The sequence below is a fragment of the Erinaceus europaeus genome, chromosome 2 (assembly GCF_950295315.1).
Source record: "Erinaceus europaeus chromosome 2, mEriEur2.1, whole genome shotgun sequence".
Classification (NCBI taxonomy): Eukaryota; Metazoa; Chordata; class Mammalia; order Eulipotyphla; family Erinaceidae; genus Erinaceus; species Erinaceus europaeus.
The window spans coordinates 56,265,213-56,409,391 of NC_080163.1; the positions used below are offsets into that span (position 1 = coordinate 56,265,213).

At 43.7% G+C, this 144,179-nt stretch overlaps 1 protein-coding gene across 4 annotated transcripts; it reads left to right on the forward strand.

The window, feature by feature from the left end:
• Positions 1 to 9,171: 9,171 nt before the first annotated feature.
• On the forward strand, positions 9,172 to 91,387 carry ARHGEF37 (Rho guanine nucleotide exchange factor 37). 4 transcript variants are annotated; one of them, XM_007516391.3, is made up of 13 exons: positions 9,173 to 9,403; positions 35,694 to 35,890; positions 40,758 to 40,881; positions 49,866 to 50,013; positions 64,212 to 64,411; positions 65,802 to 65,932; positions 67,556 to 67,660; positions 73,239 to 73,349; positions 76,598 to 76,927; positions 79,131 to 79,259; positions 80,704 to 80,899; positions 83,578 to 83,735; positions 88,241 to 91,387. In XM_007516391.3, the coding sequence occupies exons 2-13, from the start codon at positions 35,705 to 35,707 to the stop codon at positions 88,448 to 88,450; spliced, it is 2,028 nt and encodes a 675-aa protein (XP_007516453.2). In that variant the 5' UTR covers positions 9,173 to 9,403; positions 35,694 to 35,704; the 3' UTR covers positions 88,451 to 91,387. The 4 variants fall into 4 exon arrangements, with proteins under 4 accessions (XP_060036877.1, XP_007516453.2, XP_060036874.1 ...); XM_060180894.1 differs by lacking the exon at positions 73,239 to 73,349 and having other exon boundaries at positions 9,172 to 9,403; XM_060180891.1 differs by lacking the exon at positions 67,556 to 67,660.
• Positions 91,388 to 144,179: the final 52,792 nt, after the last annotated feature.

Genomic DNA, 144,179 nt, shown 5'->3' on the forward strand with positions numbered 1-144,179 from the left:
TGATTCTGCACACCCAGGAAAAGATTATACAGGTGTACACTTCATGGGAACATAAACTGAGGTGCTGAGTGCATATAAACCCTTCACCCTGACTGGTCAGAAAGTCAGATTTGGGAGTCAGACTTGATTATGGGTTCAGTTTCTTATTCCCTGAGGAGTTTATTTATTAATTTTCCATCAGGGTTATTGCTGAGTCTCTGTGACTGCAAGACAAATCCACCACTTCCTGTTGGTCTTTCTCTCTTTTTCTTCCTTTTTTCTTCTCCCTCTTCTTCTTCTTCCTCTTCTTCCCCTTCCTCTTCCCTCTTCCCATTCTTCTTCTTCTTCTTCTTCTTCTTCTTCTTCTTCTTCTTCTTCTTCTTCTTCTTCTTCTTCTTCTTCTTCTTCTTCTTCTTCTTCTTCCTCTTCCTCTTCCTCTTCCTCTTCCTCTTCCTCTTCCTCTCCCTTCTCCTCCTCCTCCTCCTCCTCCTCCTCCTCCTCCTCCTCTTCCTCCTCCTTCTTTTGTCTCCAGGGTTATTGCTGTGGCTCGGTGCCTGCAGTACGAATCCACTGCTCCTGGAGGCTATTTTTTTCCCTTTTGTTGCCATTGTGGTTCATTGTTGTTATTGATATCATCGTTGTTGGATAGGACTGAGAGACATGGAGAGAGGAGGGGAAGACAGAGAGGGGGAGAGAAAGATAGACGCCTGCAGATCTGCTTCACCACCTGTGAATCGACTTCCCCTCAATGTGGAGAGCTGAGGGCTCAAACCAGGATCCTTAAGCTGGTCCTTGTGCTTTGCACCATATGCGCTTAACCCGCTGCACCACCGCCTGGCCCCATCTTTTCTTTTTTAATTTGATAGGACAGAGAAAAATTGAGAGGGGAGGGGAAAACAGATAGGGAGAGAGAAAGAGAGGCACCTGCAGCACTGCTGCCCTCCTTGTGAAGTTTCCTCCTCACAGGTAGGGACCAGCACCTTGATCACTATAGTCCATGTACATGGTAACTCATGTGCTCAACTGGATGTTCTATCACTTGGTCTCAAAAGGGTTTTTTTTTTCCTTTTTAACTGCATTTCCCCCTTTTTTCTTTAAGATTTATTTATTGGGAGGGGGTAGATAGCATAATGGTTTTCATGCCTGATGCCCCAAGGTCCCAGGTTCAATCCTGCACAGCACCATAAATCAGAGCTGAGTAGTGTTCTGGTAAAAATAAATAAATAGTGGTCCAGGAGGTGTTGCAGTGACTAAGGAACTAGACTATCAAACATGAGGTCCTGAGTTCAATCCCTGGCAGCACATGTACCAGAGTGATGTCTGGCTCTTTCTCTCCTCCTATCTTTCTAATTAATAAAATAAATAAAATCTTTTTTTTTTTTTTGTGGTCCAGGAGGTGGTGCGGTGGATAAAGCACTGGACTCTAAAGCATGAGGTCCTTAGTTCTATCCCCAGCAGCACATAAACCAGAGTAATGTCTGGGTCTTTTTCTCTCTCCTATTTTTCTCATAAATAAATGAAATATTTTATTTTATTTTTTTAAATGTACAATATTTTATTTATTTATTCATTCATTATTATTATTATCATTTAAAATTTTTTTTTATTTAAGAAAGGATTAATTAACAAAACCATAGGGTAAGAGGGGTACAACTCCACACAATTCCCACCGCCCAATCTCCATATCCCATCCCCTTCCCAGTAGCTTTCCCATTCTCTATCCCTCTGGGAACATGGACCCAGGGTCATTGAGGGTTGCAGAAGGTAGAAGGTCTGGCTTCTGTAATTGCTTCCCCGCTGAACATGGGCGTTGACTGGTCGGTCCATACTCCCAGTCTGCCTCTCTCTTTCCCTAGTAGGGTGGGGCTCTGGGGAAGCTGAGCTCCAGGACACATTGGTGGGGTCTTCAATCCAGGGAAGCCTGGCCGGCATCCTGATGGCATCTGGAACCTGGTGGCTGAAAAGAGAGTTAACATACAAAGCCAAACAAATTGTTGAGCAATCATGGACACAAAGCTTGGAATAGTGGAGAGGAAGTGTTAGGGAGGTACTCACTGCAAACTCTAGTGCACTTCTGCTTTCTTACTTTGGTGCGATACTCCAAACTCAGTCAATTTCTGCTTTGCGTTTCTACTTCTTTTTTTTTTTTTACAAGCATAACATTCCCCAGATTCCCATTTAACAATACAACCCCCACTATTTCATTCATCATTTTTCATGGGCCTGTATTCTCCCCACCCACCCACCCACCCCAGAGTCTTTTACTTTGATGGAATACTCCAATTCCATTTCAGGTTCGACTTGTGTTTTCTTTTCTAATCTTGTTTTTCAACTTCGGCCTGAGAGTGAGATCATCCCATATTCATCCTTCAGTTTCTGACTTATTTCACTCAACATGATTTTTTCAAGGTCCATCCAAAATCGGCTGAAAATGGTGAAGTCACCATTTTTTACAGCTGAGTAGTATTCCTTTGTGTATATATACCACAACTTGCTCAGCCACTCATCTGTTGTTGGACACCTGGGTTGCTTCCAGGTTTTGGCTATTACAAATTGTGCTGCCAAGAACATATGTGTACACAGATCTTTTTGGATGGATGTGTTGGGTTCCTTAGGATATATCCCCAGGAGGGGAATTGCAGGGTCATAGGTTAGGTCCATGTCTTGCCTTCTGAGAGTTCTCCAGACTGTTCTCCACAGAGGTTGGACCAATTGACATTCCTACCAGCAGTGCAGGAGGGTTCCTTTGACCCCACACACTCTCCAGCATTTGCTGCTGTTACCTTTTCTGATGTATGACATTCTCACAGGAGTGAAATGATATCTCATTGTTGTCTTTATTTGCATTTCTCTGACAATCAGAGACTTGGAGCATTTTTTCATGTGTTTCTCGGCCTTTTGGATCTCTTCTGTGGTGAATATTCTGTCCAATTCCTCCCCCCATTTTTGGATGGGGTTATTTGTTGTCTTGTTGTTGAGTCTGGAAAGCTCTTTATATATGTTGGTTATTAAACTCTTATCTGAAGTATGGCATGTAAAGATCTTCTCCCATTCTGTGAGGGGTCTCTTGGTTTGAGTAGTGGTTTCTTTTGCTGTGAAGAAGCTTTTTAATTTGATGTAGTCCCATAGGTTTATACTTGCCTTAGTCTTCCTTGTAATTGGATTCGTTTCATTGAAAGTGTCTTTAAAATTTATGCGAAAAAAAGTTCTGCCAATATTTTCCTCTAAGTATCTGATAGTTTCTGGTCTAACATTCAAGTCCTTGATCCACTTGGAATTTACTTTTGTATTTGGTGAAATACAGTGATTCAGTTTCATTCTTCTGCATGTTTCAACCCATTGTTTCCAACATCATTTCTTGAAGAGACTCTGCTTTCCCCATGTAATAGTCTGGGCCCCTTTGTCAAAGATTAGATGTCCATACGTGTGGGGCCTCATTTCTGGGCTCTCAATTCTATTCCACTGGTCATTGTGTCTATTCATGTTCCAGTACCAAGCAGTTTTGATGACAATGGCCCTATAATACAGTTTGAGATCTGGGAGTGTGATGCCTCCGGTTCTGTTCTTTTTTCTCAAGATTGTTTTGGCAATTCTAGGTCTTTTCTGGTTCCAGATAAACATTTGTAGCATTTTTTCTATTCTCCTAAAAAATGTGCTTGGGATCTTGATGGGGATAGCATTAAATTTGTAGATGGCTCTGGGTAATATATTCATTTTGATGATGTTAATTCTTCCAACCCATGAACATGGAATATCTTTCCACTTCTTTGTGTCTTTTTCAATTTCTTTGAGTAGTGACTCATAATTTTCAGTATACAAGTCTTTCACTTCTTTGGTTAGGTTTACTCCTAGATATTTTATTGTTTTTGTTGCTATAGAAAAAGGAACTGATTTCTGGATTTAAATTTCTTCTAACTTAGTGTTTGCATAGAGGAATGCCACTGACTTTTGAATGTTAATTTTGTAGCCTGACACCTTACTGTATTGCCTGATGATTTCCAAAAGCTTCTTGCTGGATTCCTTAGGTTTTTCCATGTATACTATCATGTCATCTGCAAATAAGGAGAGTTTGACTTCTTCTCTTCCAATCTGTATGCCTTTAATTCCTTGCTCCTGCCTGATTGCTATGGCAAGAACTTCCAACACTATGTTGAATAGTAATGGTGATAGTGGGCATCCCTGTCTAGTACCTGATCTGAGGGGAAATGCTTCCAGTTTTTCACCATTGAGTATGATGTTAGCTGTAGGTTTGCTATATATAGACTCCACAATCTTCAGGAATTTTCCATCTATTCCCATTTTTTGTAGTGTTTTGATCATAAAGGGATGTTGTATTTTGTCAAAGGCTTTCTCTGCATCTATTGATATGACCATGTGGTCTTTGGTCTTGCTTTTGTTGATGTGGTGAATCACATTGATTGATTTACGTATATTAAACCAACCTTGCATGCCTGGGATAAACCCCACTTGGTCATGATGGACAATCTTTTTGATATACTGCTGTATCCGGTTGGCTAGAATTTTGTTCAATATTTTTGCATCTATGTTCATCAGAGATATTGGTCTGTAGTTTTCTTTTTTGGTTGTGTCCCTGTCTGCTTTTGGTATCAGGGTGATGTTGGCTTCATAGAAGCTGGCAGGGAGTATTCCAGTGTCTTCAATCTTCTGGAAGACTTTTAAAAGTAGAGGTATTAGTTCTTCTTTGAAAGTTTTGTAGAATTCATTTGTAAAACCATCTGGTCCAGGACTTTTATTTGGGAAGATTTTTGATAACTGTTTCAATTTCATTAGCTGTGATGGGCCTGTTCATGTTATCCATTTCCTCTTTACTTAGTTTTGGAAGTTGGTAGGTATCTAGGAAATCATTCATTTCTTCCAGGTTCTCTAGCTTGGTGGCATATAGTTGTTCATAGAAGCCTTGCATGATATGTTGAATTTCTGCAGTGTCTGTTGTGATATCTCCTCTTTCATTTACTATCCGATTTATTTGAGTCTTCTCCCTTTTTTGTTTTGTGAGTCTGGCTAAAGGTTTGTCAATTTTGTTTACTCTTTCGAAGAACCAACATTTACTTTCATTGATCTTTTGTATGGTTTTCCTATTCTCAATGTTATTTATTTCTGCCCTAACTTTAGTGATTTCTGTCCTTCTGGTTGCTTTAGGATTCCTTTGTTGTTCTTCTTCTAGGTCTTTAAGATGTGCAATCAGGCTGTTTATTGGTGCTTTTTCTTGTTTCCTAATGTGTGCTTGTATAGCTATGAACTTCCCTCTTAGGACTGCTTTAGCTGTGTCCCAAATATTTTGATAGCTTGTGTCTTCATTTTCTTTTCTTTTTTTTTTTAATTAATTTATTTTTTATTTAAGAAAGGATTAATTAACAAAATCATAGGGTAGGAGGGGTACAATTCCACACAATTCCCACCACCCAATCTCCATATCCCACCCCCTCCCCAGTAGCTTTCCCATTCTCTATCCCTCTGGGAACATGGACCCAGGGTCATTGAGGGTTGCAGAAGGTAGAAGGTCTGGCTTCTGTAATTGCTTCCTCGCTGAACATGGGCATTGACTGGTCAGTCCATACTCCCAGTCTGCCTCTCTCTTTCCCTAGTAGGGTGGGTCTCTGGGGAAGCTGAGCTCCAGGTTGTGTCTTCACTTTCATTGAACTCTCGAAACATTTTGATTTCTTCCTTGATTTCCTCTTTGACCCAGAAGTTGTTAAGAAGTGTACTGTTGAGCTTCCACATTTTGGGACTGTTACTAATCTTTTGTTGATTGTGAAGTGTTAGTTTAATTCCACTGTGGTCTGAGAAGATGCTTGGGATGATTTCAGTGCTCTTGAATTGGCTGATGCTGTCTTTGTGGCCTAACATATGGTCTATCCTTGAGAATGATCCATGTGGATTTGAGTAAAATGTGTATGCCAGTTTCTTGGGATGAATGACTCTGAAAATGTCCAATAGTTCTAGTTTATCTATCTCTTCATTTAGCTCCCTTATGTCTTTACTGATTTTCTTCCTGGATGATGTGTCAAGTTGAGATAGTGGGGTGTTGAAGTCCCCTACTATCATTGTGTTACTGTTAATATATTGCTGTAGCTCTTTCAGTAGAAGTTTGATGTATTTAGATGGCTTCTCATTGGGTGCATAGATATTAATAATTGTTAAGTCCTCTTGATTGACTGATCCTCTGAGTATTAAGTAGTGTCCATTCCTATCTTTTTTAATCTTATCTATTTTAAAGTCTATCATGTCAGATATGAGAATAGCTGTTCCTGCCCTTTTTTGTGGGCCATTGGCTAGTATGATAGTTTTCCATCCTTTCACTTTAAGTCTGTGTTTGTCTTGTTGAGTTAGGTGAGTTTCCTGTAGACAACATATTGTTGGGTTGTGTTTTCTGATCCATCTTCCTACTCTGTGTCTTTTAATAGGTGAATTCAGGCCATTGACATTTATTGATATCAAAGATTGAAGATATTTTAATGCCATTCTTGAAGAGTTTTAGAGTGTCTTGATATATGTCCTATTTGTGGTGCTCTGACTGTTTATAGGAGACCTTTCAGAACTTCTTTCAGGGCAGGCTTGGTGATGGTTGCTTCCTTCAACTGTTGCTTGTCTGAGAAGGTTTTGATGCTTCCATCTAGTCTGAATGACAATCTAGCAGGATATAGTATTCTTGCCTGAAAGCCTTTCTCATTGAGCACTCGATAGATATCTTGCTATTCTCTTCTGGCCTGTAGTGTTTGTATGGAGAAGTCTGCTGCTAATCTTAAGGGGTTTTCCTTTGTAGGTGACTCTTTGTTTTTCTCTTGCAGCCTTGAGGATCCTTTCTTTATCCTTATTCCTTTCCATTCTAAGTATGACATGTCTTGGTGTCTTTAGGTCTGGGTTAATTCTGTTTGGGACCCTCTGGGCTTCTTGAATCTTTATGTCTTTGGTGTTGTCTAGACTAGAGAAATTTTCAGCTATTATGGCCTGGAGAACGCTTTCTTCCTCCCCTTCTCTTTCTTCCTCTGGTAAGCCAATAATGCGTATATTGTTTCTTTTGAAGTCATCCCATAGGACTCTGTTGTTGTTTTCAGCATCTCTTAATCTCTTTTTGAGATCTCTTACTTCTTTTTTAGCTGTCTCTAATTCATCCTCAATCTTGCCAATTCTGTCTTCAGCCTCATAGATTCAATTCTCTCTGCCCTCTACTGCTTTCTGGAATTCATCTATTTTGTTGCCCTGCTCTGATACTGTTTTAGCTTGTTCAGCTAGTTGCCTTCTTAGCTCAGCAATTTCAGCTTTCAGCTCTCTAATAACCATGAGATAATTAGAATTTTCTTCCATATTCTCATTTGTCGTTCCTGCATTTCTGATTACAATTTTTTCAAATTCTTTACTCACTCCTGTTATTATTTCCTTAGCTAATGTTTGGATGTTGAACTCGTTGTTTTGTGCTTCACCCTCTGGAGGACTTTTAGATGGACGCTTGTCCTGGTTCGAGTCTCCAATATTTTTTCTTGTTGTTTTAACCATTTTATATATTATGTTATGAGTTCCCTTTATCAGTACTTTTCAAATTATTGATCACTATTGCCTGGATTGACTTGTGTCTAAGTAATTTAATTAAAGGTTTTACTGTGGTGGAAGTTAACAGTTTTTTCAATCCCTGAGTTGGAGCTCAGTGGTGTAAAAGCCTCTTTTTTTTTTTTTCTTCCCTGTAGGCTATGGGAGCCTGAGGGCTTTTAAACTGTCAATAGGCTTCTTAGCTTAATCACTGACTCCTGACCAAGAGATAAAGCAGGGTGTGGCAGAGATAATCCAGTGGTTATGCAAAGAGACTTTCACAGCCCCTCAGCTATGCCACCGAGGTATAGGTCTTCTCCTGAGTTTCCCGGTTAGATCTCTGTCCCCTGGTGTCCCTCCCTCCCTGTTGCTGCTCCAGATTCTGAGGGTAGTAGCAATGGAAACTCAGAGTTGCACTTGGTGAGTCTCTGGGGAGTCCTTTCCTCCCTTCAGCTGTCCCCTTGTTGTGGAGCCTAAAATAAATAAAATCTTAAAAAAAGACTTAAAAAATAAATTATGAAGTGGGTGGAAAAAGAGCTTCACTCTAACATATTCCATTTTTTAAAAAATTTCTTTATTAGGGGATTAATGTTTTACATTCGACAGTAAATACAATAGTTTGCACATGCATAACATTTCTCAGTTTTCCACATAACAATACAAACCCCACTAGGTCCTTTGTCATCCTTTTTGGACCTGTACTCTCCCCCAGCCCCCCAGTCTTTTTTTTTTTTTTTTTTTTTTACTTTGGCGCAATACACTATACATACTCCAAATTTAAAATTGGGAGTCAGAATGCTTGAATATCCAGCATCTACTGCGTCACCTCGAGAAGGAAGGGGAGATAGAGAGGGAGAAAGACAGAGACACCCACAGCACTACTTCACCACTTGCAAAACTTTTCTTCTGCAGGTGAGGGTCGGGGGCACGAACCCGGGCCCTTGGGCATTGTAACATCTGTGCTTAACCAGGTGTGCCACCACCCGGCCCCTTACTTTAATTTCTCAAGTCTGTTTTTCTGTGTATAATAAGAAATGATGATGATAACAAAAATAAAAATAGGGCAGGAAGATAGCTCAAAAGGTAGCACACACATTATTATTTATGAAGCTCTGAGTTCAGGTCCTAGTATCACATGAGAGAAGCATGAATGACATCAGGGATGGTGAATGATTTTCTGGTGTCTCTTCTCTCGATTTGTTTTATTTTATTTTACCTGATTGAGACAGAAATGGAGAGGGGCGGGGGAGAGTGAGAGAGACCTGCAACATTGCTTTACTGCTCATGAAGCTTCTCCCTGCATGTGGGGTACCAGGGCTTGAATTCCTGTCCTTCTGCATGGTATTGTGCACTCAACCAGATGTACCACTGCTAGGTCCCCCTTTTCTCTCTTTTAGCCGAGCTCGATGGGCATTCAGAATTAAACAGAGCACCTTATAGTTTGATATAGTCCAGTAGTCTGGTGACTCAGGTAGGAGCCCAGATACCCAGTCCTGTGGGCTGGGGGTCTACATTCCCACCGAAATGCCTAGGCTCCAGCCCTACTGGGAGGCTCAGGGAGGAGGAGGAGGTGGCTTAATCTGCATCTGCGGGTGGATGGCTCCCGGTGCACGGTGTGACCACTCCCAAGGATTGGCATAGGCTGCAGGTCACTCAACCATCTCCCCGGAGCCGAGGAGTGGAAAACCTGGCAGGAGAAGTAACAAAGGCGGGACTCGCTCCCCTCCCCGGTGGCGCACGCACGCGCGCAGCGTGGCCGAGCCGCGCCCTCCGTGGGAACCAGGGCGGCCAAGCTGTGTGGGGTCGTCGGGGGCGCGGCTCAGGCCAGGCGCAGCGGTCGTCCTGCGGCCGAGCTCCCCGGAACGAGGGCACCTGTGCGGTGAGTCTGTCTGCCTGGTTGGCGGGCGGGGGCTCCGCGGCTAGAATGAGGAAGGAAGGAAAAAGGGAAGTACGCTTCCAAGACGCCAGTCCTCAGAGGCTGGAGCTTTAGGGGAATGCCAGCAACCTGATGCCAGGTTCCTGTTTACAGGTGGAGCTCCGAGAAGGCTGGGCTAGTGGAAACTATTGATAATTGTTATTCCTTTGAAGTGTTTATTCTTGCTGTAGTGTAGCACTAGGGGCGACTTGTAACAGGAATCCATATAGTCAGACAATGGAATAATACAAACAATAGTAAAGACTCCTTGCCAGGGACAGTATAATTATGAATAGGCAGTTAAGTCTGGGGGTGGTGGTGGGGAAAGTAGTGCCAAAGCTGGGACCCAACTCCAGAATGTCTGGCAACTTGAACCCACATAACCAGTACAAGTAGAGCTGGAAACTTAGAAGGGAAAGAAGAAGCTGATGGCTTGCCCAGGCCTATTTGTTTGCTTGTTTGTTTGTTTTGTTTTTAGTCCTTGTGGAGCTTCATCTTTTCAGGCTAATTTTTTCAGATAGAGGGAGAGAAAGAGAGGGACCACAGTACTGAAAGTTTCCCCAGTGCCACAGTACTCCTCTCTGATACGCCCCAGGCTCAAACCTGGGTCGTGGGCACGGTAAACCAGGTGCCCTACCAAGTGAGCTATTTCATGTACCTCTACCCCTACCTCTACCCTTCAGGCACTGGTTATTAACTTTCTTGAGAATCACTGACCCCTTAGAAATTTGGGTGCTTTCTCTACGAAGGGGTTTACACATAATCTTGGACACATATTCAGATCTGACCTGGAGATACACCACTGTAAGGAATGGCTGAAGCCTGACATTCAGGTTGTCCCATTTTCAGAGTTTTATTTGCTCCTTTAAAGGGAGGCAGTTGGTGCCATAGTGAGCACTTGTTCTGAGTCCAGACAGTATCTAGACGTTGCTAGCTGTATGATCATGGACACATAAATTAACTTCCCTCTGGGCCCACTTTTCTTTGTAAAGTGGAGATGAGATTGCTTTGTCCTTCAGGCTAGTGTTGGACTTTAGAATGAATGAGTTCAACGGAGTTCTGGTGGTGGGAATTGTACCTCTCTTACCTATGGACTTTTCAGTGTTTCCATTTTATAAATAAAAAAGAAGAAGGAGGATAAGAAAAAGAAGAAGGAGGAGGAGGAAGAGGAGAAGGAGGAGGGGAAGAGGAGGAGGGGGAGGAGAAGGAGGAGGAGGAGGAGGAGGAGGAGGAGGAGGAGGAGAAGAAGAAGAAGAAGAAGAAGAAGAAGAAGAAGAAGAAGAAGAAGAAGAAAGAATGAACGAGCTCAGGGTGTTAGCAGGTGACTCACCAGGTAGAGTGCACATGTTCAAGCCTTGGGCCACCACATGTAGGCACCTGTGGGGAGAAGATTCATGAACTGTGGAGCCTCCCCTTCTATCTGTTTTTCTCCTTATCTCTGTATTTCACCCTCTCTCTAGAGGTTAAAAAAAAGCGTCTGGGAACACTGATTTTGTGTAGACACTGAGTCCCAGCGATAACCCAAGTGGGGAAAAAAAAGAATACATTAGTTGAGTCCGGTATGTAGTAGCTGCTCAGTAAATGTTCTGATAAATCACAGCTTTGTGGGATATAAGAGGGTGACCTGGAAGAGTCTGGTTCCATCTGAAATAAATACAACAGTATTTAAGAAAGTATAATCATGCAAGCATAAAGGCAGACCTATTATGTGAGACAGCAATACATAGCTTGGTGGCAATAACCTAATTAAAAGAGTACTTATTTATTCATTTTTAAGATTTTACTTATTTATTAATGAGAAAGATGGGAGGAGAGAGAGAGATAGAAAGAGAATCAGAGCATCACTCTGATACATACACTGCCAGGGAACGAGCTCATGACCTCACGCTTAAGAATCCAGTGCTTTCTTCACTACACCACCTCCTAGTCTGCTAGCTAGTTCACTTTTTTTTCTTTGTGAGGGTATTTATTTAGAGTAGTACACTATACTCAGTATATGGGCCAAGGCTGGAGATTGAAAGTAGAGATGATTAGACATTGTGATGAGGATTATTTCTTGAGTCACACTTGTCTCTTTGGTGTGGAGCAAGTACCTGATAGTTTGTGTTTAATTTAGAGAGAGGGGTTAGGGAGATAGTTCAGTGGTTGAGCACAGACTCAAGTTTAATTCCTGGTACTCTCATATACTAGAGTTATCCTCTGGGCTCTCTTTCTTTCATGAAAACTATATATATATATATATATGTATGTTAAAGATTGTGTTTGTTTATTAATGAGAGATGGGAGGAGAGAGAAAGAGAACCAGAGCTTCACTCTGATGCATGCATAATAGAAGGTCCAACCCAGGACCTTATGCTTGAGAGTTTAGTGCTTTATCCACTGTGCCACCTCCCAGACCACAATGTGTATATATTTAAATGAAGTCCAAGGAAATAACTCAGCTAGTTAGAGCACAGGACTTGCATGCCTGATGGCCCAGGCTTGATTTCTGGCACTACTATTTTATGTAGATCAGTAGTTTGGCCTCTCATTTCTGTCTCATAAAAAAAATCCTTATTAATAATGGTAGTAGTAATAGTCATCTAAAAAAGTAATTTTAAAGAAGCAAGAAGAAAGAAGATTATGTAGGGACCTTGGCAACACCCCGTGTTGCCCGGTGGCAGAGGCTCAGCTCAGTTTCTGTCTGGGTACAGGAATTGCTGGCAATTGGCTCACAGCTGCCTTGGATCAGTGACCCACTGTGCTAAACAGTGGCTTGGTTGATTTTGGTTCCAGATCAAATAAAAAGCTTTTCATTGAGCCCTAAGGGATAGGGGGTTGTCTTTCATTCTCTAGAGACAAATGGCATTTGCTGTGCTTGATTGTCCAATCTATTGCTTGTTTATTGATAGACATGAGGACTTTAAAATCTATGGATCCAAAATGGTCTGGACAAGGCCAGGGCAAGCCTATTTATCTATAAAAAGAAGTGCTCTCAAAATCCCTTGTTGTCTTCTTTCTCCTCCACCTTAGGCTTGGTAAACAGAGCCAGGAAAATATAACTTAGGGCAAATAGCTGCTATTTAATTTGAGCTGATGCACATTACCTGTCTGGTGAACTACACTCTTCTCCATGTATTTACAGAGGGAGAGAGGGAGAGGGTGAGAGAGAGGATCTCTTGGAAAAATATGTTTTTTTTTCTATCTTGTCCATTAGTTTCCAAACTTCAGTTCTACACCTGTCATTGGATAAACATAGTTGATGTCCCCACCCTTCCATGTGGGTTTTCCTCTAGGTCCACTGCCTTCCTTCCTTCAACCTTTCCTTACTGGGACTGGATTAAGAACAGAATTTCTCAAGAAATGATCCACCGGTTTACATCAGATTCCCTAAGGGAACGGGAGCTAGCACAGAGGTTACACATGAGAAGTTCTAGGATCAGTTCCTAGCACGACCATTAAGGCAGAACTGAGCAGTGCTCTACTCTCTTTTATTACAATAAAATAAAAAAATAAATTTTGTAAATTTTTTTAATCATTTGTAGGGAAATTGTGAGGATATGGTTGTGCATGGTGTGGGACCTCCTATTGAAAGATGGGGGCCTGAATGGCGCGACCCTCCTATTAGCCTCCCTCTACCTGAGATCGAGCATGGAGGAAAATGACCACCAGGAAATGTCCCCTCTGTTAATCTCCCTGCCTCATAAAGACTCTGCATGCAGCCCATTTCCTTGTTCCTAAACCAGTTGGTTTGTTTACTCAGAGGTTAATAGAAGTTCATCCTCTTTGATCACATATGACCCATATATCATTGTTCTGCTCCATCAAACAGTAACTAGGAGCATTCTCCTTACTCCTCCACCTCCTCCAGTCCATTAATCTTACATGATCTATCTTCTCTCTGCCCTTAAGACCCCTCTCTGTCTGCTGGTTATTGATAACCCTATTTTCCTCATTCCTTTGATCAACTAGACCCCTTGCTCAACATTTGCTAGGATTGCTCTGACCTTTTCCCAACCCCCTACCTCTCTTTGTCTCTTTTCTCCTAAACCATATATGGAATGGATAACTTACTTCCTCCTACAACCCCTTATAAACCCTGATTTGTTGTTCAATAAACGGATTGTCCATCAGACAAGTCCCCGAGTCATCTCTTGTGGCAGCACTAGCACCAGGACTGAGAGAGCCCTGTACAGCTCCACCCCTGCTGCCTCGGAACATTCTCTTAGGCCCCTGCAGCTGGTGCGCATCAGGGCAGGTAAGCCGGAGTCTGTGCCTGAAAAGAGGCCTCCCCACAAGAAGTACGACTATCATTCATTAAAAAAATAAATAAATAAAATAAAAGAAATAGCTACCCAGGAGATGGTACAGTGGAACCTTAAGACTCTCTAGCATAACACTCTTTTTTTCAATATCTCTCTCTCTCATTTTAGTAAATATATATATAAATAAATTTTAAAAAATAGGGTGGGGATAGATAGCATAATGGTTTCAAAGAGACTCTTATGCCTGAGGCTCCAAAGTCCCAGGTTCAATCCCCTGCACCACCATGAGCCAGAGCTAAGCAGTGCTCTGGTTAAAAAAAAAAAAAAGTAAAAGATCACCTAGGGACTTGTGAAAATCCCCATCTTGAATTACTAAATCAGAATTTTTTAAAGTGGGAGCAAGAATTTTCATGCCTATTTAGTGATTCTGTAGATTTTTTTTTAGTGCTTTAAAAATATTTATTTATTCCCTTTTGTTGCCCTTGTTGTTTCATTGTTGTAGTCATTATTATTACTGATGTCATCATTGTTGGATAGGACAGAAAGAAATGGAGAGAGGAGGAGAAGACAGAGAGGGGTAGAGAAAGATAGACACCTGCAGACCTGCTTCACTGCTTGTAAAGTGACTCCCCTGCAGGTGGGGAGCCGGGGGCTCGAACAGGGATCCTTATATTGGTCCTTGAGCTTTGCACCACCTGTGCTTAACCAGCTATGCTGCTGCCCGACTCCCAATTTTTTTTTTTTTAAACACCAGAGTACTGATCAGCTCTGGCTTATGGTCTTGCTCAGGAATGAACCTGGGACATAGGAACCTCAGTCATCTATCTATCATCTATCCATATATCTATCTATCTATCTATCTATCTATCTATCTATCTATGTATCTATCTATCTATCATCTATGTTTTATTGCCACCAGAGTTATCACTGGGTCTCAGTGCCTGCATAACATATTCACTGATTTTGGTGGCTGTTTCTTCCCTCTTTTTATTTCTTTTATTTGCTAGGACAGAGGAAAATTGAGAGGGAAAGGGAAGATATATATATGGAATACATACCAGAGTGTCACTCAGGTACATACAATGCTGGGGATCAAACCCTGGACTTTATAATTTTAAGTTGGGAACTGTAGCTACTGCTCTACACCAAAAATTTCTGTAGAATCTTTCCCCCTCCTTGATCCTTGTATCTTTAAAAATTGAAGAAAATGTTTCACACGAAGCAGCTGCTTCAACTGTTTGTTACATGGATATGTGAATGCCCAAAACCCTCTGTTCTTGTGTGGACTGAGGAGGGAGGAGAAGAGAATTAGCACTGTTTCAGCCTGTCTTCGTGTTAGAGGCAGTCACTCCAAAGCATCCAGTGCACATTGTCAAACTCTAACAGTGTGTTAGGCTGGTTTATGGCATTTTAAAAATTTTAATTAATCAATTAATTAATTTAATGAGAAAGATAGAAATAGAGAAATATCAGAGCACTGCCCAGTGCTGGGGACTGAACCCAGGAGCTCGTAGCCTCAGGCATGAAGTTCTTTGACATGACCATTTTGCTGTCTCCTCAGCCTTGGTTTACATTACAGTCCATCAAAGAGATCCCAGATGGGAGGCTGGTCTGAATGTAAGAAAAAGCTATGTTTTTGTGAATGTGTGCTCCAGAACAAGTCTCCTTACTAGGCATAGGGCAAAGTACTACTGGGCTTGCTCTCCTTGACTCTGAAGCTATATTTGTCCCAAGGGTGTTGCAAAGATAATATAGGTGATTTAAGCTTTGAAGTTCTCATTGGAAATAATAATAGAGCAACATGAAGTCAGATAGTGCAGAGAGGTTCTGTGTACACTCCGCCCAGGTTCCCTCAATGATTAAATCTTATTTAAATGTAGCACAATAGCAAAACCAGGAAATTGGCATGAGTACAATATAATATGTGTGTATGATTATTCTGTGCCATTTTATCACAGATGGAGATTTGTGTAACCACCACTTCCATTAAATACAGCCCTCTGTCACCACCATGTTCTCCCAGGTGACATTTCTCTGCTGCCACCCCCAACTACCCTCCATCCTCATCCAAAACCAGAGAGCCATTCATTATCTGTCTCTACAGTTTTTCTTTTTTGCCTCCAGGGTTTTTGCTGGTGCTCAGTGCCTGCACTATGAATCCACTGCTCCTGCTTCCCCCCCCCCCCATTTTGTTGCCCTTGTTATTTATCATTGCTGTTGGTATTATTATTGTTGTTGGATAGGACAGAGAGATGGAGAGAGGAAGGGAAGATAGATATGGGGAGAGAAAGATAGATACCTGCAGACCTGCTTCACCACTTGTGTTGTGACGCTCCTGCAGGTGGGGAGCCAGGGGCTCGAACCAGGATCCTTATGCTGGTCCTTGCACTTTGAGACTCATGCGCTTAACCGGCTGTGCTACCGCCTGACCCCCCGTCTCTACACTTTTCTAAATTGTGTGAATGGAGTTGCCTAGTATGTAACCTGAGATTTTTAAAATTTGTTATTAATACTATGTTACAATATTATAAGATTCAATGTCTAGCGGGATGCGGCATCATCTAAGTTCATTTCCCACGTCTACGCTCGACCGGACCTGCCAATATACGCGGATATCTTCGCCCACCCTGTCCAACGCTTGACGTCTCGTCACCCAATCTGGTCCCCTACGCCTACACTGAACTTCTCTGTTCCAGACTCTTGCAAACAGAGCTGGCAGTCAGCTGAGGTAAAGAACAAACACCTCATCACAGACCCCTGCAAGCGTCAACCCGGCTTTGACCTAGCACGTTATGATTGGGCCCTCCTCAATCGCTATGGAACAGGCCATGGCCGGTGCGCCGCTATGTTCCATGCGGGGAGCCAGAGACAACCCGAACTGCCCCTGCGGCTACAGACAGACTATGACCCACATAGTCAACGACTGCCACCTCTCCAGATTCAAAGGAGGTCTCGAAACTTTACATCAGGCTCAAACTGACGCTGTTGACTGGCTACGGAAGAAGGGCAAACGCTAGAAGAAGAATGTCTAGCTCCACACCACACCCACCACCAAAGTTCTATATCCCCACCCTCCCACCTCCCAAAGATAACCACCATTTCTGAGATTGTTTTTATTTTTGGTTGTCACTAGACATTCAACACTCCAGGCCAATTTCTTTCACATAAGAAGGGAGGGGAACATTAATTCCCCAATAAAGAAATTAAATTAAAAAAGGGAGGGGAAGAGGGCAGGGGTAGATAACATAATGATTTCTTTTTGAGAGTACTTTCTTTTTTTATATTTGTTTATGTTCCCTTTTGTTGCTCTTGTTTTATTGTTGTAGTTATTGTTGATGTCATCATTGTTGGACAGGACAGAGAGAAACAGAGAGAGAAGGGGAAGAAAGAGAAGGGGAGAGATAGACACCTGCAGACCTGCTTCACCGCCTGTGAAGCGACTCCCCTGCAGGTAGGGAGCCAGATGTCCCACACCACCACAAGCTAGAGCTGAGCAATCCTCTGGCGAACACACACACACACACACACACACACACACACACACACACACACACACACACATGGAGGAGATCACAGAACCAAAATTACTCCCAGGCTTGAATCTAAGCCTCAGCTATGGAAAACTGGAACCTCCTAGATGAGCTTTCTTGCTGTTCTGAGATTTCTTTTCTTTTCTTTTCTTTCTTTCTTTTTTTTCTTCCTTCCTTCCTTCCTTTTTTTTTGCAACAGAATAACCTCAAGAGCCATGTAAATTTTTGGGGTGTTATCAATAGCCCACTTATTTTTATTTATGAGTAGTCAGTACTACTGGATAGACTGTTACTGTGCTTATATTTTATTATTCTATTTATTGTTATGATTGTTATTATTGATGTATTTAGCCCAGTGCTGGCTCTCACTATAAGAATCACAATTGTTACAGAAGCCAGACCTTCCACCTTCTGCAACCCACAATGATACTGGGTCCATGCTCCCAGAGAGATAGAGAATGGGAAAGCTATTGGGGGAGGGGATGGGATCTGGAGATTGGGTGGCAGGAATTGTGTGGAGTTGTACCCCCCCACCCTATGATTTTGTTAATGTCTCATTTCTTAAATTAAAAAAAAAAAAACAAAATTGTAGGGGGACTGATCTAATGAGAGGGCATGTACATAACCCAGGAAATACACAATAATGTTGTGTGGCAATCAGTTTGTTAACTACATAAATAAATATACTGACAACTCTTGCCTGCTGAGATTTTTTTTTAAAGATGAATTAATTAATTAATTTATGAAAGTGAGAGTGATAAGCAAGACATAATTCTGGCATATGCACTGTTAGGGATCGAACTCAAGACCTTATGCTTGAGGGTCCAATACTTTATCCATTACATCAACTCACTGGTCACAAGATTATGAAGATTATGATTATTAATTTTATTTTTTAGTCTTTACCAGGGAACTGCTCAGTTCTGGCTTATGGTGGTGAGGGGATCGAACCTGGGACTTTGGAGCCTTAGGGATGAGAGGCTCTTTGCATGACCATTATGTTATCTACTCCTACTCAAGAATTATTATTTTTTTAATGCTTCACCAGGGAATGAACTCAGGGCCTGACACATATTATGATACCACTGAACAGCCTACAGGGCCCATCTTTCTCATTTTTTTCTAACTTAGAGAGGGAGAAAGACACCATAGCACTGCTCCACCCTCCATGAAATGCCTCTCCCCTGTGCTCCTATGTGATTCTGGGGTTCATATCCAGGGCTTTATACAGCCTAAGTGCACACTCTAGCAGGTGAGCTATATCTCACAGTTTTTTTTATTTTTTATTTTTTTTTACAAGAGCACTGCTCAGCTTTGGCTGATGTTGGTACAGAAGATTGAACCTGGGTCTTCGGAGCCTCAGACATGAGAATCTCTTTGCATAGCCATTATGCTACCTACCCCACATTTTTTCTTTTAAACTATAGGTTAAAGCACATTTTTGGGAGTGGGGTTGTAGCGCAGCAGGTTAAGCACAGGTGGCACAAAGTGCAAGGACCGATGTAAGGATCCTGGTTCGAGCCCTGGTTCCCCACCTGCAGGGGAGTCGCTTCACAGGCCGTGAAGCAGGTCTGCAGGTGTCTATCTTTTTCTCCCCCTCTCTGTCTTCCCCCTCCTCTCTCCATTTCTCTCTGTCCTATACAACAATGACGACAACAATAACAATAACTACAACAATAAAAAAACGGGCAAAAAAGGGAATAAATAAATAAACATTTAAAAAAATTTTTTAAAGCCCATTTTCTTGTTAAAATTAAAATGTGTGGTGACTCGAGATCTTGGACTCAGGAACAATTATTCAAAACTCAAATCTGGTCTTAAGAAGCCTGGAGTAACTAACACCAACTCACAGCCTGAAGAAGGACTATGTGTGATGCAGGCCTAATCTTTGGATTTCTTGCCTTCTTATTAGTGATTCAAGATAAATCGAAGGAATTTTAAGACCAGCAAAAAGCAGAACAGTTCAATAAGGGGGGGGGGGCAGGGAGGAGATTTGCATAGCACAGTGCCATTGATAAGGGAAGGTAAAGCTAGAGAGGTTTTTTTTAACTGGATAGAGACAGAGAGAAGTTGAGAGGGGAGGGGAGATAGAGAGACAGAGAGACACCTGCAGCACTGCTTCACCACTTGTGTAACTTTCCCCTTGCAGGTGGGGACCAGGGGCTTGAACCTGGGTCCTTGTGCACTGTAATGTGTATGCTTAACCAGGTATGCTACCACCTGCCCCCCTCTAAGCAGCACTCCTAAAGGGGTCTTAGAAGATTTGTGGCTGCAGTTGTTAGCAGAAAACGTACCTCCTCATTTCACATCAGGTATCAGATAGGCTATGGCATGGTGCTTCGGCCTGGAGCTTTGGCTCCATTGACATTTTATCATTGTTTGAGGAGGTACACATGTTTGCTGGACATGCAGAATAATTAGGCCATGGTTTGCACAAACCTGTGACTAGTACAAACCTGGCATGCTGAGAAATCTATCAGTATTCTGCTTGTTCCCACCACACAAATCAATCTGGTTGAAATAAAACAACCATTTGTTTCCAATTGTTGGCAATTAGGAATAAAGCTTATATGAACATTCATGTACAGATTTTTTTTTTTGAAAAATGAAAGTAAGGGTTCTTTCTCCAGAATAGATGCCCTGGGGTGTGTTTACTGCTAAGCATATGTTTACTTTTTTTTTTTTTTTTTTAAGATTTTGTTTATAATGAGAAAGATAGTAGGAGAGAGAAAGAACCAGACATTAGTCAGGCACATATGCTGTGGGGGATCAGGGATCCAACTCAGAACCTCATGTTTGAGAGTCCAAAGATTTATCACTGAGCCACCTCCTGGACCACCATATATTTACATTTATTTATTTAGTTTATTTCCTTTTGTTGCCCTTGTTTCATTGTTGTATTTATTATTGTTGTTATTGATATCATTGTTGTTGGATAGGACAGAGAGAAATGGAGAGAGGAGGGAAAGACAGAGAGGGGGAGAGAAAGACAGACACCTGCCAGACCTGCTTCACTGCCTGTGAAGCGACTCCTCTGTAGATGGGGCGCGGAGCCTCAAAACGGGACTCTTACTCTGGTCCTTGCGCTTTGTGCCACCTGCGCTTAACCTGCTGTGCTACTGCCTGACTCCCATATGTTTCCTTTTTTTTCCAATTTTTTTTATTGTTGTAGTTATTATTGTTGTTGTTATTTATGTCATTGTTGTTGGATAGGACAGAGAGAAATGGAGAAATGAGGGGAAGACAGAGAGGAGGAGAGAAAGATAGACACCTGCAGTCCTGCTTCACCACCTGTGAAGCGATTCCCCAGGATCCTTATGCCAGTCCTTGCACTTTGCGCCACCTGTGCTTAATCTGCTGCGCTACCTGCCGACTCCCATATGTTTCCTTTTTAAGAAACCAACAAGCTATTTCCCAGAGTATCTGAACCACATTCTATTTCTACCACGAATGCATAAGAGATTTAGTTTCTTGAATCCTTGCCAGCATTCCGATCACCTAATAGTTTTATATTTTAAAATTATTTATAAAATATACTATACTATTCAGGGAGTTGGGAGGTAGCGCAGTGGGTTAAGCGCAGGTGGCGTAAAGTGCAAGGACCAGCATAAGGATCCCGGTTCGAGCCCTCGGCTCCCCACCTGCAGCGGAGTAGTTTCACAGGCAGTTGAAGCAGGTCTGTAGGTGTCTATCTTTCTCTCCCCCTCTCTGTCTTCCCCTCCTCTCTCCATTTCTCTCTGTCCTATCCAACAACAACGAGAACAATAATAACTACAACAATAACACAAAGGCAACAAAAGAGAATAAATAAATAAATATTAAAAAGTACTACTCCCCAACACCTATGGACATCTAATCTTTGACAAAGGGGCTCAGACTATTAAATGGGGAAAGCAGAGTCTCTTCAACAAATAGTGTTGGAAACAATGGGTTAAAACATGCAGAAGAATGAAACTGAACCACTGTATTTCACCAAACACAAAAGTAAATCCCAAGTGGATCAAGGACTTGGATGTTAGACCACAAACTATCAGATACTTAGAAGAAAATATTGGCAGAACTCTTTTCCGCATAAGTTTTAAAGACATCTTCAATGAAACGAATCCATTACAAAGAAGACTAAGGCAAGTATAAACCTATGGGACTACATCAAATTAAAAAGCTTCTTCACAGCAAAAGAAACAACTACCCAAACCAAGAGACCCCTCACAGAATGGGAGAAGATCTTTACATGCCATACATCAGACAAGAGTTTAATAACCGACATATATAAAGAGCTTGCCAGACTCAACAACAAGACAACAAATAACCCCATCCAAAAATGGGGGGAGGACATGGACAGAATATTCACCACAGAAAAGATCCAAAAGGCTGAGAAACACATGAAAAAATGCTCCAGGTTTCTGATTGTCAGGGAAATGCAAATCAAGACAACAATGAGATACCACTTCACTCCTGTGAGAATGTCATACATCAGAAAAGGTAACAGCAGCAAATGCTAGAGAGGGTGTGGGATCAAAGGAACTCTCCTGCACTGCTGGTAGGAATGTAAATGGGTCCAACCTCTGTGGAGAACAGTCTGGAGAACTCTCAGAAGGCTAGAAATGGACCTACCCTATGACCCTGCAATTCCCCTCCTGGGGATATATCCTAAGGAACCCAACACATCCATCCAAAAAGATCTGTGTACACATATGTTCTTGGCAGCACAATTTGTAATAGCCAAAACCTGGAAGCAACCCAGGTGTCCAACAACAGATGAGTGGCTGAGCAAGTTGTGGTATATATACACAATGGAATACTACTCAGCTGTAAAAAAAAAAAAAGGTGACTTCACCGTTTTCAGCTGATCTTGGATGGACCTTGAAAAAATCATGTTGAGTGAAATAAGTCAGAAACAGAAGGATGGATATGGGATGATCTCACTTTCAGGCAGAAGTTGAAAAACAAGATCAGAAAAGAAAACACAAGTAGAACCTGAAATGGAATTGGCGTATCGCACCAAAGTAAAAGACTCTGGGGTGGGTGGGTGGGGAGAATACAGGTCCAGGAAGGATTCAGAGGACCTAGTGGGGGTTGTATTGTTATATGGGAAACTGGGGAATGTTATGCATGTACAAACTATTGTACTTACTGTTGAGTGTAAAACATTAATTCCCCAGTAATAATAATAATAATAAAAAACAGAATAGCCATGTTCAAGCCCCCGGCTCCCCACCTGCAGAGGTGCATTTCACAAGCAGTGAAGCAGGTCTATGGGCCTCTCTCTTTATGTATCCCTCCCCTCTCAATTTCTATCTGTCCTACCATATAAAAAATTACTTAATTAAAAAAGGGAAATGTGGGGACCGGGCAGTGGCACACCTGGTTAAGTGTACACATTGCAGTGCGCAAGGTCCTGGGTTCAAGCCCCTGGTCCCCATCTGCAGGGGGAAAGCTTCACGGGTGGTGAAGCAGGGCTGCAAGTGTCTCTTGGTCTCTCTGCCTCTCTGTCTCCACCTCTCCTCTTAATTTCTCTGTCTCTATCAAATAAATTAATTAATTAAAAATACTACTATTCTAATTTTTTAGATGTGAGGTATAGTTCACATCAAATAATTCACCCATTAAAAGTGTACCCATGGTGGTTCAGGAGATGGCACAGTAGATAAGGTGTTGGACTCTCAACCATGGGATCCTGAGTTCAATCCCTGACATATCATGAGTGATGCTCTGGTTCTCTCCCTTTCCTTCCCCTTATTCCTCTCTTCTCTCTCTCTCCTTCTCCCTCCCCCTTCTCTCTGTTCCTCTCTCTCTCTCTCTCCTTCCCTCTCCTTCTTTCTTTTTACTTTTTTAAAACAGATTTTATTTATTTATTAATGAGAAAGATAGGAGGAGCGAGAAGGAGAACCAGATACTACTCTGGTGGTACATGTGCTGCCAGGTATTGAACTCAGAACCTCATGCTTGAGAGTCCAGTATTTTATCCACTGAGCCACCTCCTGAACCACTTTATTTTTTTACTCCCTCTCTATATCTCTATTTGTTTTTACTTTAATGAGAGATATAGAGAGAAGGGCCAGAGCACTGCTTAGCTTTGGTTTATGGTGGTGCTGGGGATTGAACCTGGGACCTCAGAGTCTCAGGCATGAAAGTCTTTTGAATAACCTTTATGCTGTCTCCCAGCCATTTCCTTTCTTTCTCTCTTGTATTAAATAAATACATTTAAATGTTTAAAAAACTTTTTATTGTCTTTATTTGTTTATTGGATAATCAGAAATTAAGAGGGTAGGGGAGATAGAGAGGGAGAAGGACAGAGAGACACCTGCAACATGACTTTATCATTTGCAAAGCTTTCCCCTTGCAGGTGGGGACTGGGGGCTTGAACCTGGGTCCTTACACTATAACATGTGTGCTCGACCAGGTGCACCACTGCACCAACCCCCCGCCCCCATTTAAAAATTTAAAAAAAAAATTTTTTAAATTTATTTTTATTTTCCCTTTTGTTGCCCTTGTTTTTATTGTTGTAGTTATTATTATTGTTGTTGCTATTGATGTCGTCATTGTTAGATAGGGCAGAGAGAAATGGAGAGAGGAAGGGAAGACAGAGAGGGGGAGAGAAAGACACCTGCAGACCTCCTGCTTCACCGATTGTGAAACAACTCCCCTGCAGGTAGGGAGCCGGGGGCTTGAACCCGGATCCTTACATCGGTCCTTGCACTTTGCACCACCTGCGTTTAACCCGCCACGCTACAGCTGACTCTCCAATTTAAAGTTTTTTTTTAAATAATTAATTTCTTTATTGGGGAATTAATGTTTTACATTCAACAGTAAATACAATAGTTTGTACATGCATAACATTCCCCAGATTCCCATTTAACAATACAACCCCCACTATGTCATTCATCATCTTTCATGGACCTGTATTCTCCCCACCCACCCACCCACCCCAGAGTCTTTTACTTTGGTGTAATACTCCAATTCTATTTCAGGTTCGACTTGTGTTTTCTTTTCTAATCTTGTTTTTCAACTTTGGCCTGAGAGTGAGATCATCCCATATTCATCCTTCTGTTTCTGACTTATTTCACTCAACATGATTTTTTCAAGGTCCATCCAAGATCGGCTGAAAACAGTGAAGTTACCATTTTTTACAGCTGAGACTTTGAGCATTTTTTTTTTTTTTTACTTCCTTCCTAGTAGAGCAATGCTCAAATCTGGCCTATGGTGGTGCTAGAGTTTGAACTTGGGGCTTTGCAGTCTCAGGCATCAAAATATTTTTGCATAATCATTATGCTATTTTCCCACTTTAATTAAAACCATTTTAGCTCCAATTACAAGGAAGACTAAGGCAAGTATAAACCTATGGGACTACATCAAATTAAAAAGCTTCTTCACAGCAAAAGAAACAACTACCCAAACCAAGAGACCCCTCACAGAATGGGAGAAGATCTTTACATGCCATACATCAGATAAGAGTTTAATAAGCAACATATATAAAGAGCTTGCCAGACTCAACAACAAGACAACAAATAACCCCGTCCAAAAATGGGGGGAGGACTTGGACAGAATATTCACCACAGAAGAGATCCAAAAGGCCGAGAAACACATGAAAAAATGCTCCAGGTTTCTGATTGTCAGGGAAATGCAAATCAAGACAACAACGAGATACCACTTCACTCCTGTGAGAATGTCATACATCAGAAAAGGTAACAGCAGCAAATGCTAGAGAGGGTGTGGGGTCAAAGGAACCCTCCTGCACTGCTGGTAGGAATGTAAATTGGTCCAACCTCTGTGGAGAACAGTCTGGAGAACTCTCAGAAGGCTAGAAATGGACCTACCCTATGACCCTGCAATTCCCCTCCTGGGGATATATCCTAAGGAACCCAACACATCCATCCAAAAAGATCTGTGTACACATATGTTCTTGGCAGCACAATTTGTAATAGCCAAAACCTGGAAGCAACCCAGGTGTCCAACAACAGATGAGTGGCTGAGCAAGTTGTGGTATATATACACAATGGAATACTACTCAGCTGTAAAAAATGGTGACTTCATCGTTTTCAGCCGATCTTGGATGGACCTTGAAAAAATCATGTTGAGTGAAATAAGTCAGAAACAGAAGGATGAATATGGGATGATCTCACTCTCAGGCCAAAGTTGAAAAACAAGATTAGAAAAGAAAACACAAGTCGAACCTGAAATAGAATTGGAGTATTACACCAAAGTAAAAGACTCTGGGGTGGGTGGGTGGGTGGGGAGAATACAGGTCCATGAAAGATGATGAATGACATAGTGGGGGTTGTATTGTTAAATGGGAATCTGGGGAATGTTATGCATGTACAAACTATTGTATTTACTGTTGAATGTAAATCATTAATTCCCCAATAAAGAAATAAAAAAATAAAATAAAAAAAAACCATTTTAGCAGTTGTATATAAACGATGGCCCATGTTTTTTGTTTCTTTAGCACCAATTCTGAACCTGAGTGACTCTCCTGAAATCCTACCAGGACCTTTCTAGAACAGCTGTGCACAGGGTGGTGAATGTCAGCAATTCAGGGCAGGGTTAGGTCAGCAGACCATAGCAGCATACAGAAGCCAGGATAGAGCTGGTCACCAGACAGATGATTCCCAGATCTTTCTGGACCCTTTGCCTTCTGAACAACCTTGCTCTCACAGAACATTCAGTTTATATATTGTCTGATGTATGAGGTCAGTACTTCGTGCCCGGGGTAGCAACTTCTGCCACTACTAAAATAGCCAAAAGAATCATTTATATATGCAAATATCTATGAATCATCGCTTTTGTGAGGCACAGAGGAGATGAATGGATGCTCATTTTGTCTCTATGAGCTTAGTGTCTAGTATGTGGCTGGGAACATGCGGCATAGCCACAAATAACCCAAGTGCAAGATTGAATGGGATATGTGCCACTTTAAATATTAGGGAATATTTTTAACTATTCAGAAAAGAACAAGGAATGTATTTTTACTAGTTTTGTTTGATTAATTTTTTTTTATTACCATATTTGCTTCAGTGTTTTTTTTAAGCAAGGAAAACATCTCAGATAGCAATAAAAATAAACTATTGATACATGCAAAAAAAATTAGATGACTCTTCAGGGAATTAGGCTGACTGAATAGAGTTAATCCCAGTGGAGGTGATTCATTTACATACATTCTTACCTTTTTAAAAATTTATTTAATTTTTAAAAAATATTTATTCCCTTTTGTTGTCTTGTTGTTTTATTGTATTAGTTATTATTGTTGTTGTTATTGATGGTGTCATTGTTGGATAGGACAGAGAGAAATGGAGAGAGGAAGGGGAAGACAGAGACGGGGAGAGAAAGATAAACACCTGCAGACCTGCTTCACCACCTGTGAAGCGACTCCCCTGCAGGTGGGGAGCCGTGGCTGGAACCAGGATCCTTACACCGGTCCTTGTGCTTCACGCCACCTGCTCTTAACCACTGCACTGCCACCCAACTTCCACTTTAAAAAATTTTAAAATATATTTATTTATTTCCCCTTTTGTTGCCCTTGTTTTTTTTTATTGTTGTTGTAGTTATTATTGTTGTTGTTATTGATGTTGTCATTGTTAGGACAGAGAAAAATGGGGAGAGGATGGGAAGACGGGGGGGGGAGAGAAAGACACCTGCAGACCTGCTTCACTGTCTATGAAGCACATCCCTGCAGGTGGGGAGCTGGGGGCTAGAACCAGGATCCTACACCGGTCCTTGCGCTTTGCGCCACAAGCGCTTAACCCGCTGCTACCGCCTGCCCCCTATTTATTTACTTCATCAGAGCACTGCTCAGCTCTGGTTTATGGTGGTATGGGGGATTGAACCTGGGGCTTTGGAGCCTCATGCATGAGAGCTTTGCATAACCATTATGCTATCTACCCCTCCCCCTGAGAGTCTCTTAAGGTGCCTTTTTTTTATTAAAAAATTATTTTATTTTATTTATGAAAAGGAAACACTGACGAAACTTTAGGATAAGAGGGGTACAACTCCACACAGTTCCCACAACCAGATCTCTGTATCCCATCATTTCCCTTGATAGCTTTCCTATTCTTTAACCCTCTGGGAGTATGAACCCAGGATCATTATGGGGTGCAGAAGGTGGAAAGTCTGGTTTCTGTAATTGCTTCCCCACTGAACATGGCCTTGACAGGTCGATCCATACTCCCAGCCTGTCTCTCCCTAGTGGGGTGGGGTTCTGGGGAATTGGAGCTCAAGGACATATTGGTGGGGTTGTCTGTCCAGGGAAGTCTGGTTGGCATCATGCTAGCATCTGGAACCTGGTGGCTGAAAAGAGAGTTTAAGATATAAAGCCAAACAAGTTGTTGACTAATCATGAACCTAAAGGCTGGATTAGTGCACATGAAGTGTTGGGGGGGGGGTCTCCGTTTTGTAGATAGCTAGTAGGTATATTTTAGTTATATTCCAAAGGGCCTGTGGCTATACTAGTTTTTTTCCCCCACCAATGTGTACCCACATAAATTCTTGAAATGAGGTTATAGATAGTGGAGAATAGATTCTTGGTAGCTAGGGGATCAGGGGGTGGTGGTGTGCTGGAGCAAAATGTGTGCCAAGACCACATGCCAAGACCACTCTCCTTGTGGGGAGACGTGCTGGCTCTTCACTCTTTCAGTGTCAGTATCCTGGCTGTGACAGTGTTTTACAGTTTTGAAAGATGATGCCATTGGAGGAACTGGATAAATGATACTGGAACTGATGCATTATTTCTTACAACTACATGTAAATTGAGTATTATCTAAAAATTAAGTTTAACAATAACCAAAGCCTTTTCAGATACCAAGTCCCTTTTGACACCCACCCTAATTCTGTTCCTTTGTTCCTTTTCCAGAGGTTGCTACTCTTCTGAATTTGTTATAATTACACCTACAAAATTTCAACACTGTACTACATATGTATATATCCCTAACTAATATCTATGGCATTTAAAAATTATGTATTAGTTAGTGATAGAGGAGAAAGAGGACAACAAGGATATTACCCTGGCACATGTGCAGCTGGGGACTGAATTTGGGACCTTGTGCTTGATAGTTTAGCACTCTAAGCACTGTGCAACTGACTAGGATACAGCCCTATTTGATGTATTCTTTTTTTAAAAAAATTATTTATAAAATAGAAATATTGACAAGACCATAGGATAAGAGGGGGGGAAATTCCACACAATTCCTAACACTGGAACTTCGTATCCCAGCCTCTCCCTTGAAAGCTTTCCTATTCTTTGTCTCTCTGGGAGTATGGATCCAGGATCACTATGGGGTGCAGAAAGTGGAAGGTCTGGCTTCTGTAATTGCTTCCCCACTGAACATTGGCATTGGCAGATCGATCCGTACTCCCAGCCTGTCTCTCTCTTTCCCTGGTGGGGCAGGGATCTGGGAAGGTGGGGTTCTAGGACACACTGGTGGGCTCCTCTGCCCAGTGAAGTTAGGTTGGCATCATGGTAGCATCTAGAACTTGATGGCTGATGTATTTTTAAAATATTAGCATGCCCTATGTACCTTTCAGAAACTTTTTTTTTCCCACCAGAGCACTGCTCAGCTCTGGGATATGGCATTGCTAGGTATTGAACCTGGAGTCTCAGGCCCTCAAGCATGACAGTCTTTTTGCATAATCACTGTGTTATTTCCCTAACCCTCTTTGTTATTGTTGTTGTTTTTTCCCTTTACAAGGTTTATGAGAATATCCAGGTTGATATGTGAACCTGCAGTTTGCTCATTTTCTCTGTTCAGAATTCCATTACTTTGTTGTACAACAATGACTTTTCCACTTTTCTGGGGCTGTTTCCTCAGTTATTTTTTGTTATCAGCCTGGCTGCAGCGAACATTCTTGTTCACATTCCTTGTGTACATGTGGAAAATGTCCCAGAATCAGGATATATCTAGGGTAGAACTCCCTTGACTGACTGCATTTTCAACTTTTCTAGACATTGTCTAATTTCCCTTTAGATTGGTTGGAATGACCTACGCCATCATATTAGTATGTGAGATTTCCCATTCATCTACACTTTCATCAACACACACACATAAACACACACACACTTTACGTGAGCACAGTTTAGATTGAACCTGGAAATTCAGAGCCTCAGGCATGAGAGTCTTTTGCATAACCCTTAAGCTATCTCCCTTATTGTTACCAATATTTTGTTTTTGTATTTTTCCAATATGATAGGCATAAAGATAATATCTCACTGTAGTACTGTTTATTCATATTTGCCTAGTTACTGATGAGTATCTCTCTCTCTCTTTTTTTTTTTTTGTCTCCAGGGTTATTACTGGAGCTCAGTGCCTGTACTAAGAATCCACTGCTCCTGGAGGATATTTTTTTTCCGTTTTGTTATTTGTTGCCTTTTCATTGTTTATCGTTGTTGTTATTTTTATTACTGTTGTTGTTGTCGTTGCTGTTGGTTAGGACAAAGAGAAATCCAGAGAGGAGGGGGAGAGAAAGATAGACTCCTGCAGACCTGCTTCACCGCTGGTGAAGCAACTCCCCTGCAGGTGGGGAGCCGGGGCTCGAACCGAGGTCCTTGTGTTTTGCACCATGTGCTCTTAACCTGGTGTGCTACAGCCAGACCCCTGATGAGTATCTTTTGAAGCCTTAGCCACTTAAATTTCTTTTATTCTTTTATTTTAAATTTCTTGTCCCTCAGCCAGATTTTAATTGGAGATAATGCAAATAATTTCTGTTTTAATAAAAAGGAAGAAAGGATAAACCAGAGCATCACTCTGTCATGTGTGATGCCAGAGACTGAACTTGAGACCTCATATTTCAGAGTTTCACTGATTTATCCATTGTACTATTTTCCAAGCCACCATTTATCATTTTTATGTGTTTGCGAAGAACAAATGAACACAGAGCTTTGCCACCACTTCCCTCCCTCTCTCCTTCCTTTCCTTCCTGCCTGCCTGCCTTCCTATCTTTATTTCTTTTAGATTATTTTCTCCATTCCCATCTTCCTTCCTTCCTTCTTTTTAAAAACATTTATTTATTCCCTTTTGTTGCCCTTGTTTTTCATTGTTGTTGTAGTTATTGTTGTTGTTATTGATGTCATTGTTGTTGGATAGGACAGAGAGAAATGGAGATGGGAGGGGAAGACAGTGAGGGGGAGAGAAAGATAAATACCTACAGACCTGCTTCACTGCTTGTGATGCGACTCCCCTGCACGTGGGGGGAGCCGGGGGCTCGAACCAGGATCCTCACGCCAGTCCTTGCGCTTTGCACCACGTATGCTTGACCTGCTGCGCTACCGCCTGACTCCCTAAAATTTATTTTTATTTTTTAAAAATTACATTTTGTGTATTTATTATTGGATAAAGAAAGACATTGAGAGGGGAAGGGGAGATAGAGAGGGAGAGAAACAGAGAGACACCCACAACACTGCTTCACTACTTGTGAAGCTTTCCCCCTGCAGGTAGGAACAGGAAGTTTGAACCTGGGTCCTTGTGCACTATAATGTGTGCAGTTAACCAGGTGTGCCACCTCTTGACACCTTATAAGGTTGTTCAAACTGCACTAAGGAACTAAGTTTGCAGTTATGAATTAAAAAAAATTATTGGGGCATTAATGTTTTACAGTCGACAGTAAATACAGTAGTTTGTACATGCATAAAATTTCTCAGTTTTCCACACAACAATACAACCCCCACTAGGTCCTCTGCCATCCTCTTCCAGGACCTGAACTCTCCTATTCACCCACCCCAGAGTCTTTTTTTTGGTGCAATAAACTGGAAGAATTTTTTAAATAAACTTTAAAAAATATATATCTTTACTTAATATTGGGTAAAGAAAGCCAGAAATTGAGAGGGAAGAAGGTGATAGAGAGGGAGAGAGACAGAGAGACATCTGCAGTACTGGTTCACCACACGTGAAGCTTTCCACAGGTGGGGACCGGGGGCTCAAACCCAGATCCTTAACTGTGAGCTCAACCAGGTGTGCCACCACCCAGCCCCATTTTTTTTTTTTTTTTCAGAACACTGTTTAGCTCTGCTTTATGGTGGTGTGGGGGATTGTGACCTGGGACTTTGGAGCCTCAGGCATGAGAGTTCCTTTGCATAACCATTATGCTATCAACCCACCCCAACATTTATTAATTAATGAGATAGTGAGGGAGCAAGAGAGTGAGAGGTCATAGAGAGAACACATATTTTATGATCCCATCTATTGAAAAATAAATGAAACCTAGATTTTACACGCATCAGGTCCAGAGTTTGATTCTCAGCACAGTGTGTACCAGAGTGATCTCTCTCTCCCCTCTGCCTTCTCCCCTCCTCTTCATTAATAAATTATAAAATAAAGAGCACATTCCTTTGGCAGATGCAGTGTTGGGGATCAAACTATGGACCCAATGCTAGTAAGTCCAGAACTGTACCACTGCACCACCTTCCTGGGCATTGAGTCCATCTTTAAATAGACTAGAGCAGAGGATGTGAGAAAGAAGGGAAGTCAGGAAAGTTATCGTAGATGGCGCAGTAAATGAGGAATATTCAAGTTTAAGTTTTGCCTACTTGTGTGAGAGAGATCAAGGTCTTTCCTACACAAGTTAGCACCTTCTTGTCAAAGGCATCACCCACCAGCCTTCAAAGGTGTCTCCCATAAACTCAACCTTTTATTTTTATTTTGGAGTGGCAGATTTTTGCTCTGCTTTATATTTTTTATTTCTACTGTGGAAGATGAGGACTTAACTTTTCTTTGTTCTTACTTTTGCTGTGTCACTTTACCTTCTCAGTATCATTATATATAATGTTCATTAGGTCACTTGCATTAATATTTGTGTAAATTCCATCTATAAGTCAATCAGATTATATATACTTTTATCTTTTTTGGGGGGGCAACGTTTACTACAGCAATTATTTTTGTTACTGTGTGTTGCTTTGATTTCTAGCCATAGATACGGATGTGTGTGTAAACACCATACTAATTCAACAAACCTGTTCCAAGACATTGTAATACCCTCTAAAGCACCTCTACCTGTTTACACTGTCTGCAGCCCATAGTCAATCCTCGGATATCCCTCCGCCCACCCTGGGGACTGCCTTGGTCTCTCCTATTTTAGATCTCTGATTTCCTCTACCCATGTCTTCCTCTTTCTTGATTTATTTGTTTTGCTGGAGAACATTCTCCAGTCGTTTCCTGTGATTAGGAGAACATAAAACAACCTCTGTAGGCTTTCAAGTCCTGTAATTTCTTCTCAATGAGTTTTTTAAAAATTTTTTTATTTAATAAAAGGAAACATTGACTAAACCATAGGATAAGATGGGCACAACCCCACACAATTCCCACCACCAGAACTTTGTATCCCATCTCCTCCCCTGATAGCTTTCCTATTCTTTATCTCTCTGGGAGTATGGACCCAAGGTCATACTCCCAGATGCAGTATGACCTTGGGTTCATACTGCATACAGTGGGATGCAGAAGGTTGAAGGTCTGAACATGGGCATTGACAGGTCGATCTGTACTCCCAGTTTGTCTCTCTCTTTCCCTAGTGGGGAAGGGCTCTGGGGAATTGGAGCTCCAGGACATATTGGTGGGGTTGTCTGTCCAGGGAAGTCTGCTTGGCATCATGCTAGCATCTGGAACCTGGTGTTTGACAAGAGAGTTAACATACAAAGCCAAACAAATTGTTGACCAATCATGGACCTAAGGGCTGGAATAGTGCAGATGAAGAGTTGGGGGGGGGATCCTCCATTTTGTAGATAGCTAGTAGGCATATTTTAGTTACATTCCAAAGGGCCTATGACTGTACTAGTTTTTTTTTTTTCCCCATATTTCTTTTTGCCCCTGAGCCTGAAATCTGATATGCCAGTGGATCCAAGTTATCTCAGGAGTGGATGTCATGGCTGGAAAAAGGACCAGAAAGCTGTATCAGAGAAGAGAGTAGCTCCCTAATATGGGAAAGGGGTATAAATATTGTTGACTGTAAACCCCATCAATCTGATGTGTTCTGGGGCCCATAATTAGCTTAGGAGCCTGTGTGACCTCTGCATTCCTATAGATCTGAGCTCACATTCTGTGTTCATGAAAAGGAACAGTCCATGCTGCCCCAATATCTACCCATCTTCCTCAGTATAGAGGTGTAGCATAGAGTATGTTGTCCATCTTCCCTTTGGAGGATGGAACATTCTCTACGATTGTTGATCCATGTTGAGGGCCTCAATGAGTTTTAATGTGGATAAAAAAAATTAAATAGAGAGAAAATATGTGTTTATTTATTATATGTGAATGAAAGGTCAGAGTACAGCATGGTCATATACAGTGCTGGGGGCCAAACTTGGAACCTCACACGTATAAAATATGCATTCTGTCTGATGGGCCACCCTCAGCCACTAGCTAACTTTGGATCTGTTTGTTTGTTTTGCTGCCCTCTGGGGTCTCATGCATATATGATTTCACTGCTTCTGATCCACTTTTTTTTTTTTTTAAATTCAGAGTGAGAGAGACAATGTAGCACCCAAACTTCTATTGGTACCAGAGCACCTCTCATTTGCTGGGTCTCAAACCCAGGGCAGTCACATGGCAAGCGGGTGCCATAGCTACTGAGCTATTTTTTTTGGCCCTAATTTTGGATTTTAAACTTGTCTTCAGGGCTAGATTATCTGTGGGAGTGCTACATGGCCCAAATTGACATGTCCTTCTGAAGAGATTTTCTTTGTCCTGTGGATACTCAGAGTAGCATTAGTCCTAATTGTATCTCTCTTTGTTCATTTCTCAGGGAGAAAGCAGGTCTGTTATTCAGAGAAAAAACTTTTTGACCTCATACAAGATTCAAAGCAAGATAAAGTAACTTTGCCACCTAGAAGTTTGAGGGTGGTGGTTACATTTTTTTTTTAAATTGCCACCAGGATAATTGCTGAAACTTAGGAATGCACAATGAATTAATCCCCAGCTTCTGGCAGCCATTTCCCTTTCTTTCATTTTCTAGGACAGAGAGAAATTGAGAGGGATGGGGGAGATAGATAGGGAGAGGGGAAAAGTATTCCTTTACCACTTGTGAATCTTCCCTGCTGCAGGTGGGAACTGGGGGCTTGAACTTGGATCCTTGCACAGAGTAACGTGTGTGTGCTCAACTGGGCACAGCACCACCTGGTCCCCAAGGGGATTATTTTTTAGAGATTTGCTTATTTATTTACTAATGGGCACTGGTGATGGAGAGCATCACTTTTGTACATGTGATGCCAGGGATTGAATTTGGGACTTCATGCATTTAAGTCTAAATCTCTAACGCCTTTGCCACCACCTAGGTCATACATTTTCACCCCTACCCCACCCCACCATGTCTTGCTGGGGATCCATTCTGTGCAGGAACTTGTCTCATATTTTTTCCTGGCATGAAAGCCCTTGTCCCATTCACCATGTTCTACTCTGTGCTCTTCTCCCTCCTCAGGTCTCTGCTGTATTGGCTCAGCTGCTTCCGCTCTGGTTCTCGGTCCTCTCTGTTTGGGGACCTGCCACTGTCCCTTCTCTTCCAAGAGAAAGAAATTTTGTTGTTCAGGGGGCATATAGGATATTGACTATGCAAAGAGACCCTCATGCCTGAGGCTCTGACGTCCCCGGTTCAATAATTCCCTACACCACAATCAGCCAGAGCTGATCAGTGCTCTGGTAAAAAAAAAAAAAAAAAAAAAGACAAGTGATAAGAAAGATTGTCATAACTGATCCAGCTTGTCTAGGTATTTTTGAGTAGGAAAGCCTTTTCAGGCTACCTTGTTTATATATATATATATCCAGAGCACTGTTTAGCTCTGGCTTATGGTGGTGCAGGGGATTGTACCAGGCCAACTTGTTCACAGCATCTTCATCTGTACTTTCAGAAAAGGCCTTGGAAAGGATGAATGCAGCAAGAAGTGGGAGAGGGGGTACAAGGCAGGCACAAAATTACAGAGGCAGGAAGTGACTGGATAGGTGTGCAAAACAACAGACCTGCAGAGTGTGTCCTGGTGGGGAGAAAGGGTGTGGGCAGCAGGAAGCCAGTGAACTTGCACGGCAGGGCGCACCACCATCACAAGCTTTGTCTCAAGCACAAGCAGGAAGTTTAAATGTGTGTGTGTGTGTGTGTGTGTGTGTGTGTGTGTGTGTAGGTGGGGAACAGTAGTTTGGAAGTTTGATCCTGAAGACAGAGGAAATAGCCCAAGTGATCACTAGGATGGTCCCAAATGAGGTTGTGGGGATGGAGAGGAGAGAAGATAAAAGACTCAGCTGTACACAGTGGAAATCTGGGTCAAGTGCAATGCTAAGACAAGCACATTGTCTGAATCCTAGGAGATGAATTAAAAACAAAATTCCTGAGCTGTGTCCTGCCCTTCCCTATTGTTCAGCTGCTGCCCACAGATGCTAATGAGCAGCAGCTCATCTTGACTCTCTGTGGAGTCAGGGATGGTTTTAGTACTGTTGATGAATAATATGTGTCTTTGAATTCCTAGGAACAGGTCTCCACAGAGCTCCCTAAAGTGAGTCAGCATGTACTTGTCTTTCCCAGAGCCTGCTGACATGACGGATAGTGGAGGTGAGGAGCCGCCCTCCAGGCCAGAGACTCCGGACAGGGAGGGCCGAGTCCCTGAGGACAAGTGGCTGCTCCATCAGAGGCTGGCTGTCAGGGAGCTCATTGACACGGAGGTCTCCTACTTGCACCTGCTCCAGCTCTGTGCCAAGGACATCAGGAGCCGCTTGCCTCAGGTACCAGGGTGGGTCACACACAGCTGCATCCTGACTTCTGAGTTGTCATCTCTGTTCCTGGGGCAGGCTTGATGGAGGAGAAGCATCTCTGACAGTTGGGGTACTGTATCATTAGCTGCCCATGCAGCATTTAGCAAAGACTTCTCTTTGGAGCCTTAGTGCACCCACCTGCTAAGTAGGGAAGGGATGGTAATCAGCACAGAAAGTGAGCCAGTGGATAAAATAGCCCTTTATCAAGATAGAAAAGAGTGCTGCTTCTCCCAACCTACATTCTAAGCGTCTCATGCAGAGAGGGTGGTGGCTTGGGGAAATTTTTCACTCTGATGGGTTTCTAATTTAGGATTCATTTTCTTACATCATTACCCCACTGATTTCAGAAATAACCAGGATCTTTCTATAAAATGTTATACATCATGACCTGGCAGGTGGTGTAGTGGCAATATAGAACTTAAAAGCATAAGGTTCTGAGTTTGATCCCCAGTATCTGATGTACCAGAGTGGTATTCTGGTTCTCTTTCATGTTAATATATTAGAAAAATAAATCTTAAAAAAAAAAACTCAAGCAGCCCCTAGCATATATGCTCCATAAAGAGAACAACTGTTTAGTTTAATAAATTCCTGTTCTTTTGATCAGTGACTCTTGAGTGAATGAAGTGTTAGAGTAGAGAAGTAGAAAGTAAAAATCATCTCCTATTTTTCACTTCCAAAAATCACTTTTTAAAAGATTTTTATTTCTATTTTTTAGAGACAGAAACTGAGATGGAAGGGGGAGATGGAAAGAGAGAGAGAGAGAGAGAGCTGCAGCACTGCTTCACCACTCATGAAGTTTACCCCCTGTATGTACAGAGGTTCTTATTTTTATTTATAAAAAGGAAACACTGGGGAGTCAGACGGTAGGGTAGGGGGTTAAGTGCAGGTGGCGCAAAGTGCAAGGACCGACATAAGGATCCCAGTTCGAGCCCCTGGTTCCCCACCTGCAGGGGAGTTGCTTCACAAGTGGTGAAGCAGGTCTGCAGGTGTCTATCTTTCTCTCCCCCTCTCTATCTTCCCCTCCTCTCTCCATTTCTCTCTGTCCTATCCAACAACAACAACATCAGGAACAACAACAACAATAACTATAGCAACAATAAAAAATCAACAAGGGCAATGAAAGGGAAATAAATAAATACATATAAAAATTAAAAAAAGGAAACACTGACAAAAACCATAGGATAAGAGGGGTACAATTCTACACAATTCCCACTATCAGAACTCCATATCCCATCACCTCCACTGATAACTTTCCTATTCTGCCGGGATAGCCTGAGGGTACTTCTTCCCGAGCTAGTGCTCTCTGGGTTGGAGAGAACTCAGCTGGAGCCGATCTAGGCTGCTGTGTGGGAGAGGGATCAGGAACGCGTGCTGCACCAACTTCCACAGGAGATACACTCTGGAACTCTTGGAGCCGGAAAGCAATTTCCAAGTGTCTTTAATCAGAAGAGCAGCTGTTTTTATACTCTCCAAGTAGGGTGGAAACAGGATGTGATATAGAGAGGGTGGAGAGAAAAGTGACTGGTGAAAATCAGAGTGTGACAAAGAAGGGATCAGTGTGTGACAAGGAGGGGGTGGAGCAGGAGAGAATCCTATCATAGAACCACCAATGCCCTGGAGTGCTTTATGTAAAAGTGATTTATGTAAATAGACCAAAGCTTTGGATCAGTAAAATCCCTATATAGGCATATGGTTAAGCAGAAGCCAGGGGGAGGTGGCAACTACCCAACACTATTCTTTAACCCTCTGGGAGTATGGACCCAGGGTCATTATGGGGTGCAGAAGGTGGAAAGTCTGGCTTCTGTAATTGCTTCCCTGATGAACATGGTGTTGGTAGGTCAATCCATACTCCCAGCCTGTCTCTCTCTTTCCCTAGAGGGCAGGGTTCTGGGGAAGTGGGGCTCTAGGACACATTGGTGGGGTCATCTGCCCAGGGAAGTCTGGCTGGCATCATGGTAGCATCTAGAACCTGGTGGCTGAAAAAAGAGTTAACATATAAAGCCAAACAAATTGTTGAGTAATCATGAACCTAAACGCTGGAATATTGCAGATGAAGATTTGGGGTCTCTGATTTGGAGATAGCTAGTCGGCCTATTTTAGTTATATTCCAAAGGGCCCATGACTATACTAGTTTTTTCCTGAGCCTGACATCTGGTATGCAGATGTACCCAAGTTATTGTCCGTGGAGATGATGCCTTGGCTGGAAGAAGGGCTAGAAAGCTGGATCAGGAAAGGGAGTAGCTCCCAAATATGGGAAAGTTGTATAAATATTGTTGACTGTAACCCCCATCAATTTGATCTGGGGACCATATTCAGCTTAGGAGCCTATGTAGCTTCTGCATCCCTGTAGGTCTGAGCTGATATTCTGTGGTCTTGAGTAGGACCATTCCAAGCTGCCCCAATTTCAGTACCCATCTTCCTCAGGTGGTTGATAGAGTATGTTATCCAATCCCCCTTTGTAGGAGGGAACATTCTCTACTGTTGTTGATCCACATTGAGGGCAAGGTTCTATGGGGGCCCCCAAAGGGGTCCATTGTGTTGTTCCTGATGGACATGACCAATGACAATGGAGAGAGGGATCTATTCGAGGTCTAAGCCCGTCATGTCTATGTGGGAATCTCAGGACTCCTTGACTAGGGCCCCAGCTGATGGGGTGGCCTGATAGGGACTAAAGAGTCATCATTAAAGTATGCCAGTCTCTAGCCTTTATTCAACTTTTGCAGTCCTTACTTTGATAAGGTTCGCTTTGGAGTGACTGAGGGAAGTGTAGTAAGAAGTAGGTGAGGAGAGTACCTAGGTCTAAGTGGAAACTATCTCATTAGGTACTTTATGGTGTCTTTACTTCCTTGCTTCATTTATTGACTCTGCAGATGATTGTGCACTTTTGCTTTCAGGGTAGGGAGGTTTCTACCCCTGGCCTTGCACATGGTAGTGTGTGTGCACTACCAGATGCAACATTGCCTGGCCCCTAGTTTTGTTTTTTCTTTCTTTTCTTTTTCTTTTTTTTTTTTTTTCTTTTTTTCTTTTTTGCCTGCAGGGTTATTGCTGGGGCTCAGTGCCTGCATTACGAATCCACTGCTCCGGGAGGCCATTTTTTCCCTTTTGTTACCCTGGTTGTTTTACCATTGTTGTGGTTATTACCATCATTGTTACTGATGTCATTGTTGTTGGATAGGACAGAGAGAAATGGAGAGAGGAGGGGAAGACAGAGAGGGGGAGAGAAAGACAGATACCAACAGATGTGCTTCACCACTTGTGAAGCAACTCCCCTGCAGGTGGGGAGCCAGGGGGCTCGAACCAGGATCCTTATGCCGGTTCTTGCGCTTTGCTCCACGTGTGCTTAACCCACTGTGCTACCGCCTGACCCCCTTTTTCTTTATTGCTTATTTTAATTTAATTTAAAAAAGATTTTATTTATTTATTAGTGAGAAAGAAGGAAAGAGAGAGAAAGAACCAGACATTCACTCTGGTATATGTGCTGCTGGGGATTGAACTCAGGACCTCATGCTTGAGAGTCCAGTGCTTTATCCACTGCACCACCTCCCGACCACTAGTTTTTTTTTTTTTATTATCTTTATTTATTTATTGGATAGAGACAGCCAGAAATCGAGAGGGAAGGGTTGGATAGAGAGGAAGAGAGACAGAGAGACCTGCAACACTGCTTCACCACTCGTGAAGCTTTCCCCCTGCAGGTTGGGACCAGCGACTCAAACCTGGATCCTTGAGCATTGTAACATGTGCGCTTAACCGGGTGCACCACCACCCGGCCCCCAGATTTTTTTTTACAGATACTAAGTAGAGGTTATTAATTATTCTAACAAAAATCAGAGCATACTTAGACTTATAGTGAACATTTCCCACTTGATCATGCTTCTTGTATGTGTGTATATATGTATGTATGTATGTGTGCACATGTCAGTGCATGTGTGTAGAAACCCTGCATCTTTTTTTTTTTTTTAATTTAATTTTCCCTTTTTTCACTAGAGCATGCTTGGCTCTGGCTTACAGTGGTGTTAGTGACTGACCATAAGACATTTGGAGCATCAAGCATAGCCACTATAGTATCTTTCTGGCCTTCTCAGCATTTATTTATTTATTTGTTTATGGCAGAGAAAGAGGGAGAGAGGCACCATAGTACTGAAGGTTCCTTCAAGGCAGCTGGTACCAGGCTTGAATTTGGGTCTGACACATGACACAGTAGCACACTATCCAAGTGAACTATTTTGCCATTCCTCCTTGCATCCTTTTTTAACAATGAGATAATCTATTTATTAGATGGTTGTATCTTAAGATCAAGGCAGTTGGTGCCAAGTATGCCGGAGTTGGAAAGAAGCTCAACTTTGGGGGAGACTGAGAGAAAAGAATAGTGGGCAGCAGACCTAGGATATAACCCTGTTCAGCTGTCCTTCCTGCCAACCACTCTTCCTCAGTTATTATTTTTCTAAGTATACATATTGTTTTATTTTAATGAGAGGTACACACATGTATGCAAAGAAAGGTACAGAGAGAAAGAGAAATATAGTGAGAGAGAGAGAGAGACCAGAGCACTACTGAGCTCTGGGTTATGGTGGTGCTGGGGTTGGTGAACCTAGGACCTAAACCTCAGGCATGAAAACCTTTTAGCATAGCCATTATGTTGTCTCCCCAGTCCACCACATCAGAGTAATTAAAAACAATTAATTTATAATATTTTAAGTCCTTGCCAACACTCCACCAGGACAGCCTTCCCCAGTGTGCTGGGACCTGGGTCATCTGGGTGGGGCTACTCTCCAACTTATGCAAACAGAGTCACTCCACCATGTTCCCAGTGACCTCCAGAGCTTCTTTGTTCCTCCAGCTGCCGCAGGGAGATCTGGATGTCCTGTTCTCAAACATTGATGATATCATCGAGGTGAATAGCAGATTTCTTCATGATCTTCAAGAAACAGCCTCCAAGGAAGAGGAGCAAGTGTTTCTTATTGGTAAGAAAAAGGCCAAACTATGGGCCAGGTGGGTGTCATACCTGGTTGAACACACTTGTTATAATGTACAAGGACCCAGGTTCAAGCCCCTGGTCCCTACCTGCAGAGGGAAAGCTTTACAAGTGGTGAAACAGGGCTGCACGTGTCTCTCTGTATCTCTCTCTTGCTATCTCACCCTTCCTCTCAATTTTTGGCTGTCTCTATCCAATCAATCAATCAGTTAATCAGTAAGATAATGAAAAAAAAATAAAGAGAAACTGAAAAAAGAAAAAAAAAGGAAAGAAAGACAGAAAGAAAGAAAGAGTCCAGAATGTGATGGAATTGCTCTCAGCTTGTGGCCATCACTGAGCTGACTGTAGAGTCCCAGCTAGACCCAGCTTAAAGGGAGTGTGTCAGAGCTGGCAGGACCCTTAAGTAGTTTCTAGTCCAGCTCCACAGAAAGAAGAGCCAGTTCTTACAGGTCTTCAATGCCCTCATGGGACTTTGGATCTTCTAGGCTTAATGAGAGCCTTCTCTTTGGTTCTGAGCTGGGGAGGATTCCACTTTAGCTTTTTTTTTTTTTTTTTAATTTATCTTCCCTTTTGTTGCCCTTGTTGTTTAACATTGTTGTGGTTATTGATGTCATTATTGTTGGATAGGACAGAGAGAAATAGAGAGAGGAGGGGAAGACAGAGAGGGGCAGAGAAAGACAGACACCTGCAGACCTGGTTCACCACTTGTGAAGCAACTCCCTTGCAGGTGGGGAGCCAGGGGCCTGAACCAGGATCCTTGAGATTTGCGCCATGTGCCCTTTACCCACCGCGCCACCACCCGACTCCCTCACTTATGCTTTTTTGAGCACTTCCTTGACTGTTGTGTATAATGGATCTGAGATGGTGGTGAGAGCCAAAGCAGTGAGCCAGTTGTATGTGTGTGTGTGTGTTTGTGTGTGGGGGGGGTGTTTACCACCCTCCAGTGAGTGATGGAAGTCAACTCCTGACTCAGAAATGGTCAGGAGGAGCAGAACTCAGAGAAGGAGGGAGGAATGGCAAAAACCTTTGGCTTATCTTCCTCAGTCTTTTCTCATCTGCTGCTATAGAGCCACTCAACCAAATTTCTATGATCTGGGGTCATGTCACTTGGGCCTCTCCATGTTCAAGTGATCAATTGTGTAGGTGTGTAGGGGAAATATCCAGGGCCAAGTGGTGACACATCTGGTTAAGAGGACACATTACAGTGTGAAAGGACTTGGGTTTGAGCCCCTGGTCCCCAACTGGTCATAAAGGGGAAAGCTTTATGAGTGGTAAAGCAGGGTTGTAGGTGTCTCTCTATCTCTTTCCCTCTCTACCTCCTCCTTCCCTCTCAATTTCTCTGTCTCTATCCAATAATAAAAAAATTAATTAAAAAAAAGAGATTGGGGCCACGCAGTGGCACACCTGGCTAAGCGCACACATTACAGTGCACAAGGATGCAGATTCAAGGTCCTGGTCCCCACCTGCAGGGGAAAATCTTCACAAGTGGTGAAGCAGGGCTGCAAGTGTCTCTGTCTCTCTCCTTTTCTATCTCCCTTCCCCTCTCAATTTCTCTCTGTATTCAATAATAAATAAAAAAATTATTTTTTAAAAAACTAAAAAATACATTAAAAAAAAGAAATTTACAACATCTCTCTAGTTTCTTCTCTGGTTGGTCAATCACATGAATTCCTGGCAGATTAACAGGAGAAAGGAACAAATGTAGTTACATGTGTATGAAGATACTACAGGAGTGTAGAATTTACAGCTGGGTAGAGTACACACATCACCATGAGCAAGATCCTGTATTCAAGCCCTTGGTCCCAACCAGCATGGGAGAGGTTTTATGAGTGGTGCAGCACTGCTGCAGGTGTTTTTCTCTCTTTTTATTCCGCTCTCTCTCTCCCTCCTTTTCTTCTCTATTTCTCTCTAGCCTATCAAATTAAAGAAAGAAAGAAAAGAAGAGAAGAAAAGGAACAATGGGAGCAGTGGAGCTATCATGCAGTCACTGAGTCCCAAACAACAACCCTGGTGGCCAAAAACAAAATAGAAATAATAAAGTTGGGACTGGGCAGTGGCTCACCTGGTAGAGTGCACACATTAAAGAGTGCAAGGATTCTGGTTCAAGCCCCTGGTCCCTACCTGAAGGGGGCAAATTTCACAAGTGGTGAAGCAATGCTGCAGGTGCCCTCTCTATCCCCCACTTCTCTCTTGATTTTTCTGTGTCTCTATCCAATAAATTAAAATAATAATATAAAGTACATGGGAGTAAGACAAGGAAAACACACACACACACACACACACACACACACACACACACACATTTTTTCCTCCTGAACTACGGACTGGGTTACGGAACCCTGGAGCTCCAAGGAGAGAGGAGACTCACATGACCAACCAGCCAGTTCCTTTGCATAGCCTGTGTGTTCACTCACCTAGAGATAGGTTTCTCTGATAGGAAGGCTGTTTCTGATGACAGTCCTTAATCTAGATTATACCTCTGAGTCCTGTTTTTGTAGGAAGTTTAGAGTTCACATCCATGTGACACATCTTGGGAAGAACCATTTGCAGGAGACCTCACCTTCAGTGTGATAGTGATGGCTGAATTTGGAGAGCACAGCTCTACTGGACTAGAGCAGGGGTTCTGGAGTTTGAGTGGCAAGGCTGTGTCACCCACAAGTTCCTTCGGGTTGATGAGCCTCTGTTTTTTTTTTTTTTTTTTTTTTTTACCAGAGCACTGCTCAGCTCTAGTTTATGGTGATGTGGGGGGTTGAATTTGGGACTTTGGAGCCTTGGCAATGAGGATCTCTTTGCATAACCATTATGCTGTCTACCCCATCCCGTCTGTGTTTATTATTATTGTTGTTGTTTATTTTCTTGAGAGAGAAATGTGGGGAGAGCACAGAGCACTGCTCAGTATCTGTCAGATAGTGGTGCTAGGGATGGAAGCTGGGGGTCTCCAGAATCTCAAACATGAAAGTAAGTTTTTGCCCCAGCCCCAGTTTCTACCTCTTTAAAATGATGATGAAAATTGTACCTCTCTCTGTGGTAGCAATGATTCTGATATAGCCATTTTCATTCTCACATTACTAGTCATTAATGATGGTGGCAGTGGTGACTAGTCCCACCTTGGGAAAGAAAAACCTGAAGTTCAGAGAGGTCAGTGAGATTTCCCTAGATTACACAGTTTACTGAGGCAGAGGCAGAATTTGAACTCAGCTCTTTAAGATTCCGGAGCCCTTTTCCTTGAATCTCTTGCTTCTCTTTCTCTGCTTTTTGGCTAAGCCTTCAGAGAGGCAATGAGGTCCTTTCAATGATAGGAGTAATGTCTTTGCTGCAATGGCTTTATAGTTTCTGACTGTAGCACATAATAAGTAAGTCTGTTTAATTTTAATATAATATACATAAGAAGAGAGGGGAAAATAGAGAAGAATAGAGACAGAGAGACACCTGTAGCACAGCTTCACTGCTTGTGAAGCCTCCCACCCTGCAGGTGGGGATGGGGTTTAAACCCAGGTTTGTGGGCATGGTAATGTGTGCACTCATTACCTCCTAGCCCCAGAAGAACTAAATCTTTTCTTTGGTCTGCTGGGCAGACTTGCCTCTTTGGACATCTCTGCTCATGGGAGTTTGCCTTTGGTTACTGAAACCCCCTGGTCAGACTGTTTACAATAGTTTCTCTGAGATCAGTCACATTCCTGGAGCACACCCATGCTGAGGAGAATGTGGAGCCCCACCCTAGGTTTCCAAGCTACACCTCAGCTATCTCCCATCAGGGGTCAGGCTGCACTTGGATCTCTGCAGTTTCAAGTGATCTTTCATGGTCACTTTCTGCCGGGCTAGCTTCGCAGGCGGGAGAGAGACGACCAGGAACTCATGGCTGAGCTGGAACATAATATGCCCCTTGTTTATTAATCGCATACATCGCCTTTTATGTATCTCTTCATCGGAAGTGGCAAGGGGAAAGGAAATTACTAGGAGAGGGGGAAGAGCAAAAAAAGACCACAAACAGAATATAGAAAGCTTCCATCTAACCAGTGGGGATTAAACCAATACCCTGCAGGCAGGGTGGGTCTCAGGCAAGACAGTGATTGTGTAAATAGACCACAACATCAAGCAATGCAGCGGACCTGGTGTAATGAACAACAACTTTCTCCCTAGCTCTCCCTCATTCTGGGGAGCTTCTGGACATCAGCCCTAGGGAAGGACTTCCTCCCTGGGGTGATAATCTCATGGTGGGGATCTCTGTGAAAGCTAGATCTCACTTGTCTAGGCACAGTCTGATGAGTTCCAGGTCCAGGTCAGAGACCCAGAGTTTCAGGGGCAATAGAGTCAACTGGGCTTTCTGATATACTTTTCTTCACCATCACCACTCACTCCAGGCTTGGGGGATGGAAGTCAGGTGGGGCAGGGGGACAGGAGTAACCATAAACTTTTGCCTGGATGTTTGTAAAAGAAGCCTTCCAACTGCCATTCCTAGCCACACACCAGTCCTTCATTTTTATCTTACTGTGCTATAGATTTTTTTAAATTTCTTCTTTTTTATTTTTTATTATTTTTTTATTTAAGAAAGGAGACATTAACAAAACTATAGGTTAAGAGGGGTACATTTCCACAAAATTCCCACCACCCAATCTCCATATCCCGTCCCCTCCCCTGATAGCTTTCTCATTCTCTATCCCTCTGGGAGTATGGACCCAGGGTTATTGTGGGTTGCAGAAGGTGGAAGGTCTGGCTTCTGTAATTGCTTCCCCACTGAACATGGGCGTTAACTGGTCAATCCATACTCCCAGTCTGCCTCTCTCTTTCCCTAGCAGGGTGGGTCTCTGGGGAAGCAGAGCTCCAGGACACATTGGTGTCATCTGTCCAAGGAAGTCTGGTCGGCATCGTGCTGGCATCTGGAACCTGGCATTTGACAAGAGAGTTAACATAAAAAGCCAAACAAATTGTTGAACAACCATGGACCTAAAGACTGGAATAGTGCAGATGAAGTGTTGGGGGGTATTCCCTGCAGGCTCTTGTGTACTTCTGCTTTCAGGTATATATTTTTCCCTAGTTTATGGGCACATGTGAACATATGCTCTATCTCAGGGGACCTGGTCTATATCTAGGTTTGGGGACTTTATTGGGGAGTGGAACACCTGGAATGGAATTAGAGAATACCATGAAAGGAAAGGTCTCACCCGGGTGGTAAAACTGAAGGGTTGTCATTCCACACCTGAAGTCTCTGGACATAGTCTGAAGTGAAGCATGCTGGGGTGGCACTTAATTGCGTTGTTTGGGTTGCGATCTGCGGATGCAATATTATTTGATATGAATTGAGAGAAGCATGCAGGAAAGTGGGCCCCACCCTAAGGTTCCGGGACTGGGGGAAATATAGGCTCTGTAGTGGAAATGTGAGGTTCCTGCTGTTTTAGGTTTCAAGAAGACAATGGATTGTTATTGTCATCATCACATTATTTGGTGATTGGGTTAACTTTGAAAAGTCCCTTTGTTAGTGTTTGGATTATAATACCCAGCATCTTGTATATAGCTGTGCTACCAGTTGCTTTTGTTCTCCCTAATCTAGGCTTTTGAGAGATTCAACATATCAAAGACAGCCTATGTATTAAAACGACAATCTGTGTTTTAAGAAGTTCTAGACATATGATAAATTTTTCCCCTCTCATATTGATTAAATAATGGTTTATATGTCTACACTTTAATAGGAGTGTACATAAAGGCCATTCCCACCACCAAAAGACTGTGTCCCATCCCACCCCCCCCACACACCCCCCGAATGTTTTACATTCGACAGGAAATACAAGATTTTTTTTTATTAACAAACTCATTTTGGGGAACATTTTCAGGTTTACAAAAGTAATTAAGTAGAAATGAGGGGTTGTAGATGTAGCTCAGTGGTAGAATACATAACTTGCATGCATGAGGCCTTGGGTTTGATCCCCAGCAAACCCCCCCCCCAAATATTAGTACAGAGAATTCCCATGTGAGTATACTCCCTCCCTTCCCCCAGAGTCTGCCCTATTATTACCATTCATCACAACTGATGGCTGAATAGCCATATATTATTATTGACTAAAGTCCCCAGTGAACATTAGGGTGCACTCTTCATGTCAGAATTCTGGGGGCTTAGAACAACGTATAGTGCTATGTATGCATCATTAAGTTCCAGATGTGTATTTCCCTGTTCTAGAAATCCTGTTTTCTTTCCTTTCTTTCTTTCTTTCTTTCTTTCTTTCTTTCTTTCTTTCTTTCTTTCTTTCTTTCTCTTTCCTTCCTTCCTTCCTTCCTTCCTTCTTTTCTTCCTTCCTTTCTCTCTCTTTCCCTCCCCTTCCTTCCTTCCTTCCTTCCTTCCTTCCTTCCTTCCTTCCTTCCTTCCTTTCTTCCTTCCTTCCTTCTTTCTGAGAAAGATAGGAGGAGAGAAAGAACCAGACATCACTCTGGTACATGTGTTGCCAGGGATTGAACTCAGGACCTCATGCTTGAGAGTTTATCCACTGTGCATTCTCCTGGACCACGAAATCCTCTGTTCTCTTAGCCACCTCCCAAACCCCAGAATACCTGGAAATCATGAATCTGTTTCCTGTTTCCACAGCCTTTACGGTTCCAGAAACTTAATAACAATATACATTTGTTTCTCTATGTCCTCGCATAACTTGCTAGCTCCTTTTTATTTGTGAATAACATTTCACTGTATATCCAGTTTATCCATTCACCTGCTGAAGGACATCTCAGTTACTCCAAGTTTTGGCAATTATGACTAAAGCCATTATAAGCCATTTTTTTTGTGTGTGTGTGGGTACTGGATATTGAAGCCAGGGCTTCATGGATAGGAAGCATAAAAATATCCTACCAGTGAGCTACATTCTGGGACCTCATTTCAACTATTTTCTTGAATGACTTAAAAATTATTTATTTTATATGCACTAGAGAATTTCATATGAGTGAGGAGTAAGAGCATCATTACAGTATGTGTGGCATCAAGGTCATATCAGGAGCCTTGGGAATATTAAGTCTTATACTCTACCAGTAGAACTATTTCTCTGGCCAATAATCCATTCTTTTTCTTTTAGATAGAGACAGAGGCAGAAAGAGATGATAGCAGTAAGGCTGTAGGGGTCAGGCTCATGGCAAAGCCACACACTATCCAAGGAGCTATTTCACTAGCCCTAATTAATTCATTTAAAAAAGATTTATCCATTTACTTGTATGAGAGGGGGAATGAGAGAATCCCTCTGGCAATTACCATGCCTGTATCAAACTAAGGATCATGCTTGTATGCTTTTAAATGCAACACTTTATTCACTGTGGCACCACCTGGCCGCTTAGCTAATTTTTAAATGTAGTTCCAGGAGCTCTTCATGGATAATATCATGAGTGGCCTTCTCTGGGTCAATTTGATCATTCTTCTACTTTTTAAATTTTATTTATTTATTCCCTTTTGTTGCCCTTGTTGTTTTATTGTTGTAGTTATTATTGTTGTCATTGTTGTTGGATAGGACAGAGAGAAATGGAGAGAGGAGGGGAAGACAGAGAGAGAGGAGAGAAAGATAAACACCTACAGATCTGCTTCACCACTTGTGAAGCGACTCCCCTGCAGGTAGGGAGCCGGGGCTCGAACCGGGATCCTTACGGCGGTCCCTGTGCTTTGCGCCACCTGCGCTTAACTCACTGTGCTATAGCCCAACTCCCATTCTTCTACTGTTTAAGAAAGAGATAGGAGAAGAGGAGAGACAGAGAGGAGAGGTACCACAGCACTACTCTACCACTCATAGAGTTCCTAACGTGTTGTCCATGGTGCTCCCATATGGTGCTGGGGCTTGACCCCAGGGCCTCATGCATTGTAAGGTATGTGTTTTACTGGGTGAGCTATCTGTCGACCCATTTTTACTATTTGAAAATATACAGTTCAGAGGCTGGTGCTGGTGTACCTGGTTACTTTTTTTTTTTTCTCCTTTCAATTGCAGATAGAAATAGAGAGGAAACCAGGAGATAGCTCACCTGGTAGAGACCACACATTACCATGCTCAAGAACCTAGGTTCAAGCCTCTGGCCACCATGGATTATGAGAATTATCAATACTACTGCTGTAAGTACCAGTTGTTAATTACTCAGATAATGGCTCTGGTAGCCAGAGCCCTCTACCATTCTGTCATATAATTGTAGGAGTTTTCTTTCCACTCCCTTTTTAAATTTAATTTGGTGTTTTTTTAAAAGTTATTTATTACTATGAGAGAGAATGATAACCAGAATATCACTCGGGGATATTCGATGCCAGGGATCAAACCTGGGACTTCATGCATGCAAGCCCAGCACTTTATTTCATGCACAGTCTCTTGGGGGCACTCTTTTGTTTCTTGTGACTGGAGCTCTGCTCATCTTTGGCTGATAGTGGTGCAGAGAGTTGAGGGCTGAACATGGCACTGCTCACAAGTGTGTCCTACATGCTACCACTGTCCATGCCAGCGTTTTGAACGTTGAGTGAAGAGAGGGCTGTGCAGTGGATCTTCAGTAGAGCACACATCTTACCATGTGAAAAGAGCAGGGTTGAAACCCCTGGTTCCACTGCTGGGAAGAAGCTTCATGAGTGGTGGAGTATTGCTGCAGTTGTGTCTTCTTACCTCTTTCTTTTACTCTCCTTCTCTGTATCTGTCTTTCATGAAAGAAAGAAAGAGCAAAAGCAAATAAAAGAAAAAGAGGAGAGAAAGAAAGAAAGAAGAAAGAAACCAAGCACTTGGAATGGTAAAGCTGTGTAGACACTGAGTACCAGAGGCAAACAAACAAACAAATAAAAACATTTAAAGGAGAAAGAGAGATGCAGATTGGGAACACTGGAAGAAGAGAGAGCCTGCCCAGGATAACAGAGCTGGACTGAGTCTGGCAGCTCCATTTCAGAACTGGGTGCATAAGTTGTTCCACCCACCACTTCCCTGTCCCAAGCAGGGGGACATGAGGGTGGCCTTTGAGAACTCCTTGTTGCTTCTTTGCTGTCAGGTAATTTATTCCTGAAATTCCAAGAGGAGCTGGAGCGAGTATATAAGGTCTACTGTGCTACCTATGACCAGGCCTTGCTGCTGGTGGAGACTTACCGGAAGGAGCCAGAGCTGCAGCGGGAGATCCAGAGCGTCATTGAGGCCGCGGTGTGAGTAGAATGACCAGAGGGTAACCCGGAGGTCACTCCCTCCTGGTGCCATCCTGGGGCTTCAGGGTTGTCTCTGTCAGGATGGGCAGGGCTGAGCTGCAAGGCAGCAGAACTCCCAGCTTCATGGGTTCAAACAACAGAGATTTATTTATTTATTTTTTTGTCACCAGAGTTATTGTTGAGACTCTGCACCGACATGATTCTTCCACTCCCAGGGGTTCTTACTATTTATTTGTTTGTTTATTTACAGGATAGGAAACAGAGAGGAAGACAATAATAGAGGGGGAAAGAGAGACAGAGAGCTAAGGAAATACACCACAGCACTGTTCCAACACTGGTGAAACTTCCCTCATGCAAGTATTGCCAAGAGGTGACTAGGAGCTTGAACCCGAGTCTTCCTGCATGGGGAAATGTGTGCTGGACCATGCGAACTATCTGCCTGTGCCACATTCCTCTCCTCCTTCGCCTCCTCTTCTTCAATTATTTTTAATTATTTGATAGAAGCAGCCAACGGAAGGCAGAGATAGAAAGGAAGACAGAGAGACACTGCTTCACCAGTTGCAAAGCTTTCCCCTTGCAGGTGGGGACTGGGGGCTTGAACCTGGCATAAAAAAGGTTCCTTACCCCTATCTAAGGAAAGAAAAGTCAGAAACAAGCCTGCACGTAAAATACAAAGACATGAGAGAGCAGAGGACATGCATACTCAAGAGTCACAGCTAATAGATGGTAATCAACCTGACTTCTGTGGTGAATATTCTGTCCATGTCCTCCCCCCATTTTTGGATGGGGTTATTTGTTGTCTTGTTGTTGAGTTTGGTAAGCTCTTTATATATTTTGGTTATTAAAACTCTTTTCTGATGTATGGCATGTAAAGATCTTTTCCCATTCTGTGAGGGGTCTCTTGGTTTTGGTAGCAGTTTCTTTTCTGTGCAGAAGCCTTTTAATTTGATGTAGTCCCATAGGCTTATACTTGCCTTAGTCTTTTTTGTAATTAGATTCATTTCATTGAAGATGTCTTTAAAATTTATGCGGAAAAGAGTTCTGCCAATATTGTCCTCTAAGTATCTGGTAGTTTCTGGTCTAACATTTAAGTCCTGATCCACTTGGAATTTATTTTTGTGTTTGGTGTAATAAAGTGGCTCAGGTTCATTCTGCATGTTTCAACCCATTTTTTTCCAACACCATTTGTTGAAGAGACTCTGCTTTCCCCATTTAATAGTCTTGGCACCTTTATCAAAGATTAGATGTCCATAGGTATGGGGGGCGGGGGAGAACTTTTTAAACCGCTGTGTAGTACTCCACTGAGTATGTTCCATGACTTTTGTTTTGTTTATTGTTTTGTTTTTATAAGATTCCAATGAGTCTTTTTTATTCCATTGTTAAGGGCTCTCCCCACTTACTCTAAGTATTCCTCTTAGGGTTTTTGCTTATAGATATTATAAACTTTTAATCAGGAAAATGAAAAGGCATGCACCAGAGAATAGGCATGACTCTTTATCTTCTCCCTCATGAAACACAAATCTTGGCTTTTTTGTGCTTGTAATCATGGGACTCCTTCCAGATCTTAGCTGACTACAGTCAGCACACCAACCTCAAAATGGTCCTTTCCCAGCCAGTTGGGATAGATGCTTCCATCTAATTAGAGTTCATAATTCAAAACTGCATGCTGCCTTCTACTTTTTGTTTGGCTAGATGCTTGGATAGGATGTTCAGCTTATCCTGTTACTTTCAACTAATAATTGCACTGCACATATTTATTTCTCAGCTTTGTATATTCATTAAGATTTTTATTAATAAGAAAGGGGAGGGGAGAGTGAGAAGGATACAGACTCTTATGCCTGAGGCTCCATAGTCCCATGTTCAATCCCCTGTACTACCATAAGCCAGAGCAGAGAGAGAGAGAGAAAGGGAGAGAGAGAGAGAGAGAGAGAGAGAGAGAGAGAGGGAGGGAGGGAGGGAGAAAGTTAAAGTACATGTGATGCTGGGGATCTAACTTAGAACCTCATGCTGGAGGTTCAATGTTTTACTTATTATGCCACCCCCTGGGGCTCAATATATATATTGACTAGAGTCAACCAAGATCTGGAAGGAGCCCCATGGTCACAAGCAAAATAAATCTAGGATTTTTGTTTCACAAGGGAGGATATATACCTGTTTATCTATATCTATATATCTATATCTATGGAATGAGAATCAGAATTTCACTCTGGCATATACCAAGTGGAGCCTGAGATCAGACTTGTGACCTCACACATGTGAGTCTTGTGCTCTAGAACTGAGACATCTCCCTGGCCAATATCCTGTTTCTTTGTCCCTTGTGATTTAATAATGTTAACAAGATTGTAAGATAACAGGTGTACAGTTCCATACAATTCCTACCACCAGAGTTCCCTGTCCTATTCCTTCCACTGGAAACTTGTCTATTGTTTATCCCTCTGGGAGTATGGACCAAAATTCTTTCTGGGGTGCAGAAAGTGGAAAGTCTGGCTTCTATAATTGCTTCTCTGCTGGACATAGACATTGGCAGGACCATTCATACTCCCAGCCTATTTCTATCTTTTCCTAGTGGGCTCTGGAGAGGTGATACTTTGGTACACATTGATGAGGTGGTTTGCCTAGGGAAATCAAGATGGGACCAAAGTTATGTCTGCAACTTGGTGGCTGAAAGGTGGTAAGATACAAAACAGGACAAACTGTTTAATAAATAGAAACCCAAAGGCAAGAATAAAGCAGATGAAATTAGGGGTCTTCGTGTGGGAAGAAGCTAGGAAGTGCATTTTAGGTATGCCCATGACTGTAGTAATCTTTGTCTGAGCCTGAGAGCTAACATGCAGGTGGACTAAAAATATTGTCTGGGAAGATGGTGTCAGAGTTTAGAATAGAGCTAGCAAGTTGGACTAGGGCAGAGAGTAGCTCCCAAACTTAAGAAAGTATATAAATACAATTAACTGTTTACACCATTGATCTGATCTAGGGCCCATATATATTCATATTTAGCACAGGAGCCTGTGTAACCTGTCAGTCTGAGCTCACAGTCTATGGTCAGAGCTAGAAACATTCTAAATTGCTTTCATTTTAGGACCATTATTCCTCAAGTGGCATAGTGGGTTGACCCAACCTTCCTTAAGAGAGTGGGACAGTCCTACCATTGCTGCTCTACAGAGAGGGCTACGTCCTGTAGAGGCCCACAAGAGGGCTCATAATGACATTCCTGATGGAAGTGACCAGTGATGGTGGAGAGAGGGATCTCCTAGAGGTCTAGGCCCATCACAACTATGTGGGAATCCATTGATTCCTTGACTAGAGCCCCAGATGATGGGGTGGTCTGGTATTGACTTAAAAGGCCATAATTATAGTCTGCCAGTTTATTGTCCTTATCCAGCTTTTGTAGTCCTTTTTTTTTTTTTTTAATTTCTTCTTTTTTTTTTTTTCAGGGCCAAAATAAAAACTTTAATTACACTTCAGGAGACTCAGTTCAGTTCAACAGCGAAGCTTGCTATTCACAGACCTTAGGTTGCCTGGCCGGAAACAAACCCAGGTCGAGGTGATTCCAGCAGAACCTCTGAGTCCTAACCACTAGACTACCAGGCCTAAATTTCTTTATTGAGGGATTAATGGTTTACAGTTGACAGTAAAATACAATAGTTTGTACATGCATAACATTTCCCAAATTTCCACATAACAATTCAACGCCCCCTAGGTCCTCCTCCACCATCATGTTCCAGGGCCTGAACCCTCCTCCCCAATCCCAGAGTCTTTTACTTTGGTGCAATACACCAACTCCAGTCCAAGTTCTGCTTAGTGTTTTCCCTTATGATCTTGTTTTCCAAGATTTCTGTATTTAAAATTTTTAAAAATTATTTACTTTACCTTTTGTTGCCCTTGTTTTATTGTTGTTGTAGTTGTTATTGTTGTTATTGCTGTTGATGTCATCGTTGTTGGATAGGACAGAGAGAAATGGAAAGAGGAGGAGAAAACAGAGAGGGGGAGAGAAAGACACCTGCAGACCTGCTTCACTGCTTGTGAAGCGACTCCCCTGCAGGTGGGGAGCCAGGGCTCGAATTGGGATCCTTATGCTGGTCCTTGTGCTTCGCGCCACATGCGCTTAACCTGCTGCACTACTGCCCGACCCCCGATATCTGTATTTTAAAAATTTTATTTATAAAATGGAAATATTGACAAGACCATAGGATAAGAGGGGTATAGTTCCACATACTCCTACCACCAGGACTCCATATTCCATCCCCTTTCTGAAAGCTTTCCTATACTTTATCCCTCTGGGAGTGTCCTTTCTTTATCTGTTAGACTTAAAGTGATTGAGGAAAATGATGTAGGAAGTAGGAGAGGAGGGTGTCTAGGCCTAAGTAGTGAATGTTTGATTAGGTACTTTATGGTGTCTTCTTTAGGTCTTTCTACTTGCTTGCTCAACTTACTGAGTCTAATGTTGCTAAAATTCATAGACTCTAGCCGGGCTGGCTTCACGGGCGGTTAACAGAGACGACCAGAGACATATGGCTGGGCAGGGAAGCTGTATTTCTTTATTCAGGAACAACGATTCATAAACTAAGACAAACTAATCACCAAACAGAACTCTGATGCCTCTTTGCCACGGCGCAAGCACTCTCTCTAACTCTGCAACTCTCCAACTCTGGAACTCTGGCGGGGTTCCTTCGGGGCAGGGCCAAGCAGGCCCGCGAAACTAACTGGACTGATCCAATTCTCTTGGCAGGGGAGAACTAGAACCCAATGTAAAGCATACAACAATTCTCCCTTTTCTTTTTAACTAAATGACTATAGTATCAAGGGTGTGGGGTGAACAGAAACATATATCATACAGGCATTTTTAAAAAAGAAACTGGCACAAACATGGAGAAACATGTAAGCAAGTAACAAGAACCAGCGTGTTGCCAAGGGAAGGCCTGAGGGGGCCATATCTGCCTCTGTGGGCTAAACTTTATCAGCTTAAAAAAAAACATTTTTTGCCTCTGGGGGGCTACTTGCCTCAACGGGCATTTGCATGGGGGCAGGGAACGGCCTAGAGTCCCAAAGGCAGCTGGCTGCAATTTACTTACTATGAAACAAAACTTGTTATTAGCATATTTCTAATAGAGAAGGAATTTGAGACTTTTACATAGCAACAACGTCTTTTTAACCTTTTGTTACACCCATTCAAGACGGAGTCAGGAAAGGAAACCTCAGGCATGAGAATAATTAGCATAGCCATTGTGCAATCTACCATTTCTAGTAGAGAAGGTAATGGAGAGTTTTACATATCAACAAGTCTATTTAACCTTTTGTTTAGACCAACTTAGTTAAAATATATTGATTGTTAACTAATTTTTACCTCAGACTCTAAATGTAAGTTAATTTTATCTTTATGAGAATTACGTTGAAAACCTTTTTCATTTAACTTTGACTAGTAAGAATTTAGCATTAAAGTTACTGTTTACCAAACTTTAAACATACACATAAACATGGTCATTAATACACAAGGAAAGAAACCTTTGTTATGAAGACATGTCATTTTAAACACAAATTTAAATCTGTTCTGTCTTAGTTGTTGGGGGTGGTTCACCATCTGGAGGTGGCTTCCCACGCAGCTTCACTTCTAGGAATTGTAGGTTGCGATCTCTGCACAAATCTCTGCGTACTCCAGCTTGTCTGCCTTCAGACTGGACCGGCGGCTGGAGATCTCGTGTGCCCAGTTTCAGCAGGGAGCCCGGGGGTCCGGGAGGTCCGGGATCGTTCCAGAATTCATAGCAAGAGGGCAGGCGGGCCAGTTTTGTAGAAGGCGTGGGCCTAGGTGCCCAGGGGTGGCGGCCATGATAGGCCACCGCGGCCCTGCTCCATGGCCCTGTCATGTCTGCTGCCCTGCTTGCAGTGGCCGAGCAGCGTGGAGGGATCACGCATCTAGTGCCCTGCACCACGCGGTGGAAAGCCGGCTCCTGTGGGCTGGCCTGCGTGCTGGCATTGGGCTCCAGCGTGTTGGCATCGGGCTCCAGCGTGTTGGCATCAGCCTCATGCAGGCTGCGGGGCTGCGGGGCTGCGGGCACGGTGCGCGGGGGTTGTCTGGGCACAGCCAGCTGGCTGGCTGTTTAACTAGGTGGAAACAGCAGCTCCGCACCTCGCCTCCTGCCCGCTGGCTATTCCCGCTGGCTGTTCTGAGTTTGCCCGAGCGAGTGGAAACCACAGAGTGGTCCAGAGATAAATGTTCCAGAAACAGCAAAACAGTCTCGTGAAGAAAGAGCAGAGGCCTTTGGAGATCTCTTCACAAGCAGAAGAGAAGGCCATAGTGCATAGGTAGCCAAATTGTCTTTACTTATCTGAGAGATGCGCAGGTCAGGTCCACATGGGCACCATTTGTTGTTAAAATTTGGAGGGCTCTAGCTGGGTGGGCTAGCTTCACGGGCGGGTAACAGAGACGCGCAGACAATGGCTGGGCAGGGAAGCTGTATTTCTTTATTCAGGAACAACGATTCATAAACTAAGACAAACTAATCACCAAACAGAACTCTGCTGCCTCTCTCTAACTCTGCAACTCTCCAACTCTGGAACTCTGGCGGGGTTCCTTCGGGGCGGGGCCAAGCAGGCCCGCGAAACTAACTGGACTGATCCAATTCTCTTGGCGGGAGAGAACTAGAACCCAATGTAAAGCATACAACAGTCTAAGTCTACTCATAGCAGACTATTGAGCACTTTTACTTTGAGGTATGTAGTTTCCCCTAAATAATGGATACATAAGTATATGTACCCTGTCCCTTAGACCCTGATCTATATCTAGGATCTGTAATTTTGTTAGGTAATGTGCCATTTGAAATGGAACTGGGTAGCTCCACATATTAGAAAAGGTCTCACCAGATTATTGGAGCTGGAGGATTGACATTTCAGGCTTGGCATCTCTTGATATAGTCCAAGATAAAATGTGGTGCGGTAGCACTGGTTGCATTAATTTAGTTAAGGTCAGCAGAGGCAGTATCACAGGGTAGGTAATCAAGAGAAGCATGAAGAAATATAAGCAAAGTTCCAGAGGCTCCAGGACTGGGAGAAATAGAGATTTTAAAGAGAATGAGGAAGGCTCCTTGCTGTCTTAGAGTTTACGAAGGAAATCAGTATTTGGGAGGTTGGTTTGCTTTGAAAAACCCATGGTTAGGATTTACTGTACCATACTTGACCTCACCATGATTTAGTCTTTTAATGCTATTTTTTTTATTTAAGAAAGGATAAATTAACAAAACCATAGGGTAGGAGGGGTACAACTCCACACAATTCCCACCACCCAATATCCATATCCCACTCCCTCCCCTGATAGCTTTCCTACTCTCTATCCCTCTGGGAGCATGGACCCAGGGTCATTGTGGGTTGTAGAAGGTGGAAGGTCTGGCTTCTGTAATTGCTTCCCTGTTGAACATGGGCGTTGACTGGTAGGTCCATACTCCCAGTCTGCCTCTCTCTTTCCCTAGTAGGGTGGGTCTCTGGGGAAGCAGAGCTCCAGGACACATTGGTGGGATCTTCAGTCCAGGGAAGCCTGGCTGGCATCCTGATGACATCTGGAACCTGGTGACTGAAAAGAGAGTTAACATACAAAGCCAAACAAATTGTTGAGCTTAATGCTATTTTCAAATAACTGTATCTTAAATACTAACAGGAATGACTGCTTCTGATCTACCTCATCTAAGATTTTAGGTAATTTAATATTAAAAAATATTTTTAGGAATGCTTTAACAATTTAAGCCTAGTGTCTACATTCAACCAGCTTACAAATTTGAAACATTAAGTGCTTAGACTAAAGGAGTATACACTCAGAACTGAAATCTATGCATTAAAAAACTCAAGACATTCAGTTTATTTACCCCTGACATATTGAATGAATAGTGATTTGTAGGACTATAAGTTAATAGGAGTATAGATTAACACCATTCCCACTACCAAAGATCTGTGTCCCGCCCCTTCCCCATCCCTGACAGTGGAGCTGAAAATCTACCTTCCCTCGCCCACTGAGTCTTTTACTTTAGTGTAATACCCCAATGTATAATTTTTTTTTTCCCACCAGGGTTTCACTGCACTAGGGTGACCTTTTTTTTTTTTTTTTTTTTCCCCTCCAGGGTTATCGCTGGGGCTTGATGTCTGCACTATGAATCCACTGCTCCTGGAGGCTATTTTTCCCCTTTTGTTGCCCTTGTTGTTTATTGTTGCTGTTGTTATTATTATTGTTGTTGTTATTATTTTTGTTATTGCTCTTGCTGTTGGATAGGACAGAGAGAAATCGAAAGAGGAGAGGAAAACAGAGAGGGGGAGAGAAAGATAGACACCTGCAGACCTGCTTCACTGCCCATGAAGTGACCTCCTACAGGTGGGGAACCAGGGGCTCGAACTGGGATCCTTACACCAGTCCTTGCATTTTGTGCCATGTGCGCTTAGCCCGATGCACCACCGCCCAGCGTCCTCCTGTTTTTTAAGAAAGCATTTCCTATCTGAAGGCCCAGGGCATCACAGGTTTGCCATTGCTATGGCAGGAAGTCCTGCTTTAGGTAGGACCATCTTCTTGGAATCTAAAGTCTAGCTGTCAGGGGGTTGCTGGTCCAGGTGGATCAGTTCAGTTCAATGCTCCAAAGTTCCAGGATGATGACTAAACCAAAGTGTTTAGAGAAAGAAAAGGATCTTCATTTCCCTCCTCTCTCTCTCTCTCTGTCTCTGTGTGTGTGTGTGTGTAGAGACAGAGAAACTGAGAGAAAAAAGGGAGATGGAGAGGGAGAGAAAAAGAGAGATACCTATAGCACAGCTTCATTATTCATGCAGCTTCCCCCCTGAAGATAGGTCCAGGGGCTTGAACCTTGGTCCTTGCATATGTGTGCACTTTACCAGGTACACCATTGCCCAACCCCTGTTGTTTGAAATACAAAATTAATATATTCTTATTAAAAGCAAGAACATTCAGGCAATGCATATGTATATTGTATAAAAAAAATCCAGGTGGAGGTTAGATAGCATAATGGTTATGCAAACAGACTCTCATGCCTGAGGCTCCAAAGTCCCAGGTTCAACCCCCTGCACCACCATAAGCCAGAGCTGAACAGTGCGCTGGTTAAAAAAAAAAAAAAAAAGAAGAAAGAAAGAAAGAAAAGAAAAAGAAAGTCTGTTCCCTTTGGTCTTCCATTTCCCCATTCCTCCCCTGATGGTTAATATTTTCCATCTACATTTTCTTCTCTTCTGTATATTTATAGACAGATACAAAGCAGGTGTGTGTGTGTGTGTGTGTGTGTTTGTGTGTGTGTGTGTGTAAGTCTAAATGGGTGGATGGGTGCTCTCCTTTAAGTGCTCTCCTAAACATGCTCCTCTAGACCTTGCATTTTTGCTTAACCAAAGGCATGAATATCTTTTTATGACAGTCTGAGTAACTGCCATTCTTTATAAAGGCTGCACAGAGTTCCTTTATAGGGTGGTTCATAAACTATGGTTTGTTTGAACGTTACCCAACTGAGGGAGCTTTGACTTGTTTCCATTTTCTTTACTGTCACGACTTGAGTTGCTGAATAACTCCTACCTTTGTCCTTTATCACTTGAGTAACACATCTATGTGAGAATTTCCAAAATAAGACTGATGAAGCAAAGGCTTGTAGACTTTATAAAGCTCCAGACTGCTTTCCAAAAAGATCTCACTGATACTCCTACACTCACTCAGTTTACCTACTTTTACCAAACTGAGTGTTGTCTCTTGATTTTTGTTACCTGAAAAACTGCATTAAAAAATAATATAAAAGCAGACAGGGAGGTAGCCCAGCAGGTAGAAATCAGGACTTGCTTGTGTGGAATTGTACCCTTCCTATCCTATAGTCTTGTATTTCCATTTTATAAATAAAAATTTAAAAAAAGAAAAGAAAAAGAAATTGGGACTTTTATACATGCAAGAATATGGATTCCATTTCTAGTACCACATATAGCAAATCACCAGCTCTGGGCTTTGTCTCTTAAAGCTTTATTTATTTGTAAAAGAGAGAGAGAGAGAGAGAGGGTGGGGGGGCATGCCAGGAATCAAACTCAGGACACCATGATTGAGAATCCAGTGTCTTATTTATGGTGTCACCTCCCAGGCTCCTGGTTTCTCTCCTTCCCTTCCTTCCTTCCTCCCTTCCTTCCTTCCTTCCTTCCTTCCTTCCTTCCCTCCCTCCCTCCCTCCTTCCTTCCTTCCTTTCTTTCTCTCTCTTTCTTTCTCTCTCTCTTTTTTCCCCTTTTGCTGCCCTTGTTGTCTTATCATTTTTGTGCTCATTATTATTGTTATTATTGATGTTGCTGTTGTTGGATAGGACAGAGAGAAATGGAGAGAGGAGGGGAACACAGAGAAGGGGAGAGAAAGATAGACACCTGCAGACCTGCTTCACTGCTTGTGAAGTGACCCCCTGCCGGTGGGGAGTTGGCTCAAACCGGGATCCTTAAGTCTATCCTTGTTCTTTATGCCATGTGCGCTTAACCCACTGCGCTATCACCTGACCCCCTAATTTCTCTTTCTTACAAAAACATAGTTTTCAAAAAGCACTACTATGGGGGCCTGGCGATGGTGCATTCAGTTGAGCACACATGTTACCATGCACAAGGACTTGGGTTACAGTCCTCACTCCTCACCTGCATGGGGGGGAAGCTTCACGAATGGTGAAGTAGGCCTGTTGGTGTCTTTCTCTCTCCCTCTCTATTGCCCCTCCCCTCTCAATTCCTCTATGAACTATCTAATAAAATAGAAAAAAATAAAAGGAAAAAATGCCTGTTGGGAGCGGTGGATTAGTGCTGTCACCAAGCTCTAGCGATAACCTTAATGGCAAAAACAAACAAACAAACCCATTACTATTAAAAAGTGAATGGGCCCAGCAAAACAGCTCACTTGGTTTGTATTCTTCTTTGCCATGTCTATGAGCCAGGTTCAAGTCCAGCCCCCACTGCATTGAAGGAAGCTTTAGTGCTATGATTTCTTTCCCTCACTCTGCCTCTCTGTCTCTATCTGAAAAAAATCAGCCCAGAGGGGTAAAGACCCAGAGAGGAGAAAAAAATAAAGTGTGACTATAAAAGAAATAGCTGATTTGGAACCTTATATAGGTTCCAGATGTGTCACATTATAATTTAACAATTCCATGAGCTGCTATATTATGATCCCATCAAAAAGCTAGGCTTTCATGCACCACCTTACAGTCAACACTATTACCTGATTTTTTTCTTCTTTTATCATTTTATTTATTTATTTATTTATTCATTCATTCATTTATTTATTTATTTCTAGAGCACTGCTCACCTCTGATTTATGGTAGTGCGGGGGATTGAACCTGAGACTTTGGAACCTCAGGCATGAGAGTCTGTTGACATAATCATTATGCTATCACTCCTTGCCCCTTTATTTTAAAAAAAGATTTCTCTCTCTCTCTCTTTCTCTCTCTCTCTCTCTCTGCTTCCAGGTTTATCACTGGGGCTCGGTGCCTGCACTATGAATCCACTGCTCCTGGAGACCATTTTTCCCATTTTGTTGCCCTTGTTGTTGCACTTGTTGTAATTGTTATTGTTGTCGTTGGATAGGATAGAGAGAAATCAAGAGAGGAGGGGAAGACAGAGAGGAGGAGAGAAAGATAGACACCTGTAGACCTGCTTCACCACTTGTGAAGCGACCCCCTGCAGGTGGGGAACCAGGGGCTCGAACCGGGATCCTTATGCCGGCCCTTGTGCTTTGTGCCATGTGCACTTAACCCACTGTGCTACCAGCCAGCTCCCCAAAGATTTATTTATTAACATGGGGGGAGGGGAGAAGGAGATAGAATACGCACACATATATCAGAGCATCACTTTGGCAAATGTGATGCCAGGGAGAGGATTCAGGATTTCATGCTTGAAAGTCCAATGATTTATCCACTGAGCCTCCTCCTGGGCCACTCATTTTTTTTTTTTTTTTTTTTTGCAGAGAGCGAGACAGACAGAAAGAAGGAGGGAGAGAGATACAGAGAGGAGAGATACCTGCAGTATTACTCCACCACTTGTGAAGATTCTGCCCTGTGGGTGGGGACTAGGGGCTTGAATCTGTGTCTTCATGCATGGTAACATGTATGCTGTATTGGGCATGTCACTTTCCAGCCCCACTTTGATTCTTTATCTTTCATATGTAATTGCAATCTCACTGCGTTTGCCTTTCTTGAGGCTGCAGTGACTTTGTAGTGATTTTGATGACTGTGCAGAGGAGAAATGGTCATCTCTGTGCAAGCCCTGCCCTCTGATCTGTGAGCAGACAGTTGGGCCTTCCCCATGGAGAGCAGCCTGTGGGATAGAGACTTGCCACTATCTGGCCACTGTTTCCACCTCCCCCGCCCATGGTCAGCCAAGATCCAGAAGCCCTTAGAGAGGACAGATGGCTGAGTGGGCAAGTCTTGACAGGGGGCCCCACCCTGCCTCTTCACGCCCAAAGCCAATGAAGGGACTCCACCTGCTCTGCCTATTCTGAGCCTTATGACTCATTTCCCCTGGACATTTGGTCTGGAGATTTTTCCTTAGGAAGAAAAGCAAGAGGAAAGGAACCATGCAAAGCGTATTTGGGAATCTTGGCAGAGGACAAGGTGGGGTGGTGGGAGAGTAGTGCTTAGACATTGAGATTTGAACCTCTCCTAGATTTCTATAAAGGCAGACCTGAATGCTTTGAGTCATCACCACAGAAAGACTTTGGGGGCTCTTCCCAGATGCCAGTGACTTGGGGGATTCTTTCTGCAAATCATAGACATCAAGAAGGGAACTAGAAATAGCTGTCCCTACATCAAGGGCACATCTGAAAGAAACCTTGACACTATTAGTTCCTATATTTTGCTGTTGTTAAAATTCGGTGGCCTCTAGCCGGCCAGGCTAGCTTCACGGGCGGGTAACAGAGACGACCAGAGACATACGGCTGGGCAGGGAAGCTGTATTTCTTTATTCAGGAACAACGATTCATAAACTAAACCAAACTAATCACCAAACAGAACTCTGCTGTCTCTTTGCGGCAGCGCAAGCACTCTCTCTTACTCTGCAACTCTGGAACTCAGGAACCCTCTCGGGGTTCCTTCGGGGTGGGGCCAAGCAGGCCCGTGAAACTAACAGGACTGATCCAATTCTCTTGGCGGGGGAGAACTAGAACCCAATGTAAAGCATACAACATTTTGCTTTATTTATTTATTTTTAATGAAAAATATGAAACCTAATGAAAATCACAATAACATAATGAACAGTCACACACACCCCCACCTGAATTGAATGTTATTTTGTCATTTGCTTCATCAGTGTTTTTAATTTTATTTTTGAGAGAGAGAGAGAGAAACAGAGGAGAGCGTGAGCGACACTATAGAACTGAAGTTTTCTTCAGTGCGGTAGGGACTGAGTTGTGGACATGGCTAAGCAGCGCACTATCCAAGTGAGCTATTTCACTAATCCTGCTTCCTCTAATTTTACACTAAACTATTTGAAGAAAATTACAAATATTTCAACTTTTTACCCTTAAATACTTTAAATGCATCTCTGAAAATAAAGTCCCTGTGATCTTCAAAGCTTTCCTCCTTTCCTTTTTTTTTTTTTGGCCGCAAGTGTTATCATTGATGACCACTGCCTGCATGACTTCCCATTCCTAGTGGCCATTTTTTTTTTTTAGAGGTGGGGGAGAGGGAGAAGTGACTAGTGACTAGAGAAGAAGAGAATGAACAAGTTAGGAGAGAGACCATGACACTACTCCACTGCTCTTGAGGCTTTCTCCCCACAGGTGCTCCCACAGGGTGGCCTGGGACTCAAGCCTGGGGCCTCATGCGTAGTAACCTGTGTGCTCTACCAGGTAGAACACCTGCCTGCCCCCAAGCCTTTCCTTTCTGAGGCAGCAGAGTTCCTTTATTAAATGAAGCACTATATGAAGTTGTGCCTAGAGCATGTCCACATATTGAGTTTGACTGCATGAGTTTGGAGCTCTGGACAGCAGCTGCAAGAAGAGACCTGGGCTTCGGATGTGTTTGGTGCAGTTGGAGCATCAAGACTCAGAAAGGGGGTAAAGTCAGAACAAACAATGCCCTTCTAGTGTCTATCTCTCACCAATTCCAAATGAGGGTCACAGAAGAAGGATGATCACACAGCAAATTTTAGTGGCAGAGCCAGGACTAGAACCCAGGTTCCTTCGTGTCCCACAGGGAGTCTTCAACTGATCTAACACCAGTCTTTTCCTTCAGGCCTCAAGCTGGACCCTCGGGTCTCAGTTTCTTATTGGTCATCCCTCTGCAGAGGATTACCAAGTACCCACTGCTGCTGCAGAAAATCCTAGAGAACACACTCCCTGCGGACAGTGCTTATCCTACTATTCAGAGGGCTGCCTCTGCCCTCCAGGACGTGACCACCAACATCAACGAGTACAAGAGGCGCAAAGAGCTAGGTAAGGACTCAGGGCACTTAAGGAACAGACCAGCAACTGCACTTCTGGCTACAAAATTTTCATCTTATCTCACACTGAATTCATAGGAATGTAGTGGCTTATATAATACCACAAGTTCAGTGGTAAGATGAACTTTAGGTAGGGTTTTCTCAGGGTATTTGTTCTCTCTCTGGGTTTTTTTAGGGTGTCCTCTCTCTCTCTCTCTCTCTCTCTCTCTCTCTCTCTTTCTCACTTTACCCGAGCACTGATCAGCTCTGGCTTATGGTGGTGTGGGGGATTGAATCTGGGACTTTGAAGCCTCAGGCATGAGAGTCTCTTTGCAGAACCATTATGCTACCTACTCCCACTCTCAATTCTCTCTCAATATTTGTTTATCGAAGAGAGATATAGAAATACACACACACACACACACACACACACACACACACACACACACACAGAAAGAGAGATTGAGAAAGACGTGAGCACTTAGCCCTGGATTTTGGTAGTGTTGGGAATTGAACCTGAGACCATTATGCTGTCTCCCCAGCTCTTCCAATTATTTTGTCTCTGTTCTTTACCATATATCATGTCTTTTAAAAATATTTATTTATTTATGAAATAGAGAGGAGAGGAGAAAGAGGTAACCATAGCATCACCCTGGCATATATGATACCAAGAATCAAATTCAATACCTCATGTTTGAAAGTCCAATGCTATATCCACTATATCACCTCTCAGACTGCAATGAATTTTTTTTTTTTAAATCAGTGGTCCAGGAGGTGGCACAGTGGATAAAGTGTTGGACTCTCAAGCACGAGGATCCAAGTTCAGTCCCTGGCAGCGCATGTGCCAGAGTGATGCTCTGGTTCTCTTTCTTCTCTCCCTTTATTTCAATCATTAATAAATAAAATATTAAAAATAGTTTTTAATTAAAAAGAAAACCCCAGTGGTCCTAAAGATGGTTCAGTGGATAAAACGTTGAGCTCTCAAGCACCAGGTCCTAAGTTCCATCCCCTGCATTGAATGCGCCAAAGTGATGCTTTGATTATCTCTCCCCTCATAAATAAACAAATAAATAAACAAACAAATAAATACATCTTCAAAGCAATAATGAAGTTTGAGCTAGGGAAAGTATAGTTCCAGCCTGATCTGTCTAATACTGGCAGAGGGACCCCAGATGAGGAAACTGAGGCCCAAGAAGCAGTGACTTGCTGCAGCTTCTCCGCCTTGTGCTTTTCCCCTACCACCCCATCCTCCCACCTCTAACCCTACCCCTCGCCCCCAATTGACCATTCTAGTGGCCTTGACCCTGAGAAGTGGGAAGAGGCCAGCCATGTGTCAGGTACGCTTACTACCCTGGCTTAGCTTACGTCCCTGTGCCGGTGCTGTCCCTCCTCTGTCGGTGCAGCGTCCAAGTACAACAAGGTGGAACAGCTGACCCTGCGGGAGAGACTGGCCCGCATCAACACGCACACACTTTCCAAGAAGACCACGCGGCTGAGCCAGCTGCTGAAGCAGGAGGCGGGGCTTGTGCCTAGGGTGAGTATGCGCAGGAGAAAGCCTCACTTCATCACGGGGTTTTGGTGGTGGGCAGGCTGTGCATGGATCCGCAGGTGGTTTCTAGTCCTTCAGAGATGAGAAAACAGAGGCCCGAGGATGGGGCTGGGGTGGGGTAGGGGAGATAAATTTTATTTATTTATTGGGAGATTAATGGTTTACAGTCAATAGTAAAATGCAATGGCTTGCACATGCAGTCAACAGTAAAATACAGTGGCTTGTACATGCATTACATTTCCACGTAACGATACAACCCCCACTAGATCCTCCTCTGCCATCATGTTTCAGGCAGGACCTGAAGAGGGAGATAACTTAGCAGCCTTAGAGAGTCAGGAAAAGGCCGAGCCAGCACCTCCAACCCCGTTCAGAAGAGGCAGGATGGGTCTTTCCCCCTGCAGCTTAAGCTGCTCTTTCTCTTTGGTCTTTTTGTACAGATAGGAGAACTCATCCCTGGGTCTGGAGACAAAACCAGTCTTGAATAGCTACTAGCCACAGGGTGGACTGAATATTTATCTGAGCCACTGTTTGATTCATGTAGTCAAGTAGATATTCTCAACACCCTTGCTTTGAAGATAAGAAAACAGTTTCAATGGGGCAGGTGAAATAGCACACTGTGTGCTGGTTTTGCCATGTATGCAGCTCAGATTCTAGTCCAGTTCCTACCACACTGAAGGTTGCTTTGGTGCTACGATCTTTCTCTCTGTCTCTCCCAGGAAGGAAGGAAGGGAAAAAAGACAAAACGAGGTTCAGTGGTTTACTGTCACATGATTCACTGAGTAGAACTCATCCGTTGTGTATAATGGTGCTCTAGTCTCTTTCCCATTCACTCATTAAATAAGTAAATAAATAAATAATTATTTTCTAATACCAATACCTCATGCATGAGTAAATTTCACCACTCCCTGGCTGATTTTTTTCATTTTTAAAATTTCTGCTACATAGAGACGGGGTGGAGGGGATACCTCACCTCTGGAGCTTTCTTCTCTTCAGTTTGTGTCACTCCATGTGCTGGGATTCAGATCTGAGCTGCATATGACAAAGGACATACCCACCAGCTGAGCTATCTTCCAGTCCCAAGTAAATCTTAGAAGTAAACAAAAAAAAAGCCCTCAGAGAGGGTAAATAAAACATCGGGGGCAAGGGAGTTAGCATAATGGTTATGAAAAAAGATTCTCATGCCTGAGCCTCTGAGATCCCAGGTTCAATCCCCAGCACTACTATAAACCAGCACTGAGCAGTGCTCAGGTAAAAAGTAAATCAAACACACACAACACACACACACACACACACACACACACACACACACACACACACACACACACACACGGAGGGGGTGCGGGGGAGAGACAAGAAACACTGGGTTAGAGTCACATAGCTCAGAAGCAAATCAATCAAACTGAAATGACTGATTACCTGCTTCTGTGTTGTGACACCAAATCACTAAGCTGTATTCAGTGGCACCCCACTCAGCTTTGGGGTTAGGGGACATGATGGGTGGGGTAGGTCCTGTGGATTTGTGGCTGGAGGTGAGGACTTGGAATGCAGGGCATACACTGCCCCCATGTGGATACACTTGGCCCTTCATAAGCACAACTTGACCCATAGACAGAAGACAAGGAGTTTGATGACTTGGAAGAGAGGTTCCACTTGGTGTCGCTGTGTGTGACGGAGCTGAAGAGCAATGTGGCTGCTTACCTGGATAACCTGGAGGTGACAATCTCGCTGGGCATTATGGGTGGGGCTGGGCTGGATTTCTAGGACGGAGGCACGCAGGTTAAGATCTCAGCTGGCAAAGGCAGCTGCTGTAGTGATGAAATGGAAGAGGTCCTCCAGCCTCTTGCTGCAAGCCAGAAGGGTCGTGAGGGAGGGAGCCTGACCAACCCACAGGACATCTGACAGGGGTAGCTTGTGAGCCAACCCTTGAGCTACCCTTGGATCAGGGTCAAAATTCACCAGGGTCAGAACCTTCCTGAGGATCCTAGAGCAGGGGGCCACATACTCAAGTACCCAAAGGCATGTGGTGACTAGTACTATTGACCTATAAGGTCTAACTGGCTGTTTATGAGACTTTTCAGTATTGCAATATAATAAAGCTTGACATTTGAATGAAGGAACAGATGGATGTATGAATGAAACCTGAAGGGGCAACTGTTAACTTGACTCATACCAATTTTTGCTAAGTGGGAAAGTGAGCCCAGTATAGCCAATTCAGATATTAAGGGAAGAAAATCTTGAAATTCACAGTCTGGGCTGGAGGTATGATTCAACCCAGGTCCAGCTGAGAAAGAATTACAGAAGCCAGAGCTCCCATCTTCTGACCCCCAAAAGAATTCTGGTCTATATTTCCAGAGGAGTAAATGATAGGGGTAGTAAGCCAGAGGGCTCTGTATACCCAGGACCTAAAGTGTTTGTCACCAGGAATCTTGTTTTTATACCTTCAACGAAAGGGAAGCAAGTCTGGAAAACATCAGAGGAAGCCAGGCACAGTTTCACTTATCTGGGAGAAAAAAAGCAAAAAGGAAAGACACTTAGAAGTAGTAATAGGTGGGGGGTTGGGCGGTAGTGCAGCAGGTTAAGAGCACGTGGCATGAAGTGCAGGGACTGGCTTAAGGATCCCAGTTTGAGCCCTGGCTCCCTACCTGCAGGGGGGTTGCTTCATAGGCGGTGAAATAGGTCTGCAGGTGTCTCTCTTTATCTCCTCCCCCTGTCTTCCCCTCCTCTCTCCATTTCTCTCTGTCCTACCCAACAATGACTACATCATCAACAACAACAGTAATAATAACTACAACAACAATAAAACTACAAGGACAACAAAAGGGAAAAATAAATAGTAAAAAAGTAGTAATAAGTGTAGGGGTGAACTAGAAAGGAAGTGAAGGCCAGGCCATTAAAAAATAGGGAAAATAGGTACATATAGATATAAATAAAGATATAGGTAGTGATAGAATCAGCCCATATCAGTGACCATGGGAAAACTACTGCAGTTTCCAGTGCAGGGGATGGAACACAGAACTTTGGTGGTGGGAACTGTATAGAATTATAGTTCTATTATATTACAGCATTGTAAATCAGTATTAAATCACTAATAAAAAAAAGAAGAAATTCACAGCCTGTGAAACTGCATAGTAGTTAGAGCCCTGAACTTAAAAGCATGAAGTCTAGAGTTCGATCTCCAGTATTCACATGTGTCAGAACAATGTTCTAATTCTCTCTCTCTCCTCTCTCTATATTGATAAATGAACAACTAAATAAAAAAACATGGAAAAGACCAGGAAGTGTCACGGTAGATATAATACAGAGTTCTGAAGAATTAGATCACAAGTTGAATCCCTGGTTCTCTCCCCCCCCCCCACTAATAAATAGTAAAATAAATCTAAAAGGAAAGAAAACATGGAAATTTGGACTTTTGGGTGAAATTTCCTCATGTGTCCATGGGAACAGCTACTTAAATCATCATTTAAATACGATGCAACCCTGAGGGGAATTTTTTTTTTTTTTTTTTTTGCCTTCATGGTTATCACTGGAGCTCGCACTATGAATCCACTGCTCCTGGAAGCCATTTTTTCAATTTTATTCGATAGGACAGAGAACAACTGAGAGAGGAGGGGGAGATAGAGTAGAAGAGAGAAAGACAGACACCTGCAGAACTGCTTCACTGCCTGTGAAGTGTTCCCATGGCAGGTGGGGAGCGGGAGCTCAAGCTGGGATACTTGTGCGGGTCCTTGCACTTAGTATTATGTGCACTTAACTGGGTGCGCCACCACCTGGCCCTCTAAGAATACATTTCTGCTAACTGAATTCAGCCCTTGGGAAGCACCAGCTCATATTTCCTTCCAGCACTTTCCTGGTGCCAACAGCCCCCTTGCTGCTTGTCATCAGTTCTGACTCATTTCTTCCCCTCTGTCACCTCCCTATGGTTTTGTTCTCAGTTACATCTATTTGTGCAAAACCAGCTGGGTCAGACTATAATGGGCTCCTGGATAGATAATGGGACTTGAGATGGCGTCATCAGAAGTAGGTAAGGGGAGAGAGGGCTCATTCCAGGGCTAGATTTAGGGTTCCATCCTGTCCCTACCAACCTCCAATGGAAGAATCTGAAAAGCACAGAGAATTGGAAGTGGAGGGACACAGAGTTATGCCATGAGAGAGAAGGGACAAGGGACAATATCCTTCTTTCAAAAGAGTGGTGCACCCAGTTGAGCACACATACCACCAAGTACAAAGATACAGGTTCAACCCCCAGGTCCCCACCTGCAAGGGGGGGGGAGCTTCATAAATGTTAAAGCAGTGCTGCATGTCTCTTTTCTTTCTCTCTTTTTCTGTCTCCCCATTCCCTCTCGATTTCTCTTTGTCTCTATCAAAAATAAATAAATAAAAGAAGTTTTTTGGTTTTTTTAAAGAAGAGGGATGTCTTGAGAGACAGTCTTCAGGGCACATGAGAGGCAGGTGAGACTTTGTAAGGTAGAATGGATAATTGGATGCACTAAGGTTGCATTTCCCTAAACCAAGGGTGGGGAAGGTCTGGCCTTCAGGTCATAAACAGCCCAAGAGATTATTTGGTCTGGTCCTATGAAGGCAATCAGAGCTTTTTTTCATAGCAGCTAATAGTATTATTTTTTTAAGTCAATGATTTTGTATGGCCCACAGATGATTTTATAAAGATCTAAATGGATATTGGCAGAAAAAGAAAAAAAGATTCCACACCCCTTCCTTGGATACAGGATTTATATGACAGAGTGCTGACACTGAGTCTTACAGCAAGAAAGAGACTCAATACATTAATCCCCAGAGTCAAGAAGAAGCCTCTTTTGCTGGTGTATCTATGACACAGGCAAAGGGAGCTACTAGCAGACAATAACATCCAGACAATTCAGCAACAATTTTTTTTCCGGCACGGCGGGGCTGGGGGGCGGGGGTGGGTGGTGGGGATGGGACACAGTCTTTTGGTGGTGGGAGTGGTGTTTATGTACAATCCTATTAAAGTGTAAACATATAAACCACTATTTAATTAATATGAGAGGCGAAAAACTGATGATATGTCTAAAACTTCTTAAAACACAGACTGAGTCTTTTTAATACATAGGCTGTCTTTGATATGTTGTCTCTCCCAAAAGCCTAGACCAGGGAGAACAGAAGCAACCGGTAGCACAGCTATATACAAGATGCTGGGTATTATACCCCCAAACCCTAACAAAGTACCTAACAAAGGTACTTTCCAAAGTTAACCCTATCACCAAATAATGTGACGATAACAATAACTATCCATTGTCTTCTTTGAACCAATTTTTGCTTTTTTTCTTAAAAAAATATTTATTGTAAATAAAAGATAGGTATATATGGAGCAGAACACTGCTCAGTTCTGGCATACATGTAGTGCTGGATCTTTTTTGTCTTTTTCCCAATGTCACACAGGAGAATGAACTAAGGACCTCACATGCATTATACTGCTGTCAGGCCTTCTCAGGCCTAATTTTTCACTCTGATGAGATTCAGATAAGAGAGAAGGGAGGGAGAGGGGGAAAAGGAGTGACAAAGAGAGAAGAGACACCACAGTACCACTTTACCTTCTGTGGTGCCAGGGGCTCTAACCTAGGACCTTGTGAATAAAATTTTCCTTCCTTTCTTTCTTTCCCAGAGCACTGCTCAGCTCTGGCTTATGGTGGTGTGGGGGATGAACCTGGGACTCTGGAGCATCAGGCATGAGTCTCTTTGCATAACCATTATGCTATCTATCCCTACCTGGACCTTGTGCATAACAACAAACCACCACTCCTGCACATACAGTGCCAGTGATAGAACCAGGAACTTCTGATGTACAAGGCTGATGCTGTACCAGTTGAGTCATTTTCCCTAGCTGCAGCAATTATTGCTTTTTAAAAAATTTAATGGGAATTTTATTAGTGATTTAATAGTGTTTTGTGAGGTTGTAAGATTACAGGGTTATAGTTCCACACAGCATCTACCTTCAAAGTTCTGTCCCTTTCCCCCACCTCCACCAATGATAGCTACCATAGTTCTCACAAAGCCTTAAAGACAGTTTAGCAAGTTTGCTGGTCTGTTTTTGCAAGTCCATGTGTTTAAGTTTTCTGCATTTCACATATAAATGAAAACATCCAGTCTTTCACCTCCTTCCTTGCTTCACTAAAACATAATCACTTCCAGTTTCATTCATTTTGTCTTAAAAGACACAATCTCATCTTTTCTTATAAATTCATTTTTTAAAATTTTATTTATTTACTATTGGATAGAAACAGAAATTAAAGAGGGGGTGAAGGGTGGCAGAGACAGCAGACACTTGCAGCCCTGCTTCATCACTTGTGAAGCTTTCTCCACACAGGTGGGGACTAGGGGCTTGAACCCGAGTCCTTGTGCACTGTAATGTGTGTGCTTAACCAGGTACGTCGTGGCACCTAAATTCATTTTTTACATTAAATTTATTTATTTATTTTTTCACCAGAGCACTGTTCAAAATCTAGTTTAAAGTGGATCTGGGGCTTGAGCCTCAGGCAGGAAAATCTTTTTGTTTAACCATTTGCTGTCTCTCTGACCCAATCTTATCTTTTTTAGAATCACAGTGATCACTATCCCCCCATTGTTGTTGTTGCTGCTATTGTTGTTGCATAGGACAGAGAGAAATTGAGAGAGGAGGGGAAGGTAGAGAGGGGGAGAGAAAGATAGACACCTGCAGACTTGCTTCACCACTTCTGAAGTGACTGCCCCCCCGCAGGTGGGGAGCTGGGGGCTGGAACTGGGATCCTTAAGCTGGTCCTTGTGTTTGTACTATGTGCGCTTCACCCAGTGTGCTACTGCCCAGCCTCCTTCTTTACATGGCAGCTTCACAGATTTTTTTTCTTTCCCTCTAACACACTGACATAAAGATAAATGTCTAGTTGATTTAAAGACCGGCATTACTAGAACATGTGGAATATGGACTTGGCAAACAAACCACAGAGGGGTGACATTCAGGAATCTCGAGAAAAGAAAAAGAAAAGAACATTATTAACTCCATCAGAAGAAAAAAAATTTTCTTTTCTTTTAATTTTTTACCAGAATACTGATCAGTTGTAGCTCGTGGTGTTTCAGGGGATTGGACGTAAGCATTATGCTATTTCCCTCTTCCCTGGAAAAACCTTCTAATCATCCACACTGTTGTGAGGATAGGATAGTGCGCTTTCCTGTTGTGGGGTTGGTTGTTCAGCTTGCATGACTTCTTCAAGGAAGCTACAGAGGGGAACTCAGGCTCAAGACAACAGTGACCTGATGGACATCTTTCCTTTGTTTGGCTCAGGCTTTCCTCCGCTTCAGGCCACAGGACTGTGATCTGGACATGGCAGAGGGCCCGGTGGTGCAGTACCGCAGCCTGACGCAGGACCTTCATCTGCAGGCCTTCCCGGAGTTTGTGAGTGGAGCATCAAAAGCACCCCCCGCTTTGTTTGTCACGCAGTCAGCAGGGTCTAAAATTGTCTTTAGAAGCCAGTCTCTCATCACATCCATAGGCTCCCTGGGGAGTCAGCAGGGCAGGCTATTATTAGTACATCCTAGATGGTAAAAATAGCCCCGCTAACACTGCGCCTCACTCTGCCTGGTGCTGCGCTAGCCCCCTTCGCACTCTTCACCTCATTTAATCCACCCCGCACAGCGTGGAGGGTGGGTGCTATTAATAGTCCCATTGTACAGATGAGCGCTTAAGGCTCAGAGGAGGTGGCCACCCAGGAATTCACCCGGGCAGTGTAAGGGTGGTGTCACATCTGGTTGACTGCACACACACACACACACACACACACACACACACACACACACTTTACAATGAACAAAGACTTGGGTTCATGTCCCAGGTGGTCCCTCACCTGCAGGGGAGGAAACTTCAGGATCTTGTGAAACAGTGCTGCAGGCTTCTCTCTCGCTCTGCCACTGCTCCCTCAACTTCTGTCTCCATCCAAAGTAAATAAAATATTTAAAAACAGCAAAACGTTTATTTTATTCGTTTTTAATTAGAGAGCTACAGAGAGAAAGATTGTTCAGCTGTAGGTTATGATGGTACTAGGGGGTCAACGTGGGACTTCAGAGCCTCAGGCACGAAAGGCTTTTTTTTTTTTTTTTGCATGACCATTATGCTGTCTCCCCAGTTGCCAAAAAGATTCATTTGATTTATTACATATGAGAAAGAAAATTTCACACAGAACAGAGAGGAGAAAGAGAGAGGCAAGAGTACCGCTCAGGTACATGCAGTGCTGGAGATTGAGTCACAAACCTCCAGCATGATAACCTGATATACTACCAGTTGAAATGTTTCCCCAGTCACCAAACACTAGGGCATATATGTCTCCCAGGAAATGGTGGAGTGGATAAAGTGTTGGACTCTTAAGCATGAGGCCCTGAGTTCAATCCTAGGTACCACATGTGTCAGAATGATACTCTGGTTCCTGTCCTCTGTCTCTCTCAAGTAAATAAATATTTTATTTTTACCAGAAGAACACTCAGCTCTGGTATATGGAGGTGCCAGGGACTAATCCGGAGACCTCTGATACTTCAGGCACGAAAGTATTTTGTGTAACTATAATGTTATCTCCCGGGCCCTAAACAAATACATAAATTTGCTAGTAGATTTGTTGTTGTTGTTTTCTTTTCTTTTCTTTTTTCCTATTTGTTGCCCTTGTTGTTTTTCATCATTGTTGCAGTTATTATTGTTGTTGTTATTGATGTCGTCTTTGTTAGATAGGACAGAGAGAAATGGAGAGAGGAGAGGAAGACAGAGGGGGAGAGAAACACAGACACCAGCAGACCTGCTTCACCGCCTGTGAAGTGACTCCCCTGCAGGTGGGGAGCCGGGGGCTCGAACCGTGATCCTTCTGCCTGTCCTTGCGCTTTGCGCCATGTGCGCTTAACCCATTGCGCTACTGCCCAACTCCCACAAATACATCATTTTTAAGTTTCATTTTTACTTATTATGTAGAGACAGAGAGAAACTGAGAGGGGCGGGTGAGATAGAGAGGGAAAGAGGCAGGGAGAGACACCTGTAGCCCTGCTTCACCACTTGTGATACTTTATCCCTGCAAGTGGGAACCAGGGGCTTGAACCTGGGTGTGTGGACTTAACCAGGTGTGCCATTTCCTAGCCTACCAATAAATCTCTTTTAAATTTAAGATTTCATTATTTATGAGATAGAGAATACCAGAGCATCATTATAGCACATGGAAGTGTCAGGAGTCAAACTTAGGACCTCCTGCTTTAGTGTCCACTGCTTTATCTACTGTTCCACTTCCCAAGTCAATAAATAAATCTTTATTTTTAATTCTTTTTGAATTTTAAAATTAAATTTATTTATTTAATGGATAGAGACAGCCAGAATTGAGATGGAAGGGGGAGATAGAGAGGGAGAGAAACAGAGAGATACCTACAGCCCTGTTTCACCACTCACAAAGCTTTTTCCCTATGGATGGGGAAAGATGGGGGCTGGGGATTTGAACCTCGATCCTTACACATTATAACATGTGCACTCAACTAGGTGCTCCACCACCCATCCCTAATAAATAAATCTTTAAAAAGCATAATTATCAAGTTTTGTACACAGTAATAATATACACATATATGTATGTGTACACACATATATAATTTTACATCATTATATGTATAAAGACATAAGATTAAAAATTTATAATAATGTATAATTTTTAAATGTTACCTGGGGGTTTGTGCTTGCACAGTTCCACTTCTCCTGGCAAGTTCTTTTTTCTCTTTTCCAGAGAGACAGTGAAATACAGAGAGGGAAAGAGCAAAGGAGAGACAATATAGCACTTCTCTACTGCTTGTAAGGCTTCCCTTTCGCCTGGTACTCTCAAGTAGTAGCCAGGGTCTCCACCCAGGTCCTTGAACATGGCCACATATGTGCTCTTCTGGGTGAGCTGCTTCCTGGCCTGAATAGTAACAACAGTGAAAACATTAAACACCTGTACTGTGCTGGGCATTCTGTTAAACTCATTCTTTGCCTTGCCCCCCACTCTCAGATGGACACATTGAGGTCCACAAAAGTTAGATATTGTGCTAGAGGCCATGACTGGGGGAGTTGGGGGTAGACTGGAGCCCAGACTGACCAGCTCCAAAGCCCCTCTCCCAGTGCCCACCCTCTGCTACTTCCTTTTTTTTCTTTTCCTTGCCTCTAGGGTTATCGCTGGTGCTCATGTCTGCACGATGAATCCACTGCTCCTGGAGGCTATTTTTTCACCCCATCTTTGTTGCCCTTGTTGTTATGCCATTGCTGTTGTTGTTGTTGGATAGGACAGACAGAAATTGAGAGTGGAAGGGAAGACAGAGGGGGGAGAGAAAGATAGACACCTGCAGACCGGATTCATCACTTTTGAAGCAACCTCCCTGCAGGTGGGGAGCCGGGGGTTCGAACCAGGATCTTTAGGCTGGTCCTCGTGCTTAACGTCATGCATGTTTAACCCACTGTGCTACTACCCACCTGCCCCTCACCTTTTTTTTTTTTTTTTGACTCAGTTCTGGTTTATGGTGGTGTGGGGGATTGAACCTGAGACTTTGGAGCCTCAGGAATGAGATTCTCTTTGCATAAGCATTATGCTATCTACCCCCCCTCTCCGGCTTCCCCAAACACCACCCCCCCTTCCTTGTGTTCACTTCTCCCTACAGAAGCAGCGGCTGGAAGGCTTGGTGTGGAAGCCCCTGTGCAACCTGGCCAGAGCCCTAGTTGGTCCCCAGAACCTGATCAAGAAGCGTCTGGACAAACTACTGGACTTTGAGAGGGTGGAGGAGAAGCTGTTGGAGGTGGGCAGTGTGACGTATGAGGAGGAGGCGGCCCGGCACACATACCAGGCCCTCAACTCACTACTGGTGGCCGAGCTCCCGCAGTTTAACCAGCTGGCTGTGCAGTGGCTGGGCCAGATCCTGCGCACATTCATGGCTCTACAGAGGGACCTCGCACAGCAGGTGCTGCAGAGGGCAGAGGGCAGCTTGGCTCAGGTGAGGCCTCCAGGACTGGACTCTGCTGGGGAAAGAGCTAGGCAAGGCCTTGCAGCCCCTGCAGCCAGTTGTTGTCAGGGCTGGGAGGGAGAAAGGCTGAGCCTTCCAAACAGGTTATCAGGTGCTTTGGAAGAGGCCATGGAAACTTCTAGAGCTCTCTCAGGCTTGTTCTTCCTCCGTGAATGCTTTCAAACCATGAAAGTAAGGGTAGAATTGGGGCTCCAAGGGAGCTGGGCGGTAGCGCAGCAGGTTAAGCGCACAAGGCACAAAGCGCAAGGACCGGCATAAGGATCCCAGTTCGAGCCCCCTGCAGGGCAGTCGCTTCACAAGTGGTGAAGCAGGTCTGCAGGTGTCTATCTTTCTCTCTTCTCTGTCTTCCCCTCCACTCTCCATTTCTCTCTGTCCTATCCAAGGGAAAAAAAAAGATCTGGGCCTCCAGGCCATTTCCAGGCCTTGGGACCCAGAAACCCAGGAGGTTCTGCTGAGCACTGGTTCACCACTTGTGTCAAAAATAAGTCAGTAGCTGGGGACTCAGCACAGCAGTAGTGCACAGGATTTGCATGTTGGAAGTCCCAGATTCAATCCCTGGCACCGCCAATAGAGCTGAATGGTACTATTGTCAGGAAGAAGAAAAAAAGAAGAAAGACCCTTGTGTACAAAAACAGCAAAGAGCTGGAGTTTATTCTGCGAGTGGAAAGAGAGCTTTATGTGAGGTCTCTAGGAGAACTAGAAGTTAGGGCCCAGGCCCAGGCCCAAGCAAGTCATGGAGATAAATGGTGCAGTGAGAGGATAAAAATGAGAGCTTTAAAGACAGAACTGCCTCCTATAGGCAAAGCAACAACAACAACAACAACAAAAATCATGCAAAAGGAGGGGACTCCTGTGTGTCAACACATTGTTTTGTTAGAAGCAAGGATCTAATAACATTTTATCTATTTATTTATTTCTTTGATATAGACAGAGAGAAATTGGGAGGGGGAGATAGAGAGCGACACCTGAAGCCCTGCTTCACCACTCATGAAACTTTCCTCTTGTAAGTGAGGACCAGAGGCTTGAACCTGGGTCTTGGTGCATTGTAATGTGTGCTCTTAACCAGGTGTGCCACTGCCTGGCCCTAGATCCAGCAACATTTTCCAGTTCCTACTGGTTTCTCCAAAATTCCCAATTCCTGGTGTCAGGATGCTGATTTAATGGGGTTATGCACATGGTTGTTAACCCAGATTCTTGAGTGATAGACCTATATAGGCTTCATTCCCCAGTGGCCTCCTGTCTCCATTTTTGCAGTGAATAGGCAGAGAGAATAGGTTCTTGGCAGCTGTGGGCTTAGTCCCACTCCTGCATTGTCTGATACCTAATGAGGCAAGGCTGCAATGGAGCTTTCCTCAGAGCTGCTGGGGCTGAAGATGGCTTCTGCATGCTCAAGTTACCATGCACAAGGACCTGGATTCAAGCCCCTGGTCCTCACCTGCAGGGTTCTGATACTACTTCACAAGGAGTGTCTCTTTTTCTCTTAAGTCTGTCTCTTTAAAAAAAATTTTTTTATTATCTTTATTCACAGGCTAGAGATAGCCAGAAATTAAGAGGGAGGGTGAGAAAAGGAGAGATACCTGCAGCACTGCTTCACCACCTGTAAATCCTTCCCCTGCAGGTGGGGACCAGGGGCTTGAACCCAGGTCCTTGTGCATTGCAGCATGTATGCTCAACCAGGTGCTCCACCACCCAGCCCCCCTCTCTCTGTCTCCTCCACTCATCTCAATTTTTCTGTCCAATCAATCAATAAACAAATAATATTTTAGAATTAATTAATTAATTAATTAATTATGCCTCCAGGGTTATTGCTGGGGCTCAATGCCAACACTATGAATTCACTGTTCCTGGTGGCAGTTTTTTTCATTTCATTGGATAGGACAGAGAGAAATTGAGAAGGGGGAGGGAAGATAGAGAGGGGAAGAGAAAGATAGACATCTGCAGACCTTTACTTGTGAAGTGACCCCTCTGTAGGTGGGGAGCTGGAGGCTTGAACCCAAATCCTTGTACGTAACCATGTATGCCCAGTCCCATAAATATATATATTTTAGGCCACAGCTGACCAAGAAGCCAAGGTGCGTCTTCACACATCTGGGGCCAAAGTACAAACTGCATGTGTCTCTCCATCTCCTCTTTGCTGAGGAAGCTTCTGACAACTGTGTCTGTCTTTACCCAGCTGCCCCACAGCCAAGTCTCTGAGCCGGCCTTCAAGAAATTGGTGGAAGAAACACTGGGCCAGAATGGAAACCAGCTTCAATCCTTTCAAGAAAACTTTGGGAAGGTGCTACCACCTCCCACCATCCAGGTAAGTGCTCATCTCCCCATAGAAACTCTCTGGGGATAGACTTGCTGACAATAGGACAAGGATTTCCTGGCCCAGTGTTCCCTGATAGCTGGGGGCGTCTCTTTCTTTCTGTGAACTGGGGTGGCTGTTGGGTGGGACACACTCCCAGATACACAGTGCTCTTTTTTAATTTTTATTTTCCCTTTTGTTGCCCTTGTTGTGGTTATTAATGTCATTGTTGTTGGATAGGACAGAGAGAACGAGAGAGAGAAGGGGAAGACAGAGAGGGGGAGAGAAAGACAGACACTGTAGACCTGCTTCACCGCTTGTGAAGTGACTCTCCTGCAGGTGGGGAGCCGGGGGCTCAAACTGGGATACTTCTGACGGTCCTTGCACTTTGCGCCACGTGCGCTTAACTTAACCATTGTGCCATTGCATGACTCTCTACACAGTGCTCTTAATGGCTGATAAACATAAGAGCTTTCCCCTCCCCCCAACACACACACACACACACACACACACACACACACACACACACACACACGCACACACTCACACGTGAACTTGCCCCATGTGACTGGGTTAGGTGAGCAAGGTCAGCCCCGTGAAGCTCATATTCTAAGGGGGCTGAGAAACAAATTTGAGGGTTTTTTTCTGCAGAGGTCTTAGCTTGATGTTATGAACAGAATTGAGGACCTGAACTTGGAATTTCAGAACTTCACTTAGAATTTTAGAGTGTTGGGGGCTGCGGAGATAGCATAATGGTTCTGCAAAAGACTTTCAAGCTGGAGCACTGAAGGTTCCAGGTTAAATCCTCAGCACCATTGTAAGCCAGAACTGAGCAGTGATCTGGCAAAAAAAAAAAAAATTAGAATCTCAGAAATTTCTATTGGGGAAAGGATATATATATATAGTTTTTCAGTGCCAGGGCCTTGCATGTTCCTGATTCCACCACTCCCGGGCTGACTTTGAATTCATATACATATGAATTATACAAACACACCACATGGAGAGACACCACAGTTCCAAAACTTCCCCTGATGCTATAACACTACCTTGGGAGAATTTTAGATTTTTTGTTTGTTTGATTTTGGTTGTGTTGTTATTTTGTTCTGTTTTATTCTCAGAGTACTGCTCAACCAACTTTAGTTTATGGCAGTGCTGTTGAATGAACCTGGGACCTTGGCATCTCAGGCAGGAAAGTCTTTTGCATAACCATAGTGCTATCTTTGAGGCTCAACTAGAGCTTTCTTCTGAGAAGTCTTGGGATGCTAAGAGCATGTGTTTCTCTCTTGGTCCTGTCTGATAGGAGGGAACTCTTGGCTCTGACAGGGATGGATGGGCACAGTGACCACAGAGATGGGGCTGGAGCGCGACTCCTGGCTCCTGTCAGCATTGGGCAGACACAGCTCTTGCTCTGACACATCAGCTCACCCCTGTGTCTGTGTCTGCCTCCTTTTCCCAGCCGCTACTCCCGGGGGCCGAGCGCCAGGTAGAGGCTCTCCTAAGCAGGCATGGCCCTGGGAAGCTGTACCAGGTGACCAGCAACATCAGCGGGATGGGGACAATGGACCTGACGCTGTTGCGGGGACAAATTGTGGCCCTCCTACAAGACAAGGACACCAAAGGCAACAGCAGCCGCTGGCTGGTGGATACTGGTGGTATGTGAGACTCTGTGGGACCTTCCCCTCCCTCTGGGAAGACGACCCAATAGAAGCCAACAGAGAGGGGCCAGGTGATGGCACACCTGATTAAGCTCACAGCCCGTTGAGCACACACATTACTACGCATGTGGACCCAGGTTTGAGCTACTGTTCCATATCTGCAGCCAGGCAAGGGGCGACACTTTAGGAGTGGTGACGCAGGTTTGCAAGTCTCTCTCTCTATATCTATCTATCTCCACTTCCTCCTTTCAATGTTACTCTGCCCTATCAAATAAAACAGAAAGAGGAAAAAAATGATTACCACTATGGTTGGATTCATAGTGCTGTCAATGAGCACCAGTGATAACCCTGGTAACCTAGTTGAGTGCACATGTCACCATGCTCAAGGATCCAGGTTCAAGTCCCTAGTCCCCACCTACAGTGGGGAAGCTTCAAGATTGATGAAGCACGGCTATGGTTATCTTTCCTCTTTCCCTGTATATCTCTCTTCCCACTCTCCTCTCAACTTCCCTCTGTCCTATCAAACTAAAAATAATAAATAAATATTTAAAATAAAACTAAATAAATAAAACATAAAAGTGAATTGAGAAGCCAGCAAGATAGCTCACTTGCTTAGTACACTTGCTTTGTCATGAGCATGATCCATGTTCAAGCCCAACCCCCACCTCACTGAAAGCAGCCTCAGAGCTGTGGTCTCTCTCTTTTTAATTTTTTTATTTACTTATTATTGGATAGAGACAGAGAGAAGTTGAGAGAGGGAGATAGAGAGAGAAAGAGACATAGAGACACCTGCAGCCCTGCTTCATCACTTGTGAAGCTTTCCACTTACAGGTGGGGACCGGGGGCTTGAACTTGGGTCTTTGCGCACTGTAATGTGTGTGCTTAACCAGGTGAACCACCACCTGGCCCCTTGTAGTCAGTCTCTCTCCCTTCCTCCCTCCCTCTCTCCAGGGTTATTGCTGGGGCTCTGTGATGCCACTACAAATCCACTGCTCCTGGCAGCCATTTTTCTTTTTCTTTTTTTTTTTTCATTTTATTAAATAGGACAGAGAGAAATTGAGAGAGAAAGACAGACACCTGAACCCCTGCTCAGCTACTTGTGAAGCATCCCCTTGCAGGTGGGGATCAGGGGCTTGAACCCGGATCCTTATGTAGGTCCTTGCAATTAGTACTAGTGAGCTAACTGGGTGCACCACTGCCCAGTCCCCACTGTGGTGCCTCTCTCTCTATCTTTCTTTCTTTCTCTCTCTAAAGAAAAAAAAAGTCAACCTGGACTAATGACAAAAATCAACACATAAATAAATAAGGCAAGATGAGTAAAAAATGAAGGAAAAATAGTGTAAGTCAGGCAGAAGGGCTGCCCTTTATCAACTGCCTGATTTGGGTTTATAAAGCTCTGAGCCTTCAAGTGAGAATGCTAACGGTCATCTCCAGCATTGGTACAAAGACTAGAAAAGTGAATGCCCATCCTGGCATCTAGGAAGCACTCAGGAAGTGATGGTCACAGGAAAGAACAGAGACCTGGAGAGAAGGGCACTGTGTGGGTGTAATAGAGAGGCTCCAAGAGGAAGGGACTGGGAGGGAGTGGGTGGTGGTGCCTGGCTGAGCGCACATGTTACTATGTGCTGGGACCCTGGTTTGAGCCTCAGTCCCCACCTTCAGGGGAAAAGCTTTGCGAGTGGTGAAGCAGTGTTGCAGGTATCTCTCTGTTTCTCTCCCTCTTCATCAGTCCCTTCCCTCTAGATTTCTGGCTGTCTCTATACAATAACTAAATAAAAATAATTTTTAGAAAGTAAGGAACTGGGAGACTGGAGAGATAGCAATAGTGGTGATGCTAAAGACTTCATGCCTGAGGCTCTGAGGTGCCAGGTTCAGTCCCCAACACCTCTATAAGCAGAGTTGAGCAGTAGTGCTCTGGTTTCTCTCCCTCTCCATATATAATTAATTCATTTAATTAATTAAATAATAAAAAGAAGGAACTGGGGTCACTTGGAGAGGAGAAAGGCAATGTCTGCCTTCAGGGAAATGTCCTGAGGCAATGAAGCAGTCTTACTCAGGGCTGCCCCTAGAGGGGGTAGGAGAGCAGAACCAGCACAAGGTGGGCAGTTTCCATAACCATTGTGAGGAAAAATTCTGTTTACCTCTGTCAGAGTTGTGCAGGTGGAGTGGACTGCTTTGGTAGAGAATGAGCCCCTATGTAAGCAGCAGACAGGGAGTGAAGGGTGAGACTCGAAAATGACTTTTTCAGATTGTCTTGAGTGCTGAAAAGCTAGGCAGGGGAACATAACCATCTCTGGATTTCACAGCCCACGGAAAGGACTAGTGAAGGCTGGAGGTGGGAGATAGCTCACCTGGGAGAGTGCACATTTATCATATACAAGGACCTTGCTTGGAGCACCCAGCCACCACATGGGGACACCTACACAGAGGAAGCATCATGAGCAGTGGAGCAGTGTGGTGGTGTCTCTTTGTCTTTTTGTGTGTCTCTCTCACCTTTCTGGGGAAAAAAAAAGGAGGAAAAAATTTTATTGGGAGGAATGAAACTGTGCAGGTGTGAAGCCTCAGCAAAGTATTTGGGCAAAACAACTTTAAAAGAGAAAAGAAAAGAAAAGAGAAAAAAAAAAAAAGGACTGTGGAGGTGACCTGCACAAGGAAACATTCTGCTTGTCCTGCAGGGCATCGAGGTTACGTGCCTGCTGGGAGACTGGAGAGGTACCATGTTGCCCCTAGAGAGGAGGGGCTTGGGGGGTACAAGGGGTCTTGTGACGACACCCAATGTCTGATGCCAGAGCCCACGCCAGCCCCTGCATCCACGCTCCCAACCATCACCCAGGTGAGTGCCTCCTGTGTCCACCTGCATAGGGAGGGGCTTGGATTTTCCCAAGGTCTTCAGAATCAGTGGCTACATCAGTCAGTATGGCCAGGAGGGACCTAGAGAAAGGAGTGTTCCATCTGACCACTGTGACAGAGCTCACCTGTTGGCCCCATCAACAGGGCAAGTGAAAGCTGGGGAGACAGCATAATGGCTATAAAAATGGTGATGCACCTGGTTGAGCACACATGTTATAATGCTCAAGGACCCAGGTTCAAGCCCCTAGTACCCACCTGTGTGTGTGTGTGTGTGTGTGTGTGTGTGTGTGTGTGTGTGTGTGTGAAACTTTGTGAGTGATGAAGCAGTGCTGCAGGTGTCTATTTCTCTTCCTTTCTCTCTCTTAACTTTTTATTATCTTAATTTATTCATTAGATAGAGACCATCAGAAATGAGAGGGGGAAAAGGAAATAGAGAGAAAGAGAGACAGAGAGCATCTGTAGCACTGCTTCACTGCTCACAAAGCTTTTTGGCTATCTCTATCCAATAAGTAAATAATGATAAAACAACAACAACAAGATATTTTCAGTTCAAGGTCTCAAGGTCAATCTCAAGCACCATCATAAGCCAGAGCTGAGCAGTACTCTGGTAAGAAAAGAAGAGAAAAGAAAAGAAAGGAAAGGAAAGGAAAGGAAAGGAAAGGAAAGGAAAGGAAAGGAAAGGAGGTTAGGTTTAGTGTCCTGGGTTGCAGTGCAGTTGGGGTCTCAAGCATGAAGTCCAGAATTCAGTCCCTGCTATTACCTGTGCTAGAGTGACGTTATGGTGCTCACCGTCTTTCTCATTAATTAAAAACAAAAAAAATTCCTGGGCAAGTGGGATTTACTCATTCATGCACTCAGTATCTGCCAGGGACTGTGCTGGCAGGTCGGAGAGATGATGTTGGTCCTGTCCTCCTTCCCCGTGTGTATAAATAGGGTTGAGAAAACAGCAGTCATCACAATAATCCTATGAACAATACAGTAAAGCTAAAGCAGTGATGTCTGTGTGCCTGGGCTCTGGGTGTGGGGTAGGCTCAGGAAAGGAATTCCTGGAGAAATGATGCTTTTTCTCAGCTGTGAAGGATGAGTAGTATTAACGAGGTAAAAGGAATGTGTAGGGGGAGTGTAGTGCAGGGGAAGGAACCCCCTTCCTCCAGAAAGCAGGCATGGCGAATGCCAACACCCAGAGACAGGATGATGTGTGAGGGACCGAATGAGATCAGCATTTGGGGGAAGAGCAGGAGAGGGTGAGGTGCTGGGCAGGCTCAGGCCTGCAGGGCTGTGGCCTCCTTGGTGAGGGTGGAAAACACACATATGTGTGTGCCTAGCAACACTACGCAGACAATTAACAACCCAATGTTCTTCGTCAAGGGGTTTAATAGATAACTGCAGTGTGTGACTCTCCATGTGACTGAAGAGTGTTTATACATAAAAGTGTGACATACATGCCCACACATGCCCCCACACATATACAGACACAAAAGGCCACACGATTCTTTTTATTTGAAATGTCTAGAATAAGCAAATGCAACCAGACAGACAGCAAATCAGTGGTTGACAGGTGCTGGGGAGAGTACGGGAAGTGACTGTTCATTGGTGTGGGCATTTATTTGGAGGCACTGAAGAAGTTCTGGAATTAGATAGTGATAATGTTTGGCACGGTCTACTGAACATATTAAATGAGATTAGCCAGAAAGAGAAGGATGAATACAGGATGATCTCACTCCTGGGCAGAACTTAAGAAACAAGAATAGAAATGGGAATCACAAAGTAAAACTTGCCCTGAGTTTGGTGTATTGCACCAAAGCAAAAGGCTCTGGTGGGGATGGGGGCCTTGCAGGTCCTGGTGCATGATGCTGTAAAAGGACCTAGGCTGGGGTGAGATTGTTTTACAGATAATTGAAAATTTACCCATGTATCAATAACTGTATTGACTATAAATCATTAATCCTCCCAATTAAGAAACTTCTAAAAATTATCAAGTGTGATCTGGCAAGTGGAACAGTAGATAAAACGTTGGACCAGCAAGCATGAAGTCCTGAGTTCAGTCCCTGGCATTGCATGTACCTAAGTGATACTCTGGTTCTCTCTCTCCCTAACAAATCTTTAAAGAATTACTAGGACTACAAGCTCAGTGGGTAGAGTTCATACTCGGCAAACTCCAGCACTACATGGGAGTACCATGAATAGTATCAGGGGAGCTCTGTGTATGGTGAAGACATGCTGTGTTGTCTCTCACTTAAAAAAAAACTGAATTGTGAACTTTGACAGGGTGAATGTGATGGTATGTGAATTGTGTCTCCAAAAGAAGTGTCAGGTAGGAAGTCAGGCGGTAGCGCAGTGGGTTAAGCACAAGTGGCACAAAGCACAAGGACCGGTATAAGGATCCCCGTTTGAGCCTCCGGCTCCCCACCTGAGCGGGGCTCGCTTCACAGGCGATGAAGCAGGTCTGCAGGTATCCATCTTTCTCTTCCCCTCTCTGTCTTCCCCTCCTCTCTCCATTTCTCTGTCCTAACAACCATGACATCAATAGTAACTACAACAACAACAACAACAAAAGAAGTGTCAGGTAGTCAGGGAGGTGCTACAGTAGATAGATAAGACATTGGACCCTCAAGCAGGAGATCCTGAAAGGATCAGGTGGTGGCAACTCCAGTTGAGTGTACATATTACTATGTATAAGGACCTAGGTTCAAACCCCCACTCCCCACCTTCGGGGGCAGGGAGGAAGCTTCATGAGTGGTGAAGCAGGTATGTAGATGTCTCTCACTCTCTCTCTCCCTCTCTTTCTCCCCCACCCCTCTCAGTTTCTTTCTGTCCTATCTAATAAAAATAAAAATAAAAGGAAAAAAATAAAAAATAAAAATAAAGGGAAAATGGCCCCTGGGGCTGGCGAATTCTTAGTGCTGGCACTGAACCCCAACAATAACCCTGGTGGCAATATATATATGTGTGTGTGTGTGTGTATATATATATATATATATATATATATATATATATATATCCACCAGGGTTATTGTTGGGGTTCAGTGCCAGCAATAAGAATACACACACACACACACACATATATATGTCATAATAAATGAGATCCTGAGTTCAATCCCTGGTGTTGTATGTGCCAGAATGATGCACCGGTTCTCTCCCTCTAAGCTCTAAATAAATGTAAAAGAGGAAGGAGGAGGAGGAGGAGGAGGAGGAGGAGAGGGTCAGGTGGAGTGGGGTGGAGAAGAAAGTTAAGGGCTTGGCAGGGACAGAATCCTGGGCCAGAAGCTGGGGAAAGGCCCAGTCAGGTGACAGTGACTTAGAAATGCTGGGCTGAGTAGGCTATGATGCTCAGTGGGTAGGGTCACACTCACAGCAGCTGTCAGTTTAAGAGGAAGTAACACGGAGGAGCCAGGCCAGGCAGCACCCAGGAATGCTCAGACAAGCTTTCAGAGAAGAGCTGTGTGGTGCCTCAGGCCAGTGCAGCCAGAAGAACCCAAGGCATGTGTGTGGACCCAGTGGGGTACTGCTGTGACTCCTGCCACCACCCCCCAAAGGCTTTTGGGCCAGAAGTAGTTCCCCAGGTAAACCTCTTCTGGACACCCCCACCCATCAATGAAGACCCCACTACAGGGCCAGACCTCCCAACGAGGCTGGCCCCCACCTCATGGTCTCTGCCCATGGCAAAGAACCTCACGCATGTGGTGAGCTAGCTCCCTGGCTGTGAGAGCATCAGTTCTGAAGACTGCTGTGTGGTTTTGCATAAGTTCCTTGACATCTCTGAATTTCTGTTTGCTTTCTTCTTCCTGTTCTTCTCCTCCTCCTCCTCCTCCTTCTTTTTTTCCATTGCTGGGACTCTGTGCCTGTGTGATCCCACTACTTTCAGTGTACTTTTTTCTTTCTAGATAGAGAATGAGAGGGAGAGAGAGAGAAAGAGAGAGAGGGAGAGAGGAACAGAAGCAGAACAACAGCGAGACATCACAGCACCGCTCCACTGCTTGAGAAGCTTCTCTTTACAGGTGCTCCTATATGGTGGCCAGGGGGTTTGAACCTGGTCCCTCAGATATGATAAAATGTGCATTCTACCCGGTGAGCCATTTCCCATACAAGAGTCTTTTATTTGAAAAATAGGGCAGACAAAAATGTAGAGTCATAATGGAACTAACTGCTAGAACAAAGCTTGTCAGCTAGTAGTTTTGGTAGACAGGTTAGCTGAAGTTACCGGTCTTCGCAGAAAGGACTACCAGGGAGGTGAGGATGGCCCTGCAGTGGGACTAGAAAGAACAGGATAAGCAGTGACCACCTGGCCCTTTTTTCCCTTAAGTTTTTAAAAGTTTATTTATTTATTTGTTTATTTATTTATGAGAGAGAACCAGAAAGTCCCTCAGGTACATGTGGTGCCAGGGATTCAACTTGGGACCTCACACCCGAGAGTTTAATGTTTCATTCACTATGCCGCCGCCCAGGCCACACACCCTGACCATTTCCATGTCACCCTGTGTGTTCCAGGTGGTGGCAGTGTACCCCTTTGTGGCCAGAAGCAGCCATGAAGTGGGTGTACAGGCAGGCCAGGCGGTGACCATCCTGGAGGCCCATGACAAGAAGGGGAACCCGGAGTGGAGCCTCGTGGATGTGAACGGACAGCGGGGATACGTGCCATCCAGCTTTCTGGCCAGACCCCCCAGCCCAGCCCCCTGGGGCTGGAACCTGCCCTCTTAGGCTTCCACTCCTGGGCGCTCCCATTGCTAAAGGATGGGGAGGCTTAGAGGCTGTGGCACTGGGAGGAGGAAGATGCATAGAGAAGGTGGGGGTGCAGGGGGAGGTGGAGTCAGGGTGGGGTAAAGGGCACCCAGGGGGCAGCCAGGGAGGTGGGTGGACCTGGCAGCATGCCCAGAGTGGTTGGTAGTGAGGCTTCAGCTGGAGCTACCCACTGTGTGTGAGCAGCCCAGGGGCATGGCAGCCTCCAAGGCAGAGCCACAGAAGATGGGGCTTGGCGGGTTTTCTCCATACTCCATCCAGGCCAGCAGTGGTATCTGCATGCCAGAGGTTAGCCAGCAGGGGGTGCCCAAGAAGCCCAGTAGCACCCAGCCTAGCAGGTAGCTTCCCCAGTGCAGTCAGAGGACACCATGACCCATAGTCACCTTTCCTTTCTACCAGCTGGGAGCTGAGTGGGGAGAGCTTCCTAGGAGACATAGCTTAGCCTGGGAGTGGGTGTGACCAAGCCACAGCTCTAGAATGTGTGTGGGCACACTCCCGGGCAGAGGGGCTTTCTGGGGTGTACTGTTGGCTGGGGGTATCAGTGGCTGCTGCCCCTGTGTTCTCTGCCCCAAGGGACAAAAGGGCATGCCTTCACCACACAAGCTGGGGGCTAAAGTCCCAGTGGGTGAGGAGAGGCTAAGCAATGGTTGGGCTTCCTGCTTCTGGGAGGAGGACTGTAAGGGGAACCCCAGTGGCATAGGGAGGCCTCCCTGGTCTCCTGGCAGCAAGGAGCATGAGGCCAGTGGGCTGTAACACTTCACCATCTTGGGTTTCCCAGCTGGGAAGAGAGAATGATGTGAAGCCACCCAGTGGGAAGCTTAATATAAACGCCCCAGTGTGACACACCTGTGAATTGCTGCTGGGGGTGATCTCAGCTCAGCCCCAAACGTTGGCTGGCTATTGTCACTGCTCTCCAGGGCCAGGCCATGTGATGTCTTTTACCATAAACCCAGGATGCTTTACCATTCCTTTTTTTTTTTTTTCCTCCAAAATCAGTGAACTTTTTCTTTCTTAAGTTTTAAAGATTTATTTTTTATTTATGTGTTATTAATGAAGTGAAGGAGAGATAACCAAGTGGCATGGATTGAATTCAAGACCTCATGCTTGATGTCTGTTTGTTTGTTTTAGATAGAGACAGAAGGAAAGACATACAGAGAGAAAGGAAGAGATAACACAACACAGAAGCTTCCTTCAATTCAGTAGGGGCTGGGCTTGAACCTGGGTCTTATACATGGCAAAGCAGAGCATTATCCCAGTGAGCTAGCCCACAGGCCCCAGGACCCCATGCTTGAGTCCAGTTCTTTATCCACAGCACCACCTCCTGGTCTGCCACTCCACTTTTAACCAATCTCTTGTGTCCCATTCCAAAGCCCCTCAAAGAAAGCAGTGCCTGTCCAAGACGGACTCACCAGCTCTTCAACTCTTAGCTGTCACTTTGGGCTGGAGAGAAATTGCAAGACTCACAGTGTGACCTTTAGTACAGATTACAGACTCTGGAAGCAACCCAGGTTCTGATCATGTGTAGAAATGAATGGTAGCTCAGATTTCTTTGCAACAGTAACTCTGCATTATTGTCACTGCAGTGCGTGAAGCTATTAGCTCTGGCATTTGGAGGACTCTGAAGAAATATTCAATAACTATGTGTGAAGGCGATCAAAATAGCTCAGTCGGATAGTGCGCTGCTTTGCCATGTGGGTGATTCAAGTTTGAGTCCATCCTCCACTGCACTAAAGGAAACTTCGATGCTGTGCACACTCCTTCTATGTATCTATATGATGAGGGGGGTGGGAGAGCTTTACTCCTCTGGGCTGGTGAAAACCTGAAGCTGGCACAATGCAGGAGAAACTCAGCGCCCATAACCCAGTCCTGTCCCCCCACCCCTCACTTCACTTTCCAAGATGCTCGACTCAGTTTTATTTTTTCTCTTTACTACTCAGGTTTCTGATACAACTAGGAAACCCAAGGGAGTAATAATGATGATAATAAGCTAGGAGACCCTTGCACCACAGACTGGAACCCTAGCTCTGGATCCCCCCACTGCCTCCCAGGCAGCTTCTAGTCATGCCTGAGACCTGGACCCCACCCAGAAATCCTGAGGCAGTTGGTCTGGGGTGTGGTTTCTCCAGGTGCCTCTGTCGTGGTGAGTGCTGGGGACCTCTGGTCCAGACATGCAGTGCTGACAAGGTGACCCTAGAATCTAAAGTGGCCACAAACTGTGATCCAGGCTGTGCCCCCTCTGAGCTTTGTCCTGGCTTTGGATGTTTGCAGCAGGTGGCTCAGAGGGGGTTTGAAGCAGGACAGCCTGTTCCCATCAGGCCCCAGAATGTAGATTTGTTAAGTGCCATTAGAAGGGACCTGAGCGAGACCGGCTGTTCCTGTAGGCATAAGGGAGCAAACTGAAATGCACTGGGAATGGAATCCCCCTCACGCAAGGAAAATAAAATCGTAGTCAGCAGCACACGGCTTGTGGATTTCTCGCAGACGATGCAATGATATTAAAAGTCATGGGAGTGTGAGAAAGTGCAGATTGAAAAAGCTGGAGAATGGTCTGTATTTCCTCCAGAGGACTCTATAACGTGCCTTTCCCCACCACATGCCTGGAACCACTGCACTGTATCTTATTTATCCTACCGCTGGGCTGTCAGGCATTAAACTTGTGAAGGTATTTGCCTGAGAACAGAAGAAGACTCCTGGGAGTTGAAGGCTCAGTCACAATGGATGGCCCCTTGTACCATCCATTGGAGCAAGACCTCTTTAACCCTTTGGGCTCCAACCCAGTATGGGATGTGAGGACAAGATGATAATGTCAGAGGATTGTTTGCGTGTATTGGGGTTGTTATGGTGAATGCTAGCTTAGGCGGGAGCTATGGGAATAAAGGACTTCACAGAGGAAGAAAATGACTCTGGGTTTTTGTGTGATTCCAGTCATTGACCAGTCAGATATGTGGTATTCATTCACTGGATCCTTGATGGGAAAGACATCTTTGTGGTTCAGCAAAAGACTTTTCATGCCTGAAGCTCCCAGAACCCAGGTTCATTCCCCAGTACCACCATAAGCCAAAGCTTAGCAGTGCTCTGGGAAAATAAATAAATACATAAATAAATAATATGGCTTTCATCTAATGAGTGTCTGCTGCACAATTTGGTGCTGCCAGAAATTATCCTTAGCAAGAAATCAAATGGGACCCTGTCCTCTCAAATCCACAGTCTAGAGGGGTGAGAGGTGATAGTGGCCAGACCAGGCAAGAGTGGTTTATATTCAATAAGCATCAGGATGGGGGGGGGGGTAACAGGTACCATCAGAGTCCTGTGGAGAGATCAGAAACTGAGTCAGAGTTGCCAGATCCTGAAGACTTCCTGGAAGAAGTGGCATCCAAACCGAGGGATAAGTAAGTCTGGGCAGGTGAAGGCAGCAGGGAGGACACACACAAACACTGACTGGCAGGAAGTGAGATGTTGCAGGGGGTGGTGGGTGAAGTGAAAAGTCTGCATGGTAGAGGGCTGTGGGTTTACAGTGGACATGAAACAAAGGAGTGTATTTTAGGGTCCAAACTGTGGCTCACCCTGGGATGTGGAAGGACTGGCCATCAGGGAGGCTTTCTAAAGGATGAGGAACGGGCGTTGGGCCTTAGGAGCTAAGCAGGACTGGGGAAAGCTAAAGGGAAAGAGGCCTGGAGGGCAGTGTGTGGTGTACAGCCAGTAGAACACATTTTTTTAAAGAGTTTTTTTTTTATTATTTATTCCCTTTTGTTGCCCTTGTTGTTTTATTGTTGTAGTTATTGTTGTTGTTGGATAGGAAAGGGAGAAATGGAGAGAAGAGGGGAAGACAGAGAGGGGGAGAGAAAGACACCTGCAGACCTGCTTCACCACTTGTGAAGCGACTCTCCTGCAGGTGGGGAGCCGGGGCCTCAAACCGGGATCCTTAGGCCAGTCCTTGCACTTTGCACCACGTGTGCTTAACCCGCTGCGCTACCACCTGACTCCCCTTCTCTTCTGCCTTTTCATGGAGGAGCTACTTTGGTTTGCTCTCCAGCCTCCTCCCTCTTTCCACCCATATAAATATCTTGCTGCCTCTCTTGAATGTCTTTTTTTTTTTGGTGGGGGGCAGTTTATAGTTATTGCTGGAGTTGTTTATGTATTTCCCATCTGTTGGCACAGCAGAAGTAATTTACCTGGCACTAAGGGGGAATGAATATTATGAATGAATATTTGCCACGTGCGCTTAACCCACTGCGCTACCACCTGACTCCCAGTATAACACATGTTACTGTGTGCAAGGACCCAAGTTTGAGCTTTTGGCCCCCATATGAGAACTGTTGCAGCTGGTGAAGCTTTATGAGCGGTAGAGCAATGCTGCAGTGTCCCTCCTTCTCTCTGTCATTCTCACTTTCTATCTCTCTGTTGGTCACTATGTAAAAGAAAAAAAAAAGGCTTCTAGGAGCAGTGGAATCAGTGCAGGCACAGAGCCCCAGCAGTAGCCCTCGTGGCAAAAGAAAAGGAAGAATTAAAAGGGGGGGGGGAGAGAGAAATAGTTCACATGGACCGTGTGTTGCTTTGCCATGTGCACAACCCAGGTTTGAACCCAGCCCCCACCACGCTGAAGGAAGCTTCAGTGCTATAGTCTTTCTCACTTTCACTCTCTACCAGAAAGGGAAAAGAAAAAGGGACAAGAAAAAAAGAAGGGGAAAAAAAATGTCCAACGCTTGACCTTTTAACACCTGAATTCAAGGTCCACTTAGCCATAGGCAAGTGCAAGGACATTTCTTAGGGTTCTGTTTGTGGAAAGCCTTGATGAGGGCTGCCATCTGCACTTCTCTCCACACTCAGCTCCCTAAGGACCTGAATGCCATTGGGCCAAACCCAGAGCATCTCTGCTGTGCTGTGCGTTCCTATAAGCATGACCACCAGGTGGCAGCAGAGCTCTACCAACTGGGAGGTAGACGGTGAGGTGAGTTGGTGGTGTTGCTTGAAGCCTGAGGCCTGGTCCTGAGGGCAAATGGGGGCTGAACAGAACCGCCCTGTGAAATACATTTGGGAGTGGTGGGGACTGTGTCCGACCCATGTACACACCCAGTGTAATAGAATCTGCAGTTTCCTAAGAAGCTCTGATCCATATGGTTACAACAGAAAGCTGCCAGTCTGATAAAATTAATAAATAGGGGGTCAGGCTGTAGCGCAGCGGGTTAAGCGCACATGGCGCAAAGCGCAACGACTGTCATAAGAATCCGGGTTCGAGCCCCCCCCCGGCTCCCCACCTACAGGGGCGTCACTTCACAAGCGGTGAAGCAGGTCTGTAGGTGTCTATCTTTCTCTCCCCCTCTCTGTCTTCCCCTCCTCTCTCCATTTCTCTCTGGCCTATCCAACAGCGACGACAACAATAATAACTACAACAGTAAAACAACTAGGGCAACAAAAGGGAATAAATAAATATTTTTTTAAAAATTAATAAATAAGTAAATAATGAGAAAGGAGAGAGAACCAGAGCATCACTCTGGCATATGGGATGTTGAGGATCAAATTCAGGACCTCATACTTGAACGTCCAACACTTTACACTTTACTCCCTGTGTCACATCCCTGATCAAAATACCATTAGATTTGACTTTTAACTTTTTTTTTTTTTTTTTTTACCAGAGCACTACTGAGCTCTGGCTTTTTGATGGTGCTGGAATTGAATCTGGGACTTCAGAACCTCAGGCATGCGAGTCATTTTGCACAATCATTTTTGTGAAGCACATGGGTTGTTTCACTGCTCCTGGGGTGACAGCTTAATCAGATGGAGAAACACAGAGGGAGAGACACCCTATCTCCAGAGCCTCCCTTGATGCAATGATACCTCACATGTAGCGCCGAGGCTTAAACCTGGACTGAATCATGACAAGGCACACACCCTACCCAGTAGACCATCACTGTGGCCATGGTCTGGTTTTTCAGAAAATAGAAAATTTTAAGTTTTTTTTTTTTTTTTAAGATTCATTTACTTATTTGTGAGAGAGAGAGAGAGAGGAGGAGGAGGAGGAGGAGGGAGATGGAAAAGGACAGAGAAAGAACCAGAACATCACTCTGATATACATGATGCTAGTGATCAAATTCGGGGCTTCATGCTTGAAGGTAAACCCTTTATACACTGCACTATCTCCCAGATCAATAAGATTTATATTTTATTTATTACATATGAGAGAGAGAGAGAGAGAGAGGTGGAGGAGGAATAGTTTCAGAGGAGGCAGAAAGAGAAAAGCCAGGGCACCACTCCAGTACATCAAGTGCTGGGATCAGAGAACTTCAGCCACTCAACTCTGCCAGTTGAGCTTCCCCAGGCACTGTCTGATTGTTTTTGTTTATTTGTTTGTTTTAAAGATAAAGCCAGAAACCAAGGCTTTTTTATTGGTGTGCTTCAGAGGGCCACAGGATGCCCCTCCTTGGGCCTCCTGCCTGAGTGTAGGGGGTGAAGCAAAGTATCTTCTGGGAGGTATTTGCTCCCTGTCCTGCTATTTCCTGTTAGTGCCTCCAGCTGCCTCTGCCTGACCCACTGCTTCCTCAGACATTCATTTCCCTTCTTTGCCTCTCTGGGGAGCCCCTCTTCCTTTTGTGCTATTATTACTGCCATTGTCTTCAAACTTTTATTAAATTCAGGGCTATACTTTCTGGCCTATTCCCCTACCTCCATGAAGCTCTCTGTGTTATTTTGCTGAAGGTTTTTTTTTATTTTTTATTTTTTGGTGACAGGCAGAAAGTGAACAACATTGAAGCTTCTTTACTGTTGTGAGGACAGTGAAGAACAGCTTCAAATCCAGGTCATTGCAGCTGGTAACATGTGCATTCTACCCATGAGATACCACTCAACTCCTAAATAAATCTTAAAAATTGCCATGATGATGATTTAGACAGAAAGGCAGAGAGAGACCAAGAACAAAACTTCAAAATTTCCTTCAGTGCAATGGAAGGCTGGGCTTGAACCAGGTTTCACACAGGGCAAAGCAGCACAGTGTCCAACTGAACTATTTCACCTCTCCTTCTCCTGTCCTTTTAAAAAGAGATTTACTTGAGGGAGGGAGGGAGAGAGAGAGAGGGAGAGGGAGAGGGAGAGGGAGAGGGAGAGGGAGAGGGAGAGGGAGATCACTGCTCAGTTCTAGCACAAGTTGGTATTGGGAATTGAACCCGAGACATCTGGGGCCTCAGGCATGCAAGTCAGATGTGCTGCTGCTATGTATTTTCCCATCCCGGGCTCACAGGTCTCTTGCTGAAGATCCCAGTGACAAATTAGGGAGCACCAGAAAGAAGAGGAGACCAAATTTACTTCTGGTTTTAGGTTAGGCTGCTGTTCTGTAAATACTGAGGTCACAGGCTCAACATCTTAGGGTGGTTCTGCTTCTCTGTTTCTTCTTCTAGCGTTTGCCCTTCTTCCGTAGCCAGTCAACAGCGTCAGGTTGAGCCTGATGTAAAGTTTCGAGACCTCCTTTGAATCTGGAGAGGTGGCAGTCGTTGACTATGTGGGTCATAGTCTGTCTGGAGCCGCAGGGGCAGTTCGGGTCGTCTCTGGCTCCCCAGCGATGGAACATAGCGGCGCACCGGCCATGGCCTGTTCGATAGCGATTGAGGAGGGCCCAATCCTAACGTGCTAGGTCAAAGCCGGGTTGACGCTTGCAGGGGTCTGTGATGAGGTGTTTGTTCTTTACCTCAGCTGACTGCCAACTCTGTTTCCAAGAGACTGGAACAGAGCTTCTCTGTCTTGAGGTTCATCTGCCTGTTGTGGACCAGAGGGGGAGCTTGTGAATGGAAACAGTTCCAAACAGTGGCTGCAGTCCCTATACACTCCTGCCTGACCCAACTTATCCAAGGCTCAGGTTTCTCCCAAACCTGAGATTGATTATTAACTTTTTTTTTTTTTTAATCTTCATAAAAGAGAGATACAGAGGGAAAGATATAAAAAGAGAGCCCAGAGCACTGCTCAGCTTTGGGTTATGATGGTGCTGGGGATTGAATTTTGGGACCTTGGAGCTTCAGGCACGAAAGTCATTTTGCATCACCATTACGATATCTCCCCTGCTCAGATGACTAATTTTCAAGCTCTCATAACCACCACCACCCCCACCTTGTTTGGAGCTGTACTGGTGAGAACTACATTCCCCAGGCTGCATTGCTTCTGGTTTCCTGGTGGATTTGACCAATGGGAGGCACTGGCTGAAGGGTGGTTGGGGAAGTCCCAGTATTTCTTCCAGATGGCAGCTCCAACTAGAGGCCCCTGGCTGGTGCTTCCAGCTCTTGTCAGGCTCTCAGCCCAGGCCATGCTTCATGTCTTTGTTGAGTGACCCCAGAGGCCCAAATGCACACTTTCTTCCCCATGTCCCTCCAGCCTCAGGCATAGAGTGTCCTTTTGCTGTAGCTAATCTCTAAGGTGCTTCTGGACTCTTTGACCCATGTATGAAATCCCTTCTGCTCAAGAGCCATAGGAAGGTTCTCTCCACCTGGGTGGTGACTAGCTGACCATTAGGCAGTTGGAGGTGAAAGGAGGGAATGGATACTTGAACTTGGGGGCCCCTAGCTCCCTTTGTCCCTCTGGCCACCCAGATCTTTGGGAAGAGTTCTTGCAAGTGTCTTCAGCTATCAAGCAGTTGCCCTGGTCCTGGCTGCTGAGGACAGACACAGAGGAGGTTCAGGGGTCTATGTGTGAGAGCAGGTCAGGTAGAGGGCTGGGGAGAGGGTCACAGTTGACCCTGGCTTGGGAGTGGCAGTGAACCCCTTGTTACAAGGAAGGCCCACATCTATGAGGGCCAGGAAAGAGGCTGCTTATCTGCTTTTTTCTTTTCATTTCCTCTCCTTTCCTTCCTTCCTTCCTTCCTTTTTCCTTTCCCTTTCCTTCTCTACTTTTCTTCTTCCCTCTCCCTTTTTTCCCTCCCTCCTTTCCTTCCTTCTTTTCCCTCAACACCCTCATACATATAATTTCATTGCTCCAGATGCTTTGTTAGAGAGAGAGAGAGGGAGGGAGAGAGACCACAGCCCTGTGCATGGTGGTGCCGGACACTAACCTGGCCAGCTCTCACGGCAAGGTAGGCATACTCCCTAGTGAGCTATCTCTCTGCTACCTCTCCCCCATCCTCCAAGGCTGCTTCTCTTGCTCCCCGGTTCCCAGGCCTCTGGTACCTCTGTAGGACTTGCAGTGACTGAGTAACACTCGCTGCAGCTTCTGAGCCCCAGTTATGTGAGGGGATCTACTTCATATGATTAACCCAGTGACTAGCACATAGGAAGTTCTTAAGAGCTGCAAGCTAAAAAGGAAAAAGTAATCCAAACATACATCTCACAGCAGCCGGTCACCTCACAGGTGTCACTCACAAGATGGGCTATTGTAGCAGTGAGATGGGGCTCCCAGACTCCCCCCTGGAGCAGGGCTGGAGCAGGGCTGGAGCAGGACTGGAGCCACATATGCAGCTGTTGGAGCTCAAAGAAGGGTTGAATCAGGTGAAGGAGTGCTGAGGCTAGGAGGGCACAGGAATCTCAGGGTACATTCCCCAGGGAGGTGGGGGAGGCTGGCCTTCAGAACCCCAAAGGGTCATGTGAGGACAGGCATCTCCTGGAGTCCAGGCAGGACAGAAGTGAAGGTCAGTTCAGAGTGTAGGCAGAAAGATCCAGTCTTTGGAATGCAATTCAAATGCTGTGTGTGCTGGGGACCTGGGGACCAGGCCCATTAAAGAGCTGGTCACAGTCAGAGGCAGGATAGGGCACTGGGTACAAGGTTAGGGTCCAAGCAGGGGCCAGTTGTGAGCTACTAGAAAGAAAACCTCTCAGGTGAGGGCAGACTGATATGAAGCAAAGAGGCAAGGTGGGCTGGATGAGGTCATGGCTTGGGAAGAAGCAGAGGTGACAGTGGTCATGGGCCCAGCCTTCACACACTGGAATGTCCAGCAGAAAAGCTCGCTTAGGTAGTGTGCTATTTTGCCATGTGCATTATCCAGGTTCAAGCCGGGCCCTGACTGCATTGAAGGAAGCTTCATTGCTGTGGTCTCTTTCCCTGTCTCTGCCTCTCTGTTTCTACCTGAAAAGTCAGCCCAGAACAGTGAAAACCTAGGAATAAAAAGATAAAAAAAAAATAAACAAACAAATAAATAGTTCAAGTACGGCTGGGGAGACAGCATAATGGTTATGCTAAAGACTTCCATGCTTGAGGTCTGAGCTCCCAGGTTAAATCCCCAGCACTATCATAAACCACAGCTGAGTAGTGCTCCGGCCCTTCTTTCCTTCCTTCCTTCCTTCCTTCCTTCCTTCCTTCCTTCCTTCCTTCCTTCCTTCCTTCATCTGTCTGTCTATCTACCTAACTAATCTATATCTCTCATTAAAATAATCAATATTTTAAAAATAAAAATAAATATTTTGAGTAGTATAAACTGTGACACCATGCTTACCAGCAGAGTGACCTTGCTGAACAAGTCACCTCATTTCTTGAAAACTTCACTTTCTTCTTTATGGATAAACCAGGAAATGGCTCTACTTTAAAAGGCTGCTGAGTGTGGACATGGGACAAGGCAGGGCAACCTATTTCTACTGTACCTGGGAAGTGTGAGGTGATTCATAGATGATTGACTCTTAGTTCCACAGCCTGTTTTGTTGCCTGCTACCCCCTCTTTGGTTTTCCTCCCAAACTCTTCTGGCAGTGACCTTAGATCCAAGTCTTCTCTTCTCTGGGCTAATAACACTCCTGGTGCCTTCAACCTTTCCTCCAGTGCCTATGCTCCTGGCTTTTCACCACCTCAGCCTCTGAAAAATAAATCTTTGCTGTGTTGGCTCTTTCAAAACTGAAAGCCAAAGGTTGTTTTCCTGGAAACCATGATGCACTCCTCAGCCACTCTGATGATGACAGTTGTCCATCTTGAATTGCTTCAGTCTCCCAGGACCCTGCCTCCTTGGCAGATGCCACAGCCACAGCCTGATTGGTGTGCCTGGTGTTTTTTGTTTGTTTGTTTTGTTTTGCTTTTTTTTTTTTAGTGATTCTTTTAAATGTTTTTTTAAAAAATATTTTTATTTATTTGTTTTTGGATAGAGATAGAGAGAAACTGAGTGGGGAGAAAGAGTGGAGAGAGATACAGAGAGACACCTGCAGTTCTGCTTCACCACTTGTGAAGCTTTGCCCCTGCAGGTGTGGTCTGGGGACTTGAACCTGGGTCTTTGCATTGTAACATATGTTCTCAACCAGGTGTGCCACCACCTGACTTATTTATTCATTTATTTATTTATGATAGAGCCATAGAGCAGAGAGAAAGTAAAACTTCTTTCAAGGCCATGGATGCCAGACTGGAATTTAAGTCACTCACTTGGCAAAGCAGTGTACTATCCAAGTGAGCTATTTTGCCAACTCCCTACTTCGTTTAAAACACAAACTTCTATTTTGCTTATTTTTAAAAATAGTTTTAATTTACTTAGGATAGAGACATAAATTGAGAGGAGGCGGAGGAGGAAGAGAGTCACCTACAGCATTACTTAACTGCTAGTGAAGATTTTACCCTATAGGTTAGGACTGGGGACTTGAACCAGGATCCTTATGCACTGTAAAATTTGCTCTATTCTGGGTGCACCACCACCCAGACACTTTATATTTTTTTTAATTAAAGAGAAACATTCAGAGAAAAATACAGAGAAAGTGTGACCAGAGCCCTGCTTGGCTCTGGCTTATGGTTGTTCTGGAGACTGAACCTGGAACCTCAGAGTCTCTGGCATGAGATTCTTTTTGTATAACCACTATGCTGTCTCCTCAGCCCTACAACTCAGATTTCTTTTTTTTTTAAATACTTGTTTATTTATTCCCTTTTGTTGCCCTTGTTGTTTTATTGTTGTAGCTATTATTGTTGTTGTTGTTGGATAGGACAGAGAGAAATGGAGAGAGGAGGGGAAGACAGAGAGGGGGAGAGAAAGATAGACACCTGCAGACCTGCTTCACCGATTGTGAAGCGACTCCCCTGCAAGTGGGGAGCTGGGGGCTCGAACTGGGATCCTTAAGCTGGTCCTTGATCTTTGCACCACGTGCGCGTAACCCGTTGTGCTACCGCCCAGCTCCCACAACTCAGATTTCTAAAAGACTTTATTTCATCTTTTTATTGAAGATTTTTAAAAGGTATAGATCCAAAAAGATAGCCATCTCACAAAGACATGAAAACATTGACATACACACACTGGAACAATGTCAACATTCTTCCCCTTCTCTTTCACACCATTCTCCTGTCCATCTGTCAGCCAATTCTAAGTGATGACACTTCCCCCAGAGTCAGTGTCCTCACCCCCACCTGGAAAATCACAGCTATCCATCGAAATCATGTGGCTTAAGTTGCTTTGGACTGTGAAGATCATGAACTTTTAATTTTTCTCCATGTTTTTATAATTTGTATGTAATGCTATTTTTAATAAGGAGAATTATGGAGCAACCCTACTCACTACATCACCTCTTGGGCTGCTCTGGTTCAGATTCTCTATTTCTTACTGTCTCTATCTTAAAATATTTTATTTATTAGAGAGAGAGAGAGACTTATCAGAGCACTGCTCAGTTTTGGCTTATGGTGGTGTTGGGAACTGAACCTGGGACCTTGAAGCCCCAGGCATAAAAGTCTTTTTGAAAAAGCATTATGCTGTCTCTCCAGCCATGTCTATTTCTTCCTCTTATTTCTCTTATAAATCAACAAAATATTTAAAAAAGAAGAATATGGAGTTGTACTTCTATTTTTTAAAACTTGTTAATGTATTCATTTGTTTTGGATAGAGACAGAGAAGTTTAGAGGTAAGGGGGAAATAGAAAGGGAGAGACAGAGACACCTACAACATTGCTTCATCAATTATGAAGTTTTCCTCCTGTAGGTGGGGACTGGGGGGCTTGAACCTGAGTCCTTAGGCATTGTGATGTGTGTGCTCAACCAGATACACCACCACCCAGCCCCAAGGACTTCTATATTTTTTGTTAAATAAATATTCCTTAAAATTTTTATATTTATTTTATTTTTCTGAAAGAGAAATGGAGAGTGAGAGAAGAAGACACACCTGCAGTGCTGCTTCACTGCTCTTCCCCCCTCCCTGCAGTTGGGGACTGGGGGCATGAACCCAGGTCATTGAGTATGTCCTGTGTGCACTCAACCAGGTGCACCTGTCCTGCCCCCTTGAGTAGGACTTCTGTCATTTCCTCCCTCAAGTGCCTGCTGTGGCCCTTGGACTCCTGTCGAGTGCCCGCCAGCATGTGGCCTGTAACCCAGAGTTATTCTTGCCAGTCTCCCATACCCTCAGGTGTTCATGCCTCAAACTGGAAGTCACACCTAACCCTCTCCTTTCTTTCTTTCTTTCTTTCTTTCTTTCTTTCTTTCTTTCTTTTTTCTTTCTTTCTTTCTTCCTTTCTTTCTTTCGCCTCCAGGGTTATTGCCGGGGTTCGGTGCCTGCAACATGAATCCACTGCTCCTGGAGACCATTTTATCCCCGTTTGTTGCCCTTTTTGTTTTATCATTGTTGTGGTTATTATTATTGTTGTTGTTGTTGTTGGATAGGACAGAGAGAAATCGAGAGAGGAAGGGAAGACAGAGAGATGGAGAGAAAGATAGACACCTGCAGACCTGCTTCACTGCCTGTGAAATGACTCCCCTGCAGGTGGGGACCTGGGGGCTCGAACCAGGATCCTTACGCTGGTCCTTGTGCTTCACACCATGTGCACTTAACCCTCTCTTTCTTTCAGCCTTTCATATCCAGTTCTTCAGCAAAGCCTGTCACCTTTACCTCCAACTTTATCTGCCTTCATAAAAATGGGGCTAGGGCTGACAAAATAGGTTGTCAGGAAAGTCATGACGCATTTTTACACAGATAGACAATGGGAAAAAAATACATCATGGCTTTTCCAACAATCCAACAGTTCACCAGGATAGTGTTCTGCTTTGTCATGGACACGACTCAGGGTCAAGCCTGATCCCCTGCCACACTAGAGCAAGCATTGGTGCTGTGATGTCTCTCTCTCTCTCTGAAAAAGTCAGCCCAGGGAGTTGGGCTGTAGCGCAGCGGGTTAAGCGCAGGTGGCGCAAAGCACAAGGACTGGCATAAGGATCCCGGTTCGAACCCCGGCTCCCCACCTGCAGGGGAGTCGCTTCACAGGCGGTGAAGCAGGTCTGCAGGTATCTGTCTTTCTCTCCTCCTCTCTGTCTTCCCTTCCTCTCTCCATTTCTCTCTGTCCTATGCAACAACGATGACATCAATAACTACAACAATAAAACAAAAAGGGCAACAAAAGGGAATAAATAAATAAAATAAATATAAAAAAAAGATTAAAAAAAAAAGTCAGCCCAAAGCAGTGAAGCTTTGATGACAAACAACAACAAAATGGTCCCTTTCTCCTATGTCCACCACAGGAGTGGGCCCTCATCCTTCATCTTAGCTGGACTCCTACAGGTTCCCTCCTTGTCCTCCACTCTTAGTTCCTGTAGAGCAGTCACTGTAATTCACTGAAAAAGGTAATTTAGAGCACTGGAGAGACAGTGCAGTGAAGAGGTAATGTGTCAGACTTTCATTTCTTTTTTAATTTATTTTATTTTATTATTTTTTATTTATAAAAAGGAAATACTGACAAAATTATGGGATAAGAGGAGTACAACTCCACACAATTTCCACCATCAGAACTCCGTATCCCCTCCCCTCCCCTGATAGCTTTCCTATTCTTTGTCCCTCTGGGAGTATAGACCCAAGGTCATTGTGGAGTGCAGAAGGTGGAAGGTCTGGCTTCTGTAATTGCTTCCCCACTGAACATGGGCATTGACAGGTCGATCCATACTCCCTGTCAGTCTGTTTCCCTAGTGGGGCGGGGCTCTGGGGAAGCGGGGCTCCAGAACACATTGGTAGGGTTGTCTGTCCAGGGAAGTCTGTTTGGCATCATGGTAGCATCTGGAACCTGGTGGCTGAAAAGAGAGTTAACATACAAAGCCAAACAAGTTGTTGACTAATCATTAACCTAAAGGCTGGAATAGTGCAGATGAAGGGTTGGGGGGGGGGATCCTCCATTTTGTAAATAGCTAGTAGGCCTATTTTAGTTATATTCTAAAGGGCCATGACTATACTTTTTTTTTTTCCCTGAGCCTGACATCTGATATGCAGGTGGATCCAAGTTATTGTCTGGGGAGATGATGTCAAGCTGGAAAAAGGACCAGAAAGCTGGATCAGGGAAGAGAGTAGCTCCAAAATATGAGACAGGTGTATAAATATTGTTGACTGTAAACCCTATTGATTTGATCTGATCTGGGTCCCATAATTAGCTCAGGAGCCTGTGTGACCTCTGCGTCCCTCTAGACCTGAGCTCACATTCTGTGGTCATGAGTAGGAACATTCCAAGCTGCCCCAATTTCAGGACCCATTTTCCTCAGGTGTAGCATAGAGTATGTTGTCCAGCCTCCCTTCAGAGGATGGAACATTCTCTGCCATTGTTGAACCAAGTTGAGGGCAAGGTCCTATGGGGCCCCCGAAGGGGTCCATTGTGTTGTTTCTGATAGAGATGACTGGTAACTTTGGGGAGAGGGATTTATTTGAGGTCTAAGCCCATCATGTCAGTTTGGGAATCTCAGGACTCCTTGACTAGAGCCCCAAATGATGGGGTGACCTGATAGTGACTAAAGAGTGATTTTTAAAGTATGCCAGTCTCTTGCCCTTATTCAGCTTTTATAGTCCTTGCTTTGATAAGGTTAGCTTTGGAATGAGTGAGGGAAGTGTAATAGGAAATAGGTGAGGAGAGTATCTAAGTCTAAGTAGACACTATTTCATTAAGAACTTTATACTGACTCACCACAGACTATTGTGTACTTTTGCTTTCAGGTATATATTTTGCCCTAACTTATGGATACATGTGAACATATGCCCTATCTCAGGGGATCTGGTCTATATCTAATTTTGGGGACTTTGTTAGGAAGTGAACCGCCTGGAATGGAATTAGAGAATCCTATGAAAGGAAGGTCTCGCCCGAGTAATGAGAGTGAAGGGCTGACATTCCACACCTGACGTCTCTGGACACACAGACTTTCATTTCTGAGGTGCTCCCCTCCAAGATTCCAGGTTCAATCCTTAGCACCTAAAGAATTCTGCCTTAAGGTTAAGCCAGAGCAGAATCAAGCAGCTCTCTTGTCTCTTTCATCCATGAGAATGAATTACTTAACATTTTTATGTTTTTAAATTATTTTACTTTTATTGCCTCCAATGTTATTGTTGGGGCTCGGTGCAGGCACTATGAATCCATTGCTCCCGGGAGCTTTCTTTTTTTCTTTTTTTTTTTTCCTTCTTTCTATTTTTTTTTATTAGCTAGGACAGAGAAGAATTAAGAGATAACAGAGAGATAAAAAGTGGGAGATAAAGACACCTACAGACCTGCTTCACAGCTTGCAAAGTAGAACCCCTGCAGATAGAGTGAGGGACCAAACCTGGGTCCTTATGCTTGTTAATATGTGCATTTAACCCCAGTACCCCCCATTTTTTAATTAACCCTTAATATATTTTCTTTCTTTTTTAAAAATATTTTATTTATTCATGAAAGATAGGAAGAGAGAAAGAACCAGACATAACTCTGGTACATGTGCTGCCAGGGATTGAACTCAGGACCTTATGCTTTAGAGTCAGTGCTTTATCCATTGTGCCACTTCCTGGACCACTAAATTAATTCTTTATTAAAAATGAAAAAAAAAAAAGGAAATTTGGGGCCCAGGTGCTATTGATCTGGATAGTCATGTATGAGGTCCCAAATTTACTCCCTAGCATCACATGTACCAGAGTGATGCTCTAGTATAATCTCTCTCTCTCTCTCTCTCTCTCTCATATACAAGTAGGGGCCAGGTGGTAATGCACCTGGTTAAGTGCACACACTACAGTGTGCAGGTACCCAGGTTCAAGCCTCTGGTCCCCACCTGCAGGTGGAAAGCTTCACAAGTGCTGAAGTAGGCCTGCAGGCGTCTCTCTGTTTCTTTCCCTCCCTATTTCCTCCTCCCCTCTTAATTTATCTCTGTCTCTAACTTTTAAAAATTAAAGAAATAAAAATAGATAAGTATTTCAGAAAGCTTTAAAACAAAAGTAGATTAGAAAACATCACACTTCTGCTTAAAACAGAACAAAGCCCAGACAACTTAAGGTACCTGGCCTCCACCCTTCCCCATCTGGTAACACTCTCCCCAGGTCCTGCGTTGCAGCCACACGGACTTGCTCCCTTCTTCTTCCTCAATCACTGCAAGCCAGCACCTGACTCTGGGCCTCCTTACCGGCCCTTCCCTTCCCTGGAATGCTCTTCCGGGTTCTGCCCATGACTGCCTTCTCGTCATGCTGGTCGGCTCCTCCAGCCTTTCGTTGCCCAGGTCACCTGCATGGGGTCCAGACCTCCCACCTGGACCCAGTCACCCCCCTGTAGGGCCTTGCTGCCTTGACTTCACTGTAGACTGTAGCACATCCTGTTATTTTCTTATTTGTTGTTGGATTCTTCCTTTACAGAGCAAATTCCTCCTGGGCAGGGCAGTGGTGCTTCAGTAGAGCACATCCATTATTATACACTAGGACCCAGGTTCAAGCCCCCATCTCCACCTGCAAGGGGGGAGCTCTATGAGCAGTGAAGCAGTGCTGCAGGTACATCTCATTCATTCTTTCTCTCCCTCTCTCTTTTTTTTAAAAATTTTTTTATTAATATTCATTTATTCCCTTTTGTTGCCCTTATTGTTTTATTGTTGTAGTTATTATTGTGGTTGTTACCGATGTCGTTGTTGGACAGGACAGAGAGAAATGGAGAGAGGAGGGGAATACAGAGAGGGAGAGAGTAGACAGACACCTGCAGATCTGCTTCACCGCCTTTGAAGCAACTCCGCTGCAGGTGGGTAGCCTGGGGCTTGAACCGGTCTTCCTCTCTTTTTATCATTCTCTGTTTCTCATCTTCTATTAAAAAAAAATAGCCACCAGAATGGTAGAAGTGTGCAGGCACTGAGCCCTAGCAGTAACCCTGGTAGCAAAAAAAAAAGTAGAGAAATTATCTATATTATTCAATCCTAAATTCAAAGAAGTATTATTGGGGCCCAGTGGTGGCGCACCTGCTTGAGTACATATGTTATAATGTGCAAGGACCCAGGTTCGAGCCCCCAGTCCCTACCTGCAGGGAGAAAGCTTCATGAATGGTGAAGCAGGTCTGGAGGTGTCCCTCTTTTCGTCTCACTCCCTATCACCCACTTCCCACTTGATTTCTGACTGTCTCTATCCAGTAAATAAATAAGGATAATTTAAAAATTACATCATTATAAAAATTTCAAATAAGTAGTATGATCCAAATGAGGTGTACTTGTATTAAGGAAATACTTGTGAATTGCCTGCAACTCAAAGTGAATTCAGTACCCTGAATCTTTGCAACCAATTCTTCTTGAAGGCCATGTTCCCACATATTCATAATGTGGTCCCAAGAGAATACAACTAGCATGTGAAGAGGAGGAAAGGTAAATGTGTTAAGAGAAGAGAGAAACTCAAGGGCCAGTGAAATAGCTTATTTGGATAGTGCACTGCTTTGCCATGTGCACAACCCAGGTTTGAGTCTGATCCTTACCTCAATGAAGGTGGTGCTATGGTCTCTTTCACACTTTTCTCTCTTATTTTGTCTCTATCTAAAAAAAAAAGATTTAAAAGAAAGGGGTCCTCATTTTCCATTATATGATGAACAAGTCATGGAGATGTAATGGACTGCATGGTGATTATAGTCAATAACACTGTATCACATGCTGACTTAAGTCTATAATATTGCATCATCTGCTTGAAAGTTGACAGTAGATTTGGAAAGTTCTCTGCACAAGGAAACAATGTTTGTAGTTTTCAGTGCTGATGGATGGTGACTAAACTCACTGCTGGTGCTGGAAAAGTTCTCCCTGGCTTTGAGTTCTAGCACTACAATGGGGAGCACAGGGAGAGCTCCATGGATGGTGGAGCAGTGCTGTGGTATGGCTCCTCTTTGCACCTGCCTTTTTCTCTCTCTTTTCTTGATCTAAATAAATTTAGGAAGAATGAAAATAAATTTAGAAAAATGATGGGGGCCGGGTGGTGGCACACCCAGCTGAACACACCCGTGACCTTGTACAAGGAACTGGCTTCAAGCCCCCAGTCCCCACCTGCAGGGGGGAAGTGGGGAAGCTTTATAAGCAGAGCAGTGGAGCAGTGCTGCAGGTGTCTCTCTTTCTCTCTCCCTCTCTCCCTCCCACTTCCCTCTCAATTTCTGTATGTCTTTATCCAAAAGAAAACGGAATAAAAGAAAATTTATCCAAAAGAGTGAAAAACACTAGCCCAAGACAGTGGTAGAGCCCTGGCACTAAATTAAACTCATTGTGGTGATCTTGTCACAGGATGGAATCATGTTGGGCAGTACGCCAGCTCCCCTCTGCTCCATTGCTTAACACTGTGGTCTATTTACATAATCACTGTTGTACCTGAGACCCACCCTGTCTGCAGGGCACTGGTTTAATCCCACTGGTTCCAACTCTCTTTTGACTCCCCCCCCCTCCTAGTCACACCCTGTTTTCCACCGTTTAATCCCCACTGGTTTGCACTCTCTTTTTGCTCCACCCTCTCTTCATCATATCCTGTTTTCCACCCTATTATTTCCTTCTTGGTGAGTATAAATACAGATTCTTTTCTGATTAAACACACATTGGATTGCCTCTGGCTCCACGAGTCCCAGAGTCTCTCTCCTGCGATGCTAGCCCGACATGAGTTCCTGATCCCTCTCCCATGCAGCAGCCTAGGTTGGCTCCAGTCAAGTTCTCTCCAACCCAGAGAGCATGTGCTCGGGAAGAAGCACCCTCAGGCTATCCCGGCAGAATCAGTTGTGTTGCACACCTGAAAATATTATAATGTATGCCAATGAAGTTTTTAAAGGGGAGAGAGAGAGAGAGAGAAAGAGAGAGAGAAGAAGGAGTTGCAGGTGGAACAACAGACTCTCTTGACAACGTTCAATCCCAGCAGTTCAGTGACTGAGGTCAACTCCTCCCTTGCCCTGTCCAGAGTTTGTTTATAGGCACAATTAAATTTCCCTTTGTATTCCACATAACAGCCCACATTTTCAAGCACTGTGTGTGCCTGGTACTGGGCCAAGTGCTTTGAATGTAGTCTGTTTCTTTTCTTTTTTCTTTTCTTTTCTTTTCTTTTCTTTTCTTTTCTTTTCTTTCCTTTCCTTCTCTTCTCTTCTCTTCTCTTCTCTTTTCTTTTCTTTTTTGGTTTATCATTTCTTTCTTTCTTTATTTATTGATAAAAAAGAGACATTGACAAAACCATAGGATAAGAGGGGTACAACTCCACACAATTTCCACCACCAGCTCTCCATATCCCAGCCCCTACCCTGATAGCTTTCCTATTCTTTATCCCTCTTGGAGTATGAACCCAAGGTCATTGTGGGGTGCAGGAGGTGGAAGGTCTGGCTTCTGTAATTGCTTCCCCGCTGAACATGGGCATTGACAGGTCGATCCATACTCCCAGTCTGCCTCTCTCTTTCCCTGGTAGGGTGGGGCTCTGAGGAAACTGAGCTCCAGGACATATTGGTGGGGTCGTCTGTCCAGGGAACTCTGGTCGGCATCATGCTAGCATCTGGAACCTGGTGGCTGAAAAGAGAGTTGACATACAAAGCCAAACAAATTGTTGAACAATCATAGACCCAAAGGCTGGAATAGTGCAGATGAAGAGTTGGGGGGTCCTCCGTTTTGTAGATAGCTAGTAGACATATTTTAATTATAGTCTCCAAAGGGTCTGTGGCTATACTAGTTTTTTTTTTTGAGCCTGAAATCTGATATGCAGGTGGATCCAAGTTATTGTCTGGGGGAGATAATCTCATGGCTGGAAAAGGTACCAGAAATCTGGATCAGGGAAGAGAGTAGCTCCCTAATATTAGAAAGGGGTATAAATATTGTTGACTGTAAACCCCATCGATTTGATTTGGTCTGGGGCTCATATTCAGCTTAGGAGCCTATGTGACCTCTGCATCCATGTAGATGTGAGCTCACATTCTGTGGTCATGAGTAGAAACATTCCAAGCTGCCCCAATATGGACCCATTTTCCTCAGGTGGAGGCTAGAGTATGTTGTCCAGCCTCCCTTCAGAGGATGGAACATTCTCTACCGTTGTTGATCCAAGTTGAGGGCAAGGTCCTATGGGGGGCCTACATAAGGGTCTATTTTGTTGTTCCTCACAGAGATGACCGGTAACAATGTTGAGAGGAATTTATTTGAGGTCTAGGCCCATCATGTCAGTTTGGGAATCTCAGGACTCCCTTAATAGGGCCCTAGCTGATGGGGTGGCCTTATAGAGACTAAAGAGTGATTGTTAAAATATGCCAGTCTCTTGCCCTTATTCAGCTTTTGCAGTCCTTGCTTTGCTAAGGTTAGCTTTGGAGTAAGTGAGGGAAGTGTAATAGGAAGTAGGTGAGGAGGGTATCTAAGTCTAATTAGATACTATTTCATTAAGAACTTTATACTGACTCACTGCAGACTACTGTGTACTTTTGCTTTCAGGTATATATTTTGCCCTAGTTTGTGGATACATGTGAACATATGCCCTATTTCATGAGACCTGGTCTATATCTAGGTTTTGGGACTTTGTTAGGAAGTGAACCGCCTGGGATGGAATTAGAGAATCCTATGAAAGGAAAGGTCTCACCCAAGTAATGAGGCTGAAGGGCTGACATTCCACACCTGACGTCTCTGGACACAGTCTGAAGTGAAGCATGCTGCGGTAGTACTCATTGCATTGATTATTGATTAGGTTGGATAGGCGGGTGCAATATTATTTGGTATGAATTGAGAGAAGCATGCAGGAAAGTGAGCCCCGCCCTAGAGGTTCCAGGTCTGGGGGAAATATAGGCTCTATAGAGGAAATGTGAGGTTCCTGCTGTCTTAGAGTTCAAGAAGACAATAGATAGTTATTGTTATAATCACATTATTTGGTAATTGGTTTACCTTTGAAAAATCCCTTTGTTAGGATTTTCTGTATTATACCCAACATCCCCATAATTTATGTCCTTTGACATTATTTGTATATAGCTGTGCCACCAGTTGCTTCTGTTCTCCCTGGTCTAGGCTTTTGAGAGAGTCAACATATCAAAGACTCAGCCTATGTACTAAAAAGACTCAGTCTGTGCTTTAAAAAGTTTGAGACATACAATCAATTTTCCCCTCTCATATTAATTAAATAGTGATTTATTTGACTACAAAATAGTAGAAGTGTACATAAACACCATTCCCACCACCAAAAGACTGTGCCCCATCCCACCCCCTCAATCGGGCCCCAACTGATGGGGTGGCCTGATAGTGACTAAAGAGTCATCATTAAAGTATGCCAGTCTCTTGCCCTTATTTAGCTTTTTCAGTCCTTGCTTTGCTAAGGTTAGCTTTGGAGTAAGTGAAGGAAGTGTAATAGGAAGTAGGTGAGGAGGTTATCTAAGTCAAATTAGATACCCACCCCCCCAACCCCTGCTACCCCGAGAAGCCGAATATCCACCCTCACCCTCACTCCGGGGTTTTTACTTTGGTGTCCCTACTCCAGATTTAGTCAAATCCTGCTTTTAGTTTCCCTTTCTGTTCTTCTTTCTCAACTTCTGTTTATGAGTGGGATCATCCCATACTCATTTTTATCTTTCTGACTTAGCTCACTTAACATTATTCCTTTTAGTTCCGTCCAAGATGGGTCAGAGGTGGGTTCATTGTTCTTAATAGTTGCAGAGTATTCCATTGTGTATATATACCACAGCTTTCTCAGCCACTCATCTGTTGTTGGGCACCTGAATTGCTTCCAGGTTTTAGCTATTATGAATTGTGCTGCTATGAACATAGGTGTACAAATATCTTTTTGGTTGGGTGTTACGAAGTCCTTGGGGTATATGCCCAGGAGAGGAATTACTGGGTCATATGGAAGGTCCATGTCTAGCCTTGTGAGAGTCCGCCAGACTTTTTTGTTGCTAAGTTTGATGAGCTCTTTGTATATTTTGGTGATTAGTCTCTTGTCTGATGTAAAGATCTTCTCCCATTCTGTGAGGGGTCTCCTTGTTTGTCTCTTTGGCTGTACAGAAGCTTTTCAATTTGATGTAGACCCATTGATTTGTTTCTGCTTTAGTCATCCTTGCAGTTGGGTTTCTATCACCAAAGATGTCCTTGAGGTTTAGATGGGAAAGTGTTCCACCAATGTTTTCCTCTAAGTATTTGATAGTTTCTGGTCTAACATCCAGTTTCTCGGTCCATTTGGAGTTCATTTTTGTTTTTGGTGAGATAAAGTGGTTCAGTTTCATTCTTCTGCATGTTTCAACCCAGTTTTCCGAGCACCACTTATTGAAGAGAGCTTCCTTTCTCCATTTAATACTTTGGGTCCCTTATCAAAGACTAGATGTCCATAGGTGTGGGGTTCCTTTTCTTTTCTTTCCTGTTCTTCTCTTTTCTTTTCTTTTCCCTTTTCTTTTCTTTTCCCTTTTCTTTTTTCTTTTCTTTTTCTCCTTCTCTCTCTCTCTCTCTCTCTTTTCCATCACTGGGACTTCACTGTTCCAGGATGATGTTTTCTTTCTTTTTTCTTTCATTTTAAATTATTTATCGGATAGAGACAGCAAGAAATCGAGAGGATAGGGAGAGGTAGGTAAGGAGAGAGAAAGAGAAACACCTACAGACAGGGGTAGACAGCATAACAGTTATGCAAAGAGACTTTCATGCCTGAGGCGCCAGACTGCTCTCCACAGAGGCTGGACCAATTTACATTCCCATCAGCAGAAGGGTTCCTCTGTCCCCACAGCCTCTCCAACATTTGTTGCTGCTCTCCTTTTTGATGTATGTCATTCTCACAGGGGTGATGATATCTCACTGTTGTCTTTATTTGCGTTTCTCTGACAATCAGTGACTCTGAGCAATGTTTCGTGTTTGTTGGCCTTTTGGATCTCTTCTGTAGTGAATGTTCTGTTCATGTCCTCTGCCCATTTTAATCCCTTGCACCACCATAAGCCAGAGCTGAGTAGTGCTCTGGAAAAAAAATAATAAAATAAATAAAACTGCTTCACCACTCACAAAGCTTTCCCCATGCAGTTAGGAGTCAGGGGCTTGAACCTGGATTCTTGCACCGTAAAATATGTGCTCTACCAGGTGCACCATCACCCAGCCCCCAGGATAACTTTTTCAATGAGAGAGAGAGAGGAGAGAGAGAGAGAGAGAGAGAGAGAGAGAGAAAGGGAGAAAGAATATGAGGAAGAGTGGGAGTCGGGGGGTAGCTCAGTGGGTTAAGCACAAGTGGCACAAAGCGCAAGGACTGGCATAAGGATCCCGGTTCAAGCCCCCGGCTCCCCACCTACAGGGGAGTCGCTTCACAAGTGATGAAGCAGGTCTGCAGGTGTTTATCTTTCTCTCCCCCTCTCTGTCTTCCCCTCCTCTCTCCATTTCTCTCTGTCCTATCCAACAACGATGACATCAACAACAGCAGCAATAATAACTACAACAACAATTAAAAAACAACAAGTGCAACAAAAGGGAAAATAAATAAAAATTAAAAACTTTAAAAAAGAGAGAACGAAAAAAAAAAAAAAAAAGAGAGAACGAGGGAGAGACAGAGAGAGAAAAGGAGAGAGAGGTCACAGCACTGAAACTTCCTTTAATATGGTGGGGGCTGGACTTGATACTGGGCTAGGCACACGACAAAGTGGCACACTATCCCATGACCTCTTTTGCCAGCTCCATTGTCCCATTTCTGCCAGCACCTCTCCATGATTCCAGGAGGGAAGCTGCTGTCCTTTGCTCTTCAGAGGAAAAATGAGGAACAGAGTAGTGAAGTCCATGCTCAGCACCTCCCCCCCCCCCCCACACACACCCAGCACACACCTCACCCCTCTTTGCCACAAGCATCTTTACTCCAAGCAGCAGAACTGGAGACTCTAGCTGTCACCTGTCAGCATACCAGGCCCCACTGGGTCCATTGGGGCTCATTACATAGAAGTCCTGAGTAGGCACTGGGAGACAGATTCAGCAGAGAAGATAGAAGACCTCAGGCCCTGCAGACGCAGCGTGATTCCCCTGTGGGCTCAGGAGGCAGAAGAGCAGGGCTAGATCTTGGGGAAAGATTCCACTTTCTCTTAGCTTCAGCTTCTTTTGTAAATCAGAGCTGACAAAAATAGCAAGTACTACACACCACTGAGCACCCAGGTCATTATGTCAGCACCCTCCTGCTATGGACATGGGATTTAATGAATAACACACACATGAGCTCACATACATAAAGCTGTTAGACCATGGATGTGCTTAAGTAGTTAAGGCATTTTTTTCCCACTAGGGTTATTACTGGGGTTCTCAGTCTGCTAATCTCCATTTTTTTCCAGTGGCCATTGTCTTTTATAGTCCTTTTTCCAGGTATAAGATGAGAGAGAGAGATAAATACAGAGAAGAGACATCACAGCACCATTTCACCACTCTGAAGACTCCCTTCTGCTAGTGCTCCCATGTAGTTCCCCAGAGCTTGAACCCAGGTCCTTGCACATGGTAATGTGTATACTGTTTCATCTGAATCACTGTTTTAAAATTAATTAATTAATTAATTAATTAATTTTCCCTTTTGTTGCCCTTGCTGTTTTATTGTTGTTGTAGTTATTATTGCTATTGATGTTGTCATTGTTGGATAGGACAGAGAGAAATGGAGAGAGGAGGGGAAGACAGAGAGGGCAAGAGAAAGATAGACACCTGCAGACCTGCTTCACCACTTGTGAAGCAACGCCCCTGCAGGTGGGGAGTCGAGGGTTCGAACTGGGATCCTTAAGTTGGTTCTTACATTTCCCGCCATGGGCTCTTAACCTGCTGCACTACCGCCTGGCCCCCTAATTTATTATTATTTTTTCATTATTGGAGGACTAATGGCTTATAGTCAGCAGTAAAATACAGTAGTTTGTACATGTGTAATATTTCTTAGTTTTCCACATAACACTTCCAACCCCTTCTAGGTCCATCAGGATCTGAACCCTCCCACCCCATAGTGTTTTGCTTCAGTGCAATACACCACAATTTATTTATTTATTTGTTTGTTTATTTATTTTATATTTCCCCCTTTTTATTGCCCTTGTTGTTTTATTGTTGTAGTTATTATTGTTGTTGTTGATGTCATCATTGTTGGATAGGACAGAGAGAAATGGAGAGAGGAGGGGAAGACGGAGAGTGGGAGAGAAAGAGAGACACCTGCAGACCTGCTTCACTGTCTGTGAAGCGACTGCCCTGCAGGTGGGGAGCCAGGGGCTCGAATAGGGATCCTTTTGTGGGTTCTTGCACTTTGCGCCACATGTGCTTAACCCACTGCGCCACCTCCCGGCTCCCCCACAATTTATTTTTTAAAGATTTATTTAATGGGGGGGGGAGTATAATGGCTCTGAAAAAGACTTTTAAGACTTAGGTTCTGAAGTCACAGATTCAATTCCCTACAACACTATAAGCCAGAGATTAGCAGTACTCTGGTAAAATAAATAAACAAATACATAGTTTTGAAGGGGAGACAGGTGATGGTGCACCTGATTAAGCACACACATTACAGTGTGCAAGGACCTGGGTTCAAGCTCCCAGTCCCCAGCTGCAGGGGGAAAGTTTCACAAATGTTGAAGCAGGGTTGCAGGTATCTGTATCTCTTTCCCTCTCTATCTGCCCCCCTTCTTAATTTCTCTTTGTCTCTATCTAATAAATAAATAAAATTTAAAAAGAAGAAAGAAATAGGGGGACCAGAATATCACTCTGGCACATGCAATGCAGGGGACTGAACTTGGGATCTCATGCTTGTTCAGTCACCTCCCAGGCCATATAAGCATTTTTATTACTACCTTCTTATCTCTGATACCCATCACTGGATCTGACACAAAGAACATGCTTGAAGTATGTGGTTAGGGAATAAAAAGACTGCAGATTAGTGAGAAGCCTAGGGAGTATTACCAGGCCCCTTCCATACTCTCAGCCTCTGCCTCAGTCCACCCATGGGAATACTGTCGCCCCATTTCACAGATAAGAAAACAGAACTTCCAAGAAGTGAAATGGCCAAAAAGACTACCAAGAGAGGTCCAGAGCTAGGATCTCAGCCACAAGGTAAGAAGAAAGCAGACTGGGCCTGTAATTGATTGCTTTCCTAGGGCAGGAAGTAGTCAGTGACGGCAGTTTTGGGATGCCAAACTGTGGGCAGAAGTTGCAGTTCTTCTCATTCTCTTCATGTGCCTGGATCCGTTACAGGTGGCCCCCTGTGTCTGCCTTTCCCAGCAGTTCTTTCTGCAGATGGCATAGGGGAGTCACAGAGAGGAGCAGGGAATGGCCTGTACACCACATAGGGATTAAGAGCCAAGCAGGCCTCTGCTTGATAAAATAGCTCACTTGGATAGTGTGCTGCTTTGGCATGTGGATGAGCCCAGCCCCCAGTGCACTGGAACAAGCTTTGGTACTGTGGTCTCTCTCATTCTCTCTCTGTTTCTGTCTCGGTGTCTTTCAGATACATCTATCTGAAAGAGAGATATAAAGAATGAGAGGCAAGAAAAGAAGAGCGTATGAGAAGAAAGAATGGAGGAAGGAAGAAAGAAGGAGGAGAGAAAGAAAGGAAGGAAGGAAGGAAGGAAGGAAGGAAGGAAGGAAGGAAGGGGAGAAGAAAGAGAGAAACTTGCACAGCCCTCACCCAGCTGCATCTGGTTTTCAGTCCACTCTCTGCACCCTGTCTGCAATTCTCTCATCTACAGAGAGTCCCACCAGTGCCTGACATCCCTCAGGTGTCCCAGGGCTCCCATAGTTCACCATTCCCACTGCCAGGGAATTCTTTAGGTTGAGGCTCCATCAGTACTGAACTCCTGCCCCACAGAATCTTCTTTCTTCCTGCCTTATCTCTGTTCTTCACAAGGCCCCAAAAGGACCAGTTTTCAGAAATGTGTATCTGAACCCAAGACTCTTGGAAGTCCTTCTAGGGTTCTTGACCATGGTTTCATGGTCTGACTCCTGTTAATCATCTCTCCTCACTCCCTCCTTTCCACTCACATTTTTAAACTCCCTTCCTTACCTCTGTTAAGTCATCTATCAAATCTCCCTGATGCATCACTTCCCCCAGAAGTCTTCCTGGCTTGGTTCAGATTTTCTCCCTGTATGTACCTCTTCTTGGGACCTCTCCCTCTCTGTTGAAATGACTCTTTCACTTGGAGGTTTCTCCATCTGAAGTTTCTCCAGGAGGAGCTCCATGAGCCTGGTTGTACTGTAGCCCCAGAGTAGAGCCTAGCAAGACATTTGGTACATAGCAAGTGCTGAATAAGAAGTCGGTGAGGCAATGAAGATTCCCTGAGGACATTATGTTCTTGCCAGGAATTGAACTCACAACTTCATGCAACACTTTATTCACTGTGCCACTTCCTGGGCCACTGTCATATTGTCTTATGCACACACACACACACACACACACACACACACACACACACACACACACACACACATACACACACCAAAGAATCAGAGCATTGCTCTGGGATATGTGCTGTCAGGGATGAACTCAGGATATCATGCTTATGAAGGTGGAACATCACCTCCTGTGCTACCTCCAGGGGCTACAAGGACATAAAGTTTTATTGCACAGAACACCACATTCACTTTGCTGGCAGATAGTAAGCTCCCTGTGCATAGCACTGCCCCTCCACACATGCCTCTGGCATGCCCAGGTGCTTCTCCACCCCGCATTGCAGGCTGCACAGCTGCCGCAGTCTCTTGCAGATTGAAAGACTCCTGAGGCTTAGTTTAAATGCTGCGGGGTTTGGAGTAAAAGAAAAAGAAATAGCAAACACTGTTCCTTTACCAAGATGCATTTTGGGGGCTACCAGGACCTTGCTGGCAGGTGGAGGGAGGAGGGAGAGTGGGGGCTCAGCCCAGTTTGGGGATGGCATCAGTTGGCCCTGAACTGACTAATAAAGTGTGAAATTGACTTCATCCTCCACAACAGTCTCCCCGAGCCAGTACCTCCCTGTAGCATCTTCCTCTGCCACCACCATCCCCTCTGTCACTGGCAGACAGGAAGGTCACTACCGCCCACACAGGCCCAGGGCTAAGGCTCTGCTGAGCCCATGAAACCATTTGGCTTTGGGCCCAAAAGGGCTTTCAAATCCAGAAGCTCCCACGTGGTGCATCTGACGCAACTCCTGAGCCAGCTGCTGGCCCCTCCTGTTCCCTATTTACTCCTCTGACACTGGTTTTCCAGGCAGAGGCAGGACCTGGAGGTGGAGGTGTGGGGGGAGAAGAGACTGCATTAGCTCTCAATCTCTCCCTACCCTGCCCTGCTCCTTGTGCCAAATGCAGAGGAGAATGCGAGCAAAAGAGATCTCAGACAGCCAGGAAACTGGAGACTTACAGGAGCTTGCAGGGCCTCTCAGGGACTACTCCAGGGGAGATAATGGAAAACACCCAAATCTTCCTTCCACCATGACAGGGCTATTTTTGAATCCATCCTGTTTATTGGCTTCTGTTTAAGATTTGCAAGGAAGATGGCCTGGGAGGGAGGTGAGACAGTGACCAATGCATCGAACTAACTGTCAAGCAGGAAGTCCCAAGTTCCATCCCCAGCATCATATGTGCCAGATTAATACTCTGCTCCACCTCCATAAATAAATAAAGAAAGAAATAAAGAAAGAAATAAGTATTTTTATTGTTGTAGTTATTATTGTTGTTGTTCTTGATGCCATTGTTGTTGGATAGGACAGAGAGAAATGGAGAGGGGAGGGGAAGACAGAGAGGGGGAGAGAAAGACACCTGCAGATCTGCTTTACACCTCCCCTGTAGGTGGGGAGCTGGGTGCTCAAACCGGGATCCTTATGCCAGTCCTTGCACTTTGCACCGCGTGCACCTAACCTGCTGCTCTACCGCTCCCCTCCCAGTAAATAAATTTTTTAAAAAGAAAAGTTTTCCAAGGAAGAAAGGGATTCCCTAACTTTAGTCAGCCCTAAAACCAGCCACCAGGCAGTGGTATACCTGGTTAAGCACATATGGTTAAGCACACACATTACAGTGAGCAAGGACCCAGGTTCAAGCCCCTGGTCTCCACCTGTAGGGGGAAAGCTTCATAAGTGGTGAAGTAGTGCATGTTTCTCTTTGTCTCTTTCCTATCTCCTCCTCCCCTTTCAATCTCTCTCTTTCTCTGTTCAATAATAAATAAATACAATTATAATTATTTAAAAATTGAGCCCTTGTTGGAATAAGCCCTGAAACCAATGATTTCTATAGCATTCATTTCCAAACCAGGATCAAATGGATGACTTGGTAAGAAATATCAATTCTTTGAAGATTTCTTTAAAATTTATGTGGAAAAGAGTTCTGCCAATATTTTCCTCTAAGTATCTCATAGTTTCTGGTCTAACACCCAAGTCCTTGATCCACTTGGAATTTACTTTTGTGTTTGGTGAAATATAGTGGTTCTGTTTCATTCTTCTGCATGTTTCAACCCATTTTTTCCAACACCATTTGTTGAAGAGACTCCCCTTTCCCCATTTAATAGTCTGGGCACTTTGTCAAAGATTAGATGTCCATAGGTGTGGGGGCTTACTTCTGGGCTCTCAATTCTATTCCACTGGCCAGGGTGTCTATTCATATTCCAGTACCAAGCAGTTTTGATGACAATGGCCCTATAATACAATTTGAGAACTGGAAGTGTGATGCCTCCAGTTCTGTTCTTTCTTCTCAAGATTGTTTTGGCAATTCTAGGTCTTTTCTGGTTCCAGATAAACATTTGTAGCATTTGTCCTATTCTCCTAAAAATGTGGTTGAGATCTTGATGGGGATAGCATTAAATTTGTATATAGCTCTGGTTAATATATTCATTTTAATTATGTTGATTCTACAAATCCATGAACATGGAATATCTTTTTTAAAATTTATTTATTGGGAGATTAATGTTTTACATTCAACACTAAACAAAAGTTTGTACATGCATACCATTTCTAAGTTTTCCATATAACAATACAACCCCCACTAGGTCCTCTGTCATCCTTCTTGGACTTATATTCTCCCTACCTACCCCAGAGTCTTTTACTTTGGTGCAGTACGCCAATTCCAGTTGAGGTTCTACTTGTGTTTTCTCTTTTGATCTTGCTTTTCAACTTCTGCCTGAGAGTGAGATCATCCCATATTCATCTTTCTGTTTCTTACTTAACTTCACTTAACATGAATTTTTCAAGGTCCATCCATGATCATCTGAAAAAGGTGAAGTTACCATTTTTAATAGCTGAGTAGTATTCCATTGTGTATATATACCACAACTTGCTCAGCCACTCATCTGTTGTTGGACACCTGGATTTCTTTCAGGTTTTAGCTATTACAAATTGTGCTGCTAAGAACATATGTGTACACTTATCTTTTTGGATGGGTGTGTTGAGTTGAACATGGAAGATCTTTCTACTTCTTTGTGTCTTTTTCAATTTCCTTGAGTAGTGACTTGAAAATTATGATTTTCAGTATACAAGTCTTTCACTTCTTTGGTTAGATTTATTCCTAGATATTTTATTGTTTTTGTTGCTATTGTAAAAGGAATTGATTTTTGGATTTCAATTTCTTCTAGCTTAGTATTTGCATAGAGGAATGCCACTGACTTTTGAATGTTAATTTTGTAGCCTTACACCTTACTGTATTGCCTGATGATTTCCAAAAGCTTCTTGTTGGATTCTTTAGTTTTTTCTATCTATACTATATTTTCATCTGCAAATAGGGACAGTTTGACTTCTTCTCTTCCAATCTGTATCCCTTTAATTCCTTGTTCCTGCCTGATTGCTATGGCAAGAACTTCTAGCACTATGTTGAATAATAATGGTGATAGTAGGCAGCCCTGTATAGTACCTGATCTAAGGGGAAATGCTTCCAGTTCTTCACCACTGAGTATGATGTTGGCTGTAGATTTGCTATATATAGACTTCACTATCTTGAGGAATTTTCCATCTGTTCCCATTTTTTTGTAGTGTTTTGATCATAAAGGGATGTTGGATTTTGTCAAAGGCTTTCTCTGCAGCTATTGATATGACCATGTGGTTTTTGGTCTTGCTTTTATTGATGTGGTATATTGTGTTGATTGATTTATGTATATTAAGCCAACTTTGCATCCCTGGGATAAACCCCACTTGGTCATGATGAACAATCTTTTAAATATACTGCTGTATCTGGTTGGTTAGAATTTTGTTCAATATTTTAGCATCTATGTTCATCAGAGATATTGGTCTGTAGTTTTCTTTTTTGGTTGTGTCCTTGTCTGCTTTTGGTATCAGAGTGATACTGGCTTCATAGAATCTGGAAGGGAGTATTCCTCTGTCTTCAATCTTCTGGAATGCTGGACTAGCATGGGGTTGCCTGTTTCCGGGCATGTACTCTCTGGGTTGGATAGAACATTGTTGTTAAATTTTGGGGGCTCCAGCAGGCTGGGCTAGCTTCGCGGCGGTAGAGAGAGACTTGAGGACACACGGCTGGGCTGAGATGCTGCAGTTTAATCTTTATTCACGAACAGGCAAATCACCACACCATGTGCTTCCCAATCATTCTCTCTCCGCTGCTGCTGCTGGGACTCTGGACGTCCTTAGCATAGGGGGCAGGGAGAAAGCGGGGCGTGAAACTGGCAAGGGCCAATCCATTACTCTCAGAGGTAGGGGGAAAGGGTCCAAACCAATACAAAGAATACCAACAGAACATGACTGGAACCAGCCTGGGCTGGGGTTGGAGAGAATATGACCGGAACCAGCCTGTGCTGCTACTCACTCAGCAACACGAGGGAGATGACTCATGAACAGAGCTCGTGGCAGTGAGGCAATTTGATTCTTTATTGATCAGGGAGCCCAGGCTTTTAAAGGTTGGACCCGGATGTGGCAAGTCGGAAACGGAAATGGCTTGACGTGGTTTGGAAAGGGGTGGAGAAAGGCAAAAGGGGGCTGGGAAAGGTAACTTCCTTAGCAACTGTTGCGAGGGTTTTAACTGGTAGGATAAATAATAATACCCTGCAGGCAGGGAGGGTCTTGAGGGTAGAAATAAGATAGATCAAAGGAATGGAATGGGTGGGGATCTTTCAGGCAAAACAATGATTATGTAGATAATAACGGAGCTGGCCATATCGGAAATGCAAGGTGCTTTGTGAAGTCTGATAAGACGGGCAAACCTTTGGGGTTACTCCTGTCCTTTCTTGCTCAACCTCTCAGTAGAGAGAGAGACTGACAGGATAGACACACTCCTTAGGTCAAACCCTGCCAGGCTCTACCACATCCTCACAATTTCCTGACACTGGAAGACTTTTAAAAGTAGAGGTATTAACTCTTCCTTGAAGGTTTTGTGGAATTCATTTGTAAAATCATCTGGTGCAGGATTTTTATTCTTGGGAAGGTTTTTGATAACTGTTTCAATTTCATTGGCTGTTATGGGCCTGTTCACATTATCTAGTTCCTCTTTATTTAATTTTGGAAGTTCATTAGTATCTAGGAAATCTTCCATTTCTTCCAGGTTCTCTAGCTTGGTGGTATATAACTATATGGCATATAAATTGGTGGCCTCACACAATATGCTGAATTTCTGCAGTGTCTGTTGTGATGTTTCCACTTTCATCTACAATCCGATTTATTTGGGTCTTCTCCCTTTTCTTGTTTTGTGATTTTGGCTAAAGGTCTGTCAATTTTGTTCACTCTTTTGAAGAACCGTTTACTTTCATTGATCTTTTGTATGGTTTTCTTATTTTCAATGCTATTTATTTCTGCCCTAACTTTAGTTATTTCTGTCCTTCTGGTTGCTTTAGGGTTCCTTTGTTCTTCTCCTTCTAGGTCTTTTAGATGTGCAATCAGGCTGTTGATTTGTTCTTTTTCTTGTTTCCTAATGTGTGCTTGTATGGCTATGAACTTCCCTTTCAGTACTGCCTTAGCTATGTCCCAAATATTTTGATAGCTTATGTCTTCATTTTCATTGAACTCTGGAAACATTTTGATTTCTTCCTTTATTTCCTCTTTTACCCAGTAGTTGTTAAGTAGTGTACTGCTGAGCTTCCACATTTTAGGACTATTACTAACCTTTTGTTGACTGTGAAGTGTTAGTTTACCTCCACTGTGGCCTGAGAAGATGCTTGGAATGATTTCAATGATCTTGAATTTGCTGGTGCTGTCTTTGTGGCCTAACATATGATCTATCCTTGAGAATGACCCATGTGGACTTGATTAGAATGTGTATTCCAGTTTCTTGGGATGAATGACTCTGAAAATGTCCAATAGTTCTAGTTTATCTATCTCCTCATTTGGCTCCCTCATCTCTTTATTGATTTTCTGCCTGGATGATCTGTCAAGTTGAGAGAGTGGGGTGTTGAAGCCCCCTACTATGACTGTGTTACTGTTAATATATTGCTGTAGCTCTTTCAGTAGATGTTTGATGTATTTAGATGGCTTCTCATTGGGTGCATAGATGTTAATAATTGTTGAGTCTTCTTGATTGACTGATCCTCTGAGCATTAAGTAGTGTCTATTCCTATCTTTTTTAATCGTATCTATTTTAAATTCTATTGTGTCAGATATGAGAATAGCTGTTCCTGCCCTTTTTTGTGGGCCATTTGCTTGTATGATAGTTTTCCATCTTTTCACTTTGAGTATGTGTTTGTCTTGTTGAGTTACGTGGGTTTCCTGTAGACAGCATATTGTTGGGTTGTGTTTTCTGATCCATCTTCCTACTCTGTGCCTTTTAATAGGTGAATTCAGGCCATTGACATTTATTGATATCAAAGATTGAAGATATTTTAACACCATTTGTAGAGTTTTAGAGTTTTCTGATATATGGCCTATTTATGGTGGTCTGACTATTTATAGGAGACCTTTCAGAACTTCTTTCAGGGCAGGCTTGGTGATAGTTGATTCCTTCAACTGTTGCTTGTCTGAGAAGGTTTTGATGCCTCTATCTAGTCTGTATGACATTCTAGTAGGATATAGTAGCCTTGGTTGAAACCCTTTCTCATTGAGCACTCAGTAGATATCTTGCCATTCTCTTCTGGCCTGTAGTGTTTGTGTGGAGAAGTCTGCTGCTAATCTTATGGGTTTTCCTCTGTAGGTGACTCTTTGTTTTTCTCTTGCAGCCTTCAGGATCCTTTCTTTATCCTTATACCTTTCCATTCTAAATATGATGTGTCTTGGTGTCTTTAAGTCTGGGTTAATTGTGTTTGGGACCCTCTGGGCTTCTTGAATCTTTATATCTTTGATGTTGTCTAGACTAGAGAAGTTTTCAGCTATTATGTCCTGAAGAATGCTTTATATACTGCTGTATCTGGTTGGTTAGAATTTTGTTCAATATTTTAGCATTTATGTTCATCAGAGATATTGGTCTGTAGTTTTCTTTTTTGGTTGTGTCCTTGTCTGCTTTTGGTATCAGGGTGATGTTGGCTTCATAGAAGCTGGCAGGGAGTATTCCAGTGTCTTCAATCTTCTGGAAGACTTTTAAAAGTAGAGGTATTAGTTCTTCTTTGAAAGTTTTGTAGAATTCATTTGTAAAATGGTAAGCTAATAATGTGTATTATTATTTCTTTTCAAGTCATCCCATAGGTCTTTGTTGTTGTTTTCAGCATCTCTTAATGTCTTTTTGAGATCTCTTACTTTATTAGTTTTCTCTAATTCATCCTCATTCTTGCTAATTCTGTGTTCAGCCTCATTGATTCTGTTCTGTTTCCCTTCTACTGCTTTCTGGAGTTCATCTCTTTTGTTACCCTGTTCTGATACTGTTTTAGCTTGTTCAGCTAGTTTTGTTCTTAGCTCAGCTATTTCAGCTTTCAGTTCTCAGCTCTCTAATAACCTTGAGATAATTAGTGTTTTCTTCCAGGGTCTCATTTGTTGTTTCTGCATTTCTGATTACAATTCTTTCAACCTCTTTACTCACTCTTGTGATTATTTCCTTAACTAGTGTTTGAATGTTGACCTCTTTATTTTGTGCTTCAACCTTTGGGGGGGGCTTTTAGCTGGACCTTTGTCCTGGTTAATTTTCCCAGTATTTATTATTATTTATTTATTTATTAATTATTATTATTATATTATTTCCCAGTGGTTATGCAAAGAGACTTTCACAGCCCCACCACTAGGCCACCAAGGTATAGATCTTGTTTGTTCTCTGTCCCCTGGTGTCAGCACAGGGCCTCCAGATTATGAGGGCAGTAGCAATGGAGACTCGCAGTTGCATTTGATGAGTCTTAGAGGTGTCCTCTCCTCCCTCCTTTCAGCCTTCAGCCGTCCCCTTGTTGGTGAAACAGACTAGAAGTGGTGTCTCAACTGGTAAACTGCTGGACTGTTACCAGCCACTTAATCTCTCCCTAGGCTACTCTCTGTCCATGAGTCACACGTGTTTGCACTCACTGGTGATTTGGTGGGTTCCTGAAGTCGTTGTAGTCCTGCCTTGTTTCAGTCCCAGGTAGTCTCCTTTGGCATTCTTAGTTGACCCAGGTGAGGAGAGAAGAGAAACACAGTTGCTGCTGCTCTGTAGCCCTGCCTCCAGAAGTCTCTGATACATAAATATTTTCAAAACAAAATCAAGTTCAAAGCTTTCACCAGGGATACCTCCATACTTTCCTCTACTCCTCTCACTCAGTCTCTGTGGTGTCCTACAGAAACTCAGGACTTCCCCATCAGACATGCAGAGGTGACCTTCCTGGTTTTATATCTCTACTCAGTTGGACTGACAGCAGTTCACTGCATTACTGGAAGGACAGGTATGGCACCTGTGCTTTTGTCTGGTCAGCACCTATTTCCCCTGCTTCTAATGACAGGACATACAAGGTCCTTTAAGGACCCACTCTTTGGAACCACCATGTCATGTGATGTAAGTAGCACTGATCCTCAGTACAGTTTACTGACAGTTTAGGAGGGCTTTTCTGGACTAGTGAAATAGCTCCCTTGGAGGGCCAGCTGATGGTGCACCTGGTTGAGCGCACATGTTACAATGTGCAAAGATCCAGCTTCAAGCCCCCTATCCCCACCTGCAGGGGGAAAGCTTCACAAGTGGTGAAGTAGGTGTCTCTGTCTCTCTTCCCTTTCATCATCTGGCTAGCTCTAGTAAATAAATTAAGATGATAAAAAAATAAAAAGGAAAGAAAGAAGTGGCTCCATTGGTTAGTGTGCTGCTTGGCTATGTTTGAGACTGAGCTTCAAGCCCAGCCCCCCACTGCACTGAAGGAAGCTTTAGTTCTGTTCTCTCTCTCTCTCTCTCTCTGTCTCTTTTCCTATGGCTTTATCTAAAATGAAATAAGGTGGGGAGGCTCTTCCTCTGCATATTGGTCATGGGACATAAACCTGGTTCTTCTTTTAATTTTTATTATCTTTGTCTATTAGATAGAGACAGCCAGAAATTGAGAGTAAGGGGAGATAGAGAGACAGAGAGACACCTTTAGTACTGCTTCACCACTATCAAAAGCTTTCCTCCTGCAGGTGGGGACTGGAGACTAGAACCGGAGTCCTTGTGCATTGTAACTTATGTGCTCAACTAGGTGCATCGCCACCCTGCCCTGGTTCTTTCTTTTTTAAAAGTTATTTATCAACATTAGAGAAAGAGAGAACTAGAGCATCACTCTAGCATATGTGATGTTGGGCATCAAACTCAGGACCTCATACCTGAAAATTCAATGCCTTATCCACCGTACCACTTTCCAAGTCACCTTGAGTCTGTCTGTTGGTTTCTGGATACAGACAAAGAGAAATTGAGAGGGGTGGAGAGATGGAGAAGGAGAGAAAGAGAAAATAGAAAAAGACATCTGCAGTACTGTTTCACCACTTGTGAAACTTCCTTGCTGCAGACCCCAGGTTTGAACCCAGATCTTTGCACACTAAAACATGTACTCAACTGGGTGCACAACCACATCCCTCACCTTAAGGCTGTTTTTAATCACTGTGTTCAATACTTCTGACACAGGGTTTACTTTGGGATAGGCCAGAGCCCAATCTGCTTAGTAATAGTCAGTTCCTGGTGCATCCCAGGAGTGGATAAGATATTAGATTTTTAAGCATGAGGTCCTGAGTTCAATCCCCAGTAGCACACATACCAGAGTGATGTCTGGTTCTTTCTCTCTCTCTCTTCCTATCTTTCTCAGTAAATAAATACAATCTTTAAAAATAAAATAAAGACAATTCTTGTTCAAATGCTGGGGTGGTAGGGGAGAGGAGAGTAATTCTACTTCCTCTAGTGTTATCAGGCTGTAAGATTTAAGTCTGGAATTTTCTTTTTTTGCCACCAAGGTTAACATTAAGGCTCTATGCCAGCTCTCTGCCTGCACAAAAAATCCACAATTCCCAGTGGCCATTTTTTTCTTTTTGTTTTCTTTCTACTTTTTTTATTTGACAGGACAGAGAGAAATTGAGAGGGGTGGGAAGATAGAGCAGGATAGAAAAAGAGAGAAACCTGCAGACCTGCTTCACCACTTTTGTAACATACTTCCTACAGGTAGGGGAAGGGGCTTGAACCCAGGTCCTTGTGCTTGGTGATATATGCACTTAACTGGGTGAGGCACTGCCCAACCCTGAGTCTGGAATTTTCCATAACCATTTGGCAACATCTTCTGGGAAGGCTCATCTGAGAATGAAGTTCACATGAAGCCAAGAGAACAAAACAGAGAGCCTCTGAGCTTCTGGATCCAAGTGGGCTTGATGTCAGACCCTCCATGCATCAGTTACAACGTGCCTGAAAACTCACCTCTCTCTCTATAGGCCCTGCTGGAGTTGGCATCCTGCCCCTTGTCATCAATAAGCCAATGAGTAGAGCACATGCTTTTGAAAACACTGAACTGTGCTCTGCCTTGGCCCTTGTAGGAGATGTGGAAAGAGGAGTACTGGGAGAAAAGGTTGGGAAACTGGGCTGCAGAGCATTGGCAGGGGGCCTGGAAGGCCTAGGTGACAAGATCTCCTGAGACCAGAGGATCTCAAAAGTTGCCAAATCAGCTAAAGTTTGCCCCCTGGAGACCAGGTAATGTTTCGTAGCTGTTGTTATAGTAGGATGCCTGGTCTGTGGTTGGAGATCGTTTCCCAGAATTCTGCGTGGTATTAAGTGAGATCGGCAGAACTGAGAGTGTTTGGAAAACAGGAGCTACCTACCCTTATACATTGCTTCTGAGAACCAGGGACGGTAAAGACAGTGAGAAACCTAGTGTAGCTGAAAAGAAGACCTGGGGATGTCACCAAATGTTTGCACAAACTGCTTAAATGTCCCAGAATAGAACATAGGCTGGTCAGAAGAGAGACAAAGACACTACCTCCTTCTCTTTATAAGGCCTACTTCTATTAATGCAACCTGAGTTTGCATTTACTTTGATGGCAGCACATTAGGCCTTGTGTTTATTTGTTTGTTGATATATTTATTACCAGAGCACTACTCAACTCTGGCTTATGGTGGTGCCAGAAATTGAAACTGGGATCTCTGGTCCCTCAAGCATGAGAGTCTTTTTCTTAGCTATTATATTATTTCTTCTGCCATGTCTTTACTTTTTAAAAATATTTATTTTACTTACTTATGAAAGAGAGACAGAGATAAATATATAGCTATACCGACCAGAGCCCTGCTATGCTTTGCTACATGTACTGTTTCTGGGGACAGAACCCAGGTCTCAGACATTCAAGTTTTTTCTTTCTTTAGGTAGAGAGAAAGAGATTGAGAGACTATACCATTGAAGTTTCCTTCAAGGTGTTGGGGGCCAGGCTAGAACCTAGGTCTTGCACATGGCAAAGCAGCACACTATCCAAGTAAGCTAATTCCTGGCTTGCAAGTTTTATTTCCTGCTGCTGAGTTACCTTCCTGGCTACTTGCTTTGTGTTAAAATGGCCTACCTGCCTGCCTGCTTTCCTTACTCCTTCCTTCCCTCTCTCCCTCTTTCCTTCCATCCTTCCTTTCCTTCTTTCTTCTTTACATTTCCTTTCCTTCCTTCCTTCCTTCCTTCCTTCCTTCCTTCCTTCCTTCCTTCCTTCCTTCCTTCCTTTATTTCTTTTTTTGTGCCTCCAGGGTTATTGCTGGGGCTCAGTGCTTGCACCATGAATCCACTGCTCCTGGAGGCCATTTTTTCCCCCTCTGTTGCCCTTGTTGTTGTAGCCTTGTTGTGGTTATTATTGTTGTTGTTGATGTCATTCATTGTCGGATAGGACAGAGAGAAATTGAAAGAGAAGGAGAAGACAGAGAGAGGGAGAGAAAGATAGACACCTGCAGACGTGCTCCACTGCCGGTGGAGCGACTCCCCTGCAGGTGGGGAGCTGGGGGCTCGAACCGGGATCCTTCCACTGGTCCTTGTGCTTCATGTCATGTGTACTTAACCCACTGCACTACCACCCGACCCCCCTTCTTTTAATTTTCTTTCTTTTCTTGCCAGAGTACTGCTTAGCTCTGGTTTATGGTGGTGCCAGAGACTGAACCCAAGACCTTGTCATCATCTATGTCATCATCTTCCCAGTCATCTGGAATCTTCTATACTCTCCTTCTTGAGAGAATTGCCTTTTAAATTTCAAGACCCTATGAGTCAAAACTCTTATACTCTTAAAAAGATGGAATTTTCAGGAAGGATGCATGAAACCAACTCACATTATTGCTTATTTTCATTCTTCAATAGCAGAAAAAATACAAGCAAAAATGCACAACATGGGCTGGGGAGGTAGCTCAGTGATGAGGTTTCTTCCCTACATGAATGAGGCCCTGGAATAGAGGCCCAGCACCATAGGAGAAAGCAGCAAAGACAAAACTCAAGGGAGTAGAGCGGTGGTGTTGGTAGAGCAGTTCCTTGTCTCTATCTCTCTGTCTCTATCATTATAAGTTTGAAGGAATCATGTTAAGTGAGCTAAGTCAGAAAGAGAAGGATGAACATGAGATGATCTCACTGATAGGCAGACCTTAAGAAACAAGAAGAAGTGGTCCAGGAGTTGGTGCTGTGGATAAAGCACTAGACTTTCAAGCATAAAGTCCTGAGTTCAGTCCCCGGCAGCACATGTAGCAGAGTGATGTCTGGTTCTTTCTCTCTCACCTCCTACTTTTTCACTAATAAATAAAATCTTTAAAAAATGGGGGGGGGGAGAGAGGGTTTTGGTTCTGAAAAAAAGAAAAACAAGAAGAAAAAGGGAAACATAAAGTAAAATCTGGAATTGCTAGTATATTACACCAAAGCAAAGGACTCTGGGGAAGAACAGGGAGAAGGATGGGGGAGAGTAGGGCTATCAGGTTCTGTTACATGATGATGAGCCTAATTTGGGGGTAAGAGTGTTTTGTAGACACCTGTTTTGATGAGATGATAAATTGTACCCACATGCTAACAACTGTGCTGTAATCTGATACAAAAACGAAAAAAGTGATGAAAAATGAAAAACAACTCCCTCTCATTAATTAATTCTGTTTTAAATAGGCTGGATATTATATATGTGCTCAGTCATAAAGCACATATGTGAGACCCTAAGTTCTAGTATCACATAAAAAAAGTACAAAATGAGTAAGGATTCTGGTTGGAGCCCCCGTCTCCCCACCTTCGGGGGGAGTCACTTCACAGGTGGTGAAGCAAGTCTGCAGTTGTCTATCTTTCTCTCCCTCTCTCTGTCTTCCCCTCCTCTCTCAATTTCTCTCTGTCCTATCCAACAACAAACAACATCAATGACAACAATAATAACCACAACAAGGCTACAACAACAAGGGCAACAAAAGGGGGGGAAGGCCTCTAGGAGCAGTGGATTCATGGTGCAGGCAGTGAGCCCCAGGAATAACCCTGGAGGAAAAAAAAAGTACAAAATAAGCAGCCTGGAAGGTGACTCGCTGGTAGAATTCTGGATTTATAAGCATGAAGTTATAAATTTAATCTCCGGCATCACTTGTGTCAGAGTGATGCTCCTGTTTATATTTTCTTGTTAAATAAATATTTTTATTTGGTTGGTTTTGTTTGTCCCCAGAGCACTGCTCATCTCTGGTTTATGGTGGTGCTGGAGATTGAACCTGGGACCTAGGAGCTCATGCATGAAAGCCTTTTGCATAACCATTGTGCTGTCCCCCAGCCCATAGACAAATATTTTTTAATTCAAAAGGCATATAAACATCACTATAGAGTGATCAGTCTTCCAAATTGTCATCTGTAGGTTCAATGTATTTGCTTCAGTTGGAACCTCAGGGAGTCCAGCTCTGTCCTCTCCTGTTCACTCCTGTCCATGGGATATCCTCTGCTCATTCTGCCATATCACCTGTGAGGCTACTACCTCATCTGACCCACAACAGTACCAGGGACCAGGGGACTCACTGCCTCTTAGGATTTTGCCTTCAACTAAATCTAAAACACAAAATACAGGTCTAATTCTTCACATATATTCTATCTCAGCTGTCTAGTAATAGTTCCTGTAGACAGAACTTGTTTCTGGAGCTTTATAAACACAAACACAAACTCATTTGATCCTAAAAATAACCTACAGTGGCCCAGGAGGTTGTGCAGTGGCTAAATCATTGGACTCCTCAACCATGAGGTCTTGAGTTTGACCCCGACGTTGCATGTGTCAGAGTGATACTCTGGTTCTCTCTTTCCTCCTCCTCTCTTGTGGGACTATGTGAAAGCTTGGTCGAGTGTAGGAGAGCTCTCCCATCCTTGGATGGAGGTCTGGAAAGATACCCCACTTGTTAGCCTCTCTCCTTATAGAGATGAGCCAAGAGGGAAAAGTCTCCCAGACTCAGATTCTCCTTGTTAATCTCTCAGGTTCACAGAAATCATACAAGCATCTCAGACTCAGTTCCCCCTGCTAGCAGGCCAAATGGCTGCCTGCTTGAGGGTTCACTCAAAGTTCACACATTCAACTTCACCTTTTGATCATATAGGAGAATACAATCTATCATACACCCCTGCCAGCACCAGGCAATGAGACCCCATATTCTATTTTTTTGTTTCCCTTGATATCTGTGATTTACATCAAGCTTTGTTTTTCTTCTCTACCTCACCATACTAGTTTAACCCCTATGCTTCTCTCAAATACCTTTGGATAATTAAGTTGCCTGCATAATGGAAACTAATCGTTTTGACCTTTATATATCTCATCAATTCTTGTCATACCAACCCCCTACCATAGGGGCAAGCTGACCTTTAAAAACCCTGTAATTTCTGACATATGTGAAAAATGCTCTTTGTTTAACTCAGCATAAAGACCTGTACTGTTCTCCAAATAAACGAATGTTCATACCAGAATGCTCCCTGATGTCTCTTTCTAATTTACACAACCACTAGAGCTGGTGAGGGAGGGTTGGAAGCTTACCCCACCCCCCGATTGGAGCCACTCCATGTGAGCCCCAGCACTCTCTCATAAATAAATAAATAAGCCTTTAAAAAAATCCACCATAACAACTGCTATTATAAATTTATAGAAGAAGAAATCATGGCACCAAAGATTAAGTGACCTTCTCAAAGTTACAGCATTAGTGACAGAACAGATATTTGAGACCAGGTATGTCACACTCTTAAACCTTGTACCCTGAAGCCAGTGAAATAATTTATTTGGGTAGGTTCACTGTTTTGCCATGTGTGCAACTCAGGTTTTAACTTGGTCCCCAGTGCACTAAAAGAAGAAAAGAAGCTTCTGTGTTGTGGTTTCTTCGTGTGTGTGTGTGTGTGTGTGTGTGTGTGTGTGTGTGTGTCTATTTCTTTCTATTTTATTTAACAGGACAGAGATATTGAGAGGGGAAGGGGCAATAAAGAGAGATAAAGAGAAACACCTGCAGACCTGCTTCACAGCTTATGAAGTGTCCTCCCTATAGATGGGGAGCAGGGGCTTGAACCCTGGTCTTCAGACATTGTAACATGTGCGCTGAATAGGGTCTGCTACTGCTCCCCCCATATTTATTTAAAAATAAGAAAGAAGGAAAGAAAGAAAGAGACAAAGAAAGGAAGGAAGGAAGACAAAAGACAAAAACACCTGTACTACAGTACTTAGATACTGAGGGCCAGATAAGCCTCTGTCCCACCTACTCATTTCTGTCTCTGGGCAAAAGCCATCAGACAGTGCAAAAATTAATGGGCAGGGCTCTGTGCCAACACTTGATTCAGACACCCCAATTTGAATTTCATATCATCTTTTGAGTCATGAAATATTACTCTCCTTTTGATTTCCTCCTGCAACCATTCAGCAATTAAAAAAAAAAAAAAAAAAGAAAAACTACCCTGAGCTTGTAGGTTACACAGAAGCAGATGGAGCGCTGGGGTGGCCTGCTGGCCCCAAGAGTGCTGACTGCAGCTTCAAACCCTGCTCAGCTGATCCTTGCTGGTGCACCCTCTTATTATCTCTGCTTCCCAGACAAAGAAGCACAAGTTAGAGGTGGTTAAAGACTTGCCCAAATGTCCATCATGAGCAGGGAAAGGATTTGCAGCCAGGCTCACTGGGAGCATGCCACCATGCAGTATGGTGGGCAGAGGCTGTTGGGCGGGCAGGTAGCAGGGCTGTGCTGAGGACACCCATGTTGCTTGCCTTGGCCTGAAACCATCAGCTCCCAAATGCTGGCAGCCATAGCCTTCTTCCCCTGGAGCAGAGCACAGCAGTCCAGGCCTTTTCTGGCCCACCTCCCGTTGATGCCTTCCTTTCACCTCCTGTGACTTGCAAGAGATGGAGATGTCTTGTCAATCCAGGCTAGAGCCAGAGTCTTAGGAAAAGCCAGAGTCTCCTTTCACTCAATCTTCTCTTGCCAGCCACAGCCACTGGGGTGGAGGTGGGGGAGGCCTATCTATTGTGCTCTGAGCTGATGCTTGTAAGCATGAGTCAGTTCTGGCCTGGCTAAGTCTGGGAAAAATCAGAGGAAGCAAAGGCAAAATGAGAGGGAAAGAGGGACATAGAGAGACACAGAGATGTGTGCAATTGGAGCTCTGCAGACACACTTGTGTACATATAAAGATCCTTGCATGTCTGTTTTTAAAAGTATATTTTATTTATTCTAATGAAAGAGAAATCCAGAGAGAAATAGATAGATAGATAGATAGATAGATAGATAGATAGATAGATAGACAGACAGACAGACAGATAGATAGATGACAGACCAGAGCACTGCTCAGCTTTATGGCTTTATGGTGAAGCTGGGATTGAATCTGGGACTTAGGAACCCCAGGCATGAGACTTTGTTTGCAACCATGTCTTTGTCTTTGTCTTGCACATCTGTTTTTCTAAAGCAGGGTCCCCTTTCCCAGTTTCTCATTTCTGCAGATACAAAGAAGCCAGCTATGCAGCAGAAAATCTCCCAGCATTTAATATTAGTCAAATTACTGTCTCTTTTCTACCTTGATTTCACTCAAACCACTGAGTAAGCACTGAGATGGATCATGCTGAGCTTGTCTGTAAAGGGATGTTGGGGATCAGAGACCTCATACAACTTGCTCAAGATCACCTAGCAAGATAATGGTAAAGCAAAGATAAAGAATTAAGGCTCCTGAGGTCCAGGCGGTGGCACATTGGTTTAATAAACACACACAGCACAAAGCACAAGGACCTATGCAAGTATCCTGGTTTGAGCCCCCAGATCCCCACTTTCAGGGGTGATGGTGGGCATGGGGGTGAGAGGTTGTTTCACAAGCAGTTTAACCAGTCTGCAGGTGTCTATCTTTCTCTCTCCCTATCTTCCTTTCTCTTCTCTTCCCTTCCCTTCCCTTCCCTTCCTTTCCCTTCCCTTCTCAATCTCTGTCCTATCTAAAATAATTGAAAAAAAAACAATACTCTTGGTTCCTAGGGAGAGGTGAATCATGAATGTCCCTCAGACTACCCTCAAGATCAAAGGGGACACTGAAGATATCGTTTTTCTTTCATTGATCAAACTCCTTAACTTCTCTGATAAGGAAATGACAGTGGTATAGAATGAAATTGAGCTAGACAGGACATGGTACCTGAATGATGGCCTTATGGTGAGACATAAGCATCCTGAGACAGATCCATAGACAGAAAGATACACAGCAATCAGTAGAAAATCAGTATCTATTATAACAGCCTAAGAAGTGGTACAATGGGTTGAGTGTTAGACTTGCAATCATGAAGTCCTGAGTTTGAAAACAAGCATTGTGTATGCCAGAGTGATGTTCTGATATCCTATCTCTCTCTCTCATAAATAAATAAATCAGTACCCAAAAGGGTCTTGGTGAACCAGTTTTCATGCAGAAGGATGATATGCTATATGAATTTGTGATAATTTGAATCCCCATATCATCTCTTCTATAAATGACTCTTTTCCTGCCCCCCCTAGAATATCTCTGAGGACTGTTAGTCCAAAGAGACAGTTCTATCTTCTATCTCATGATGTAGAAATATCTATAAGCCTGAGCAATAGGTATCCTGCAGCTACTGTGATTACCACATGAGGGCATTGTTGCAAAGGAGTAGCTTTGTTTCTTTTACCCATGTAGCTGCAAGAGCTTGGAAGCACCTTGTCAAAATACAGTGACAGGTTTAACAATGTGAATTGAGGACTAGGAAGATAGTGCAGAGGTAGTACATCAGATTTGCATTCTTGAAGCACAGTGGTCCTAGATTTAATTTTCACACCACCATATATATTCAGAACTAGCAGTACTCTGGTTTCCTATATATTGCTCATGAAAATATATAAGTAAATCTTAAAAGAAATAATGAAAGGAAAAGAAAGAAAATAATAGTTACTGGAGAAATAATTCAGCATGTTAGAGCACCAATTTAAATGCCTAAGGCCCCAGAGATCAGAGTTTCAATCCCTAGCACCACTTTATGCCAAAACTGAGTAGTAATCCCCCCATTATAAAATGAGTATTAAAAATGTAAGAGAAAAGTATTGAAGGAAAAAAAAAACTGGGGAGCTGGTAAAACAGCTCACTTTGCTAGTGTGCTGCTTTGCCATGTGCATGATTGAGGTTCAAACCCAGCCTCAACTGCATTGAAGGAACCTTTGATGCCATAGTTTCTTGGTCTCTTTTATTCTCTCACTGCTTCACTGCTTCTCTGCTTTCTCTGTCTTCCTCTTTAGAGAAAAAAAAATGGGGATACCAGGACACTTTCAGAGCAACGTGTCTTTAAGCGATTTTGTTATTGTATGTTCATCATAGAATTCACTTACTGAAACCTAGATGACATTGCCTACATATGTGGCTTTATGCTTATAGAGAGGTAATTATGCAGGACATGAATATACCAACACCCCAGGTGCAGTTCTTTTTTTTTTTTTAAGAAAGTTTTTATTTGTTCCCTTTTATTGTCCTTGTTGTTTTATTGTTATAGTTATTGTTGTTGTCATTGATGTTGTTGTTGTTGGATAGGACAGAGAGAAATGGAGAGAGGAGGGGAAGACAGAGAGGGGGAGAGAAAGATAGACACCTGCAGACCTGTTTCACCACTTGTGAAGTAACCCCCTGCAGGTAAGGAGCCAGGGCTTGAACTGGGATCCTTAAGCCAGTGGTCCTTGCGCTTTGTGCCACATGTGCTTAACCCGCTGCACTACAGCCCAACTCCTTCAGGTGCAGTTCTTATCCTCTAAAGAAACCTCTTTCTTGACAAGCCACATTTCATTTGATTGGTCCTGTAGGTGTTTCTCAAGGATTCAGAGATGTCCCAAGGAAACAATGGACTTCCCAAAAGGAGATGGCATCTGTCCCATAGTCAGTGATTACTCCATGACACCAGGGTCTGGAGATCAAGTGGTACAGCTCTTCATCACAATCACATACACAACGGGTAGACCAGTAGTATAGTAGGGTGTGGGAATGGGGGGACCAGCCTCCAGGCTCAACTACAAACTGTCCCTAGAAGCAGCAGCTTACCACTGGGTTGATCTTTATTTGGGACTATCTGGTACCCTCCTAATTTCCTTGCTTGAAACCTCTCCCTGACTAGTGTGTGTGTGTGTGTGTGTGTGTGTGTGTGTGTGTGTGTGTGTGTGTGTGTGTGTGTGTGGAGAGAGAGAGAGAGAGAGAGAGAGAGAGAGAGAGAGAAAGAGACTGACTCTTGCCTCTTTCTTCCTCTGTTAACCTCCCTTATAGCAGAACTCCTCTGCTCAGCTGAGCAAATCTGTGGGGAGATGTGTGATCAAAATGACTCTACCCCAGGCCTTTGACTCTGGTGAAGACTACGGAATGGTTTCAAATCATTCTCTTAGTGGCAACAACCACTAAGTTGGAGGGGTCCTTGAAAACAGCCCATCTCTGTTTCTGTTAGAGGCAATGGTTGTTTTCCTTACTTCCTGTTCATCAGCCCACAGAGTTCCCCTAAGCCCCAAGCCTGCTAGACCAGTCTTTCAGCAGCTGTGTAAACATCCATCGGTTGTATGTTCCCCATGGTCCCCTTCTCTCTAATTTCTGGTGCTTGTCCCAAACCCTGCCCCACATAATCTCAAGATTAAAAGACTCCCTTAAAATTTTATTTATTTACTTATTATTGCATAGAGACAGAGAAAAATTGAGGGGGGGAATAGAGAGAGAAAAAGACAGAGAGACACCTACAGCCCTACTTTACCACTTGTGAAGCTTTCATCCTGCAGGTGGGGACCAGGGGCTTGAACCTGGGTCCTTGCACACTGTAATGTGTTAGCTTAGCCAGGTGTGCCACCCCCTGTCCCCTAAGACGAGAAGACTCCTTTTTCTCTCTGTCTTATAAGACTGGGCCTACTCTGTTCCTCAAGAAGACAGAATAAAGATTCCCACCCTCAAACCTGGCCTGATAGAAATCCTCATAGAGGGCAGGGGTAGATAGCATAATGGTTATGTAAACAGACTGTCAAGCCTGATGCTCCAAAGTCCCAGGTTCAATCCCCTTCACTACCATAAACCAGAGTTGGTCAGTGCTCTGGTTAAAAAAAAAAAATCCTCATAGAATGCTCAAATGTGAGAGAACATACTCTCAGCATGCCAGCCTGAACACAGGTGCTAGAACTACTAGGGGAGTTTCATTCTTCCCTGCACTTCACTATCACCAGCAGCCCTCTATAACCTGCAGAAGGTGGGGGTGGTATGAGGTTTCCTTTGCCTGCTGATGCTTCACCAAGCCATTTATACCTAAAAAGAAATCTGTTACAGGGCCAGAAGGTGGCTCAGTGGTAGAGTACATGTCCTACTTGTCTGAGGCCTAGGGTTCAACCCTGACATTACCTTCAAACAAGAAAGACAAAACCATGGTCCAGGAGGTAATGCAGTGGATAAAGCATTGGACTCTCAAGCATAAGGTCCTGAGTTCAATCCATGGCATCACATGTACCAGAGTGATATCTGGTTCTCTCTCCTCCTATCCTTCTCACTAATAAGTAAATAAAATATTTTAAATAAAAAAAGGAAAAACCAAGTAGGACATCATAAATGGAAGACCAATACTCTCCTCTCTGTGAATCTTTCTGTGTTTTTCTCTTTTAAAAAAATCCATGTGTGCCGGCACTCATGTGGAGTGGCTCCAACCAGGGAGTAAGCCACCGACCCTCCCTCACTGGCTCTAGGGGCCCAGTGATTCAGAAAGGAGACCTTGGGGAGTATTCTGGTATTCAAACGCTCATTTATTTGGAGAAGGGTACAGGTTTATATAGAGAGTTAAACAAAGAACATTTTTCACATATGTCAGACTACAGGTTTCTTAAAGGTCAGCTTGCCCCTATGGTAGGGGGCTGGTATGACAAGAATTGATGCGATACATAAGGTCAAGACAATTAGTCTCCATGATGCAGGCAAGTTAATTATCCATAGGTATTTGAGAGAAGCATAGGGGTTAAACCAGTAAGGTGAGGTAGAGGAGAAGAAAAACAAAACTTGATGTAACTCACAGATATCAAAGAGCACAAGGAAATAGGATTTGGGGCTTTTCACTGTCTGGTGTTGGAGGTGTACGATAGAGTGTGTTCTCCTTTATGATCAAAAGGTGAAGTGGATGTGTGAACTTTGAGTGAACCCTAAAGCAGGCAACCATTTGGCCTGCTGCTAGCAGGGGAACTAAGTGTGAGAGGCCTGTAGGCTTTCTGTGAGCTTGAGAGACTAACAAGAAGAAACTAAGTCTGGGAGACTTTTCCCTCTTGGCTCATCTCTATAAGCAGAGAGGCTAACAAGTGGGGTGTTTTTCCAGACCTCCATCCAAGGATGGAAGAGCTCCCCTAAGCTCTACCAAGCTTTCACATAGTCCCACACATGTGTATATTCAACTTCAATTAGAGAAAAACAGACACTGAGCAAAAGGCAGTAAAAGCACTTTTTGAGAGGAGGTGAGAGCTCCTGCCCCTATAGGGTGACTTTGGGGATGTGATGTGGCTGCCTGGGTTTTGGCACTGCACTGCCGGGTTATCACCCCCTTCCCCAATCTTGGGTGTATTTATTGGCAGAGCCAAGGGCTGATATCCCACTGACTTTGTCCTCTGTACAACTCAGGGCAAGTCCTTGCCTTATCCTTTTTCCCTGAGTCTCCCCACACTGACATGGATGGGGATGGGACTAAGTGGCCTCTACAAACTCTGTTGTTCAACTCCAGAGCCAGTGGAAGGCTGCTTCCTGGTACAAGTAGATGTAGGAAAGAAACTGGACCCCTACTTTTGGGGTGGGGATAGGTAGGAGAAGGCACTGTCCTATGCAGTCAGTATCTTGGAGCTGCATGTGACCAAGAAAGAAAGAAAGAATGCCAGAGAGTGAGAATGAGAACGAGAACAAAAGAAAGGAAGAAAGGAAGGGAGGGGAGAAGGGAGGAAGGAAGGAAGGAAGGAAAGAAGGAAAGAAGGAAGGAAGGAAGGAAGGAAGGAAGGAAGGAGAGAAAGAAATTTCAACTAGTTTAAGCAGAAAAATACAAAAGGATGTACTTGCTATTATAACTGAAAACAATCAATTCAGGTCTGGCTGAATTCAGGGGGTGAGAGGGTATAGCATCAGGACTTGTTCACTCTCGTTCTCTTCTTCTATTCTTCTCTGGTCACTTCCTCCTCAGGAAGGCATTTATGTGCATTCTATTCTCATGCAAAGGCCAGATAGGCACCAGTGACTTCAACTTTCTAACTGTTCCAGCAAAAGTCCCAGGCTGTCACTGAACCTGATTAAGCGACGTGATGGCAATCCTCACTGGAACCTGGCTAGAGATTCTGTTGCTTTACCTTGACCATATTCCCCATGCTGATACTGGGAGTCAGGTTGAGTGTATATCTAAGAGGTGAGGGGAGGAATTCTCTATAAGCAAGTCAGAAGCTGTCCAGCATAGGCAGGCGTTTCATTGGATAGAGTGTGGGCCTTGCCTGAATGAGGCCCATGGTTTTATCTCTGGCACTGCATGTGATAGAATGGTGTGCCATCATGATCTATTAAAAGACAAAAAAAATGCCAATACAAGAAAACAAACTTGGAGCATTCACAAGAGAGGGAAGGAAGAAATCCACCAACGCTTATTCCCTTTTGTTGTCCTTGTTTTATTGTTGTAGTTATTATTATTGTTGTTGTTGGATAGGACAGAGAGAAATGAAGAGAGGAGGGGAGACAGAGAGGAGGAGAGAAAGACACATGCAGACCTGCTTCACCGCTTGTGAAGTGACCCCCACCCCTGCAGGTGGGAAACCAGGGGCTTGAACCAGGATGCTTATGCTGGTCCTTGTGCTTTGCACCACCTGCACTTAACCTGCTGCGCTACTGCCTGACTCCCCAAGGTTTATCTAGATCAGTTACTCAGCCTCCTGCCTGCTGGTGATGTAGGTTCTCTGACCTTTATAGCTAGAGGAATCAGGGTGGGCGAACACAAAATGCGAGTTTGAGTTCCCCTATGAGATCGTGAACAAAGAACTGGAATTCCCCGAATCATGGTCTCCAGTTAGGAATTCAAGGCAGCTCTTTTTATTCTCCATGTTTAGAGAAAAGAGCACTGATCTGAAATCAGAACATAGTTGGTAAACAGGCTCACAACTCCTCTCCTGGTTGGTCATGGGGCCTGGAACAAGTCCCTTCTCAAGCTGGGGCCTCAGCCACATGTTCTGTACAATGGGACAGTTTTAACAGAGCCTTAAGGCTTTCCCTAGTTCTCTTTGGATGATGATATCTGGACGTTTCTAGCAGAATAACCTGCTCCCCAGGATGCTTCAAGTTCCTGTTTCAAAACACTCTAGTGTTCCTACCTAGCCAGGTGTTCAAGGCATTTTGCTGGTTTCCAAAGCTTCTTTGCCTAGGCTAGTCAAGGAGTCTGGATTTCTTTAAACCCTGGACAATGACACAATTCAGACAGATATCCTAATATTCCTGCAATGAGTACAGCCTAGAATGTTCCTAGCTATGACTACGGAGTAAGAGCTCAGATACAGGGATGCAGAAGTTACACAGGCTCCTGTGCTGAATATGGGTCCCAGATCAAATCGATGAAGTTTATAGTTAACAATATTTATATCCTTTTTCCTATATTTGGGAGCTACTCTCTGCCCAGATTCAGCTTTCTAGTCCTATTTCCAACTCTGACACCATCTCCCCAGACAATACCTTTAGCCCACCTGCATGTTAGCTGTCAGGCTCAGGAAAAAATTAGCAAAGTCATGGGTCCTTTGGAATATACCTAAAATAGACCTACTAGCCTTTTCCAAAATTAAAAAAAATTAAATATTCATGGTTAAATTTTAAAGAAGTTTACTGAATTTTGTAAAGACTCAGGACATATTTTTGGTCACATGGAACAGTAAAAATCACACACCCTGATTCAAAACTTATCAGTAAATGCCCCCCTTTTTAAATAATTTAAAAAAATGTTATTGATTTATCAGAGAAAGAGCAAAATCAATAAAAATAGAGAGTTCTGGATCACCACTCTGGCACATGTGGAATCAGGGATTGGACTCGTGACCCCATTGTTTGTAAGTCCAGTACTATAAGCACTGTGCCATCTCTCAGGACTATTTCATCTCTGTACAGAGAAGTATGGAAAACACAGTGATGAGGGGGGCTGAGTGCTGGTTCACCTGTTTGGGACCTGAGTTCAAGCTTCACAAGTGGTGAAGCAGGTCTACAGGGGTCTCTCTCTCTCTCTCTCTTTCTCTCTCTCTCTCTCCACCTTCCCTCTCAATTCCTCTATGTTTCTATCCAAAACAAAATAACCTAGTAATGAAGGGGCAGAGTCACAACACCCAGGAGGGTCAAAGGTTTGGACATCATCCCTACAGTCAACTTCAGGTTGATTGGGGAACTGCAAATTAAAATGAGATTCTTGGAGACACCACTGAATGGACTAATATCCAGGCCTGACCTGAACATGGTGAAATGAGCTCTCAATACACTATTGGTGGAATATACACTGGTAGAACTTTTTCAGGGGGTAATTTTTCATCTTTTCTAAACATTTGAATGTGTGTACTTCTGATTCTGATCAAGAAGCACTTGCTCAGTGCACTGAGAACCAGACAAGAAAGCCCTGCTCTAGGCAGCTGTTTGTCCTGGTAGGAAGCAGCCTTGATGGCCATCAAGAGGGAGTGACTGAATGGCCTTCACTTGTGCTCTGACCCATCAGAGAGTACTAATCCCACAAACATCTCCATGTAATGCCTCAGGAAAAGTCAGGAATGTGAAAATGAAGAAAACAAATCTCAGAACAGAATATTTGGTGAAAAGCATTTTTGTTCCATAGTGAGAAATACACTAAATACAGCAGTATTTACTGCTGTAAATACTCCTCTAGAGGATGTCTACCTTAGTAAAAGGTAGTGACAAAGGTTGACAGGGCTATAGAGGAACTGGAACCCTCAAATGTCACAGGTGCAAATGTAAAATGGTGCTAATGGTAGTTCTTCAAGTGGTAAAGCATAAAGCTAGCCTGTGACCCAGTAATTCCACTCTTAGTGAAGTAACCAAGAAAAATGGAACCATGTAGTTTGAAGGCTGGCACAGTAGATCTTGATCACTGAATTCTCAAGCAAGAGGTCCTGAGTTTGATCCCTAGCAACACATATGCCAGAGTGATGCTCTGGTTTTCACTTCTCCTCCTCCTTTCTTTCATAAGTAAATAAATAAGTATTAAAACAACAACAAAAACAGAGAGGGCTGACAAAATAGCTCATTTGGAAAGTGCATGGCTTTGCCATGTCTCTCACCCAGGCTCAAGTCTGGCTCCCACATACTGAAGGAAGCTTCAGAGCTTTGGTCTCTCAGCTTCTTTGTCTCCATCTGAAACAAGCAAACAAAAGAAACAAACCAGAGAAATAGAAACATTTGAAGAAAACTAGTGCATTAAAGTTCATGGTTGCATTCATATCAGCTCCAAAGTGGAAGCAACCTGGAGTGGGTGTCCACAAGCTGATGAATGAATAAAGTCAATGTGGCATGTCATATAATGAAACATCATTTAATAATAAGAAGAGATGAAGCACCAATAATATCCTACAACATGGATTCATCTTAAAAACCTTATGTGAAGTGAAAAAAAAATCTAGTCCTGAGAGAGCACAGATCTATGCTTCAATATTATTACATACAAATATCCAAAATAGACAAATCCAGAGAGACAGAAAGCAGATTAGTTGTTGCCTAGGGCTGGGGGCAGGTGGTGACTATAGGAGGCTGGGAGATGACAGCTAAGGCATGCAAGATTTATTCTGGTGGAATGCCAGTGTTCTGAAATGGATTATCTATTGCATTCACAAGTCGGCAAATATACTAAAAACCAATGAAAGACACACTTCAGGTGGAAAAATTGCATGGTAGGTGAATTATATCTTAATAGAGCTCATAATAAACATAAATATGAACAAGATTTTTCTTTTATTTCTTTCTTTTCATTTTTTTATTAGTAGGGTATGGAGAATTTAAAAGGGAAAGCAGAGATAGGGAAGAAAGAGAGATACACAGGTTTCTTTGTTAAATATACATATACATACACATACACATATACATATAGGCCCTGGGTCAAGTGGATGGGGTAAACAGTTGATTTTATTAATAAAGTTTTTTCAAGAATGGAAGCTACTCTCAGCCCTAACCCAACTTTCTAGCCCTTTTCTCTACTCTGACACCATCTTTTCAGACAATATTTTTTATCTACCTCCACGTCAGCTATCAAACTCAAGCAAAAACTACAATAGTTGTGGGCCCCTAGGAACATGACAAAAATGGACTTTCTAGCTTCCTTCCATCCTAAGATCCCTATTCTCACCTGCTCTGTTCCTACATTTTGGTTCCTCTATTTAATCATTTTGTCCCGCTTTGTATCTTGCAGCCTTTCAGCCACCAAGTTTCAAATACTATCATAATTCCATCCTGACTTCCCTGGGCAGATGATCTCACTAATGTGTCCTGGAACCTCTCCTTTCCAGATCCCTGCCCCACTAAGGAAAGATAGAAACAGGCTGGGGGTATGGACCAACCTGCCAATGTCCATGTCTAGCAGAGAAGCAATTACAGAAGCCAGACCTCCCACCTTTAGCAGCCCCAAAAGAATTTTGATCCATACTCTGTGCGTGGTAGAAATGTTAGGGGGAAGATAACCAGAGGGCTCTGTACTCCAACTCCATCAGGACCTGGAAAGAGAGGAGGGAAAAGTGACATTTGAAAGTAGTAATAGGTGTATGTGACTTGGAAAGGAAGAGAAGATGTGACCTTAAATAATGGGTAAATATGTACAAATAAAGAGAGGTAGTTGTAGAAATAATAGTTAACCCATATTTGCAACCTTAGGAGAACTGCTGTAGCTCAATAGGATCCAGAACTCTGGTGGTGGGATGATATGGAGTTGTACCCCTGTTATCTTGTAATTTTGTAAAACAATAGTGAATCACTAATAAAAATCAATTTTAAAAAAGAAAGGGAAACACACACACACACACACACACACACACACACACACC

What these genes read in the sequence shown, in the direction of transcription:
- ARHGEF37 (XM_007516391.3), top strand. Translation starts at nt 35,705, where the DNA reads ATGACGGATAGTGGAGGTGAGGAGCCGCCCTCCAGGCCAGAGACTCCG. An exon ending in TGCAGGCCTTCCCGGAGTTT is followed by an intron (nt 73,350 to 76,597) that starts GTGAGTGGAGCA and finishes TTCTCCCTACAG; the next exon opens with AAGCAGCGGCTGGAAGGCTT. An exon ending in TACCACCTCCCACCATCCAG is followed by an intron (nt 79,260 to 80,703) that starts GTAAGTGCTCAT and finishes TCCTTTTCCCAG; the next exon opens with CCGCTACTCCCGGGGGCCGA.